Raw genomic sequence first — 106443 nt, forward strand, 5'->3', positions numbered from 1 at the left:
GCAGGGTTACCTTAAGACTTGAGTTTCTCACAGATCCCCAAATGTGATTTTAGATGTTATACGTAGCCTATAATACACAGGCTGTTACACAGATGGAGAAGGAAGTAAACTACTAGCAAACAGATTAGAGCATCCACTCACAGGAAACTGATTAAACAAAACAACCCTACGAAGCAAACTAGCTATATTTTAAAACAAAAAAAAAAAAAAAAAAAAAAAAAAGAGGCTTGTTTCTACTGCAAATTTAAACAATGAGTCTCTTTCAAAGTGACAGCCACAGGTCAGTGGACAAAGCCAGTTTTGGCTCCTCTTCATCTGAAAAGAAACCCACATCACTCCTGCTCTCAGAAAAAAGCTGAGATACCACAGTCACAAAGTAGAAGAATGATCAGTTCAATGAACAAGTTCCTACTACTCCATAAATGCCTACCATCCCTATCCTTTAGGCTTACTGTTTATGGCTTTGTTTACTTATTAAGCCTGTAAGGAACAAGGGAGACACATTCATTATGTGCTTTCTGGCACTACTGGGAACATACGGAGTTCAAGTTAAGACCTAGCATCTTATTTGTAGGCATACTGAAGGCCTACAGTCAGCTCAGGCACAGAACTGGAAAAGGAATTTTTGGGAAGAAGTGTAGAAGTAGATTCCAGGCAGCCAGGGCCAGGGCAGACAAAGCTGCCAGAACTAGAGCCACAAGCAGCCCCAGGGAGAGTTTGGAGAGGCTGGTGTGATGTTTATTGCTCAGAGAGCAGAGGTGGGTGGTGTGATGTGGGACAGGAACTGCATTCTGCAGGGCTGTGACTTTAGTGGTAGTATCTACAGATGTTTGCAGACTCACTGTCTCCATCTTTATCAGGGTGCCAGAGGGAGCAGATTGCAGTCCCCTTATCTGTTTTACAAGGAACCACCTTTCCCTTACAGACCCAGTAGGTCACACAGCACATGATGCTGCTTACTTCTCCTCTTTTATAAAACACTGACTCTGCTTGCATCCACACAAACGAGCATAGCTGTCTACCCAGGGACAAGCAGAGGAAAAAAGTCATAGCAACAGGAGATGGGGACAGGATCCAACGGCTTTCCAGTGAGAGTTACATGTTGGCATCAGGTCCTGTGACCTACCAATCTCCATTTGCTTAGTGGCACTTTCCTCCCTGTCTCCTGACAAGGACCAGAAATTGTTTTTTCTTGAGCATGAATAGCAAATATAGCTTTAACAGTCAAATACAGGAAGAAAATCCAACCAGCTGACATACTGCGGGCTCTCGGTGCCTTACAATGCATAGGTTCAAATAAAGTAGAGCTTGTATGAAAACCTTGAAGTAGAAATGGAGAGGAATCCAAGCACATCTTAAATCCCAGTGCTGAAGCTTCAGCTTCAATCACCACAGTGTGACTGACATCAGTCTTTTTTGTGGACTGCAACCTGACACAATCACACAACAGCAAGGGGACATGTAGGCATACAAGCAGATGAACGAGCAGACTGCCAGAAGGATGTTGTGAAACAGGTAACAGCTACATCGCCCAATGCATTAACCTACTAAATATTGGTCAGTGAAAGCCTCCAGGCTCTACAGCCATGGAATAACATGACTGAAAAACAAAAATGGCCCACTATTGCTAACCACAAACTAGACAGTTTAATTACTGGAAACAGCATGGCTGGTCCAGTATTTACCCAGGAAAACCTCTGGGATTAGGGAGCTGCAGATATACAAACCAGCTACCTTACAGCTGGCTCAGTATGCCTGCATCCAGTGGTAACAGCCCAGTTAATGCTGTTAAATCTGTTGGAAGGAGATTCAGAGCAAAGCAACCAGCTTAAAGAATTTAAGAAGTATTCTTTAAGTTACTTCCCTACCACTGTTGGTGCCCTAAGTTGTCTGTGTATTTTTTTGTCATGCTCTCAAACTAGAGATAGACAGCAGCAACATTTGATTCTGGCCAAATAAAGCTTACAGCTGGCCACATTTGAAGCCTACAAATTTTGTTTTACTTGTCTGGTTTTTCCTTTGAATTTCAACAAGACAAAAATACAACTAATTTATTTTCTAAAAATGCTGTAAGGACTGAAATGTATTGTAACAACACTTGCATTTCTTTCCAGAGTAGCTGCATTTTTGGTACAGGCAAACATGCTTTTATGAGTTAGATTTCAGTTGGTTTTGGCCAGTGTTTCATAAAATGTATGTTTGCACACTTATTATCTCCATATACAGCATTTACTCTAACAAACCAAACTCTGTCGTCACTAGTGGAGGCTCAGTAAAACCAGATGAAGAAACAGACAGAGTTTTTTCTTACTTCAAATGAAAATCCAGACCTCATCTTAGGGTCAAGGTCAAAAGGAAGAGCTAGGTGTAAATGCAGAAAGAGCCAGACGGCTTTTAATTATACAGTAGCTGTTACGAGACATTTAGTACTTTAGAAAGGTTTATCCACCTGTTCCAATTTACCCCAAGTGCTCACAATCCATGATGAATGCCAAAGCCAAAAAAAACCCCACTGCCATATGGAAGCCTAGTTCCATGTCATACATCTATTGTACATACCAGCCATAAAAATATTAATTTTCTGTCCACCCAAGAAAACTTTGTAACCATTACTATTATTCTTATTGGAAAAAAAAAGTAACGTGTAACTGTGCCAGCAGGCGAGACAGGTTATGACAAAGCATACATAGAAAGCAACAAATCATAAAAATACCAGCAGCCTTTAAAGACCACATATCCACTATAGTGTTGCACAGAATGACAAAGACATTCTTGCTGCTGAAAGCTTGAGCTTTTCAAAAGCACCATTTATTCTAACTTGTGGATGTTGAACTAAAGTTCTCCCATTCCCGAAGTGTTATTTTTCACTTCTGCAAGGCTTGCAGTAAGAGCTCTAAAGAACTTGATACTAAAATCAATGACATCTGCAAGACACACAAACTTTAAGAGGATTTTAGTAAATGTGAAGTCTAAAATAGTGCAGAGAACTCTATGTTATATCATCACTGCACCAAGGAAACACAACAGAAGTTTCCAAACTGCTTCAAAGTTGCCACAGCTTACTAGCCAGCCTTACAAAGGCAGACAATATTCTCAACTTGTCTTGAGGAAAGCTTAGTTTATCTATCTTTATATGAAGGAGAAAATTACAATGATGTAAAAACAAAACAAATGCAACAGGTATCACTACTGATCAAGTTAGTACCCTCAGACTTGTGCCTGGATAGACTTGATCTTACAAATCAAGCTGGCAGACCAAAAGAGACATCTACTACATAAATACAGTAACCCTTGTATGATGGCAGCCTTTCTCTGTCTGCTTCAGGGGTGGCCCCAGTCTTTCAGTTCTGTAAGCCATTTGATAAAATCTCCTTGTGGCAGAGCTCTAAGATGTAAATAGCTGAAAAGACAGGTAGCTCTGTGCTCATGCAGGCAGGTACAGCAGCTACTTTGTACTCCTCAGTGTCTCTCTCCCTCATCCAGTGTGGGACAAGGCTCAGATGGAGGCTGGCAATACAAACTTCAGTGGCTTGTGCTGGCTCCTTCCTCTCACAGCCACTACTCCAACTTCTCACAACCCTAATGCCATTAGGAACATGGTGTGGAACAATCCCAGCCAGAGAGATGTGCTTGAGCTCCTCCACAGATGCATCTTGGCCACATCTGCAGCATAATCATATGGACCTTCACCACACACTGAAATTTTGGCAGTATTGTACTTAATGGCCAAATTCTCATTGATAAAAGCAGAGCCAGACTACCACATATAATACTTTTTCTTGGTCAGAACACCTCCTCCTCCTCCTGAGGCTTGTAAGAGCCATAAATAAGGTTAAAGCAATATAGTACTCAGAGGTTTTAATAGAAGGCCTCCTCTGTTAAAAAATCACCAAAAATAGTTGCTTAAGATGGGTTATACTGAATCATAAATGAGAGAAGGCCACTGAGGACTTTTTAAAAAAACATCACTACTTTTATGGGTTGTCAATGTTTTCTTATTAGTCAGTAAATGCATTTGATATAGGTGAGTTTTTCCAAAGTAAGCATGATGGGAGGGCTAGTTTGATATTCAAAGCGATTTAAAAATAAGTCACCTCAAGTTTTTCCCTTTAAGACATTTAGAAAATATGTCATTAATTTGTTGCACCCAATTTATAGGTATGTACTGGATGGTAATTAGTGCAGAAATTCAACCAGTTTTCCTATCTTTCTCTTCAACTCAACAAATTACAGTTTTCAAAACCTGTCTCTGACAGTGACAATCATTTTAGTATTTGCCTAATTTCCACAGAGCAGAAGTATACCTCAAGCAAAAGATACATTACAAACATACACATGCAGAATAGTCACAGCTAGCATGTACTATCATCACTATACAGTCATACAATATTCTCCTGCAGAATTAGTAAAAAAAAAAAGTGTTTGAATATAAATCATACTACTGGCTTCAGGTATTGGACATAATTTAAGTTTTCAAGGCACTTTCCATAATAACATTTATTTTAAAACTGTTTCTGACTTTGCCAAACTATCTGCTTGTTCCAAAATTTTACGTGCTGTCTGTCTGCCCTGAAACTGGGGTTTTGTTTTGTTTTTATTTTTTCTTTTGTTTGTTTGTTTTTAATTTCAATCCTCCTCCAAGAAGGAGACCACAGAACACTTCGTTTGCCAAAATGGCATTCTGGCAGCCTTTTCTCCAACTTGAGCACCCTGCACTTTGGAGTGAAAATTAAAAATTTAATGAGAGATTGTGAGGGGAGAAGAAAAGAACACCAGGAAGCCTAAGCTACAAGCCTTAGAGAGGAACATAAAAATAACAACGAGGGCTCCCCATATTTAATAGAAGCTTTATGATTTCAGAGGCTAAAAACTTCAACATCTCTCTTCACTGAGCATATTCTCTTCCCTCATGACTCCCAACAATTATATGTGCATGTAATGTTCTTCAGAAAAGAAATGATCATGCTTTCTGCAAGCCCAGGCCTACAGGCAAACCCAGGGTTTACCAACAAACACTTCCATAGCAAATGCAATCACAGGCTGGGGTGGACGGCAGAAGGAGGAGTCTCTCATAAGTGCTGCAATGCCAGACAGATCTCCAAGCCAAACACAGAGGAGAGGATAAAAACTTAACCAGGACACTCCTACAACTCCTTACCTCACCCATCATAAAAGGTCCAAATGAAAAGGATCCCACTGTCAAAACCAGCCTTCACTACTTGACCCCAAATTCATAACAAGATTAGAACTTCCTCTTCTATTATGTGAGGCAGGAGTCCCATAGGAAATAAATGTTGTAGTATGTGATCTTGTTAGCAAAGGTCAAATCACACCTGCAACTATGATGCCATGTTGCACCTGAGTGGCTGTTTGTGCCGCAGGTAGTTCTGTGTCTAATTTCTGAATGAACGCAATCCTGTAAAAACAATACTGTTATCAAAAGAGAGACAAACAATTTTTTAAAAGTACAGTTGCTCTCAGTAGTCCTACACTCATATATAACAATAATGAATCCCAAATCCCTTAACCATATGGAATGTCAAACAGTGTTCAAAGAAAGCCGAAAGGAGAACAGTTCAACTATTACTCTTTAGTAACTTCTGCATGAGGCTACTAATTTGTTGGAATAGTATCTAAGTTGTCTAATTATTGGCAGAATTTAGCTAATTCAAGCACATAATTTTGATAACCTTATGTGCATCTATAAAAGGATCTATCACACAACCAAAACAGCAATGTAGTTGCACAATTGATCATTAAGCCTAGAGTTTGAATGTGAGTAGTTCTAGTATAATCAGTATGAGTATTTATAAAGCCAAATGTGTACCTGTACTTTGGCAAGACCGGTAAGACATGAAGGGTTAATGTAATACGTACGCAAATATATTACTGTCCATCCACATTTCATGACAAGAGCTTTTGAAAGGCTTGGGTTTGCAAGATGACCTGCTAATCTGTAGAAAACCCAGCAAATTAAAAAATAAGACCACTTAGTATAAGTTTTGGTTAATACTGCACATACAAGATTGGACCAAAACAAAAAAAGCAAATAATCATGCAGCAAGTATTTACCAGTATAGATTTTATTTATTTTCAAAATAATGGGGTTTGTTTAGTTTTAAAATACTTCAGTAATTACCTAAAACAAATATACATTTTATTAGAACTTCTGGTAAGTGCCGATCTTGAGTTCTGAAAATGCGTGACAGAATACAAGAAAATATAAAATTGGGTTAGCAAAATACAATAATGGAGCTTTACAAGAGGGACATACATTCTATATTCGACCTAAGTCTATCAGGTAAACATGGTGTAACAGCTTTTCACTTAGAACACATGCCTATAAACTTAATCTGCAACCTGAATCCCAGGAAAAATTAACTTCTGATCAACTCAAGGTTAGCAGGTAAAAAAAAAAAAAAAAAATTCCATCTCAAGACGTGTTTCCTCACTGAACATATATTCCTTTTTTCCATAAGGTATTCATCTTAAATTTTAATAGATCACTATATATGATAAAACTGAAATAAAGCATTCTCTTAATATTCATGATTCAACTAAGTTTGTAGCCATAACATAAGTTATTTTATAGGTGAACAGTTAAGTGTTTCATAAAAAAAATATTTATTTATTGCATCTAGTGAAAAAACTTTGATGGTTCTTAAAAAAAAAAAAAGACTTGCTGTTGGCTAATTGCCAAACAATCCCTTCCCTGTGGCTTGCTTTTTCAAGAATTATAAAGAAACTCTGGAGTTCGTTGTGATCTGGACAGCCAAAGATCATTAATCTGTATGGGAGCAGGATACACAGTACTTGATTAAACCCACAAACTTCCCAAATTAGCTATAAGGATAAAAAAATGTGGTTTGTTATTGTGTCCATTTCCAAAGGACAGCTCACAAGCTTTCCTCCTCACGTAAAAACTGGAACACAGCTGAGAAGTCTTTCATGGCATAGCCTTTGGCACACATCATCCTGTAGATCTGATGTGCCTGGGAGCCCAAAGGAACTGGTGTCTTCGTGCTGGTGGCAGAAATCTGGGCCAAGCCAAGATCCTGTGGCGGGGCAAGAAGAGGGCAGAGAGGAAGAATGGAAAAAAAAGAAAAAGAGAAAAAGTCAGGGGAGAAACAACAAGGACATAAAGAGCCATGTACATATTATAGGTTATTTGGCTTCCACTGTAACAAGAACTCTACTGTCAGCAAGTACAATATTCCAGCTTTAAAATTTCAGACCTGGAAGAAGAAGGTTTTTTGTAATTTTTATTTTTTTAAACAGTAATTCAGTGTTATTCAACAGAAAAACCTCAAACTTTGCCAGGCAGGAACCACTTTAAGAACAGGAGGAATTTTAAGATTCTAGATCACTATGTAACCTGGTAGCAAGACTCAAGACTATTTTTCCCCATAGAGTATGTCATCTCTAGTATGAAAATCTCCCTGGCTATCCACTGAAGCATTTCACACAGATTCTACGAGTGTATTTTAGTTCTTCTGTGAAGAATTCTTTATTACTATAAACAGGTTAAAAATCAGGCAGAAGAAATTTCAAGAACAAGAAAATGGAAGCCACTTAGCAAACATATTTACTATGATGTAAACTATGATGTTAATAGCAAAATGAGAGTCATAGGCCACTTAGTGAATATAACTGGTTTGCTGCCTAATTGGAAGGATGTATTAGAGAATTGCTTAGGGGGCTGTCCGTGCTACAACTTCTTGACTTTTTCTTTAATGACTTTCTTTAATAGAGGCATATAGAGAATAATTCCACTGTGTTTTTAAACACTGTATTTGGTCAACAAAACAGGGGGGGGAGAAATCAAAGAGGACTAATTTGAAGTGTGTCCTCCTTGGTCAACTACAGTTATAATCTGAAATAAATAGGACAGAACCCAAAGGTGAGTGTCAGGTACTACGACTAACCATAGCTGGCCAGAAATAGTCAGCTGTCAGCTAGGCTGGAGGATGTCTTGAACTCTAAGCTGAATCAGACATGAAACAACCCAAAGAAGGAAGCACTAAGTAAGGGTCTGGATATATATAAAAAGATCTCTTGATTAAGTAGGAAAGTAATGCCTGTACTGAATGTTGCATTTAAGGTCTTGCTAATGAAATCAATTGTTGGGGTCCATATTTCAAGAAAGTTGCAAAAGTACCTCTCAAGTGTTACCAGGAAATGCCTAGATTTTTCTGCCCATTCAGAACTATGGTGGTTAATAGAATCTGATGTGTGGTTGATTTTTTCGTGTTTTTCAGTGGTTTGGGTTGGAAGGGACCTTAAAGATCATCTAAATCCAAGCCCTCAACCATGGGAAGGGACATCTTCCACTTGACCAGGCTGCTGCAAGCTCCATCCATCCAGGCCATGAACTCTTCCAGGGATAGGGCATCTACAACTTCTCTGGGCAACCTGTGCCAGTGCCTCACCACCCACACAGTAAAGAATTTCTTCCCAACATTTAGTCTAAATCTACCCTTGTTCAGTTTGAAGTTATTAGCCCATATCCTGTCACTACATCTCCAGAAGTCCCACTCCAGGTCACTTGTAGGCTTCCTGTAAGTCTTGGAAGGTGCTATAATGTCTTCTCAGAGCCTTCTCTTCTCCAGGATGAACAACCCCAACTCTCCCAACCTGTCTTCATAAGAGAGATGACTCAGCCCTCTGACAATGTTCACCCCTCACTCCAGCAGGTCCATGACCTTCTTATGTTGGGAGCCCCAGAGCAGGAAACAGCACTCCATGTGGGGTCTGACAAGAGCAGAGGAGAGGGGGAGAATCACCGTCCTCGACCTGATAGTCACAGTACTTTTGATGCATCCCAGGATGTGACTGGACTTCTGGGCTACAACCATACATTGCCAGGTCACACTGAGCTTCTGGTCCACCCACACTCCCAAGTCTCTCTCCCCAGGGCTACTCTAAATCTGTTTTTTGCCCAGCCTGTATTTGTGCTTGGGATTGTTCCAACCCAAGTGCAGCACCTTGCACTTGGCTTGTTGAAATTCATGAGGTTTGCAAGAGCCCACCTCTCAGACCTGTCTTTCAAATCCTAATCCAGCCTTCTCCAAATCCTAAGCAATCAAGTCCTAACCCTATATAAGGTCCTGTACCTATAGAAGCTTTTCTTGTCCTTGAAGTATCTGGTCAGGTTTAATTTTATCAGGGCTTTAGCTTTCCTAACCTGATTCCTGGCTGCCTGGAAAATTTGTCTGTACTTCTCCCAGCCTACCTGTCCTTGCTTCCAACCTCTGAAGGCTTCCTTTTTGTGATTGAATTTGTTCAGGAACTCCTTGTTCATCAGCACAGGCCTCCTGATGGTCTTGCCTGACTTCCTCCTTGTTGGGATGCATTGCTCCTGAGCTTGGAGAAGATCCTTAAATATTAACCTGCTCTCTTGTGCCCCTCTTTCCTCCAGGGCCTTATCATGGTGCTGTACCAAGCAGATTCTTGCAGAGGCCAAAGGTGGCTCCCTGAAGTCCAGACTAGTGAGCCAGCTGTGCACCCTCCTTGCTGCCCTAAGGACCTGAAACTACACCACTTCATGGTCACTGAAGCCCAGCCTGCTCTTGAGATTCACGTTCTCCACCAGCCCCTTCTTGCTGATGTGAACAAGGTACAACATAACAACCTCTCCTTGTTGGCTCCTCTGTCTTTGGAGAAAGAGGTTCTTACCAACATATTCCAAGACCTTCCTAGATTGCTTTTCCCTGCTGTGCTGCCCCTCCAGCAGTTATCAGTGTGGTTCAAGTCCTCCATGAAGACAAAGGCTTGTCGATGTGAGATGGAGCCTTTTTGTCTATCTTTGTTCCATCTGCTCAGTCGCCAGGTCAGACAGGCTGCAGAAGGTCCCCACTATAATGTTGCCTGCCCCTACTCTCCCTTTAATCCTGACTCATAAGCTCTCAGTCAGCTCCTCCTCCATCCCCAGGCAAAGCTCCATGCACTGCAGCTGGTCACTGACATACAGCCTGAATCTTTACACTCCAACACCCCAGTCAGAGGGGTCATTCCACTATGTCTCTGTGATGCAGTAAGGTCACAGCCCTACAAGGCATGCATCTACACACAGCATTTGCATAGGGTCATTTAAACTGGGCCTTGATGAAGCCAACTTACTGTCTGGAATAGCTGTAATTCCTTTGTGCTGCTCTTCAGGTGCTCTCCTGCTGGACCTGCAATCCATCTCCAGGCTCTGGACAGCTGTTGCTGTCACTGGCATCAAACTGGAAGGAGTGGGACAAATGCAGGCTCTCCCTCCCCCAGTAACTTTAGCTTAAAGCCTTCTTAACCACAGCTCTGCAAGCATGTAAGCGAAGACGCTCTTCCTCTACTCTGACAGGTGGTCCCTATCATTGATACAGAGGAACTGAAAGACTGTAGTACTGCTGAGAGCACCTTTGACTTCTCAGGGATGACTTACAAGACAGGTCTTTACTTTCTGTGTGTCTGGATTTGAATTAGCACAAGGAAATTCAAGATCTTACTCTACTCTCTAAATGTCACTTCGATCTGTAAATCGGCTCTATAAAGGTCATTCTGATACAAATCAGAATTATAGTTACTTTCCCTATTACCCTCGAATGACTTCAAGCTCCAGGAAAATGGGAAAAACACACATATCAGATGTCACGGGATCCAAAATAGTTTTCATCTGCATCAGGGAAGATCATTTCTTCTCTGTTGAAAAACTGATGAGCTGACAAATCTAGGAACACTTACTTTAACCTGCATACATTAAGATACTTCATGACATATATAAACCCTCTTTGTGAAATCTGTACCCATAATATAATTTTATTCAAGATAGCTTAACTCATGGAATGGAGTATTAGAATGGCAAAAATCATCTAACTCCAAACTAGTGAAAGTACTTGGCACTGGTGACTGTGATCTGTTTCTCTCTGAAGGAACATGAACAGAAACAATCCCTGAAAATTTTGAAAGGACTGCTAGCACAAACACAATTTTATAAATGTCCTGGTTTTGGCAAGGGACAGGGTTAATTTTTTGCAGTAGCTGTGAGGGGGTAGAGCCTTGCATCATGTCAAAACCCTAGTGTTATTTGGTACCACCCTACCTCGTTGCTGGGGTGGGCAAAGGAATACTCTCTCTGGCTTCCTTTCTGGATGCTCCTTTCTGGTTGTAGAAAAGTGTGGTGGGTGGGTCTGTCCACAATTGTTTTTCATTGTCCTGGGCTTGGTGAGCATTTTGCATTTAAGTAGTCCTCTCTTTTGTTACTAGTATTGTTACTGTTAGTGTTTGTGTTCTTATGGCTGCTTCCCAAAAACTGTTCTTAACCCATGATCTCTCCCTCTTGTCTCTCTGACTGGAGGGAAAGGGGAGCAGCTCACAGAGGTTTTTCTGTGATAGTACTAAATTGAGGAATAGCATTCCTAAACCAAGGCAATAAAGTAGTTCTGTTCACTTCAATAACAAAGGTCTTGCACCAAGATGGTTGAAACATTCAATAACATTTCAATAGTCAAATGGACAAGGACTCCTGACTGAAGAGCAGGAAGGTTGTTTTGCTTTTTAAAAACTCCATTCTAAAAATTAGAGCTTTGAAGAAAAAAAAAAAAAAAAAAAAAAAAAAAACCAAAGAAAAATTAAGTAAAGCTTATCTTTAGCTTCAGCTTGTAAAGTATTTTGCACCTTTTCACTTAAGGTTGGAGATTCCTCATGTGAAATAGTACAAAACAACTCTGAAAGAAATTTCCCTTTGCTGACTTATTTGGGAAAATAAAAAGGAGAGCATAGTTTAAGGCTTATCTCATACTTTTTGGAACTGACAACATCTTCCAGATGTCTCAGTGCATTGAATATTCTAACACTTTTCCTCAGCTTAGAATAGAGAAACAGATTCTCCTTCACAATTTGCATCCACTTTGGAATTACCTGGTTCCTTACATTTATTTTGCAGTTGACATAAATGAAACTGCCATTTGGAATAAAGCTCAAAAGCTGTCTTGACATGACTCAAGAGGAGTATGGTATAAATCTAGCTCTTCTAAGGATCCAAAGTTGACATTTAATTAGCGACTGTGCTGTCAATGAAAGATGGAACTTCTGGCCTGCCAATACCTTGGACACAAACATGCCATGATAAACTAAACTAGATTTTTAAAAATGCAAAATCTTTAGAGCAGGTTTCACATTAAGTTGACTAAATTGTATGTTTCAGTATCAAATTTCAAGACCAAAAAGCTTCTCAGAAGTGTCTGGCAGACTTTTCTGACCCAAACACTTAAAATAAGGATCCTCTGGCTTAGTTTGAGAGATTTTTCTTAAAAATACTTTTTAAAGTATTTTCAAGAAAGCCTTTGACTACTTCCATCATCTCTGATACATGAGCAGGAACTTGATGTTTAGTAACTGTGTTTACTGACTGTTACTGAGGCATTCCTAGATATCTTCACTGCAGAGTATTTTCTCATCAACCTTGAGGTTTTATGTACCTCTTTCTCCTTTGAATACATTCTTTTTTATCTCTTAAGTGACAAAATCGTGCTCTGTACTTCCCTTAAAAAAAGTCCCCATCTCAAACAATTCACAAACTGCAGAGTATGTCACACATCAGGATGGAATGTGTATTAGCAAAAGTCTTTCCATAAACTAAAAAGCAGTGTCTTAGAAGTGGTTACCACTGCACCAAAAAATAGCCTGAACTTGGTCAGCTGTCTTGGCGATTTATTCAAGAAATTTTCCATCTATATAGAATAACAGAGCATAGTTCAAGAGGCATGAGAGGAATTTAACGTCTTCCTTCTTACTGAGGTCTCTAGCCTAAAGAAGACAGTCTTCAGGACTGTCAGGAGAGGCAAGTCAGAAGAGGTGAACAGCAATTACAAATCTCTCTGAGGAACTTTTCTCTTGGTTATCACTGATGCTTTATAGCCAAAAACTGGCAGTTTCAACAGGCACATATCAGGCTTCTATTCCTTCAATTAAAGAAAGATCTCTCAGGGCATCTTCCAGGGGAGATGAAGGTCCCTCTTAAAAGTAGACCAAAGGGAAAAAACCAACCCTTTAGAAAGAAAAGGGAGGGAAGAAAATGTACACCCCTATCGCATTTATACTATGAGGCTATTCTGGACAGGACTGAGAGCTTTCAATCCTGAGAATAGAGACTGCAGTGTGAAACACAGCACAACAGGCAGAACAGATTCTGAAAACAACATACAACACGGCAACAAGCTTTGAGGCCAAGATCAGGCTGCTAATCTCTAATTGCCTGGCAAACTCCAAGCAATAACCTAATGCGTTTTATAAATCTGTAATTTAAACAACACTCTATTGTCCCTGATGTTTGATGACATGAACACAGTGTAAAACCAACCACTTTTCAATATTTTAACACATTCCCCAAAGAAATTATAGTTCCTGGTCATTGGTCCATAAACATGAAATATACGGGGTTGAGAGTCATGCAGCATTAGGAAAGTTTTTTGGTGCTACCATGTGCAAAACACCCTGGACCCACTCTGGAGAGAAGTTGGCTAATTTCATTGAGTGTGCAAATGCACCAATTGTCCTACATCAATTGTGAAATGACATGAACAGTATCAATAAGCAGGTAGTATACACAGGAGCTTCAGCACTTTGGAGATTTGCACAGTAATATCTGAGTTTGTTCACTAGCTTTAAGAGTGCTGTTTTAGTTTTAAGTGCTACATTTCCACTTGCATGGAAGAGCTGAAAATGGACAGAATGCCTAACCAGTTGGGAGCACTCAATAAACAGGCATGCATAAAATCTATCCTGTATGAACTCAAATGCCTCCCTCAGGACAGCATCTCCATGAAACAAGATATTCAGTGTGAAATTATTTCCTACACTTAGATGAGATATCTCTTCCAGAACAGATTTTATAGTTTACCTTAGGCAATCATTGTGCTTAGTGCAGAAGTAGCTCAAGAGTCAGAGTTCTATATCTCCTTCCTCCAACTGTGTGTCCTAACAGTGGGATGCAGAGCTCTGACCTCCTTGCCTACTTTCCTTTGGCCTCTAAAAGCTTTGCTTTCCTGACCACAGAGTGACTCAGGACAGTGCTTTTCCTGGAAAAGTCAAGAGCATGGCAGTAAATGCACTCTCCAGGGATGGGATAACAGTAGGTTTTCAGCTTCCTACTGCTGAGAAGGACCTAAACCCCAGATCTCTCACTTTGTGGATAAGCAACTTAGATTACTAGGTAATTACTCATGAGAAGCCCTTCTTCTGTCACCAGCTAAGAAAATTCAGGAGAGATCACAGAATGGTGCAGAAACCTGCAGAAGATCAGCCTGTGGTGGTGTGGGTTGCTTTCTGCCTCCCAGATGGCCTTAGGCAGAAGGGCAAGCACACAAGCAATTGGCTTAGCAAGGAAGGGCTTACCAGAGAGCATGTGCAGTAGCACAGTGAAAGGTATCTGGAAGAGAGTGAGCCCAAAATCTGACATGCTTATGCCACCATCAGCACCTAATTAAGTCACTTGGATTTCTCTGAATTGTCTCTTGAACTTAGGCTCCTAAATTCTAGAGCAGTCACGCAAGAGGCAACTGAATGGCTTGCTGAATGCTCGCTATACCCACAAGTCAACTGGGACTCATTTATTAAGGCGGAACCCAAAAAGATCATTCATATAACCTCACTGGGTGTCTCAGCAGTAATAGCGACTAGAAAAAAGCTGGAGACTAAGGAAAAGCCCTCTAAACAACTCATTAATTCAGAGATACAGGAAGAGCTCATTTTCCCTCTATTCATGCCTATATATTATCCTGTAATCACAAATTTTCACTGAGAAGACCATTTGCTTGAATCAAAGAGAGAAGCAACTGCACATCCTTGACATGCAAGCGTTACGTACCTTAGCCATGAGTGTTGTTCCAAAGCCACCTTGGTAATTGTTAGCTGAGGGTACTCCTTCCATCACTCCGGGAACAGGGTTGTATGTATCGCTTGACCAACAGCGACCTGAGCTCATATTTAGGATCTTGGCCAGCAGCTTTGGGTCAAGGCCTAATCTGTCAAAGGTCAAAGAAGAGAAGTGTTAATGTCAAAATGCACAAGACATGGGTGACTTGTTTTATATCTTAGGACCCTACCATCATTCCTCTCCCTTTATTATAAGTCATGAAAAATGACAGAGTATTGATATTGGGGGCAGGGATCCTGTATCTTAAATTAAAGAGCATCAATCCACCATTTAAGCAGCAGGTTTTCAAGGCTTTTTTCCTTTTGCACTAAGCAAATCTTCTTCACCAAGCAATTTTGAAAGTGCAAGCAAATTAAAGGTCCTCTGAGAATAATACTTACCTGCATTTCAATTACTTAAAAGCATTCTCTGTTCTACCACCTACTAGGTCACATACTTGTTCTTCATATCAAAATATTCTCTGAACAAAGCAAAAAATTCACAAGCAAGTGTGGCAACATGAAAATTGTTATGCAATCCATTTATCTGTGAATGTTAGTGCATTTCTGAAGTAAACTAGATAACACAATTGATTCTGCTCTAATAACGTGAATTAAAATGCTGCATAAAAATGAATAAAAATGCTTTTTTGTCTCAAAAAACACATTACTGTCGTATACATCTGTGCATTCTTGTCTTTGCTGTTATTAAATCTTCATTATATGCTCCTGCTTATGAGGCAAGTCTGCATTTCACTGTGACATATGTTATCTATTCCCAAACATATATTATAGTTCTGGGTCAGCTGCTGATAAGGTTACTGATCCCGATAAAACAAAGCTTGTCCAAGTAGAAACGTCATTTGTTCTACCATGGAGATGATGGCATAAACTGCTGCTCAGTGCAGACCCTGAAATTTCTTCAATATTATAAGAAATTAACCCTCTTATGAATTCACATTTATGCTGATATAAGTTGCAAGTGTAATTTTACATCAATTGCATTAATACCAAGGATAAGCAGCAGCAGTTTATCTAGCACTGCACAAATGTTCAGCTACACACAAGACAAAACAGAAAGCAAGGGAACTATCTCCAGTAACAATTCAAGACAAGAAAAGGACATTTGAAAAGGGATATATCAGGGACATATTTATTTAAATAGATTTCAATGTTTTTTATATTAGTTCTTATATCACAGATTTTTGCAGATCCCCATAGCCTAACAGTGCTTCCAGGCAGTGTAGCACTCAAGGTTTTAATTTGTAGATGAGAAAAGCTCATTACCAATGGAACAGTTGCTAAAATGCATGTCTATCTATTCCAGTAGGCATTCTGGATTTGAAAACCTATGTTTAAGACAGTTGGCTACAGCATGGCTCTGACTCCTATAGTGGCACTGTGGCCTGCAGGTCTGTCTTCCTAACGCAAAGCAAGATAATTTTCTGTATTTCAGCTTTTTAGCAGTACTGCTGTGCACTCTTATTTACTACTAAATAATGCAGCAGCCCCTGGAATTCAATGGAAAGTCTCCGCTGGCCTAAATGGGATCAAGCTTTATGTTCCTCCCCATTTTTTTCCAACCCGCTGATTCAATTGAACGTTTATAATGATCATTTATTTAAAAATATAAACTGCATTTTCCAGCTTTAGTATGTTTTTGCAGTATTTGAATTGTATTTTTATTGTGCATAGTGCATCAAAGTCCTCACCATGAAAGTCTTCATCAAGAGCCACTCTGAATAATGGCTTTAATTGTAGTGACCAAAAAATGCTCTACACTGGGAGCATTCAAAGCCTGAGCTTTCAAATACACAGAGGTTGCTTTTTATCCCCCAAAGAAATCTCTTGACTTGACTGTTTCCTTATCATTGTTACATCCAGATCAGTATTTTTACCAGTGTAGTGCCTGCTTGTGACATATCCAGCTGCATGGAGAGACCTGCAATTACAGCTGTGAGTATACTGCAAGACAGAGGGCTTATTATTTCAAAACACATATAATCCTCTCAAAGAATGCTCCTTTTACAGTGTTCCAACTACCTCTCTGTGAAAGTATACTTTAAAAAATATGCATGTATTATATAGATCTGTAAAATACCGTCCTGCACTAGATCTGACATATTTTTGCTCCTGAAAAAGGAAAGGGAGGATAGTGTCAGTTTGTATCCCTGCTTCTTCAAAATTCATTGCTCTTGAACACCATGCGGCTTCTCTTCAGGAGACCTGAACCTATTTTTTTTTTCTCTCCTTTGCAGCAAGTGTATCATTAATAAGAGCAAGTTAGAAGTGCTTTGCATTTCATCTTTCTGAAGATTCATCCACTGGTGCATATATAACTGACAGTTAAAATTAGACATATATTAAAATCAGTTACTGAAGAAGTCCTCTGTCTTCCACTGTGCCCAAAGCTTGTAATGGTCTGAAACCAGCCAGAATATACAGTAATTGTCATTCAGCAAGAGTCTATCCTAGAAAGTCATGCTTCAGTGGAGAAGACTGAGTTTCCATTTGAAATCAACAAATTAATCCAAGACAGGTATCTGAAAGGGCAAGTTTAATAGGAAGCAGCTACTGGGCTCTCAACCATGATAAAATGTTATTGCTGTTTCCCTGTAAATTGGCTGGGAACATACGATACTCTCTGCATAAGAGCTCCATTGCTGCTCAGGAGATATACTGCTCAAGCTATCAAAATGATGACAGTCTGCCAGTCCCCATAACAACTTGCCATTGGACGTGGCAAGAGCTTGTGCATGTGCGTGTGAATTTACAATTACCAAAATGTTCTTCTCCCTTATAAGCAGAAAAGAAGCCCATGTATTAACTGTAGTTATAATAGAACAAAAACAATTGCTCCCTCAAATCAATACTTCTTCAATAACATTCTTAATGAAGTGAACAGCATAAACTAAGCAATAGATGCACATACTAAAAAAACAAAAACAAAATGTTGAAATAGGATGCCTTCATGCCACTGCTCAAAATTCAAGTTCTGCTGAGTACTAATAAAGCCTCAGCCTGATTTTTTACACACTCCTTCAAAAGCTCAGTCTGAAACACATACAGAAATTGAAATAGTGTCACACAACAAAGATACATCCTGGTCTCATTTTAAGTTGTAACAACTGAAGCAGCTGAGTTTGCCATCTCAAGGTGCTTTGCGTAAACACTGTATAAAGGTGCAAATATTCAAGCAGAAACTTACAACCCTTCTACCACAGTTAAAAATTACTTTGCACTGGTGTTTTAAACAAGGAAAGTGCTATCCAGTGTCATTACTAACCTTCATGAGACTTAACTATACCAAAGACAGCAGAACCACACCTTAGAGTTCTTCCTCAAGGTACTCTTTCTAAATTTTGCAGTGAGGATGTGTCCAGGACTAATTATTTCTCAGCCTGTTGCACATGCTCCTCTCTACTCTGTCAACTCTCATTTCTGCTCGTGTCTCTACGTCCATAGCTCAGGGGTGATCACAGAAACCAGATCTAGAGACTTGAGACTACATTTAAACTCAGCATGAGAAGAAAATGTTCTTTTACTGTCTTTTCACTTTGTTTACCTAAAAAACCAAGTGGGCACAAAAATCCATAGAGTGAAATTGCTTAGGAAGGAGCTGTATTTGCAGCTTTTATTATAAATTGGGACGGCACTGCAGTCCCTCCTCATAGAGATGATTTTCTCTGCTATTGGAAGTACAAATTGATTTTGCAGCAAAGTTATTGCCATAGAGCCCCTACTGCTCTCTTATATCCCAACTACATTAAGCAACCTTGTCCTGTCTTATGTCACCACATAAGCCCTTGCTCGGGTCTTTGCAGGCGGTTTCTGATGGGGCCGCAAACTGTCTGTCAGGCAGCAACTTCCATCTGACCTAAACACAAACCAGGTATCAGCAGTATTTCATCTCTGAGCTTTATTTTGCTAGTATTAGAAATTGTTTCACTGGAGCTCAGGGCTCAGTGGAACAGTCACTGGCACTGAGATGATCAGCAAAATGAAAAAGAAAAGTATTTTCTGGCGGTGGACAGTATCACTTCATGTTTGTACTTATCTGTGCAGTTTACATGTACTCTGTGTGTCAGTTTGACACAGTAAGTCAGTACTTTGCAATATGCACGCTACTCATAAAGCTGTACAGCAAAACGTGCTCAGTGTTTTTCTTCTGACAAGCTGCACTAACATGCTAGAAAGAAAAGAAAATATAAATGACAATGTGAATTAATGTCTGCCACACCTTTTAACTTTCACTAGTAACATTCACAAATTATCAGGAAAGTAATGGAAAAACTGAACATAACAAGCATTTCATTGGTCAGAATTAAGGATGAGAATATTTTAGAGAAGTATTTGTGCAATTTAATCCAAATAACTTCCAGTGGAAATAGTCATCTTCATTAGTAAATGAAGATTATGTTTGAGTAAAGCAAATGAACTACAAATGCAAAATTGCATAGCAATGTGGCCTACTTTTCTGGGAGTTTACTGTGGAATTTTTGTTCATTAATGTCAGTTTTCTTTCCTCCTCATCAAATTCTATTTGCTACTTATGTTGAAGTTTGGAAAAATTTCATAATTTCAAATATAAAATGAGTAAAACAATAATCTAAAAATCTGAAATTAGCAAAACAGTCACTCTGCCTCAGAAAATGAAAACTTAGACTGCATGGTATATGAAAACATTAAAGAAGTGGCTTATTCATAGAATTAATACCACATTGTTTTGAAGACTTAAGTTTGGCATATGTATTGGTTTATGAAAGGTGTTGCAACATGATTTTGTAGCTACATTTAGTTCAGACAGTGGTACTTTGAATAATTACTTCTTCAAAGTGCCTAGTTCTCAATTTAAATGTGTAGCAGATATACACACTGAGTGACATAAAGACATTTTATATTATACCTGAAAGGTAAGAACACATCTAAGTTCCATAATTCCTGTCCTAAATTTTTAGATTTGCAGTATCCTTTACCACCTTTATTAAGTCAAAGTCAGACTTTTTTCACCACATAAGCATCAATCTAATAAATCAAGTTCAGTTTCCTACTCTCTTCAGAGCAGGCAGCCACACTTAACCTTTGAGCTTTAAACTAGAAAAAAAATCCTGAATTTATTAATACAGCAAAACTTCTAATAATGAGAATGACAACTGTAAACTTCTAACTTAGAAATTTTCACACTCCAAGTGGAAAGCTCTTATTCTAGTTATAAGCAGAAGTCATCTTCTCAAGATTTAAATCACACTAAATTAAAATCAATGCAAGGATTCTAAATTACTTCATAAGGCTTCAAGTAACCACCTCTGTCTTAAACTTCATGCAGTTTTTGACTAAATGAGATTCTGCTCTTTCTATACTGTGGTTTAAAATCAGCACATTTCTTCTACGGTAAAAATAGTCCCTTCTTGATAACCTTAATTGTAGGGTTGGGAGGCTTATATATTGTTACTTTCACACTCGTTTTTTGCTCAGAAATGCTGAATATGGATTCTAAACACCTTCAAGCTACAGTGACTGCAGACATGACTTTGCTCTTCACAGGGCTTACATGCCCAGAATACCCCTCTTCCAAACCTCTTGATTTTATTTAAGTCATTTCTACAAATGTAGATAAAACAATAACAAAAAAAATTAGTTGCATATGCTTTATTAATGAATCATTACTTAAAGCAGAACCCAATGCAAGCTTTCTAGATAACACTGGATTACAGAAGTTGTAAAGAATGCTACTGGTTTTATTATGGCCTGATGCAGACATGCTTCAGTATATTACAGACTCTCAATTTTAAAATGTAAATGGTACAGGATATTGATAAACCAATTAGCACTGATGCAAAGCAAATTCCTCTTTTATCTCAATTACAACATGACAACTTAATAGGTCAAGACAGTCTAACATCTGAGACAAGGGCAATTCAATAAAACAACTGCATCTTGATATGGTAATTAAGAGGAAATGTGAATCCATTACATTGTATTGCGTATGTGCGCATATGTAGGTGTTCTTTTTATTTATTTAAGCATTTGATGCCCTCTTGCTGTTTTTACAGCGTATCAAATCCACATGAAAACAGTTGAGACCAGCTGATGAGTACCTAGAGTATCTGTAGTTTTAGCAGACAAATTTTAAGGATGCAACTGTGCAGATAAATAATTCATGAAAAGCCCCTAAAAGACACACAATTGCAAGATAATCTCTTCAAACATGGGACTTCTCTGTCTATAAATTTGCAAATTATTTTGATCTGGAATTTATTAAAAGTACGAATACCTTCATATTGAACTGGTACCTGCATGCACTCTATTGGAAAATAAAACAAAATGACAAAGACAACAGCAAAATAAATACACCACAATTGGAAAATAAAAGTAATTTTGCTCAAATATGATGTCACTTAAAAGTTATATGTACAATATTCTAGAAAAGCAATGTAGTCTCAGCATCAGCAAGAGTGTAGTGGAGCACACTGCAGCTTTTTGACAAACTAGGTGTTTTGGCAATTAGGACAAAGTGCTCTCATAAAGTCAAAGAAAGGTAGATGTTCTGTTTTATGCTTTCATCTTAACTTGATATACACAGTGTAGTAGAAGTTTCATTTTACAATATATCTTGGAACAATTTAAGAAATAAACAAAGCCAATGAGAGCCATATGGGAGTATAATATTCTGAATAAACTGTACATTAGCTTAGAATACAAACAAAAACTTACCTCTACATTAGCTCTGGATGTTTATAATGAAAGACAAACATTACTGTACGCTGCACTACTGCAGAACAAATAAACTCTTAACTTCAGATGTAGAATGTAACAAACTATGCAGCCAATACAAGACAATATTCTCATGCTGAAAACGAATTTTAGTTTATTTATTATTTAACTTTACTTAAATAATCCCTTTAGCCTGTTCATGGCTTTGTAAGACAACTTCTGGCAAGAAGTTTACCTATTTCTTTTAATCATCGTCTCAGCAAAAGTCCACCACAATACAGAAAAACTGTAAACATGGAAAAAATGTTTTTGGGGTGTTCAATCCACCACAAAAATCAAACCAACCTGATTCCAAGATTCATAGCCTCAGCAGTTCCAATCATACTGATGGCCAAGAGCATGTTGTTGCAGATCTTTGCAGCCTGAAAACATGTGAAACCATCAATTAGTTTATGCATTTTTGTAGAACTAACATGCAGGAATCAACCAGGCCCAGGAAAATACTATCAAGTATGTTCTGGCAGCTTTCTTCTAGAGTAAACACAGATCTGTGATAGCACAAAGTTAATGAAAGTTGCTCTATGGCTCCTTCACAGATTAAAAAATAACGTTTTTTTCTTAGTACTGCTCAGTTAGTATACATGCCATGTAGGGGCTCTTTGTCCTTCAGAACATCCAGTAAATCTAAATTTAGATGAAACAAAATTAAAATGTTTCTCCCCTTAGAAGTATAATCTCAACAAGCTGGTGTGGGGAAATACCAGTCAGATTTTGGTGCTAAGTTGCACAACACACTGTACAAAAGTGCCATGACTTTATTTACAAATACAAGGTTAGAGACAAGCAAACAAGTATGGAGATATATTATCATGCATTTAGTTCTAGAGTAAAAGAATAGGCGTCAATAAATAAAAAGCCAGAAAAAGGAAAGACTGAGATAGCTATTAACCCTTCTGAAAGCATTACCTGTCCGGTTCCAACCTCTCCACAGTAAACCACATTAGAACCCATACATGTCAGCAACTCTTTGGCAGCATTAAATTCTTGTTCCACTCCACCAACCATGAAAGTAAGGTTTCCAGCTCGAGCAGCTCCAACACCTGAATCAAGATAACACCGGATTTAACAACACTATTAAAAAGCCTCAAAAAGTTAGGCAGTTTATCTTGCCAGTAAGGGTCTGATGATGCAAGATTAATACTTCATTTACAATGAACCTCTCAAATTCTATGTAAAAGTAACCCTACACTCCCAGTACTCAAAGGATCAGCAATCTAAATTCTCAAATATCTGATAGAGATAAAACCACCTTATCTTCCAGGCACACAGCAGAAAAGTCATACGGCTGGCATGAAACTGGAAGTCACTTTTTATAGTTTATACAAAGAAACAATCAACTTTTCCTGCAACTTTGCACTCCAAAAAATTCACTGTATCTGAATTACTAAATAAAATTCCTGTTTCGTCAAACTACTCTTCACATACAACCATTAACAAACAACTGCTCAAAGATAACTCTGTTTTTGTCATCCTTTCCAAACCTAGGCAAATTCTTATCAATGTTTCCTGATTTTCACATGACTAGATAGCTAAAAGACACAGGCATATAAACCCAAGTCTTCTGAATTTCTGCAGTTTACAATGTTCTTAATCTGAAGTAAAATTCTCCTTATTCTGAGAAACTTTAAGTTGGTTTCCCACACATAAATTTAATGCATATACAGTGATGCAATTACTATGTAAAGACAATGTAAAAATTATTCATACACATACATAAACACACTATCCCAGTTTTATTTCTGTAGTCTGTCCTCTCTTTAGCACAGTTCAGTAAACACACACCATAGTTCTTTGAATATACAGTTCCTAAGCAGAACACTGGCAATTTTTTCACATGATATTTATTACCTCCACTGCATGAAATATTCTATTCCTTAAAAGAAGCCTAATTCTATGAATTCTATTAATTACTCTTACATACCTAGCTTCCTCATCCTAGTATTTCACAGGTATAACTGCTAGGAAAATTCATCCTAAACTGATGAACAAATCAGCTTCCTCACTCCTAATTTTCACTCTGGCACAAAGCATAGCCACAATATATTTTCTGTGCTATGCATCAAACATTGGCTGGTTAGGGTGTACAGCTGCAGATAACAACTGACTTTCAAATTAAACATGCTCAATTAGGTGCAGTGATCCGAAGTGCTGTACCACAGCTAAGCAAGTGGTCAGTTTTGGACTTTGCTTACAACATCAAGGACAGTTACACTGCAGCTTTTCACACTGAAAAATTTGTTAAATTTTTTTTTTTGCTTTTCAATAAAAATTTCAATTGATGCTCTCCCTGTGTGCAACTGCTCTGTGTGGCTATGTCCACAAATGCCCCTTTTCCCATCCTGCCTTTCAACATGTATCATCTTTTTAAGTCACTGAAGAATTTCAGACAAATTTGACAGATCAAAGTCTCAAAAAGAGTAAATACCTACCAGTTATGCAAAATCAGTCAACAGTAAGGACCTGCTCAGCCTGCATTAGAACCCAGAATCACAGGATTTCTGGGGTTGGAAGTGACCTCTCAAGATCTTTCAATCCCCCTGCTCAAGGAGGGCCAGCTGAAGCATGTTGGCCAGCACTGTGTCCAGTCAGCTTTGAGTATCTCCAAGGATGGAGACCCCACAGCCACTCTAGGCAACTTCTTCCACTGTTTGCATAGCCTCACAGTTTTCTTGTGCTCCAGATGGAATTTTGTGAGTGATTTGTGCCTCCTGTGCTGTCACTGGGCACTGCTAAGAAAGAAGAGTGTAGCTCCCTTACTTAATTCTCTCCAATCAGGTCTTTATACCCATTGATAATGTGCCTGCACCTTCCCTTCATGCTAAACAGTCTAAGCTCTCTCAGTATCTCCTCATATGATAGATGATGCTCCAGACCCTTTGGCATCTCTATGGTCCTTAGTAAGACTCACTCCAGTAAATCTGTGTCTTTTTTGTGCTGTCAAGTCCAGAATTGGAGCATCCAGAAGAACTCAGACCCATAGCTCTAATAAAATAATTGGTCTGTACACAGAACACTGTTGAGGTAGTGAAGTATATACTGTGGTGAAGATCTTCCTGCCCAGGTTGAGAGACACCCGATTTTCAGCCAATCCTTGATCTCAGTTCAGACCTCCTCTCCAGGCAACTCACAGGAACTGGGCTAAGAGCAAAGCCTAAACTAGCTAGCACAAACAGGTCATTGTTGTCTTTTTGGCTACCAGCTCACTATGTACATGACCGCAAAGATTGCTACATTAATAAACACAATGATTTCCATTCCATTCCTCTAGCTATTTTTATTCAAACCACATAATGGCCTTTACCACTAATCCTGTGATCTGACCTGCAGCAAATTAAGTAGACAATTTAAGTCAAAGCTTACAAACAAAATCCAGTACTATCCATCATAGGTCAATAGCCTTGTATCTAGATTACAGACTGCTAAATAGCTTCAGAGATTCATTTATTAGAGCAAAATTAATGCTGACAATAGTTTTCAGCTGGTTAATCTTCTGACAGCTGCACTCTCTCACTTGTTCAAACACATCTCAAGAAGCAAAAATAAATTAGTTAAGTAGAAAAAAAGAGAGCAATTTGTTGAATAATGCAGAAGGCTTGGAAAATTCTTGTTTTAAAAACAAAAACCTATTTACTTCATGGTAGATTTTATCATCTAGAGTCCTTGCCAACTATCTGCTATTTTATCAGAATCAAACGAGCAACGCAGCAGATTTTTAAGACTGGCAATTTAAAAAAATTGGCATGGAGTCTAGGAGTACAAGAACTGTAACTTCAGCTAAAAATAGAAATTTAAAAAAATCATTATACAAGAATGCACAGCCTTCTTTCACAATCACAGCTTCCATACCAACAACACAAGCCAGTTAAATGTTATCAGGTTTTAACACTAAAGAGAGCAATGGAGATGCAGAGCAGCTAATGCAATTTAAATATGCTAACTATTATTTTTCATATTTTGTTTTTTTTAAAAGAAGTCTTACCACCTAAGATGTTTTATGTACCGCTGCTGTGGTAGCAGTTTAAAAGCAGTTTAAACTGTGAAAGCAGTTTAAAATCTATCTGTTCTTTCTAAAATACAAGAAGTCTCTTCCATCCCTGGGGTATAGTTTTCAGAGAAACTGTGTCTATGATTAGCATGTGTTAAGATTTCCTCCTCTGCTGCAAAGCGAGACTGCTGCAGCCCATGGCTGCAGTCTTGGCTTCTCTAGGATGATAACCCACACCTATGTGCAGAATCCTGCAAGGTCATCAAACCAGCAGATCCTACAGAGCAGATCAGCTCCAAGTCTGTTGGTCACAACAGCACCAGAGTTTGTCTCAGAGGTATAAACTGACAGGACCAGGATTGCAGAAGAATATGAGATCTAGCTAGCTGAGGGGATATGCAAGAAAATAACTGGAAAAAAATATGGTGAGAAGTTACAGAGTAGCACTACAGTATGGAATATCCACTTGGAGACGGGTTTCTCACTTTCCGCACTAGCAGGTTTTGGATGAAGACCTGCAAAACTAAGTTTTTTTATCAGAAGAGGTACATTAAGAACTGCACTTCAAAGCATGCTGTAACATCTGGCTGTGCTACTTGTGGGACAAGTCCAATCCAGGTGCTTCTCATTCCATTGCTGATGGATTGCTCAGTGAAGCTGATACAGAGCAGTTCTTAATTTCAACACTTTAGACAAAAATAGGAATGGAGCCTTAGGAGCCTTCACATGACAACAGCAACTGGCTGCAGCTACCATGGAACAGCCTGAAGACAACCTCAAGTTTTAGCATCCAGGTCAAGCAGACTCATTTGACAGACACACTGTCCTTCCATACTCACTTACTTTCCTGTGCTTATTTAAACAGTATTTCATGTTGCTGCAAAAAGTTTTGACACTTGCCACCGATATTTCCAGTTCCAAAAAAAGTCCAGAAAGGTCTTAGATCTACAGCTACAGCTATACTGTTTAGTTTCTATCAGTTTGCTAATTATTAAAAACACAATTTGCTAGAAAAGAGATGTTGATGTAAAGGTGTTATATGAAAGTATCTGCGTTTGGTTTCAGCTTTATTACATTTCTGTAAGAATAGAGGGCAGATAAGTTAGGAAAAAGTGATATTGTAAGGCTATGCATTACAGCGTCATCACAGTGGCAATGCTGAAAACAGCAACGCTGCTGGAAAGACAAGCATATTCCTGTGCCAACATATTTATACCACTGTTGCACTGCACCTGCAGATAAAAAAATTCATTGCTGACCAAGTTGAGACCAAAATTATAGAAACTGAGCTGTTTCAGAATCTCCAAACGACAAGTAGGAGATAAAGGCCGGAATATCAAGAAGCTTCAGCAAAAATTAATCCATGCTGTTATTTTTCCACTTAACATTTAGTTGTAATTTTAACAACTAATTTTGTGATCTAAACTAGATTTAAAAACAAACCCCACAAAAAACCAAAAAACAAGAAGAACATTACTAGAGTTTTAATCCTCTATCTTGTTTTACGATGTTGCACCTTCAAGCACAGGAGTTGAGGCTTTGCCTGTTCCACTTTGAAAAGTGCAAGTGAACACTAGTCTTTTATTCCGATTTTTTTTCTTAAATGCAGTTTAAGCAACTGTAGCTGCCTCAAACAAGCAGGCTCTTGTCATGTTTGCTCTCCTTCTGATAGGCTGAACTTGAGAGGCTATATCTGTGTGCCTTGTGTGAATGTGGATTTTTAAGGACTAAGCAGATTTTTTTAAGTACCTGCCAGCTCACACCAAATATTTTGTCTTTGCAACTCACAAAAAGTAACCAAGATACACAAGGAAAGATTAACTGAAAAGGGTACTATTGTTTTGCTACATATATAAATCTAAAACCAATTAAAAGGCATGTACAGGCAAAATCTGCTATAAATCCCTACTGGAAATAAAAGAATACTTAAAAGCACACTATAAATTTAAAATAATCACGAAGAGACTAGTTGTTTTGTAAAATAGAAATAGGGTATCTATTTTTCCTACTTGCTTCTTAGACAATGTCTGCCATCATCAATCTATTTCCAGGAAACAAGTAAATGGAACAGACTCAGGAAAAAAACCCACAGCACACCACCACTCCAAGGGCTTGTGTTTCCCCCTATTATAAAAATCAGCATCAAAGCTAGACCTATGAAGCTATTCTGCTGCCGTATAACTAAAACACAGTAAATCACTGAATTTGCTCAAAAGAACTTAAATGTTTTAACCAGTCTGCCATCAGCAGAGATAAAGAAGAGGGCCGATGGGACCGGGCTGCAATGTGAGCCATCTTTAAAATGCAATTGTTCTAATCATTTTCTACAGATGCAGCCTCACAAGGGGCTGCTGTCACAGGGACCATTTACGACTTGTTATGGTGTCTCTATTGTTTACCAGCGACATTCGCTAAAAAGGCGACAGCTGGGACAGAAAGCTGCTCCTCAACGAACAATATAATCCCGTGAAAGTAATCAACAAATTTAAGGGTGTTAATTAACTTTACACTTTATCATGTTCAATTAGTTGTCCTTTCTCGAAAAGATTGCCGTGCACAATCGGTTTAGAGCGTGCCATGTTTGATTTGTAAGTGATCACTGTTTCTGTTTCGAAGTCCATGTCAGATGTTCTCTTGGGTTTTGGTGACACAGATGAATGGCTCTGCACATGTTAGGGGGTGATCTGGTTTAACACAAACCAGCATAACATAACCCCTTGTTAACGTATTGCTGGCCTTTCCAAGCAGGCACAGAAACGCCCGTGCCCGCGGATGCGCACAAACCTGCACAAAACCCCTGCGGTAGCGCGACAGTCAACGAGTCCAAGTTTCGTTTTTGCTGAAACGCAAAGACACAAATAAATGGGCAATTTTTCATCATTATATCTCAAAGCAAGGCTTGTCTTTTAGGGGCACGCTTGGGATCATTTCTTCCCAGCAAGATCTCTAGTTCTGCCGCATTATGCACTAATGCACAAGTGCCTCAGTACCTTTTTTCATAAAGCACGCTGCCTTTTCTAATGGCAGCTGAGCAAACGCTGGGTAGATGCACTAAGTTCTTCTGTATATCAAATTCTATGGTTTGTACTGCATTTATAATGCCAGGCGGTCTAGCAGAAAGTTGAATTAATCTATTATTAAAATTTGCCATTTTCCCTTTAAGGTACCATTCCTACTTGCTAATGGGACAAGGCAAAGCTCATGATGAAGTGACAACATACTTGGAAGTGCCCCTTAATGAAAGTCATTGCTGCTTCTCCCTTCTGACAAATAGAGCTTTGCATCATTGTACCTCATAAGCTAGTGATTTTTGAGCAAAAATGGAAATGGAGGTTCAGGTCAGTGATTTCAAGATTTATACAACAAGCACTCAAATATTAATCCAGACAAAAGCATGCTTAAGGAAGTAGAAACATCTTTTTTATGGCACAATCGAATTATACAATTTGTGAGATTATGGCTGTACAGAGAAAAAAAATCTAGTGGATTTTTATTCTGCAGCAACAGGCAAATTAAATACACACGATAATCACCATTTAAGCAGTTACATTGTATATAAAAACAAAACTGCAAAAAACCCACCCACAAAACAAAATAAAAATGCAAAGAAAGCCCAGTGGAAAAGTTGTTAACTCTGAAAGCTAATAATGGACTAGGTTAAATATTTAAGAGGAAATTATAGACTATATCAGAAATAGCTGAAACCACAAAGCAAAGCAGTATAAAACATTAGTTTTCTGCTAGGAAGAAGATCTGCAGGGAAAAGGGAAGCGGTCGATAGATCCTTAAATTGGACGCAATAGCTGTTCTTCTATCCCAAGTTGGCAGCTGCTACATTTGCAGACCTAGTTCATTATTTACCCATAATGACCATCAAGCTCCAGTCAAAGTCAGATCACAACAACTGTCAGCAGCTCTTTTAATTAGCCTTGTTTGAATTCAGATAAATATCACAACGACCCAGCTTCTGCTGAAAAAGCAACAAGAAGATTGCAAGGAATGAGCTGCCCAAGTCCAGAGAACCAAAGTTGTTTGTTTTTTTTTTTTTTTTGAATTAAGGAAGGGATGGTGATGTGCATGCTATTATTTTTCCCTCACATGGTATTCATATTACTACTTACAATTCCTGTTTATAAGCAAATTTGTGCATCTCAAATGTCAACTCGAAACACTATACCGCAATCTAAAAGGTAAACTCGAAGAGATGGTTTACAGGTATTAATTAAATTTCCAGCCTCTGTGAAATCATATGTTTTGAAAAACTGGATCAGAATTAAGGAATGCACATATTAACAGGATTATCCTCTCTCCTAATTTATCTCCTTCTGTTTGTTTATCCTCAGGGAACATAATCTTCTGTTGCACCAAGCCACTCTCATTCTCCCTGTGTCAGCAGCAGAATAATAATTCCCTCCTCCTCCTCCTCCACCCCCTCTCCACAAGCACTGGCAAGAATGAAGACGAGTGGATCAGACTGTGCGCATCAGCATTAATGCTCCATGCAGCTATTTTCCTAGCAGTAGTAGACACTGAAAGAAAGATGCAAGAGAGGTGTGCAATATGCTACCTGTTCTGGGCAGCCCAGCATGAGAGGGTGTAATTAAACAGATTTTGCCTCCCAGAATTATATGAAGGTAGAAGATGCAGGCAGAGACTGTTCTAAGAGTCTTTAGCATTTCACCAGCTGTCACAGTTGGATCCCAATTTTGCTAGGTGATGTCCAAAGACAAAGCCAGTTCCAAACTTTCCAGTCCCACATGCCAATCTGAGAAGTGCTGCTGTATATGCAATGATCCTTGGAGGCCTCAAGGAAAACATACTTAGGGATTTACATGAATCATAAGGATACATGCATATAAACAATAGGTACATACATCTGTTACAGTAGAAGAGGATATCCCTTTTGGGAACAGAAAAAATTATGTAAACATAATCAGAAGTGGAAGGTAGAAGGTAGTGGAGGAGGAAGAATAAACGACTGATTAAACAAAAGAGGCAAAATGGTCATGAGAAGCTTTATGTTTTCAAAAGAAGGCCTGAGTAGATTTGTATAGGGATTTGTACTTGAACTTGGCCATGGAGGGTGGAATAAAGATATTCAATTTGATTTAGATGTATTACAGGATGATGCCAAAACACAGAAAAGAATATGCCCCCTCAATAAATCATGCAAAAACTGACTAGAAGCTGTTGTTGAGGCAGTTTAATACGAGGAGGATGCACGAGGAAAATTTTATGAGAGGGTATTAAGTAGCAACTGATGCCTCCAAGGGATCAGCCAAAGAAAGTAAGTTGCAAAAGGCAAATGCACACATAAGATACTTCAACTTTTTCAACAGAAATACAAACTGAAAGGCCTGATGAAATTGTTTTGTCTGTAGCATTTTTTTTTAAGCACTACATTTAGGTTTAGTCATTTTAATGCCAAAGAGAAATATCAAAGCACCTGAGAAGTTAGCAAGTAAAAAGGTTAACAGCAGTGCAGTAAGAAAGGAAATACAGTATGACTGATTAACTTATTTGCTTATTTTTAATATGCACAATATTGTATTAAAAAACAGCAGTTCATGACTCTCATCTTTCCCAATCTCCACCTTTGATCTGTATTCCACCACAAAATCACAGACAACAGAAATACCCTTTTGGTGCTGCTGGAGTACCAAATTTAGCTACTCCTTGACAAATCCCTAGTATTTAGATATATGGTCTAAATCTCATTGCCAGACCTATACAGAAATTAAGAAAACTTAATAAAAACAGCTGCATGTACCTACAGTTGTGGACAGCAAAACTATATGCAAAGAGCTCAGCATAGTTCAAAACAAGTACTTAATTTTTTTATCTGAACATTAGCAAGAAGGCTGGGCAGCCAGTGATGAATAGAAGCAATATATTCCACATATACAAGACCCCAGAATTTCAAAGCAGATTTCAGGCAGTCCAAATGTAAAGCACAGGACACTGAGCTGTCTGATCAACTGTTGCTGGGTTCTGAGCAAGCACAGCATCAAATACATGTGAAATACTGGATACAAAAGAAAGAAAGAAAATAGTCCTTCTTCAAAGAAAAAAAAATCTTGCCCAGCACTACCACTTGAAATTCTGGTCTTTTAGAAGTCCAAAAATTAAATATGAACATGCATGCAATTCCTCCACTATGTGGGCCACTGTTAACCCTCCTCACAACTAAGATTCAGTAGACACAATTCTCGTCTTGGTTGATGAGGCTTCAAGTCCTCAGTACTTTAGAAATCAAACTTTATCCCAGTCACATAGTGCAAAATCAAGAATAATTTTTGTCTGGTGTTAGAAAGAGGGAAGAGTTGCATTTCCAATATCATCATAATCTCACTTTCTTGAAAAGCTTCTACTCCATGCAGAAGATCAGCAACCAGAAAATAGACTGTTGTGTGACTATAGAAGAAAAAAATCAAAGGGATAGACATTTATGATGTTCTCTTTGAAAAAGAAAAGGCAAAATCCCAGAAAAGCTATTCTTATAGTTACTTGTTCTAACTCAAGTTCACAGACAATACCAAAATGAACATCAAGTTTCCAGGAGCTTAATGTTTGTGTGGAATGACCAAAAGCCACAAATAGATCTAACAATCCACCTTGTGATCACAGCTTCTCATCTCATCCATATTGACTGAACAACATACATGCGAATGCATGACCAATAAAACCAGATGTGTGGCCAGTCTTGCTGAGCTCTTTAAATCACAAGAAGCAGTTAGCTATAAGCCACCACTTTTGCAGATTTTGGACTTGAATGTCTCTGGAAATGAGACAAATGGACTTGAATGTCTCTGCACATTCTACCTTAACTCCACAGCAAAATGTGTCTATGTTTACACAGTGCTGTGGAATAGATACATAAAAGCTGAAGAAATCCCTTCATTGTAACAGCAGAACAAGAACCTTCAAGAAAAAATAAACCAGGGATGTTTGATATTATTGTTTACCTGTTCCTCCAGTATTAGTACAACCCTAAAAAGTATCAATCCCCTTTTACAAAAAGAGAATACTTGAAATATTTTAGTACTTTATGGTTTTATTATATTATCTTCCTATAGGCCCCTAAACCAAACAAAACATGGCATGTTTTTTTCCTCAATAATGAAGGCATTAAGCACACCACTAAAAGAGAAAAATACAGTCACACTGAAATATGCATTTAAACTGCATTACTCAACAGGTTTGAGTCCAAGTGTTCATACTAAAAGATCTGCTTCTTAAAAAGCCAGCTGCAGAAGCAAGTAAATTTTTATTGATGCATTCATTAATTCCTTCCTGTCATATGAGAAAATAAAGACAATAAAACACAGAAAAATGAAACAAAAAGTATTTAAATGGGGTGCATAAACATAGCATATATGTTCCTAAGCATTTCTGGTTTATCTTGAGCTGAAGATGCAGCAATGCCACATGACAATCAATACCTAATATTTAATAGCAGGAATCTAGCAAATTTTAAAATAAAATAGAAATGTATAGCCAGAAAGAGGTGTCAGACAGGTAATTTTAAAATAAATCAGTCTCCAGTATTTTCTCCTGGAGAGCTGCTAAGCTCAAAGTTTTACTTTTACCTGTTTGGGGTACAGTCTATGAGAGGACAACTGACAGAGGTTTACCAAATGAAATTGGAAAGAAATGCATAAATAATAGGAGCGAAGATTGCATTGAACATTTTTGAATGGACTTGTGAACTCTGTCCCTTCAAGTGACACCGGTGGTATGAATTTTAAGAATTTTTCTGTCAATCTGAACCATCATCAAGATTGCATTGCTTCAGATACATCTATGTGTTCTTTAAGCACTTTGGCATTGAATCTTGCCTCTGGATACAGTCAACAGCCCAGAGAGTCTTATCTTTCAGCTTCTCCTTTAAAATACATGCTTATTTTAAAGCATGCCTAACTATATTACCTACAAAGTAACAAACTCTCTGCTGCCTCATTTCAACATAGCCAAAGTAAATTAATTCTCAAAGCTTTAAGGCACAGAAAGGCAAAGCACTACAGTAATGCAAGATTAAGACAACTGCTACAAAACCAGCCTAAACTGGAAAGATTCCATTTAACGAACCCCTTTGTTTCAAGGCCTTTTCCAGGTTCTATTTCCTCTTCAGGGATCCTCTACACATAATTCTATTATTACCTCTCTTCAAAACAGACAGTATATCTCTTTCAGAGAACTAGATTCAGCATTGCCCTCCAGCCTAAAATGCAATGTACTTTTCAGTGTTCTCAAATGTATTTGATGCCACTTATATAATGAGTTCAAACCCTTGCAATTTAACTAAAAGTCATATTCTTTTATGTATGAACTAATTCTAAGCTTAATATGGAAATATTTTTAAGAAGAGATACTGTTTTTATTATTACTTTTATTGTTTCAGGATGAGCCATTACGCAATCATATGGTTTAAATTTACAAATGTTTACATGCTCCAAATACTGTACTTTCACAAAACAAAACACATTTTCATATTTAACTGTACTGAGTGACAACTTTAGGAGACCTGCTATAATATCTGTGTATCTCTTTTTTCTGTACTACCTCTAAGTATTCCAGTGCTGCAACTTAGGCAATTTTGCACAAAACCAATTCAACCTTTTTTATGTAAAGGTACTGAAAGTCAGTACTTCGCCTGGCCTTCCATTTAAAAAACAAGAAAAGAGAAAGACTGCATTTTGCCAACGAACAGAATCAAGAGGGTAACAAAGTTAATTATTTCTCATAATCAGTAATTATGATTAGATAAGAGACTCTTCGGTAATGAACTGCTCTAATGATGGAGGACCTCCATCCTAAGAAATATAATAGTACATTAACATAACTGTGTATGCAAAGTACATAGAACCGCTGCCACAGTTAACTTGTCATTGAATGATTAAATAGGAATTCATAATTAGAAAAATCCACAGTGTAATTTATTGGCCTTCTCGACAGTTATGGTTCATTAGAAGTTGATTACCAAATAGTGACCTCTAGCGGCCTACAGCTTTTTCATGTTATCCTGGTTCTCTCAGCAGTTTTAGCAGCTACTTAACCTTAAAAAAAAAAAAAAAGAAAAGGCAGTTTGAGAAATTTAAAATGTTTCCCTTCAAGATACCTTTTTTTAAACTTCCCTTAAAATATATAGCATGCTAATTTCTTCACAAAATGGTTTCCCACTCTGTAACCATTTATATAACTGTATGAAGAAGTACATCTATATGAAAACCCCACAACTTCCCAGTTTTAAAGTTATTACTGAAGTTAACACGATTCTCATGGTAATTAATATTTATATACTGAGTAAACATAGTGTCTTTTACTAAAAATACATCATATATTAAAACAAAACACTTTTCTAGTGTCAATTATGATGAGAAGCTCATACTTCAAGCCAGCCTGGGTATGTGAAGTGCCTCTAAGCATTGCCTTTGAACAACAGTCAGTTTTGCACTAAAACAAATTACACGGGCTCAGCTAGAGGAGGCAGGGGACAGGGAGAGAGAAAACTGCAGTCCTCTGCTCCAGGTACGAGAAAAAAAACCCCAACATTTCTTATTATTTGTGGGACACATGTCTTGCAGTACTGTTTACTCAAATTTAATTTAAGAAAAACGCAACTTAAAAGTAAGTAAGATTTGCATTTACCTGCAAAATCTTTTAAGCATTAGGGTGGAATCCTCATTCAACTTAGTTAATCCACTGTTAGGCTATTTAAACAGTGGTCTATTTTAAAATTTTCCGTTATGATAGAAACTTTTTCTTGAACTAGGACAGCATCTAATTTTTTTTTAGTATGAATGTTTCTAACAGGAACTAGCACATCTGAAACTAATATAGAAGCCCCTGAAACACAGGATTAAATAAAAATTCACACTCAATGAGTACAAGCAATTTTAATTTCCATTGTTTTCATTTTCCATCTTGCTTTTTTCCAAATACTAACACTGTAGAAATGATGCACATGGTTGGTTTTTTTTTCCACTTTCGTCTAACACAGAAATGGCTAAAAAAAATATCCCCCTGTTTTGGACAGAAGCTAGAAAATAAACGGCATAGTCCTGTTTCATGCATAAACAGATTTTTCAGAGAAAATTATTCCAGTCTCCCAAATGGGGAGATGTCCATCATCCTTGTATGCTGGAAACAGCTTTAACAATTGCTATAAACAGAGAAATGGATAGCTACAGGACAGAGATCTCCACCCTGACTGCCCTGTGTGTGTGTGTGTGTGCAGATGTGTGCAGGCACACACACAGGACTCTGTTTGTGGCGATGATTTAATATAGTGACTGGATAATGAGCTGTGCTCCCTGCAGCAAGTGAATCACCATTTAATGCTATTATCAACAGTTCATGACCCACCGGCATGAAATGTCAACCTGATTAATCTGAACACTACTGACCTCAGAGAGGAAAAGCTCCCTTATTGTCAGAATTTAATATATAATAAAACCATACACAGAATATAAATACCTTATCAAGCAAGGCCATTAACAGCAAATCTACTTTATTTTGCTCTACTGTTTCTTTTAAACTTGCTTGGGCATACATTAAAAAGAAAAAAAGAGGAAAGAAATACTTTTGCCTAGTCAAGCAGGAAGCAATCCATTAGGACTTATTATTTTGATATACAGCAAAACATTTCAAAATGGCTGTCCAAATACAAACCCCATGTTGATACCAGTAAGAAAAAAAATTAACATATGCTATTGTAGGACTTGCTACTGTCAATTCATATCAGGAAATAATCAGAAATTGTTCTTGCTTTTCTAAGGTCACTGAGGCAATAAAAATACTGCTTTGTAAATAGGAAACAGCTTGAATGAGTGAAGCTGCATAGGTCACAGAAGAAAGCTACCTTAGCTTTGTAAAATGAATACACTTCAAGAAGATTAGAAACTTGTGCCAGTTACATTCATAAATATAAGGGCATCCCTCCCATTTTTTTACATCTATAGCAAAGATTATTTTCTTTTGTAATTCAGTACCATGATAGAGCCCTACTCAACAAAATTTTAATTATTTTTTTCTGTTCTCTTTGGAGAATAAAACACGAAAACAAGAAAAAAGACATGTTTTATCAGTCACAATGAGGTTAGTACAATCTTGCTATATATTCTCCATATGTCTTTTAAATTTAACTTGGCTAGGAGCCTTATTAAAAGATGCAAAAGTTTTCAGACAGCTTTTCAGGATTCTCTACATAATGGTATATAAATAACCCAGACTGAAGCTGGGAGGACTACATGGCATTTATCTGTCAAGTTATATTAACTGACACAAGCACAGTAACTACTAAGATTTATTGTTAAAACATAGTACAGTTACTTTTAAAATGAAACTCACAATGGCTTCACCCCTCATTTTTTATTGTTGTCACCTGGTACTGAAAGGGCTAAGGGATTTTCAGGACAAGAGACTGGAAGAAAACTGAGTAAAATCCCCAAAACCGCCCACATATGAATGGAATGACCGTGGGTGGGACAAGAATGAACACTCCAAGTATTGACTTATAACCACTAGCAGCCAAGGGAAGAGAAACATGTCAAACGGACTTGACTAAAACTTGGACAAAGCCCTGATGTCTGAATTTCCAGTTGAGAGCTCTGCTGGAAATGAATAAAGGAAGGAATAAAGGAATTACGGACACTAAGGCAGGAAAGGAATTCATGCTGCCAGCACAAACACATGTTTAAGCTTTGCTTTTCCATTCAGAAACCAAACAGCTCTTGTGTGCCAGTTGACTAGTAAGTGTTGGCCTGTTTTGCAAAGGCTGTCCTGTGTAGCTGGAAATACTGCTGGCCTACAGTGTGTATGAAGGGGTAACATCTGACAGCCTTTAAAACCTCCTCTGCACCCCTCCTCCAAAGGAGGCAAAGAGGCATTTGCCACACAGTAGCACAGCCACAGTGCTCACTCTTAGGAACTCCAGACACAGTAATAAGAAGAGTTAACACAAAGGGGGCTGTATTTAGACCTCCATCAAGCACAAACTGTAAACCTGTCTGCTAGGACGTCAAAAATATTTTCTGCTACCTGCAACTAATGCAACCTTCACAATCATGGTGCTCTCTTAGTCCACTGCAGATTAGCTCCCCTAGGAGTCTTGGAGCTAGATTTCATCTTCTGCTCTCACAAAGCCCTGCAGCCCTCTCCTGCTACACATGATTCCTCACTGTACACTCATTCTATGAGCCCTGTTAGAGACTCTGTTTGCCATACACATTTTTGTTCTGTTTGAACAAACTCCATTTCATCCCATTTACCTTCTGCAGAAGAAGAGGAACAAGGGACTGGGAACTTCTTTTTAAACAGCTCCTTGACAGAACCTCCAGAACCTCCGCAGTCCCTTCAGACTAAGGTAACAACCCTCCACAGTCCTGACTTTGCTAAGTAGGTGCTACAAGTCACATCAAGTTGCAGGTTCTGCATCGAACCAGGTATCAAATACACGACCCATATTAAATAACAGTTTACCCAGAATTCTCATGTTGAATAAATAGATTGCCAAACCATCTCACAAATATTTTGAAGGTGGTGGTGGCTTCCTGTAACAGTGGCAATATAGAGTTCACTGATAAACTTGGAGAAAAAAGGGGCCTGCCACTTTTGCCCCTAAAGGCAACTAGATGACAAACACACACAACTTTCCAAACTGTGTAGTTCACTCCACTCTATGTACCTGCTATGCTAGTTTGGCTTCCACTCTTCCTCACCGAAAGGAGCATCTAAGAGAACAAAACAACCAAAATAAGACAGAAAGCTTTCACTTGCAATTCAACCACTGTAAATAAACTCAGTAAAATTGCAGATATCAACTCTAGAGCGAAGGTCCATGCAGTAATCAAGGAAAGATATAACTAGGGTTTGCAGGGTGGAGAGAAAAGGATGAAGGACAGAAACTGCATTCTGTCTGGGAATATGGTTGAAAGGAAGAACCAAAAATGAAGTAGAGAAGCAACATCATTCATACAACAGAAGGACAGAAGCAGCCATTCTTAAGGGCAAACAATTTTCGCATCTTGAATCACATCGATTTCATATTTTCAAGATTTTTTATTTAGAAAAATCCGATTGCATTAGAAATGCACTGAGGCATATGCACTGAAGAGATGCAGTTAATACTGAAGAAAGAAGACAAAGAATAGTCCAAACTCTCCCATTTTCAAGTATTCTCTAGAATGTTTTGGCATGCATATAATTGGTTCAATAGATTCAGAGTGGTTTTTCCTCCTCACTCACAAAAAAATAATGAGGAAGCAAGAACATGGAATAAAAAAGTAATTTGGCTTGCTTTCTACTGGGTTTATAGCTATCTATAAAATGCCCAAGATCATTCTGAAATGTTAGCAAAAGATAAAACAGTGGCTAGAATAAATTTTAAAAGTATGCTTTAAAAGCTCTTAAATTAAAGGAAAAAAATAAATGTACCTTCACAGGGAGATAACATTACAGTTTCAAATAAACTTTTTAAGTACACAGAAATGCAGATGAAGAAAGATGAGCACTTCCTTGACACAAACACACAAAACAAGGTTTTTAGGAGGTTATTCTGCAATCTTTCTTGCGCTAGCTCTGGTCTTAAAATAGGTAATTAGGAAGTATTCTTTTATGTGTTCCCAAATGTAACTCAGGCAGCAATCTGGGCTTTTATTCATAAAGAATGATAGGAAAACTGGGAAAGATAAATGAACTAAAGCACTTTCTTTCAGAATACAGATTTAATTCTAATGAACACTCTCCAACACCAAAGTTCTCCTATTTTTTGTATTTTTGCCTCTTCTCTTAGATTAGGGAGGATCATGTATCCAAAGTATGTCTCTGGCTCCTTCTGAGTCCATTATTCCTTAACACACTATAGCTCTGGGAGGACTTTAGTAAGGAAAATAGAGAAAAACAATCAGGTCAGTACTTGGTATAAACTTCTTTAGCTACATATTCAGAGTATCAGCAGGAAGTCAGTCTATGCTTTCTGTACTGGGAAACCTCAAAAAAGCAGCTTTGATGACAACAGTATCTCCCTTTTCCTGGTGAGCAGGGAAGGAAGAGAGAAGATAGTTGTTTATTTAACTCTATGTAATTTCAGATAAATAACTGCTCCAAATTAGAATTTAATATTCAGAATTACACAAGGAATTAAACTTCTGAACCAGCTACAGAACAACTGGCATAAAAGTAAAGCCTCCACACCAGAAATTACTAAAATTGGCACAGACTACACAACAATAGTAATCAGATCTGCTAAACACAGCCTAACATTACGCTCTTATCAGGGAAGGTAATCATACCTCCTACAACATCTGAAATACCAGCTCCTTAATCACTTTTGGCTAAACATATAAGGTGAACTTTGGCATTGCAACAATTCATTTTGCTATATGTAGAGTACAGTTCTTCAGACTACATTTCTTGTCTCTGTGTAGTACCTACATATGTGTATCTAGTACAACTGCTTGCTTTCTTTGTGTAAAATACACACACACAAAAAAAAAGTAAGGAAAGGAAGGGGATCAGAATCATCTACAGAAACCAAAAATATGGAATTTATTCTTAAAAAGGCTGTTTTCCATTTTCCAAGGGTTAGCTAGTAAAACAATCATGTAAGCATCTCCAAAGGTTGCCAAATCTCTTCTTGAGGTAGCTGTTCAGTGTTTTGATTAGAGATTTGCACTATTGTGTCAGGAGAGAATGGTCTATTAATTGTATTTCTCAGTAATGTTATTATCTTTAAATTAATGAAAAAAACCTCATTAAATCACAAGCTGATGTCCTAAAAAGGACATTTCTGATATCAGATAGAAGTGCATTCAAAAGGTTTCTGTTTATTTATATTATGGACTTAGAGGGATTATATGCACATCAGAATTCAAGTACAATACCCAAAAACAATACATGTAACAAAAACTCAGGGTGGCAAGAGAAGACAGTTTTGTTGAGTATGTTCTCTACATGACTTTTTTTTTTTTTTTTCATCTGATGGACACAAACCAATGATTTTCTCATTCATCACGGCTGTTTGAAGAGAAATGCTTTGAGGTTCCCATTCTACAAGCCAAATCTTGTGAGGTTTATGTTGCAGCATCACAAGACTCAACAAAATTTATAACCTGTTATTTCAGCCTTCTTTGATGAACAGATATAAAAATTAATTAAAAGATTTAATGGCAGTATTCCACTTCTTTCAAAGTAGAACTTTCTATAAAATACTTACTGCATGCTAAGCATTTCTTACGGTCAACAAGAGAAAACACAAGTAAAAATGTCTAAAGCCTATAAAACAATCAAAGTGATCTTTAACAATTTCTCTTACTAATTTTCCATTCATACAGAGTTCTTTTCAACAAAGAACCATTTCTGGACAGAGTCCGAGGTGGTATCAAAATGCTCTTGATTAAAAAAATTAAACGTACTTGTCCCTCCAAAATGTCAAGCTTTTGCTCTTATTTTAACAGTCTCACCTACCTCTCCTTGAGACAAAAAGAAACTTATGCATCCTGTAGCAGAACAAGATGGATGAAATGAATATATTACAATAGGACATTATACAGTTGATTCCAGACAGTGCCATAGGGACACCAGCCTGTTAAAACCAGGGTGCAGTAGTTCAGGGTGGGAATACGAGTCTCTTCACAGAGAAATGGGTCCATCATTAAACAGTGCGCTACGGTAGACTCACCGACTGGATGAATGGGATGCCTCGTGAGGCCATTTCACACTGCACTCACCAGCAGTCCTCTGTGCACAAGGAAGTCCCCTCTGATACCAAGTGATCTGAAGTGAGTTGGGTACAACAACCCTCTTCATCAAAAGAAGACTGCAGCCTGACTAAAACTAGGGTGAAGAAGTCCAGGTGGAAAATCCCAGCTCCCTCCCAGAGACACGAACCATTAAATTGGATGAGTCTTCCAGGGGCAGGAGAACCTTCAAATTATGAAGTGAGTAGGTAAGAGACTGCAGCCAGGTTGCCATGACCTCAGAGTGGTAAAGGCACCCAAGCTTTCAGAAGTCAAAAGTAAGAACTGGATAAAGGTTGTTGTAAGTGACAGGACTAATAGAGGGAGTAAGACAGAAATCTGGTAGCAGAATTTAAACTGAATGAGAACAGATTTATATTGGATATTAGGAAGATACCCTTTACTGTGAGCGTGGTGAGGCACTGGCACAGCTTACCCTGGAAAGGTGCTCCCTTTTCAGGGTAAAAGACCGGACTCCCCACGCCTGGAAATGTTTAAGGCCAGGTTGGATAGGCCTTGAGCAACCTTGTCTAGTGAAAGGTGTCCCTGCTCGTGCCAGGCGATTGGAACTAGGTGATCTTTAAGGAAGCTTCCAGCCTGAACCATTCTCTAGTTCTGTGATTATTCTGTAATTGACTGGTTGGGTTTACAAATGCTGAATGCAACTTGCCAGGAAGAAAGAAGGAAAGCACAGTTAGAAAGATGGGTCTAACATTCAGCTTTGACATTGAATGTTCTAGAAAAAATGTAAAAGTTAGGGCTACTGAGTTGCAAGTGGACTAGTTAGAACTAGATGATCTTTAAGACCCTTTCAGTTTAAACCATTCCATGATTCTATGATTCTGTGACTGGACAGAAGTCTATGGATGACCAACCATATGAACAATCCAGAAACTGACACTTGAAGAACAGTACTAAACATGTCTCTCCTCCAGCCTTCCCAAAATTAATAGACTTGGTGACACAATATGATCCATAAGATCCCTTAGAAATCAGCATGACTAAGGGCACCATGTCCAATAAAAAACCTACTTTCAGTTCCTTCAGTTTGGTGGGGTTCTGCATACATAAAAAAAAAGGAGTGTTCAAATCAGTAGCCTGCATGTTAGACAGCAGGCACCTATTTGTTTAGTCACCTTGTAAACAGGGCAAAGTAACATCACAGAGGACAGAAACAGTAAGTGCAAGAGAATATGTAACTCCCATTAGTGGTTTTTTTTTACTGTCTTGGGAGTGGAACAACCTGATTTCTAAACTCCTGGTGAACAGGAACTTTCCCAAGTTTGCAAGGGCATACAGAGTTTAAATCCAACATGCTTAGTGTCTAGGGCTCAGGGATTACTAATGCAGCAACAGATCCAATTTTTTGCATCACTTCTTGCAGACTGACAAAGGACAAGAATTCTAGCATTACGAATATTCACACAGAATATTTATGCACACTAAGAATTAAAACAGTTGTTGCCTCCATTGTTTCTAATGCCCTCCTTCATGGTGTATTTCCATAAACTGCTGTTTAACTGAACTACTAAATCTAGAATACAGTAATATCAGTATCCTTGGAAGGGACACACTAACAAAAGCTTTAGTATTTTCTCATGTGAAAGTAATAAAGCCCATAAAATGTATTTCTGTTACTGACTGGGCATGCTTGGTTAGATGCAGAAATATTGGTATTGAAACTAAACATGTAGAAACTAACACCAATAGATTTCCAAACAAAATGCTGGAGAACAGGTTAGTCCTGTCCTTGTTAAAGGATGGAAAAAGCTTTCAGAAGGTTCACTCTCGGCAGTAAAGCAGCAGCTATTTAAGAGAAGCAGGTTTCTGAAGCATCTTAACAACTCTCACTGGTGACTTGTTACATCTTACCACTGGTCCCTGCAGGTCCTGTACCCTGACAGGCAGAATGAAAAGATTCTCTAACGGGGCCACTGCCTGTCAGAAGCCACCAGCTGGCCTGCCAGGGCTTTGCAATTGCAGAGGCCAGCTGACAGTCTGGGTGTTGCTGACCATGCTGAGAAACGTGCCACCCAGCTGCTGTGTGGTCACGTCCATCTGGAGATCTCCAGCCAGACAAATCTCTGGGCCTGTCAGATCTCTTCAGCAAGCCTTGTTATGCAAATTCAATTACTCAAGTGTGCCCTATTACTGCTGGCTAACTGCTCCTAGAACCAATCTCACACTGACAGTCAGCTCACATTTCTACCCACCAAAAGTACCTCATTTATTCTTGCTCAACTATTCCCTTGTATCATTAAGGCAGAACAGACAGAGTCCATAGTACTGTAACCTCTCTGCAGTGGGTTACTATTCCTTGCAAAGAGCTTAGAGAGAAATTAATTTAAAAACATACAGCATCTAATCAAACATGAGTTAAAGCCACACTACCTACACAATTTACCACTAGAAATGGGAATTATAAAATTTTGATAGAATGCTAGATCATCTAACTAGTATTTTAAAATGCAAAAATATAAACACAACACAGAATATTCAAGAAAGCAGTGAATTGGATTTGAGGTATTTGTTTTAACACAGGGGTACAGGTAACGAAAAGCAAGATTTCTCATTTTAACTAGCATGCTGGTGTTTAGATTTGTTCAAATAGCAATAACTGCCTGCTGTAGCAATAACTACCTGCTTCTCTCACATATTAATTTACTGAAATTAATTTAGATGTAATTCTGAGCTATTGGCAGTTTCCCCTGATGCAGAGATATGAAAGATTTTAATTAGAGAAGTCCTCATATAAGCACAAAAATGTAAACTAGGAATGTTTGGTGAAGATTTTAGGAACTAAGACGTAAGTATCATATTGTTGATTTGTTCAGCATATAAATCAACCATTCTGCTAAAAATATCATAGTGAAATTGCATGCCTTCATTCTGAAAAGTTATTTGAAAGCTGACATAAGAAACATTAGCAGATAAAACAGTTAGCTAGAACAAATGGGTGTAAGTCTCTGTATCTAGTATTTAAGACAATATATTTTTATTTCTCAAACTGAAATATTTTTAGTGAAGAATACTAGAGAGGCTTTCTAAACCAATGAATGCAACTATAGTGAGTACAAAGCTACAGCACAGTCCCTCAGCTAGATCAGTATTCAGTGTGTTTTAGAACTAGTTCAGGTCCTAGGCCAATTGAAAACGAATCAAGTCACATCTTACTAAGTAATTTCTCTTTCCCCTCATAGGAATGAAGTTGCCTTTCTCAGTGTCGCTTCATCTTTTCAGCCTCTTTCAACAGTGAGTTTTGGTAAAGAGAGGAGTGGGGAGCATTAACTTCAAAAACTTATCATTTACCCTAAAAGGTTTTCTCTTCCAAAATGACTGCTAAACAAATTTATAAAATATCAGTGTTGGAAGGTTGTGGGGAAAAGTACTAAGATGCAGTAAGACAATGACTTGATCAATGCCCAGGAATTTAAGCTTTTGTGAAGGAAGGTGTGAGTCAAACTTTGGGACAGAGTGGAAAAATGGCACAGCACATCGTGCTGGCAGAACACTTGGCACGAGTGAGAGAGATGGGAAGAGATATATTTGAGAGAGAGGCATTGTTTTCTTAAATTCTGGAAGAGGAGGAGAGACGCTGCAGACTGAGATCAGAAACCAGGAAAAGGATTCCAGGAACACATTTACAGCAGACTGCAAGGAATGAAGACTTAGGCGATAGAAAATAGCAGACAGGTAAAGATCACGAGATGCCAAAGAGAAATTGTAATACGCAATTTGCCAAAGCCTGAGATAACTGGGTCATGGACCATGATCATGCCAATACTATGGGAAGATTCTCCAACAAATCTAAGTGAAACATCTGTAGTATTTAGAACAGACCTAATTTCTTAGAAAAGGAGAACAAAAGTCAAATATGATAGTAGGACTGGAGTGTGAAAGGGAAAATTACTAGTGATGGGGAAGGACACGGTTGACTAAACTGTACAACAGCAAAACTTGTAAGACTGTAAATTGGTGGGAGGGAGATGGAAAGATGTTTATGTAAATCAGAGCATGTGATAAAGAAAATAAGCTACATATAAGTACATTAGAAAATGGATACTGAAATTCATAACAAAAATCTTCAAACAGGAAAAAGTAATTTTGAAACAGTCTTATATTTATTTTCCAATTTTTATAAAGGTACACAAATCCAATTAAGCAAGGTAACTTGAGCAAAAACTTAAAAGCCTTACTGAAGATCTTAACAAATGGTGAATAACCTCCAAAAAGTCAGCAAAATAATCATTCCAACAAAGAACTTTTTGTTGTTGTTGAGTTGGGCAGGGTAGATAGGAAAATGAGCAAAAGAAAACTACATTGGAAATGCACACTATTGGTACATCTGGTTTTCATTTAGAAGCATGGCTTTTGAAGGAGCTTTAAGAGTCTCACTCATAATGAAGCCAGAGATATTCCTGTGAAAATCAACTGAGGATGTGTATGGAACTCCCCAATCTCTCCTTCCTAAGTAGTACTTTCTAAAAAATAAAGTATAAAAAAGTATTTTCTAAAAAATGGAAAGCTTAGGGAGGTCTTGAGAGAATACCAAATCTCAAATGAGTTTCATTCTACTTTCTATCTACAAAAAACATAGTATCGCTATTCAAGGCTAAATTAGCAGTCCTGGAAAGTTCTGTTTCCTTGAAGCAATCCTGAGGTACGCTTTCCAAACGAAATAATATGGACAGTTTTGATGACATCACCCTTAAACTATTGGTATCTGACAAAACACAGCGGGTTTGCTACAAACTGTCTCAAACAATAATGCAATTGCTGTTATCAGACTCAACCACAGCAGATCCAGTCTACTCTCCTTTATCTATGTGACTTTAACATTTATTTATTTATTACAAACCAAGAAACAACTATATAAATGGAATTAAAGAAGCAATACTGTCCCAAGTTCCATTGACAAAAAAGACATGAACAGATAATCCAAAGACAGGTATTTCCATAAAATGGAGACTATCTGTTGTCAGCTAACTCAGTCACTTGAGATATACTTTCAAGATGACAGGATTTCACCACTTGGTATTATCCAGTACTGATCCATCCTAACCACAACAATCAGTAATTTCACTTTCTTGTATTGCTTAGCTGCACAATGGCTAACCAAGCTCCTAATAGCTCTCCTTCTTGCTAAGAAAAAAGAATGTAGTTACTTCCCACCAAGAAGACTAATACAAGTAGACACTGGAGAAATAGTTCCTTTAGTTGATTCTTTTATCCAAATAGCTTGATCCCTTCCAGAAGTAAGAGGAGGTGCACTGCATAGGCATTTCTACATCAAGCTATAAAAGCATGGTGGTTTCCTTTCAAAAACGCCAAAGAAATTGGAAAGTCTGCTCATGCAATTCTCACAGAAAGTTTTATTCCTGTGTAATTCAGGATTCTGCACTGATGTTTTGTATCACCTCTGAAGATGACATGGTTCTCATTAAAACTGATTGACCAACATAGTCTCACCTATACATATGCTCAAAAGTTCCAGAGTTAAGAGGAGTCACGCAGTTCTCTTTTTCAACCTGAAATGCTGAAATACTGCATGAGAATAACATGAAAATTATTTATTCTTAACCTCTGTCATTTCCTAGGTGCCTGATGCAGTGAAGTATGAAAATGCTCCTACATTTTTATTTAATTGTGTCTAATGAAGTTGTGGGTGCTCTTGGTACATGTATATACTGACTTAATTCTTTAATTTAATCCTAAAAAGCTTTTCAGTTAAATGATAAATCAGGGAATTTATTTAACAGATCAATACTCCACTACATTAGGAAAAAACTGGGTGTTAGTTTTTAGCTTGTTGCCTTAGAATTTGGTTGAATGTCCCTTTACTATCATGTCCCTTTACCTGAGAAAAGCCAAACATGATGCCAGTGTATTTTCCACTACTACCCACGTTCACAGATTAATTTTAAAAATGAAACTCTTATTATTTTCATCCTTTTACTATTTTTAAAATTCCATTTCAACAGTCTGAATGTCTCCCCATTTTAGCTGCCTCCTTGTGAAAGCAGTAAAACCAGAATACATTAACCATAAAGCTGTGTGCCAAATCACTTACTTCTATACTGTATTTACAATTTAGTATTATTTTTTCAGACCTGCTTCTCATAAAGTTTTGCATTTATTTATTTGGTAAGCTGATCCATATTAAACAGAAGCTTTCACTAATTAACATAAAAGGATATAACAGAGAGTGGGTGGAAAAAAAAGGAAATGTCAGTGCATTCAGTGAAATCAAAATCAAGCAGCAATAAGAAATTAAGCAAGTGTTTTTTCCTTAGTGTCACTTTATATTTATCAACATTGAATTGTATTTGACTCCATGTTGCTTAATCACGCATCTTGATCTGTTGACTTACAATTACATTGAATGTACTTTTGCCATCATGTCCCCAAAAAAGCCAATGTATTATCGTATTTTCTACTCTTAAGTGACCAAAATAATTATTGAGAACCAGTAAAACCTTCTTTTTTTTTGTCCCAGAGTTCCCAATGTGGAGATGAAATTGTTGGGGTGGGAAGGAGCTCTTACCACCCATTACATTTCTAGACTGATACAGGAGATAGTAAAAGGTGCAGAACAGAAAGGAAGAATAGGATAGCTGTAGTTTTCCTATTCTGAAAGCAGAAGCAGAGATCTCAGAGAGATTAAGAGAAGTAAATCACCCATCAGATCAGAAATGGTTCACTTAGGGCCACTGACACTGATTAAAGGGCATTTTAAAGGGCTAAAAAGAGCAACCTTTCTGTCTAGCGAAGTTGCCAGAAAACATTTGGTCCTCCTCTTTTTGTAATAATTCATTCATCAGATCAGTTACTGATACAAGCCAGGGTTTTTCTGGGCTCACTGGAACACAGTTAAGAGAGAAGAGACCCTTTGCACTGAAGCTGGCTTCTGCATCGTGTTGAGATGCTTTTAAACATCAGCAGTTTGGTATCTGCTGTACCCCTCCCACATTCCCAGCAACCACTGTAATTCTTCTCAGAGCCTGTTCTTATAAACGAATTAAGAGTAGACCAAATCTATACACAAATAAAAAGAGCAGAGAACAAACGGGCCCAGAAGAAGAGCATATACGTGTAGACCTGACAGCAATTCCTTCAGTATTTAATTCGGTGCAAAAATGTAGCTTATCTGCTTTTATAAAATTGTATCCATTTCTATCAAAACACAACCAAAGCAAGAAGATAAGAAAGAAGGAACATGCACTTTCCTTGCCTCATTATGAGCAGAGTGCTGAATGTTTTCTGCGAAAAACATTTATTTATGTATGTGAGATAAATAATGGAGACTGTAAGGTCATTCTTCAGCAACTTTCTAGTTCTCTGAAAACTGAAGTGGTCAAGTCAGAAATATAATCAAGGCAGAAACAGAAGGATGTCTGTGACAAGTGTTCACCTTGTAAAGACACTATGACAAGCAATTTACTCCAAAACAGATGGGAGCCGTTATTTCCATATAGCGAGCTTCCATCCAAGTCACACTAAAATCTGCAAATATAGTTAATCTACTAGACTTTATCACATGTGATCCAAGCAAAAGAATAAATAATAATCAGTTCCCAACATTTCACAGAATTCACCAAAAGACAAACTGCAGACTTTGTAAAGTAAAAAAATAATTGCAGACATAGGCAAGGATATGGCCTAATAGAGATACCTGTAAAATGGTGGTAATGGACAAGAATTACTTGGACAGTGCAATTAAGGAAACAAAACCAAATTTTACAATGGTTCTCTCCAAAAGACAGACAAATCTCTAATACGAAAAAGAATCGAACGTTGCTCCATCCTTTATCATTAGGTGGTAAGATTTTTTTTTCCACATTTTTCTCCAAAGAATTTGATATTCACATTTATCTTTCATTTCACCAACTTAAAAAGACTAGAGTGTAAAATAAGATTTACCACAGTTGTGTTTCTGCAAATTTTCTGTGGATACATATTTTATTACAGTAATGAATACATAATAAAAATGCATCTTTACTGATGCAGATCTGCCTGGTAAAATTCTGTACTTGACTTATATTTGTGCCAAACTTTGATTTGTACAAATTTGACACAGCAATAATGCCCTATTACCTCTGCATTATTACCTTGTAAAAGGATGTCTATGCAAGAAACATAGAAGTACACATATTTCTCATTACTTTCGGCTCTGCCCTTTGATTTTACACTTAAATATTATCAAGACTGGGTAATAAAAACTTCACAATCATACTGAATTATTTTCCAGTTTTTAACCTCATGCCAGTGTCACTAGATTTCTGCTGTGAGCACATCTAAAACACAATTTGTACTTCATGTCAGACAAACAAGTCAACTACAAAAAAAATTAACTCACGAACTCTAACTGTACAACCAGAGCAACATAAAGTTCCTGTTCCTTTTTGCAGCTATCTCATTTGTTTATGTAATACAACATACTCTGACGTGCAACTTCAGACACAACTGAAAATACAATTAACCAAAACCACATTTAGTTTTCTTATGATAATCATCTTGAGAAAACTATTATTCTGATCAAGACAAAAGCACAGATATACACGCACATGGAAGCATTATTGGGAGCCACAAGTATGATTACTCCCTTCATGAAATATTACAAATCATAAGTCACCTAGTTGTGAGACTGATGACAATTATAAACACACCTTTTCAATTTCAATCATATTCTCTGGAACAAAAAATCCTGCAAACATAGTCCCCGAGGTTTCATATTAAAAAAATGTTTATGCTAACTAAATCTAAGAAATTTGGATTTAGCATTTATTTTTGTTTGAGCAAAAACTATGAGTCACACTTTGCTCTACAGGTTTGCTTTGGCCAAGCAAGCTGTTATCTGAGATCTGTATTTCAGCCATTTAAATAGGAAGATATAGGCGAAGTCGCTATCAGTACACTTCTTACTCTCTCAGTCCTGACAATCCTATCTTCTTTATGGCAAAGGAAACTTAGTTTTTTCACTGAACCCAGCATCTGCTAATGACTTCTGATGAACTTTTATGAGTCACAAAGCTGATGAGTTAGGAGACAAACATGGGGAAAAAAATCTGCCATCTGAGGAATAAAAGATGACGGTAAACGAGAGAGATGGATGGAAGCAAACTTGCAAATAGGAGACTGAGCAGAGGAAAATGCAGTTACATGAGACCCAGAAGACCTAAGTCACAAACAGGAGATCCAGGGAGACCAAGGAGACAGATTTATACAACAGGAAGTGTTCCTTGCATGAGAAAACCGTTTCTCTTGAAACACTTCACTTGAAGAAGGTAAGATGATCCCACTTGGCCACCTGGTCAAAGCAAGGAAGAGTGGCCCAACAGAAGACTATCATCAAAGAGGTCAAGAGACATGTACAATTAAACCATCGAAGTTATAGCAATACCACAGATAAGCTAACATAGAAGGGAAAAAATAAAAAGGATGGTGGAATGGTGGATCAGGGAATTTAGTCTTATGGAATGAGAGACAGGAACATTTTAGTAATAATTTTCAGGCATTCTAGATAAAGAATGCCTTCTTCTGGCCCCTTGAGTGGCTTCTTTTCAATTTGCTTTGCCACACGTTACAAGCAGTTTTTTCCTTCCTAGCTCCTTCCACTTCACTAGTGAGGTACAACCTGCTGCACCAGCTTCCAAGCAAAAGGAAAATAACTACAGCAGGCTTCACAGCAAGAAACACAGTATTGAATTTCTTGCTGCCTAATGCACTCCCCACTCACAACATTCTGCTGAACACACAATGGATCATAGATTTGGGACCATACCACCACTCAATGAACCATGTACCATGCTCCTGCAAGTCTCCCCAAGCTGCTACTGCAACCCATCATAATGCTGATCTGATATGGCCCCTTTTACTAGAGCAGCCCTTTTGTCCTATCGTTCTGTCATCTTGTTTATCTTGATCAAACCTCTGCTCTAGCTGTATTAGCTGAGGGATCTATTCAGAGTAACAGCTGCTCTGGCCAGTCTCATAAAGCTGCATTGAATACCTAGCAACTGCAGCAAGTACAAGAGGACAGTAATCATTAGAATAAACACTCTCCAGCACTCCTAGCAAAGACAGAGCAGGAATTGGAAATGAACATTTTATTAATTATGCATTTCCCTTCATTCGTGAGAGCAACCTTCTAAATCTGCTTCACACAGAATCCATGACTCTTATCTTTAAAGACTGAAAGTTGACTGTGCTGCGCTTGGTGATGAGCTCGAGTGTTTCCAGAAACATCTCCCCAGCCACCAGAGAACTTTGGTAAAGTCACCTTAGCTCTTACAATTATATTGGATGAGATATGTAAAGCAGGGTACTTAAGCTTTAGGTGTTCTGGAAATACTGCTGAACCTCAGGTGCTGGAGGCTATGTCAGATGGAATGAAGTGAAATATTCCTTAAGATTCATCACCCTGGTGAGTAACAACACTTACCCAAGCAGTACTTCTCCAGCAACATTTTCAAACCCTTAAAGCAAAGTTTTTCTTACTGTCAACTCCAACAGTAATCTCCGTATCTATGCATAGCACTTTTATTAACCTGAAGAGGCATAGAGATTCCTTCCTGCAGATTTGCTGGGGAGATTATTTCCCAAGAGAACAAACTGTATTAATGTCATCAAACCAGATGGACATCAATTCTTTTCATCACTAGGTATGAAAAACCATCTCTATTATCTGTACTTTAGCTTTGGAGTTGGAGAAGACTGATGAGTTTAATCCTTACCTCCTGAAACTCTCAGGCATTTTTAGCGAAGAATGCAGCACGAATAATTTAAATGAGATATTAAATATCATTCTTTAAAACTCTCATTTGAACAATATTTATGGTCTGTAGGAAAGCCAATGAAATAGCACAGGCTGAAACATCAGAAATATGCAAAGGAAAGCTCGGAACCACATTTTCTTTATATTTTTTCTTGACAATCACTCACCTTTCTTAAAGTTAAAAGGACGTAAACCAGAACCAGTGCTCAAATCAAACACAGCTGACTGAAAACAAATGCCATTAGCAGCAGGTATTTATCTGGAGAACTTGCACTCCATGGCAGGAGTGCCAAGGAGGAGACAAGAAAAGGACACTGTTAGAGCTACCATATCCTTCCAAATCTCTGCACATAGAACATATATACCCAGTGTGTGAGAAGTCTGCCAGTTTGCTCAGTTTTGGACACACTGCAGTAACACACTGCAAACAAAAATCATGCCAGAATTCCCATGACAGAGCACAGGTCATGGCAAAGAAGGTCCATGAGAACCAAAGAAAAAAACAATCCCCATCACACAGCACCATGCAGAAACTCCAATCAACACCCAAATGCACTTCAAAATTATGTAGTAGTGTAAGACACTGTGAGCAAACATGTCCATTCTTCTCCCAGTAGTACCCCACTACATTACCTATGGTACCCCCTCTTTACCTATGGTGATTTCATCAGCTTTACAATTTTTTCTTGAGGATATTCCTAGTTGAGGATTTAACTGTCCAAGAGCCATTTTCTTCCACTGATACAGCCTCTAAAAAATATCATCTACCATTGAACAAAAGTAGATATATGTATGCAAATTACTGAAACTGTATGGCAGTTACTGGATTTCAATCTGAAAAGAAAGTTCATTTCATTTCTGAAAAGAAAATTAAAGAAAATAATAGGAAGCCACCCAACAACAAATGCATCCCAAGCCACAATAAACTGTGTGGTTTTCCTCACATACAAATAAAAATAATCCCTTATAAACTAAGTAAGGTTCAAATAAAGATATTTATTGTACTTGCTGTTTGCTTTAAAGGCAAAGCAGAAACAGCTCAGTTACATATAGAGGAGTTGTATAAATAAATTTACAATTTAGGCCTAAGGATTTACAGCTCTTATACCTCATGTATTGCTCATAGTCAGAAAAAGGTTTGACTATCTGACCTGTAGCAAAATACATTGGCAGTGACTGGAATGATAACACATCCACGTGTGCTGCAGTGCTCCTGCTATGCGCTTTTCAAAACAGGTTCTTAAAATCATCTTGCTCTAGTTCAGTCAGAAATTACCAGAAACTAATTTCTGAGACCCTGGTAGAAGTGCTAACACAGTGTTTTTCTAAAATAGTATGTTTATCCAACTTTTATTGATTAATCATGTGCCAGTTCATGAAAAAAAGTTATTTCTTTGTTCACCCATTCTTAGAATACCTTAAGGTCAAATGCTCAATATCAATAACTTACTTGCACTTCAGCAGACCTCCAGGCCAATTATTTAATTTTATCTGCCCACTTAGTAGCTTCTAACACTGAAAAGCACCTTCAACAGAAGTTATTTTGCATTTCCACATGATATTGGCAGGATGTCAAGCACACATGCTTTAGAAATCATTTATAATGAAAAGCACTGCAGAATAACACAATTTGATGTAATTATACACTTGCTGCCAGAGACAAAACCCAAAAATGCAGCAAACTAAATTTCTAGAGAGAGATAACAGAGCATATTTCTTAATATCTTCATGTTAAGAGGGTTACTGAAATATCCCTCAACATATGTAAAAATGTGGTCACAGTGCCATAAATTCAGAATGTGGGAAGTGTTGGTACTAATTACTAGTATGGAACCTTGACATTAGACATTGCAAAAGCTGAGCATCAACTAGACTAGCTCTTTGACAGCAAAGAGATAATTACTAGGCTTCCACTACTAAGGAATTCCCAGGACTTATTAATGCTAGCACACAAAAAAAAACTGATCAAAGAAGATTAGAAGCTTTTTTCCTTGTGATAAAATGACCCATCTCTAAGAAAAAGATTATACACGGTCAGACCATGAAAGACCCACGTAAAAAATGCTTTGTCATGGGTTTGCTATAGATGTTCTGATCATATCATCGTTTTCCACTTTCAGAGAAAGGTGAGGAGGTGACTGACTAAATATGTCAACAGTTCACTGTATGCTGCCAGAGTTAGAAAAATAATTATATTGCCTATTTACTTTTCTCTGGCTTTTGCACTATTCAGCCGAAAAGACAAACCACTGTATTTGTGACTGAATCCATGCAGTGAAAAGCAGATGATCAAAGAAATTACAGGATCAGGTATCAACTTGTCCAAATTCTGGATCCCAAACAAAACTTGACATGGAAAGCATATTTTCAAAACTACTTAGAAAATGAGAATCTTAGGTCTAGCTACATATATCTTTGGATCACTGGCATTGGATCACTTAAAAATGTTCCATTTTTTAAGACTAACTCTGAGACTCTCTGAATGGTTATGTTTAAAATTCCAACCGTATGTCTGGAGTACAGTGTTTATGAAACAAGACACAGAATTTTTGTATCTGTCACACCTCAAAAATATCAGGACTGAATAAAAAAGTGTATCTACAGAGTTTTGATTCTTCTATTCCCTAGAATTCTGAAATATAACTGTGGCATCTGTATCCGACCTCTGCATGCTGGCTACAAAACCTCTTTGCTGGGAACAGCTTGTCACTGAAGCTGGTTAACTAGACTAGGGTGGTGAAATCTCCATTCTTGAAGATTTTCAAGACTTGGCATAAGAAAACCACAACCTACAACATCCAGTCTTGGCATCATCCTTTCTTCAAGGGGGAGGCTGGACTAGAGGACCACCAGACATCCCTATAAATGAGGGATTCTCAGAAAAGGGACAGTATGCTGGTATATCCTTCCCAATGAGTGATGGAAACATGCCCCTTAAACAGACTGGATTTCAGAGCAGCCCTGGCATGCAAGAAGCAGTCTGGGATATGCTAATGAAAAGTGCTTTCTAGATTCTCCAGTTTTGCGCAATGTTTTTTCAGGCTGTTTGTGCCCATGGCTAAGCCCTGAGGTGATCATATTCTTATCCAACAGGTCTGTAGTTTTCCTATTAGCCAAAGCAAGTTTAACATTAACAAAGCTATTCCTTGATGGTATAATATACTCATTCAGAAAAAACTCCTCCCAGAAAAAGAAGACGCAAAAACTTCCCATTCTTCATTTGGTCAGAGACATGAACCCTTGGCACTTGAAGTTCATCAGCAGAGAGCTCTCCAAGCCAGCATCAATATGAATAGCACTTCCTCTTTCCCCTGTGATTGCCTTCCTGGTTCCAGTTAGTAACCCTGGATCATCTTACCTACACTTCAGGATTTGAGGTTTTTTTTGGCAGTCCACAGTCCAGCAGTGTCACACTCTTCCCCCAGTATTCATCACAGTATTTTCTACTTAGATATTTTTCAGAGCACATCTCTTTAGAAGAGCTGCATGCTTCAGAGACTACAGGAAGAAAACCATGGGATGCAAAGCAGCATCTTCAGCACACTGTTCTCACTTCTAGAAAAAATTTCCCCCCTAAAACTTGGGTACTGCTTTCTCCTCAAGAAATTTCATGAGGAAGTTTTAGGCTAAGCTAAGCTTTCTAGGACAGTCCTAATTTTCCTTCTTTTATGACTTCGTACCTTCAGAGAATGTTCTTCCTCCAGAACAATCTCCAACACCTTATTTCCTATTCAGTGTTACCTGGAAGCACGTATCTTCCCATCCTCATTTTATTTTCACCACACACATTCATGGCCCCAGACATTCAAATTTGGCTGTTAGAAGAAAACCACACTGTTCAGTAGCTCAATGTCATTCAGTATTTACAGCTCTATCCAGGGTGTGGATGGGAAGAAACTAGAAGATAGCAACTGAGAGAAAGTACTGGTTACCCCTACTCTTTGGTACTCCTGTAGATTACTCTATTGGTCTTCAAAGGATACAGGTTGTTTTCATAATACAGCACACATGTATGTCGCTCAAAAGAAAAATAAAGTTAATGGACAAACATAGACATATTCTACAGTGAGGTGAGACAGCCTAGAAAAACATAAGGAAGACTGTTAAGTATTAAATAATAAAATCTAATTCTGCAGTGGTGTGATTTCATCTAATGTGTGAGATGCAAATGCTGACTAATTTTTCTTCAAGACCATCAAAATAACAAGTTTTCTACAGCCTAGCAATACAGATAAAAATCTTCTATTAAGCTAAAAAGAAATGACTTTTTATATAAAATGTTATAAAACCTGACACTACTAAAGAACATTAAATGTTTATACTATATTTAAATCACAATCACCCTCATTCAACATACTTTGTGGAACTGACGAAGAATGCCATTTTTGCAAAAAAGTGGTGACGAATATTTTTTCCACCATCCTATCTTACTAATCTGAGTTTCCTATAATACTACACATAATAAATATAACAGAAGCATTATTAAAATATAAATAATTTCAAAGTTGTCTCAGTCTTTTGAAACCTTGTAGTGCTTCAACATTTAACCATTAAATGATTTCACACAAATACAAAATTTGAGATCACAAAGTTGTTACCGACCAACTGAAAATCTATTCATTTTCCTTTCTATAAAATTTTTATAATAGCAACAAAAATTATTTCACTACAGAATCATTAATGCAATAGAAATAATTCAGCAGGAATGTAAGGTGTATGCTACTACAATTATTGCCATTTTATGGCTTCAATACATATTTGTGTTGAAGGCTGAATGCAGTAAACACATGAGAGAATATCTTATTACCCAATAACACACACAGTCAGCTACCTCATTGGCATTATAAAATGGTTATTTTAGGTTCTTGTTGTTGTAAGGAAATTTTACACATTTTGTTGTTCATTTTATTGGGCCATTTCTGACATGTAAGGTAGGGCACTGTAAGATAAGGGAAAAGAACACAGATATAAATGTGCACACACACACTATTTAGCATGTCCTATCTACTAGTCCCTGGAAAGTATATAGTCCATAGGTGAGAACTTTAAACAGTTTATGTACACTATTACTCGCTTTAAACACTATTTCTGAAGTCATTAAAAAAGTCGAAGTAGGAAGAAGTAATTATGTATTTAAAATTTCAAGACTGAGTGTTTTCAGCTTTCTGGCCATCACCTTATTTAACAAGTGTTTTATTTTTTAGAAAACAAACAAAAGAATACCCAAAGCATTTTTATAAGCCACATTGCTCACAAACCAGCAGAGAACAGAAATGCATGCTCTTCCAGGATGTCTACTATTCCTCCATTAGACAAAATCCCTCACCTGTTGCTCTAACTAGTTGTGGTTTTTTCATTTTTTTTAGTAGTGTAATAATCTGAAACAGACAACAAAATACACACATAAAAGATCTTGTCTGACACCTTCCCTTTTTTCCTTCTTGTCCAATGAAGTGGGCCACAAGAAGACCATGAAAGAACCAGGATTTTATATTCCCATTGCTCTTGAATACTCCAATAGCAGTGTTTCCCTCACTGTTCAACACTGCAACCACTTGTTTCACAAACAGTTCAGCCTACACCCCACTTCCCCACAGAGGAGCTTTTCTTATGAGTTACTTGGCATCCAGGTAGGGAGAAGTTCTGCAATCTTGTCACACTTCATCTGGTCAGGCACAGCCCTGAGCAAAGGTACAGGTATAACAACAGGACAAAGACTCCTGAAATGAGTAACAGGAGTGACCTCTGAGAAGTTCCTACACTTCCTGAAGACACTGCTCTTACCTGTTCTCAGTTCTACTTCGTATACCTTGTAATCTCCTTCTTTAATTTATGCCCAAGTTTTGAAATGGTAATTCTCTAATCCTAGAAAATGCTAAATATAGCGGTCCAAGGCACGTACTTTAAAGCTTGAGGATGTTTTCTAAAGCAGCGGCTTAAATTTCTTCCTCTGTATTTACTTCAAAGCAGGTATGAGCTGGAGTGTGAAGCTTCATGTGTTGAACATTAGTGTGGTATCTTTATTTTGCCACTAACTAGAGGGGATATTTTTGCTAGTTTGTTTTCTGATTTTTTTTTTAATTAAATGAAATTGGATTTTGTTTTTATTTTAGTAGCACAACTAATACATCTGCTACAAATCTGAGACTTTTTTGGAACACACAGACATTTTTCCTCCTTATGAAAAGGTCTTTCTATACCTTTTGAAATTTCATGTAGGGTTAAAACAAAATATTACTAGGAACACAAGCACATCATTTCTGCACACATAGATGTATCTTTAAAAACCCAAAATTTTGACAATAAAGCAACCAAACATTTTTCAAATTTTCTAAAGACCATGTGGTACATATTTAAGCAGTTCAATTTTTACTGACTAAAGGTAAAGCTGTTCACAAACAGAAGGGTGAAATAACTAGAAGTGTCTATGTAGGAAGTAACTCTTATAAAGTTTAAAGCAGTAAGAACACAAATACTATAAAATCTGGACACTCCAAAATGACGTAAGCTGTAACTGATTATAGTAATTTAACACTCCCATTATATACTTGTATTGAATTTGCTACTTTGAAAAATAAGTTTCTCAAACTGTTTTAAAGACAGGAAAAGCAATACACAACATTGCCATGGTTTTGACACACTAGGTATACACATACATGCAGTATTCAAGTCAAATGAAAAGTCTAAGGGAACTTCTGTTTTCTGAAGTCATTAAAAGATATTTTATCACTTTGTTCTTATCCTATCTTCCCCTATTCTCCAATTTTTATCTAGCTACCTCAAACGATGCATCGGATCTTAAATATATACTAATTATTCTACATGTTTTTTCCTTTGTCCAGACATTCCTGTTTTTCATTTCTGTGCTGTGAATCCTATAGCAGCTCTCAGCAGAAGTGGTGTCACACTGAACTGAACCATAGACAGGGAATCCAAGCTCTACTATGGTGAAACAGGTCTAAAAGCAAACTGCTTCAACTTACAGAGATTCTTTCTTCAGCAACCATTATTTTTAATGAGGCCAGTTTACTTCAGGAATCTTGGCAAAAACCAGTCATTTACTCTAGTCCTAGAGCAATGACTGAGAACTGGGCAAATTCAAAGATTACATGCGATGTAAAATCTGCATGTGCATATCATTACACAAATACCCATGACGTGCTGGGAAAGGGGCCTGTCAAGCTATAGCGTTTGTTAATGAAAGTAACAGTTTTATTCCAAACCAGTCTATTGTATCAGATTTGATAGAACAAGTGTTAACTAAACATCATGCTTAAAAGCTTTGATGAGAAAATCTAACACGTTAAACTAAGAAACAGTTCAAGGACAGCAGGAGGCAATTCCAGAACACAGGCACAATCTATAAAGGCAAACTACCACAGCTTTTTGATGTTAAGTAAGTAGCAAGATCAGTATACAACAAAGCTTAGAGGCAGACTGTTGTATCAAGTTTAAAAGTTTAATATCCAGGGTCAAAAGCCTCAATTACCAATTCTACTACATTTCTTAGTGAAGAACTCAGAGTTAAAGTATGATTTACTGAAAGTATTACCTAAATTACCACATGGGGTTTTGCATGTTTCCTTAGTATCTGAATTTTTAGTATCACAGTTATGCTGTGTCTCAGATACTCAGACTACAGCAAAACATGTATGTTCGGATTTCAACGAGGTGGGAGGTCAGAAACACTTACTTTGAAAAAACATACATTCCTTAAAATGGGTTATGCCCATTTAATGGCCTAAGAAAAAGGGCACCATCCCAAGAGGAGTGGCACTTAGTCAAACTGTGGATAAATTACTGCATTAGCACTTTACATTTATATCTCTCAGGAGAAAGCATGAAAGTACATATTCAAAAAGTACAAAACTGGGGGGAAAAATCCCCCTTAATCAAACTAGAGATTTATTAAGGTTTTGACAATGTTGTTGTATTAAATTTGTGAAATAGCCTACATGATACATGTTAATAGCTATTTAATAAGTTATTTAATTGGTGAAATATAACTTTCAAGTTATTTATCATGGTTATGTGCTTTTTTTGGTCCATTTATAAGAGAATGGAGCACACAAGTAAATGAGTAATTTAGAATTGATAATGGGAAATGGAGTAAGGCTATCTTTTTAAGGCAAAAGAGAAAAAAAAACACCCCAACTTCATAACTGTACTTTTTCATCTCTACCTAGAATACAACAAGATACATTTGCACTGGATATAGAAAACCACAAGGATTATTCTATGTGTTCTTCTATGTCTGTCCACTGCACAGCTTTTCAGAAATTATTGTGACCTTCACTGTGGATGAGTTTAAGGTAATTCATTAAATAGGAACATAAATCTATTGCTATCACGTTACCAAGCAAAAAATGTTTTGCTGATACCCTGACATGACATCTTTAACACTTTCACCGTTGCAAAAAATTTTCTAGAATTAAATCAATCTGGCTTTTAGAAATATTAAACATCATTATAAGATATTATAAATTAAGCCCTAATAGTTATCGCATATTAATGGAGTGAAGGGAGGAAATGCCTTCCATACAAATATTAATAAATGATAAATTGCCAATTTTGAGCAGGCTGGGCTGCAATGCCACCTGGTGGCTCAGAAAAAATAACAGGATGCAGTTTGAACAGTGCTTAACAGCTTGGAAAATACACAATATTCTATAAAAATGCCAAACATGGCAGCAATGTTTAAGTCAATAATTTGCATTTCTTAGCTAACAAGTCTTTTTTTCATTCTGTTGCTTCCAGTGCACAGTATTTTAAGTTTTAAAGTTGGCACGTTGAGATCCGACTTCAACTGAAATTTTACAATTGATTTCAGTTGTGAGTTGAACTTGCTGATGAGTATATTATACCGTAAAAGGTTGTACACATACACACAGGGTCTAATTCACACAATAAATACCTAAAGTTGAATTTTTCCCTACTTGGGGAAAAATCAAATACAGCACAAGACTAAAAGAAGGGTTACTGAAATGCTTTGTAAAATTACACTGTATAATTAATTCCATAGTAAGAACGTTTTTATGGTGTGTGTTGGTGACCTTTTATTACCATCAAGTTCACAATGCTGGTGGGCTGCCTTTTAATCCCTCCGCAGACAAAGGCCCTAAATAAACACAGATCCCTTCCTGGGAAAAAGTCCTCTCTGGTTAAATGGTAAGGAAATGAGTAAATCATTAGTAATCTTTAAAGCCAAAGCTATAAACTCAAGTTACCTTAAGTTAAAATGAAAGTGTCCTGCAAGAGTTTCAAAGTTCTGTCACAGATAGAAATCTCCAGCTCTTGACTCCAGACTAGGCGCCAGCTGATAAACAAACAATTTAAGTCAAGAGCTGGAGAATTCCCAGCTTTTTCATTTAATGGCTTTGGCCAAGAGTATTTATTGCCTCCAGTTTTATTCTCACTTAGCTCTAAGAGGAAATTTAAACTCATCATTATCTTAAAGCCCCATATGGGCCACAGTCAGCTCACCTGATACAGCTCCTTTTACTCTGCCTAAGTTCTACTCCCCACTAGAAGTGATGTAATAGTGTAAACTAATTAAATGTAGTTTTAGGCTGACTTTTTAATAGGCTAAATAAATTTTGTTCAATATGGTTTATATTCCCACTTGGGGCAGTAACGATTCCAAAAAGTTTAACTTTACAGTTTCCAGTCTAAACTACTAGTAGTTTACTCCATAAAGGACAATTGAAACAAACAAACAAACAGTCCTCAGAACAAGGGCAGCCAGCTGTTAAAAGCAACTGCATAGAAAATTCTTTGCTATAAATCGATCCACTGGCACCAGAACCTACACAGAATTGTGAAAAAGCAGACTGTGTGACAGTTCCAATATTTCAAACAAAACATTTCAGGAATGCAAGGACATATGCATAATTAGAATTTGATGTTTAGTACTTGTTCTGGTTTTGGGATGAAAATAAACAAAGCTATGGAGCTGGAAATGAAATATTAACCAAGCATCCGTGGATAAGTCAAGATGTTGAATGTGGTGAGCAAGTCCAGCATGGAAATATTTCATTCTGTCTCAACAGGTACCATCATCCTGTGCCTCAGATGCCAGCTTCCTTGTTCTTTTCTAAACATGTATACTAGGAGGTTAGACTACTTTAATACATATTCTAATGCTTATTTCACCTCAGAGATTTTTAAATCCAACATGATTAAGATTTAGCAGTTTCCACCTTGTGCCAGGCAACTCCTTCTAATAAAGCATATTTGTCCTGTATATTAGAAACTTTTATCTTAAATAAATTCCACATATGTCAGAGATGAAGAGAACTGTGCTTAGCAAGAAGTCTGACTACATTCCTAAAGAGTTAATAGAACTCAAACTTGAAACCAGGATGTTGTATTGCCCTCCCACCCGGCCCCCTCCCCACAAAATACTTTCCTAACCTGACTTGGCTGAAAAAGCCAATTAATTGTTCCAGGGTCTGCCAAGACTTCTTATTTCTCTAAAAATGTGGATAGTGTTTTAGACAGCTGGCTATTCCAAACCCAGGTAACACCCCTAAATGTGGAAAGAATGAGGGAACACGAAATATGATTAGTATTTTAAATGGATTTCTAATGAAACAGACAAAGATATCTTAAACCTACTGTATTTCCAGCATATATTATTTAAAAAGAGGAACACCATGTCTTAGATGTCTCTGCTAATGCACTGAGTATATGGAAGCAGATTAGTGCAAAGTCTGTTAAAACATGTGGAACTAGTTCTGTCTTTGTTAGGAACTGATAGTACAGACACTGTGATGTCATGCAAGACACACACATCAAGCAGCCACCAAGTGACAGACAAGGACCCTTCTGAGCCTAAGCTATTACAATCCCTATAGAAATTAGTAATTTTAGTTCAAGTTAAGGTCATGGCAAAGCAGAGAAAACAAAACTTTCTGACAAACCTTATGCCAAGTACTGGGCTTAGTATTAAATTAAAAACTATAATTAGATCTTGGGAGAAATTTCAGAAGTTTTCACAAATATATGAAAATTACAACACAAAAAAGAAAACCAAAATCTGTTTTTTTAGGAAGCATGTTTACTACTTTCTGGCCCTTTTTTCATTTATCTACTTTTGTCTGTTTTTTAAGGGAAAGAAAAATGTGAAAGCCCACGTGCAACACCACAAATAGGGCCTTAATGGCTGAACTGTGACTTTTACAGCTTATTTTTTCCCCTTCCAAAGTTTAATTTCCATGCAGTTTACTTAAATCCATAAAACCTATGGAGGCCTATCATCACTGTGAGTACATGTTCATCGTGACAATTAAATTTCTTGACTTCCCTAAGAAATATCTGACTGGGGAGGCAACGTAATGATGGTCTGCACAAATTAGCTCCAGATTTCTAAGGTATTAAGTGGTATTGCCCTCCAAAACCACATCAGCTTCGGAAGTTCAGATCCAATTGAAGCAAGAGACAGAGGTGACCAAGTGCAGCTAGTCACCTTCTTAGTAAAAGCTGTCAGTACAGGGGCATATTCCAGTAGCTCTTGATAAAGTTGCAAAGTTTCAGTGGTTTCAATAACTTACACCAGCATTAGGAACAGTTAAAACTCTCTGCTAAAGCCTTGCATCAATTAAAAAAACACTCCTTTGAAACTGCAATCCATACCATGTATTTACAGAAAAGTACCTTTCAGATAATAAACCTTCTCCGATTCTCCTTTCCCACCAAAATACTGTATATTTTGTCATTGGAAATCCAAAGCAACACCTTGAATTTAGAAAATGCATCTTATTTCATCACCAGTGTGGATGCTGATAAATAATAAAGTAATAGAGATTTAAGAATGCTCACTCCCAGCTGCGGCCTCATGAGAAACAGCAATATTCCTACTAGAGCAATTAAGGGAGAAGAAAAATGGACATTACTTCCGCTTCAATTAGAAGGTTAGGAAGTGAGGGACACAATTTAAAGTGAGTCAGCCATTGCTGTGCTGAAGATAGAGAAATAGAGCAGTTATGAAATGTAATGACTTGCAAAGCCTAAATACTTAGTTCTGTTTCAAGGTCATGTTTGCAGACGTGCTTTGAAAATAACCATAAAATATTTTAACTCAATACGATCCCATTTCCAAGACAGGAATATAAGTTATTGTACTAAGTTATATTTCAACAGGGTTTAAATAATGTATCAACAACGTTAGCCGCTGGAAATAGTAAATAATAAAACCTTGAACTTAGGTGACACCAAACAAAAAAATTCTGTATGTTTAGCTGGGGATGAAGGATATTGTCACATAAATGAAATAATTAGTTTATAGGTGTATGAAAAGTTCAGTCAAGTCAAGCTCAGGAGGTCAGCTCTACACAGTGCTTTGCAACCTTAGAGTTTGAAAGACAACAGCTCAGTAGTGTAAGACAGAGAGATTACAACACAGACACTTAACAGACACCAAGGACACACCTTTTCAACTTGTACCAAGTTCCCATTCAATTGGACAGATGTCTAAGTGTTATGTGCTGAATTGGAGCTTTATAGATGTGTTCTATTAAGGTATTTAGAATTCTTTTCTTTGTCTTAACTGCATATAGCTTATAGTTCTTGATCCTTAGCAATAAATGTTACTGAAATATGTTCTGATAGTGATCAACTAATCACGTCTTGTAACATTTGCTGTTTACTTAAGCTTCTGTTTCCAGGTTCCAAAGCTGAAAATAGCAGGTTATAATAGATACTAAACTTTTAGTCTTCAGTGCTTTTAAATGCTAATACCAACAAACTAAAAATAGACCAATAAAATTTAAAATGAGTTGTCCCTAAAACATTTTAAATTTGGAATGTCTAACCTATGAATTTATTAACCTCTGGAATTAGACAGAGGAAAGCAAGATGGAGAAGATTTTCAAATACTTCAATGGGATCTAATGTTCTAGGGTGTAAAAAGCTGTTTGTATCTGCTGCCATAATTAATTATATTCATGCTTCCCTTTTACCTTTTGCTAATAAAACCAAAGACAAAATATAACAAAGCATTCTTATTTCTTGTCTGTCCAATCAGTAACATGTGTGAATTACCTGAAATAAAAAGATCCCAAAAGGATAAGTACACAAAAAGCTGCCAAACCACATGTTCTCCCCCTACTTTGTTTTCCATTGACTAGCTTTTTCTTGTAATTCAATAGCAAAGGAAAAAACTAACAAACACTATTGTACTTTACTGCTTCTTGTGTAATGTGGTGAAAGAACTGACTCAGAAACTTGTTTTCTATTTTCAGCTGTATTATTTGGTCTAATAAAAGTTTCTACCTCTCTGTACAGCATTTTCCTTCTTTGTACTCTTAAGTCACCATGCAAAAGAACAGTGGTACTTCATTACTATGATTAGTACTGAAAGATTATAGATACCTATTAGTCGTGTGGCAAGAATTTAATTAGCATAATAATAGCGTACTACGGCAAGAATTTCTGACTAAAAAAGTGTTGAAATCCTCTGTGGTTCAGTGTTCAGGAGCAAGGGAAATGGCAACTCACATGACTTTTAGACTCCGAGAATTACTGCTCCCAAGTAGTAATTTACACAGATCCCACAAGAAATGGCAGAGCCATAGGAAATGCCACTCTTAACCACATAGGGTTACATTTGACTGACAACTGCACTCAGTCCGTCTTTTTCCAATTAAGCTCCATCTGCTTCCTTCAGTTGGACTGGTTGGCCTAAGGCCTCTCAACAGGACACCCATTGTATGCTACTTCACCCTCTTCCCCAAAAAAGCTTTCTCTGCCAGAAGCCTGGAGATGCTTCCTCAAAGCATGTCATTGGGCAGGGGCAGGCAAGATGAGTGGGTGAATGAGTGGGAGTGGATGCACTGCATGTGAGCATTGGCAAAAACCTGAAAAAGCACAGGCTTAGTAATTCCAACACATCCAAGGAAGGCTTAAGTCTCTACAAAATAAAATAAAAAGCACCATTTTTCTTTCATTATATAGTCTGACCAAAAAGCTTCTGAAACCGAAATTAAAGAGTGTGTTCCCTTCCACTCCCCAACATACACACTCTAAAATAAATAATGGCCAAACTGATTTAAATGAAATTCTGTAGAAGAATTTGTGCTTGGATGAAAATGGCACATTCGAGCCTGAAGCAAAAGTAAAACCGCCAAGTTATAAACCTCTCAAAGGAAGGTTTATAATGGAAATGCCAACAGACCCTTAACTATAGTAGAGCTGTTAGGTGCCAACATATAAATAATTCTAGTTTTTGCGGTCACTTACGATAAATTAGATACAGTGCAAGTAGAAACAGTAGGGTTCTGATTCAGTAAACAGTAACAGCCAAGAGTGCATGTTTGGATTTTTAGACAAGTATAGCACAGATTTGATGCTGGCTCTCAAATGGAGTCTATAAGAACATTTGGACTTTTTAAGTAGTAAGCAAGCCATATTCTGAATTCTTGAGGGCTTGTAAAATAAAAACCTCCTTAACAAGCTTTGCTGCCTACTGTTTCAATCTCCTAAGATTCCTTTACCCCAGTAACCAAAAAAAAAAAAAAGCTCCATTCAAGATTGGTGTAATTGTCTACTAAAGAAAACAACCTATTAAGTGCACATAGTCACATTTCATGTAAAGAATTGCTAAGCATATTAATACAGGGGGGAAAAAAGTACCAGTGACCAAACAGTAACAGAATATTCACCTTCTTCTTTAATAGGATGTGCCAGTTGTTGCACTACTAATAGAAATGTTTTTCTATAGTCCAGCTTGTTCTGGAACTGGAATGATGCATTTAGGAGATCAAGTATGTTCATTTTGATCCTGGGAGGAATTTATTGCATGGTTTCACAGCAGTTAAGTCCCATGCCTTAACACGATTTGTTGAGGCAGCGAGGGATGCTATCAGGGCTCTCTGCAGGAACTTCCATCTTGGATAGGGTGGGAGCCCTCCAAGGCAGCCAAGATTCAGGCTGAGACTGTTAAGAGGATGCTCTATCTCAGGAAACTCTCCTGCTTTGCCAAATTCACATCAGTTTCTCATTTAGTGCTTCCGCTACAAAACCCTACCGCTGCCCCAGCCCTAACCAATCAGCCCTAACTCCCCACTAATATAAATCCTAAGATGAGTATCTGCAGAAAGAGGAAAGTTAGATACACTCCTAGTTAACTATATAGGGCTCTACCACAACGTTTCACATGATGATAACCTACTGAAAATTCCTTTCTCCAGCTGTACTTCAGCTTTTAAAAGAGGAAGGAAATCGCTGTTCTTCCTGCACATGTGACATAAAACGCCTTATTCAAGACAAAAAGCATCTAGCTGCTACCAAATACTGCTTTCAGACTACTAGCAATTGTAGCAATCCTGGAAGTAGTTGAATCAGAAAAACGCTGGACCTCAGAAATCAACCAAGCTGGAACAGCTACCCATGTATAGTCATATGTCTCTCAGAGTACCTCCATGTCAGTTTCATAGCAAAATCTACAATTTTAAGCAAACCTAAGAAATCTAACACAAATGAAACACAAACAGTATGCTCCTCAGCCAAAGCTAAAAGTCAACATGACTTTCCCTGTACTCCCTGTGGCAAACACACTAAGAGCCACAAGCCACACATTCCCACCATACATTCTCAGAAGGCAATGGAAACACGGACTGAAAACAAAATGACAGCCAAAATGCGTATTTCTGACTGCATATGGTTAAACAATATGGTTACTGAGTAACTAGCATCTTACACAGTTTGCAGCAACTCATTAATAAAGCAAATGGATAAAAATTACATGCCAGATTAGTATTCCTGTCAACTTGCTAAACTTCACACTAAAAAAAACCCTAACCCCATTAGTTTACCAGCACACAAACAGCATTCTGGGATACTATCAAATCATTATGTGGATTTAAAATATCTAAAGAATTTAATAAAGTGTTCTACAGTGTTTCACACTGTTGACCCCATTTTACCACAAATAAGTTAACATTCTTCCACAACACAGTAAGCAAAACACAACTTCTTACACAACCAGGAATAGAAACTACGGTATGGCATCAGGGTAACATTTCCATGCATTACTCTGTTCCCATCAATCCATCTCTTAATTTTTTTCTTACAGATACAGGTTAAATCTTTCCTAAGGTTTAGGAAATTGCACACAATGTGCCCCAGCAAAACTAAGGAATTAAAATAAGAACCAAATTTTAAGGGCTAAAATTATAGGTCAAATACAGTGCAGTAAATAATTTTTCTTTCCCACTTCAGGTCCTATGTTGTGCTTGGCATGAAGAGAACCGTAGTTAAAACTGTAGTTAAAAACTGTTTCTTCAGCTCTGGAACTGCAAGACTCTCCTGTGTCCTCTGCCTTTCAGTAGACTGAAGCAGTGAGCCAACAGGACTAAATACTGTTGGACAAACTGAAAAGTGAACATTTGAATAGCTTGTATACTGACAGCTGGGTTCTAAAAGCTTATTAATGGTATGAGGCAATGGTATGAGGCAATACTCTTTCTCTTACTATTTTATTTCATGATACAAACCATGTTTTTTAAACATGTTTCTGGGTCTTTTTTAAATGTGGTCAAAGGAAGAAGAATTAGGCAATCTTGGTATTTCTGCGTGCTCCCTGTGGATTAATCAGGAATTGTTCTGCTAAGGACAAAAGCTCAAGCTACTGAATTGTCTTACAATGGGCAGTACTATACTAAACACTGCAAATATGGAATAATTTTCAGGTATTTGTTTGAAGTGCAGAGGGACTACTTCTGCTAGAACATTCTCTCTCCCCCTTTTCATTTGCACAATCTAAGTTGTTTTCCAAAACACAAAAATGTCCTCCTCTACAAGACAACATTCTGCAATGATCCAGTGACTTAGAATGGTTTAAGATCATAGGATAATATTGTCATAAATAAACCCAATACTTGGCCAACTCATCACTTAGACTTCAAATATGAAACACAAGGAACCCAGAATACTAGCATCACCAGATGGGGGTCATAGAAGATCAGTTTTCATTCCTACTCATCCTGGATTCAGCTATTTAGGGGATCAACAAGCGATTTACTTTCAAAGGCCTGCGCTACAAGACATTGTTAGCTGTCCCTGCCTGCAAAATTTACTCCATGTGGGTTTTTTTCTTTTCTTTTTTGCTCCTTTAGTTCAAGTGTTTAAAGGGCTTCAAAGGAGTGTTCTTCAACACAGAGCAGTTTGCACAAATGTGTCCTGAGATTTAACATGTGTCCTAAGGCTCAGACATTTAGGATGTTAATGTTTCTTTCCACATATCTAGTGTAAGATTTGCAGATCTCCCTTGACGAATAAGAGACAAAATAAAACATGTAATTCTGTGTCAGGCCATGTTTTCAGCGGCCCAGTCCATTTAAATAAGTGTTGTTATTTAATCCTAGCTGGCAAAGAAGTATCATACAGCCATTTGCTCATTCACCCCTTCCCCAGTGGGATGAAGAGGAGAAACAAAAAAAGGTAAAATCCATGCATTGACATAAGAACAGTTTAGTAACTGAAATAAAATACAATAATTATAACAACAATATAAATAACAATAATAATATTAAACAATATTAATAAAATGGTGATGAAACGGAAGGCAACAAAAAGCAAAATAAAACCCAAGAATGACAAGTGATGGACAATACAGTTGCTCCACTGACTAGTGTCCAGCCCATTCCTGAGCAGCAATCAGCCCCTCCCTGGCAATTCCCCCAGTTTTTATCTTGAGCGTGACATTCTATGCAATGGAATATAACCCTTTGGCCAGTTCAGGTCAGCTGTCCTGGCAATGCTCCTTCCTGGCTTGTTGTGCACCTCCTTATTGACAGAGCATGGGAAACTGAAAGTCCTTGACTTGAAGTAAGCTACTTAGAACGACTAAACATCAATGTGTTATCAACTTCATTCTCATTCTAAAGCAAAAAAAGACAAAAAAACCCAAAAAAAACCAAAAAACCAAAACCCCCCCCCAAAAAAAACCAAAACAACAACAACAACAACAACAAAAAAACCAAACCAACCCTGCACTGTACCAGCTACTAGGAACAAAATTAACTCTATCCCAGCTGAAACAACTTAGTCAGGCTTCTCTGGACTCCTTTTTTTTTTCTCCAAAAAACAAGAATTCCACACACAGAGTGAAAAAATCTGTTTAAGGCAACACTGAATTACAAGTACAACTGCTTTTTATTAATATTCAGAGAAAACTGCATTTTCTCCAGTGGCACCTCCAAGGCTCACAGCTGTCCCCATGCTGATGGCCACTGCACAGGCACAGGGCAGTGTCTACTCTGTGTGGTGCCTTCCAGTTTGGACTTGCCGCTCTGGTGTGCCTGGTGCTGGGCTCACTACTGACATCTGCACCATCCACATTTGGCATAGTGCAGAATTAGGACCCATATGGAGTCAGGGGATTGTTAAGGTCTGGTGCTTATCATCCCCACTGTCCCAAAAGCACAGGAATCATGCTAGGTTTTTCTGACTACATGAAAAATACACACTTTGAACAAAGCACTCCATTGAAAGAACAAGAGAGAAAAAGAAGCCCATGAGTGTTTAAAACCAAAACAAACTTTGTAGAAAGCTTCAAAGTCATCAATTCATTCCAGAAACATTCCCAAACACCACCTGCAACCCCTTAACTTTAAACATTCTCCAGGAGAAGAAATCAAAAATTAAAAAATTAAATTAACTTTTATTCCTTAGGACTTATGACAGGCTGGCATTTATAGATCTCTCTTACTCTGGCTATCTCAGAACATTTGACAGGAAGAGGGAGATACTAGCATTACAGTAACCACAAACAAACAGAGCAGTTATTAGGAATGTGGTAACAGCTTACATGCAGCCGTGAATATTAGAACCACTTTTACTGAGAGAAGGAATGTTGGCTCTACCTCTGCAGTTATTCCTTATTCTTTTTCAGAGAGTGCCACAGGGATTTCTAACTTCCATCTGGACAGTTTTCCTTTAACTGTTTTTGAACACCATGTGTGAGAACACAACAGGATTGTAGACATTGGAGATGGAAAAGACCGATTAGATCATGTAGCCATCCTCCTGCCAGTCATAGATTTTTCCCTGCAGAATAGTTCCTAGCACTTTGCCCAGTACAGTTTAAAGCATGTTGAGATATTTGGCTTCAACCATCTCCTTTGGAAATTATTCCACAGTGCATGAAGAATATCATTTGGACATTTTTCCTGGTAGACACGGCACGCATTTTTCTTTCCTTAATGATTTCCAGCCTATTATTCCTGGTTATATCCCATAGAGCCAGCCTGAATAACTCATCTTTACACCTTCGAATAAATGGAGACAGATATGTTTCTCTGCACATTGGTCACTATTTGGCCAGACTACACACAATTTTATTGCCAAAATATACAATGTGCTTTAACAAAATAATTTATTCCACCCTTTTAGTCATTGTAGGTTAGTTGTCTCCATCCCAGCGAACATTTTTTGATGCTACTCCCAATAAATCTGTTTATTCCTCCTTACCCTCTGCTACCTTTTATTTTATTTTATACAGAATGCAAAAGGCATAATAGACTTACAGAAGAAACATTGCCTTGCAAAGTCAGCACATAAGTAAATATACTACCTAACTCTTCTGAAACAGCAGCTGCTTGCCAACATAGTGATATTTGCACAGGGTTTATACTTCCTCTGCTCCCTGTATCAAAATACACATTTTACCAATGTGTAATATTTTCAAGATCTTCAGTTCTTTCTTCTCTTCAACAAAAGAGATCTATTAAACCAGCTTTATTTTTACAAACAAGTGTCATATAATTTAAACCATAAGTTATTAGAAATCAAACTTTTTAAGCATCTCAGATTTCAAAATACTTCATCCTCATTTCAGCTTCCTTAAATCAGTTCAGCCAATACTCTTCTGCTTCCCGTGGAAAAGGCACAGCACTAAGTGCCTTCAATGTTCAAGTAAGAGAAGCACATAATTTACTTCTCTTATTTTAGGAAGGTGTCCTTTCTAAGAAATAGAAAAAAAAAAAGGCTGGTATCCTGAAATATATTGGTCTTCAAAATAAACAAAACAAAACAAAACAAAACAAAATAAAATAAAATATCTCCAGAGTGTTTCAGAGTGTTTCTAGTATTTTTTTCCTCTGCTCCATACTAAGCAGAGATCTGGCCATGCAGGGAGTAAGTCTGCAATGCACCCCTCAAGGACTCACATCATTATACTTTTCGTTACCAGTGACCTGAAGTCTTAACTTGTCAGTGTTACTACTACTGTTTCCATCACCTAATGATTACCTGAACTTTATGGAAGCAATACTACAAGATGAAACAGTTTGAAATGACAGCTGGCATAGAAACTACAACCTCTTCTAGCCACCTCCAACGCACAGTTTCTAAAAAGAAAATCTTTTCTTCTACTCTTTTATTACTATTTCAGCATCACTACAGTTCTCAATATGACAGCTGTTACTAACAATCAGCAGTGGGACTTTTTAACTGACTACTCTTTTGTCTAAAGAATACAGTGAGGAGGAAGATCTAAAGTTTCATTACCAGATCTTAAAGAACCAGTCTTACAAAAGAGTTAATTTTTTTTCATACCTCCAAAACCAGAAAAACAAATCAAGTTGTCACATCTTTTGTGAAGTTCCAGTAGAATGCAGTGCAATGTATTTTGAGCAGATACAGAGCTGATATAATTTTAATAGTCAGTGGAAGGCAAAAAAAGTTGAAAAGGTTGTATCTGAACACTAATGATGCTTACAATATAGAATTACATTAGAATTAAAAAAAAAGCCAATGTACTTTAGGAAGTTATTACCTTGTATACTGAGTTAAAGAGAGAAAACTCTTACAGCAGTGTCAGTGAAGCCTCTAGTGAAGCTAGCTCTGGATTACGAGGTGAGATTTTGTATCATACATCTACTGAAGCCAGTAGGAGGACAAATTTGACACAATTCTTGAAGGCTAAATTTAGATCCTGTACTTAGCCAGTAGTATCTTGTGTCAACAGAAGTCAGTTTTAAATATGCTTCAGTGATAATGTGTGCTTTAAAACACTTTCATACATACAAAGATGAAGAAGCCAATCTTTGTAAAGAGATTTTTTCCCATCTAGATTTAAAAACCCCCAAAAATTTAAGTAAATGTGGATTTTGAAGATGTTTCCCCATTTGTCTCATGCTCACAAAGAGGTCACAAACCAGGGCAGCACTAGGAACCATGACACAACTTTCTCATGTGGACCTGCAAGAGATCCTAATCCCAGTCTAAAGCGATTGCTATCTCTAGACAGCATTAGCAGCATAATCTGCATGCAACTATGGGGATGAGAAGTATTTTCTGAAGTCACTTAATGCAAATTAATACTATAGTGACTTGGTTCATCAACTTCTACTTAATGGGTCTTGACTGTAAGCTGCAAGTAAATGCTGTAGGCCAATCATATGAAGAAGACAGCACTACTAAGCTGGCATGCAGGCCCATCTGAAAAAGATCAAGAGAAAGAATCTTTTGAGGGCAAGGCTGCAAAGAAGCCACTAAAATCTGGCCCTAATGCTATGCCCAAAGACTCATTTGCAATGTCAGGACAGGATTAAAATCATCACTCTCTCTCCCTAGGGTTTACAGACCAAGCAATTTTCAAACTATTATTCAGTTTGTGAATTTGTTCACAGAGCAGATGAATATTAACATCAGGCAACACCCAAATACCTAAATACACAAGTGGAGTTGTCTGCCAGTAACAGCTAGTAAACAGACAGCTCTAAAGAGCACAGTTCAGGCATGCTGCTTTCTCTTCCTCCTCCCTATGTCCCACAAACGCTCTCCTTGAAACTCCTGCCAACTCTATTGCATCGCACAGCAACAGCACAGTGCCTGCCAATTTCTAGAGAGCCAAGCATACTTCTCTGTTTAGTGTTTTGTCTGAAGGCCAACAATGCAGTCAGGATATATAAAAATACCCCAAAGACTTGACGTGTTAGGTACTGAAAGATGGAAATAACAAAGCATAATATTAAAGGTTTTTTTCCAAGAGACAACTTCTCCACATTTCTAGCAAGTGCCCACTTTAAACATGATTTGTACAGAGCACTCCTTGGGCTTCACGAATATATTAAGGACTAGAAAGTTAAGTCTATTCTTTTCCCCTTATTCAGGATATCCCTCAATCCGTAACTGACTCTAGTCACCGTGTTATTTGTATTCAGATAAACCACTAATACCAAAAAGCCATCTGTATTCATTCATATCATCTATTTGTTATCATAGTAACTCTGTCTTTGTCTTACCATTTTCTCAAGGAACAAAACTCCCTAAACAGCTAAAGTTCTTTTAGAATCAAACTTTTCTTCTTTGTAGTTATAGTCAGGCTTATACCAAAAACTTACAGGTAAAAAATAAATTACAGACATTTCTAAAAAAGTAAGTAATTCCCTCAGGAAAATAATGTATTTTGCAGAAAGGGATTGAAGAAAACAACATAGAAGTAGGTCAGAATTGCCCAAGTGATAAGCAGAAAGCCATGCTGTGTTTATAAAAAGGATCAGAGAGATACACAATCTGCCCACAATACAATTTTTCTGTGGTTTTTCTTCCCAGACTGATTAGCTATCTAGCTTTATAAAATAGAACTTAATTTTTGGCTGGGAAGCAAGAATCTTGTCTTCTCCCTTATATTCTTCAATATCACCTATCTGGATCTGCCTGCTTTCTGTTCACAATAGAATTTGGATGAAAATTTGGGCTTCTAGCATGTAGCCAAATCCTGCCTTAGTTCACAGTTGAAAATTAAAAAGACTCTTAGTTTAGTTAGTTAAAAAGGTTGTTTTGCTCATCACTGACACTCATGAGGAAAATAAAGAATTCTCAAAATGCCAGTTACATTAATTTTTAGACTGGATTGTAAAAACCTCAAGATTTTCCCACATAAAATGAGGTTTCCTCACCTAATTCTAGATGTTTTGGAGAAGAGCTCAACAATAGAAGCTATCAGTATTGGTTTTGTTTTCAAAACATTAATTTTATGTTTCTGCTCTCCCTTGTCCAAAAAATGAGAAGTCTTCCCTGCTCTATATTATTTCTTACAAGAGACTAAATACTCAGAGATCAATAGTCAGCAACTTTTAAGAACAATTATCACCCACATTCTTCAACTGTTATAAAACCAGACAAATCTTTGTTTTCTTCTGATAAGGAAATTTTACATTCCTCACTTCATTATCTCCTTTTTAATTGATGAAAAAGCAACAGAACTTCTTAATGACAACCTGTTTTTTCCCTAACAGGAAGAAACAGATGGTGGCTAATGGAATGTGAATAACTGCATAAAAATGCAACTTTATGAAAGAAGTTAAATTAAAAGTACCACTGTACTATATCCCAAGAAAGCTGTTTCTCCAAGTGTAACACAAAAGTATACTCCTAAACCCTAAAAATACGCCTGTAAAACCATCCATATCTGTAACACAATTCAACAACAACAAAAAACCAGAATACGGTACATATAGCAAAGAAAAGCAACTTAGAGCAATAAAGGTACAAATTGATGACTGAAACTGCAAAAAAAGAGACAGTATGAGCTAAACTGGTAATGAAGACTTACCTCCAGAAACTGGGGCATCCATGAAAACTGCTCCCATGTTTTCAGCAGCTTTGGCTAATTCTTTTGAAACTGCTGGATCTATAGTGCTGGAATCTATTAGCAATGAGCCTTTCTTCACTTTCCTAAAATAAAGATTTATTATTACTATTATTATCATTATTATTTTCAAAAGGTATTCGCAACTATTACCATGGCACTGGCTTCCATTCAGCATGACAAATGTGCAGACATTTTTCTTGTACACTAGTAAACATGAAGTTTTGAAACTTATTGAGCAAGATCTGCTCAGGATTTATATTGCTGAGTATGTATACTGCAGTTTTGAACCACTCAAAGCCCAACAACAGAGGAACACAAAAAAGGATGTTCTTCTTAAACACCCTTAAAAAAATTTCAGAAAAAGGTTGTACTAGGAAAATCTTCCATTACACAATATGACCAGTATATAATATACAGATCGCCTAAGATACATTCTAAGCAACTGTTGATACAGCCTAAAATTTAATATATAAGAATAAAAGTTTTTTTTATATATAAGTAAGTTTTTTTAAGTTCTTATCAGAATGGTCTGATTGCATTCTTTGAATCATTCTACAATTTGTTCTACATAAACACCACAACTAAATCCACAAAAGCCCACTGAAGATTTGAAGTGAAGCATGGAAAAAAATGTTTTCCCACTGATAGCCAGTATATTTCGGCAGATTGGTATTTCAAACTGTAGATCCCAGAAAGCAGTATATCTGATTAAAAGACACGAGAAAATTTTTGAAATTTAAAAAATTTGAACTTTTTTATTGCTCTCCACAACAAAAAAGTTGATTTTTATCCCTCTTTCCATTGAAGTGCATCATGATTTCAAGTCCACCCGACCAGCAATCACCACAAAATCAAACAGCAGAATTTTTCAGTAATAATAAAGTGCCCCATTTAAAACTATTCATGACAGATAAAGAGGTCCACTGCACCTTGCACACTGTTGGCAGTACAGTGCATTTCACTTCATTGAATTACCCAGATTGCTGGAAATAGTCTCTCAATGTATACATACATTGTGACCCTACTGGAACTCCAGACTCAAACAGTACCACATACACAAAACTCATCCCTCATGCTGCTGCAGTTAGTTTGAACACATGCAAACAAAAACCAGCAGCAGATAAAGTACTACATCATCTACCCTTATGTTCAGAAGAAGGCACAGCGGCACAAGCTCCTTGGTACCACAGGGGGATGACCAACTCAACCTTTAAACGCTTCACATTATTAATGTTTTCTTCCGTAAAGCTTTAATCACTTCAGAAAATTACAAAAATCAAATCAGTCAGCAAGGACCAGGTGACTCAGAGCCACAATTATTCACTACTGTCAAATGACACTTTCTTCTCTTAATACAGAGGCTGCAAAAACTGCAGCAGCATAGGACTGCTTTCCACATCCTCTGTTCCCTGCTGGATTTTCCACATCTATGTACTCAAGAGACTAACTGGCTGTACGGTATCAGTAAGTACTGCCAATCGTTCTTCAAACCGCTGCCATCATGGGTACAGTTCTCCCACAGCTGTTCCCTGAGCTTTGTGGGGCTGATCCAATTACCCATCTTCCCTGATGGGTCTAAGCTATAGATACTTAGACCTGCTCAGTCATACTTTATGAGGAGTTAAACTACAGACAGTAAGGGAAAGAAGCACCTATTATTCCAATACAGCAAGAACAGAAATCCCTCTCTTCTACTTCCACTTTCTTATCACTGCATCTTAATATTGTACAATTGATACCAAAAAAGGCATCATCGTTTTTTGATAATCTACTGTACTTTTGTCTTCCGTATGGTTCTTCCTTTAGTTTATTAATCTGGACAGCTCTACGAGCCTACATGATCCTCAGAGGTATCCAGTAGCCTTAGTCAGCCTGCCAGGAACAGTGTACATGTAGCCAGAACAGACTTTTAGATTATATTTATTTTTTGATTTGGCAAGTTCAAAAACTCTGAGCAATAGAATTCTGCAGATTTAAGGCTCAGTGGAAATCCCTCCACAAAAGTTAAAAAACACTGTTTCACATTAAGCAAAATCTTTAGGTATTTTTTTGTGTAATAAACAGATAATATGACTAGAAATCAAGAAAGTCTTGTCATCTATTCTATGTTAATACACTTTAACAGCTTAAGACAGAAAGGTGCATTTTCAGAACATTTCATTTACAGGATTTCAAGTTAAAGAAAATAGTATTTGAGCAAATAATTGTTGCCAGCTAATATTCTAGTTGTACTTGAGTGTAGTTGTACATTATGGCAAAAGAACCATGCAACTGAAAAGGCAAGTAAGAGTTAAGTTACCTGAAATGCACAAGAATTACTATTCTACCAGAAATAAAATTAAGACTTTAGCCAAAAGCCATTCAAAAGCAAGCACTATATGAGAGAACTCATATAATTAGAAATATCAATAGCGACAGAACAGAGATCATTGAATTAAGTGCCCTGAAGGTACAGGAAGAGTTATAACAACAGCAATCATCAGACAAACCTTGAGTACAAGTGGAAATTCTCCAAACTACAAAAAAGCCTTACTTTAGAATTCCATTTCCTCCTGTGTAAACTTCTTGTGCATGGGGACTAGAAGGCAGCATGGTAATAATTCTGTCTGCTTTTTCTGCTACATCTGCTGGGGATTCTGTTACCTTTTAAAGAAAAAAAAAAACAAAAAAACAAAACCAAACAATATAAGCTTACACACTTCCTGAAAAGGAGATGTTAGACATGTTTGATAAGTTTGGTTTTAGTATTCACTGGTCACAACTAAGCTAGGTAAAAAATTAAAACAGAAGAAAAACTGCTCTCCTAATGAAAATACTGGTTATTTGGATCCAGTGACAGAAAAAATAAAAATGAAAAGGACCTCCTTTCATGGAAGTTCCCTCACAATATCTGCCAAAGGGAATATGCTTTCAACCCATCAACCCACTAATGAATCTTCAATTCACTACAAACCCTGCACCTATACAAAATATTGCTCTACAATGTTCCTAAGGAGGGACAACATAAAAGGATCACAAAAATCTCACTTCTTTCCTTGTCTTATATGAGACATTGAAAGAGATAAGGACTGAGGAAAAAAGAAAAAAATTACTTGATGCACCTCTGAGCCTCACCTTAAAAGAAATTCGATAAACCAACTGATGTTTCTCACAGTATCACAATTGGCATTTTTAAAATGGAAAATAATCAGCTCAAGCATCCTTCACAAAACAGATCTGTATAATTTTCAAAATATATTATTAGGTATTAGGTGTTAAATAACCATACCTACCTTGAAAGGTATATTACCTTTCTGAAGTCACTTTCAGAGGCAGGCAGTATAATACTTATGATAAATACACAAAAAATGAAATATTGACAGCTAAGTTTGGAGATTCACTTGGAAGGCATTTACCACTATGCTTTCTGTCCAGTACTGGTCTAAATTAATTAATTTCTTTAAAATTGCATTTTTAACACATTCATAGCCCACGTAAAATTGCAACAAACATCCATCTTATTTTTTTATCTTTAGCCCACAAGGATTAAATGTAATTTCAGTTATTTATAACAAATGCTGAATCACACCTTGAAGGACCTCTGGGATACAGCATAAGAAACTACTTGATTTTTATTTGACTACTGAATAAAAGAAGGGAAGACTGTCCATAGTTACTGAACAAGGCTCTTGGGGAAAAATAACACAAAAAACTGCCATAGATGGGACTGAGAAACATGCAAATTTTCTTTTGAAAAAATAAGTTAATACCACAAAAAACACCTGGCATACCACACAATAACAGAAAGAAACATGCTCTAATCTAAAGAACAAAGGTTAGCAGGAGTAAGTGAGGCAATTATAAGCAGCAAACCTGATTAGTTGATTTTATGACTTATCTCCCTGGAAATGAGAGAGCCTATCTCTTTAAAAAAGAAGTACAAAACCTTTGTCTTTAGTTCTGAGTATCTCTGGTTTGGTGCAGTTTCCATGTATATTATTAGAGGTTGAGAGAGGAAGTGTGAAATTTGAACCTGAATCCACATACATCTTCTTATTTGAAACTATGATCTCCAGTATTCCTACAGGTTTGTAGGGTATCAGCTGAAGACTCGGTGGTCCACTTGCATTTTTCAGCCAGAAGTTGAAAAACATATTGTACTGAGCACACTACTGAAATAGTATATCAGTCTCAAATTTCTATTTAGCTACATAGACAGAAGATAGCTATCAGCTGAGTTTTGATTACAGTTTTAAACAATTCTTAAGCAACATAGGTAGAAAGAAGTCATAGTTCAGTAGTCATCTAAATAGAAATTCATTGATTCCATCCACGTCTTTCAAAATACTAAGATGCCTTTTACAAAAAAAATAGAGATTAAAAATGTACACAGACTGGGACAGTACTTCTACAACCATACAAAACCTTCTGCTACCTTGAAGTAAGTAACAAAACAAAGTGGGAATTAAATGTGAGAATAGACACTCTTGGCCTTTTGGTACTGTTAACAAACATGAAGAATATTGCCTGAAAAAAAATCTACCTACTCAGTTCAATAAGCAGCATATAAAACCTTTATTTTATTTGGGACTTTCTGCCTCAGAAACAAAGCTGAATGATTTGAAAGCTATTGTAAAATACTAAGCATTTGAAATCTTTAAAAATATGTGCATAACTTTAGAAAACAGACCAAATACTAGCTGTTGATTACCAACATAGACCATATTAGCTTAGAGTAGCAGCCCACCATACTTGTTTAGTTCTGATATTTGTTTAGTTCAAGCATACTTTTGCAGTATGCAGCTGGATAGGAGAGACTTTTCTGCATACTGCTGGTTGCTGGTATTGCCCTTCAATACATGCATCTGCTTGTATTCATTCCAAACTGCTTCCCTATTTTTACTTATATTTATAGTAAGTCAATTAATTATTGCTTGCCTGAAATGCCTTTCTTACTGTACACTAAAGAAAGCTCTATTTTTATGATGCTGTATGCATCAGGTGACTCCAGTAACATTCTCAATGTTCTAAATATGAGAGAGGATTTAGATCCAAAGACCTGGGAACTGAAGCATGACACATGGTTACTCCACTGTGTGAGCCTTCCAACTTTCTCCAAGTTTCACCCCAAGTGGTTCCATATGCTCATGCCCAGCCAGTCTTCCTCTGACTGCTCAGCATTAGCAGGTGGGTGGCCGCTTTCTGACATGTATCACGTCCCAGTTGTTTACCTCAGTGGCTAAAGAAAGTGGAGTTGCAGATTGTGCACATTTATGGTCAAACATCCTCCATCTGCCATATGCCTTGGTAGCAGCAATGGCCTTAAACAATGGACATTTGACTAAGTTTACTGTCTCTTGGGGTCATTTCACCCCTGTTACACTCCTGATGGTTTTACCCTTACAGCCAGACCAAAGAGAAAGCAGCCCTCAGAGCCCAATGCTCCCTCTACAGCAGTTTCTACAAGGCCCCATGGACCCACAAGTTTTCAATCCCTGAAAAAAGTGTTGGAGTAGGATTTACACCTATAGATCAAGAAGAGGAAGTTATGTTCACATATTTTCTTTAAGTGTGTTTTATTTGTATTTAAGCCTACTCATGTATTCTCTCTTAGTGATTTATGATCTTAAAACATACTTTGGATTTTATTTTTAAAGGCATTACGGTTCACTTTTATTATCACGTTAAGTCTTGCAGTGAATGCCAAGGATTCTATTACAAAGGCAAAAAGCTATCAACATGGGCAGCTACAAAAAAAGAGATCCCACTGTAGAACACAAAATAAAAATACAACCAATAGTTCAATACAGTCTCTTCCATTTTCCTGGTCTTACTCAAGAAAGATCTGGTTCATGCCTGAGGGTCTTGGCTGCTTTAACGAAATAGCAACAGTAGCTAGAAAAAGAGGTGAAAAGCTTACTTTCCCACTTAAGGCCAAGATTCTGTAATTATTCAAGGGGAGCTGCAATTAATTACTAACAGGTGTGTGGTATCATTTTATCTCTTAGGAATCTTGATGTTACCTCATTATTTGAAACAGATGCAATTAGCTTTAACAGTTTAGACTTTCAATGCACACAGTTCCTCTATCTAGATCTACCTACAATTTCCTTGCCACTACTGGAAAATTCCCTTCTAGCCTCTGCGTTGTTACATGAGAGGTTTATTTTTGCACTGCACTCCTTCTTTCTTTGTTTTAAGCATATTCATCTGCCCACAACTGTCTAAACTGTGACAGCTTTGAAGCCTGTCAAAACCATTCAAATGTGTTACAGACACATAGAAATGACACAACCACCTGAGAGAATGGGGTTCTGAGAGTATTAACAGATTAGGAAAAGCAATAGGACTGGCTGGAACAGGGCCAAGATTTTGCAGGGTATATTGCAGGAAGGTAAAGCTCCCTAATGTAATCAATTTCCTTCCTTCCTTTTTCCTTTTCATTCCTTCCTCTTCTCTCACCATATCCTTCCTCACCTTCAAGAGAGTAAGCACTTAAATAATTAGATTTTTTTCCCCTGCCCCTGAGGACTACACCTTGAAGCAGCAGGAAAGCTCATATGTCCCTATAACCCTTATAGCTATGCCAGCAGGAATTTTTAACTAGGGTCATTTAACCTGAAAAGGTCAAAGTAGGAAGCAGATGAAAAGCAGCCCACTGGCCATCTAGACCTGGGGGAGAAGGAAGCAGGGGAAAGCAGGAGGTGAAAGAATAAGCCATCAACCTACTCTCATAAAAAGTGGGCGGGGGGGGAAGACAACTAGAGAAGTCTGACAAGGTAGCAATTCTGGCTAACAACAGGAAAATCACTTGGGATAGAATCATAACTTTGCTCTAACTGAAACCTCACAGATTCAGATTTTATTTGCTGTGCTGTTTCAGTTCTGATTGTGATCTTAACCAAGAAAAAAACCCAGATGATTTAGTTGCATTGCATGTAGGAGCCATTCAACACACACAGTTATTGCTGGAATAAAGAAAGTTTATTACTATACCTGAGCACCCAAGTCTTGAAATTCTTTGCAAGCTTCTGGGAAGACATCATACACAACAATTGGATATCCATGTTTTACCAGGTTTTTTGCCATTGGATTTCCCATGTTACCCAGCCCAACGAATCCAACTGGGGTTTTGGAAGCCATAGTCCTAGAACACACTGATTTCAAAACAATAAAGATCAATATATTTGTATTTTAGACTAACAAATCACAATGACATAATAAAAACTACCATAAAATCTGTTTTCAATTTAAAAGCTTTATGTTTAAAAACAGTGCAAATGTGAATCCTATTTTACATAATTTAAACCTTAAATTATAGTGTACATTGGGCCACAAACACCATCCCACAATGATTTTTCTACATATCAAAGAAAATTTTTGTAATTAGGAAAATGTGCGCATTTCAAAAATATACAGTACTTATAACTAAGATCCAAGAAGAGCTCAAATGTAGACTTAAAATATGCAGGATTGTCTGTGTTGTATTATGTGTCTAAATTCTAAACTGGACATGCAAAGTCCAATTTTATATATATTTTACAGATTCTTCATTTGTAACTTTGCTTGCAGCCATGGGATATAGCATGTGTTCTCTAGAAACAGGCAGAGGCTGCCACTTTAATTCATGCAGCCCCTCACAGATTCTTCTGATCCTACAATCAGATACAAGCCACTAACCTAAAGATGAAAGTCTCCATAGTAAATCATGGCAAATCCTTTAAGCCATGCAACCACAGTTTAAATACAGAAAACTAGAACAAAATACAGTATAAAAAAAATTAGAAATTCTATGCAGGAATAACCTCTGTATTCTATTTATCATCTTACCAAGACAGAACTATAAAGCCTAACCTACTACCTCTGGAAAACACTACAGTTTCAGTCAGTTACCTTCTTCCAGTAGCTAGTGAGCATCAAATTCTGGACAGAAGTAGCATTGTAGGCATTCATCTACTGCAATCACTATCTCATCACTCTAAACATTCCTAATCCAAAGGCAGCACAATTTGACAGTGACTAGATTTCTCTGCCAATTACATAAAATACTTTCTCCTTTATGGCAAAGGAAAAAGTTATGCAGAATAAACACTAAAGTATGCATCAACTAAGCAGACAGAAACAAGGCTAACTAACTACAGAAATACTGTAGCTCTAAAGTGCACACACAGAAAATGTGCCTAAGCTGGATCGAGACTCTAAGAGGTCTCAATGCTTAGCAGAGAATCCTCTCTAGGCCAATAACACTTGATTAATCATTTTAAAGTCTTTCTGACTTTAAGCTCCTTCTTAGCCAGCAATGGTCATGCTCTTTCATCTGCAGCACTGTTTTGGAAGTGCCACATTCAATAAATCAGGTTTGTTGAGAGAACTTTGGTCTGAGACAGTTTCCACAGATGCCTGCAGCAATTACATAGCTAGAGAAGTAGCAGAATTTAAAATAAATGTGCACTGGGAAAATGCTTAGTGAAAACTGAGATAAGTCAGGAAAAGAGCCCATTGCTTTTTTAAGAAGTGCTACATGTCAAAACCAGGGAACAAATGAACAAAGAGCCTAAACCAGCATCATCAGCCATAACAATCATCTTGGAGTCTTCTTCTCACTGTTTCTATGAGTCAGTCTTCCCCAGTCTCTCACTTCCACTAACCTAAAATTGCTCCTTTAGTTAGCCCAAAGCTTCCTACTTTCCTGAGGAGCTTCAAGCCCTGGTTTTGAGCATCTTTCTTTCTCTAGGCCTTAATACCAGTAGATCTTATTTACCTTGACTTCAGTAAAGCTTTCAGAACAGCCTTCTCTCATATCCCAGTAGCCAAATGAGGAAAATATGGACGGGACTGGAGCGCAAAACTGCCTGAAGGAAGAAATACTGTCTGGAGTGCTGCACTCAAATAACAGTGTTCAGTAGTTCAAAGACTAGCAATAGTCTAGTTACACATGATGCTCCTCATGGGTCAATACTGAAGCTGTTTAGAAGTTTCATCAATGACTGATGATTAAATATAAGCACCCTCAGCAACATCGTGTGTGACACCAAACTCGAGGAAATGTCTGAAAAATGGCAGGGCAAGGCTACCATTCTCCAGAAAGACTGGAGAAATAGGCCTCAAGCAGTTCAATAAAGACAAATATGTCTTGCACTTGGGGCAGGGGATATCATTGCAGGCTGCTGACTGCCTGGACAGCTGGCAGCTCTGCAGAACCTGTGGATTCCCATCAACTGGAAGTTGAGCATGAGTCACTAGTGCATCTTTGCAGCAAAAGGTTAATGGCATTCTGCACTGCATGATCAAGAGCATACCCAGGAGAAACAAGTCATTCTTCTATACAGCAAGTACACAAGAGATGTGATCAAACTGCAGACAGCCCAGCAAACATCAAGTAATATGACCAAGGAGCAGGAGAAGATTGCCTGTGAGCAGAGGCTAAGATAACTAACTGCCTTTGCTGAGCTTGGGACAAGCAAAGGCTGTGGTCTTCTACTACCTATGGAGTAGGTATGGGAGGAAAAGAAGAGTTACAGAGCAAATGAAGCTAACTCTTCGTTTGGACATGGGGCAATGGCCAAAAGCTGCAGGAAGGAAAGTTTTGGCTGGAAATAAGAAAAGCATCCTTGATCTGGAAAAAAAGTTCTGCACTGTAACAGGCAATGCAGAAAAGTTGTGGAACCTCCATCCTTCTAGCAATCTTAGAACACCATGAGCAACCTAAGCTAGGTTTAAAGATTTAAGGCTTTGGGAAGCCTTGCTTCCAAACCTTGGTTTCCTTTGTTTCTATGAATTCCAAGTAACCTGGTCAAAAAAATAATTCTGACTACCATATCTAGCTCATTCTTGTAGAGTCCTCACTTTTTATCCCAATTTCCTCACACAATCTCACAGACATCTAACTATCATCTCAAACTGAACATCTTCAGAAAACTTTCTTGATACTTTTTTCTGCTATCAGTGCTGACACCAGCAGTGATGCCTGCCCCTCACAACACCCTAAAAGACTCATCCATTATCTGCTTAAATCTCACTGATTCATCCATCACATCTGAGATCTCAGCTGCTTCAGAACCTGGTCATCCACCTCAACAGACATAAATTTGCCTTGATCTTCATGTTAAGAATCGAGAAGGACATTTTGCCCATGCTACTTTCACTCCTTCTCCGTAACCTGCCTGCTTTTTGCCTCTACGATGCTGTATAAGACTGCTTTGCTTTGATGACTTTTCATGACTGTCATCACATCTTGATATTAAGGCTTCAGCTGGTAATTAAACTGCAGTGACATGCCTATTGTCAACATTCACTTCTATTGTGCCTCTAAGGCAGCTCTCCACAAGGTAAACATCCATTAAATGAACACATTCTTCTACTGTAAGGCCTCCCTTAAAACTTGACATTTTGCAGTATCCCCAGAAAGGTGTGGTAAAAGTTAGGCTGTGATAGAAGACAACTTGCTGACCGGTACTAAGTTTTGTGTCATTGTATTCTATTACTTCTCCTTTTGTCTCTGTTGATTTTTTTGTCTCAGTTCACAAATCAATGACCACTTTGAGTTATGTGATAAAACGTACTCAAATCCATGGGAATTGGGACCTGTTACAGAAGTACTCCAATTCCTGAGTCAGTTTCTGACTTTATTTTGGTTTAACTTTTCACAGCCCTGGGTTATATAAGACACTCCAAAATTAAATAATTTGATTAACAGTTTTGAAAAATCTTCAGATCTCCAGGTACTCAAACACTGGAAAACTGGTTTAGAGGACTGATTAAATTAGTTTCCAGATCTATTAGATATGATTTCAATTAAATTTGAACCAACTACATTTAGATGTATGGCACATTTTTAACGACTACTTAAGACAGTGGGGATTTGCCAAAAAGAGGATGTTTTAAAGGACAAGAACTTTCATGTTTTCCCATTAGATGAACCTCCACAGGTGATTTCACAGGATGTGATGTCTAGCTTGCATATGTTGGCACTTTTTAGCAGCTGATATGTAGCACAAACTCAGTTTTGAAATAATGGTGTAATTCAAACAGCTGATGACTGATATTCTGCAAACCCACATCACACAGAATAACTAATCCCATCAATTGCACAAGCATTTGCTGAAACTGTCGCTGTGGTATTGAACCCATTTTACTTCAACCATAAAATCCACAGTAACCTGCTGCAATCACATGGCTGGAAAAATGCCCAGTCCATACTCAACTTCTGAGAGGGCATCACATCAGAAGTAGGAGCAACAGAATTTGCTTTTAAAATAATCACTGATACCATGTGTAACCAATTCTCCTTCCTGGGAACAGAACCAGCAATACAAATTAATCTGTAAATCAAGCTAATTGTGAGCAAAACCAGCTACAGTTATACTGACTCCAAAGAAATTGGGCTTTTTCCAGAACATTCTTCATTATTCTCTTCAGGGAATATATTCCTGAGAACATATGAGGAGAACCAATTACGACACTCACCAAATTTGGGGCTTATGGTCAATAGAGATAAAATATAGACTTTTTTGCTTTGAAAAGTCAGCCTAGAGTAGAAAAACTTTACCTAATCTGCAATTCCACAAGAAAGAACTTTACCTTAAAAACAATTTAACCAAAAAAATCAGCAAGAGTTTATGAATCTCTTGAATGCCTCTTTTTGAACAAAATGAAACTGTTAGAAGAGTAACTTCAGAGATGCAGATTGCAATCCTGTCTTTAGAATACCTGGCCTGTCAATGACCTAAATCTTCTGTTTTCAAGCTTTATATAAAGATACTGAAAGTAGTTTTCTTTTTTAACCTGAAAGATGACATGTTTAGATCATGTTGGATATTTACATTTCATTTTACACTATCTCCCAACAGTTTCAAGAACAAATTCCAGCTCCAGTGCTGCCCTGATTTCACTGCAAATACTTGACTGCACAAACACTATAATATGCAGAACTGAGGACATCTCTTTGTATTCAAACAAAAAGGGACTAATAGCTGGGTAGAACCACAGACAGCAGACCTGGAAAAAATCCAATGTGCTTGTACCCTGAGTCTAACTGGCCAAGAATAGGACTGAGAAACAAGTAACTCCCAAAATATAAATTCAACTATATTACTTAATTTTTTACTTTATAAAATTTATTTTGAACCATATTCACCAAATGGCACAAGGGTAAGAGTCCACACAGTCCCGTCCCATAAGAGCTTCCTATTCAGATCAGCTGCAGTTCATATTAATATTCTTGACCTCTCTGGATCAGTGAAACTTCACCTCTTTTCCAATACGTGAGATTTAACAGGATCATGGGAAGATGCCCACAGTAAGTTCAGCTACTGAAGTTGCTAGTTTTACTTGGGGCTTTATGAGAAAATACACATGAAGTCACTTGACAAGGAGTAGGAAACATGATGACAATTCAATATAAGCCACTAAATGAAAGATTTTCCCACTGATTTAGCATCTGAAGGTCTGGTACAAGCACAACAGAAGATATAATCTGTTTTCTCCTTCCTACTTTGAAAGAAAGGAACAGAGTGAGCTTCTGTGTTTTGTGCAGACTTCTCTACGTAATTTATAAAACCTCCACTGAAATTAGATCCTGGGAGGGAACTAGATGAAGAAATACAGAAGTTAGAGAGGCCAGCTGTACATGGGTAGAATTCTCCTAGAAGTTTGGCCAACGGAATTTAAATTGCCCCAGGGTCACTGATTGTCAAAGGTTATGCAATGATTTGGAGAAGTGCACTCTGCCAAAATAATAATTTAAGGAGATTACAATACTCTAAATTTGGCCAGCTTTACATTGAAAACATCCCACTTGCTTTTTCTTGCCTCTGTAAAGGTCTGCTGGTCAAAACTAGGGATGGTCTCTTGTAACGCTCAGAGTCTTCTTATACATAATTTTTCTTATCTGTACCTATACCTCATTAAATGTTTGCTAATACATTACAAACAAAACCATATAGTAAGTACTTTTCATCTAAAAAGAATATCAAGTGTACACATGATGTCTTAATTAAGCAATGTGCTGGACTTTTGAGCAAGTCTTCTGTCATAATCCTTGCTTAGTTAATCAATGCTTCTCTGCACCAGAGCATAGAGTCATTCAAGAGTTCAAAGAGAGCTCCTGCATCAGCAAAAGTAGTGTTTAACCAGCAAAAGTACTATTTAATTATTAATTGCACAGATTCCCTCCACTCCAACAAAACTACTTGTAAGGACATTTTTGTTCTCTAACACGGTACTGTCTTTCTTGATGAACAGCTCCCTCAGCTGATGAATCTTCATTTACCAGAAAAATCTTCTTTGCTAAGCCACCATAACTCATTAACCCCCTCTTCATCCCCTCAGCAGTCCCTAGGAGGGATTTCTCCATATCCATCAAAAAAATATTTTTAAGTAAGGTCATATAAACTCTCTCCATGAAGGACCTTTGTCAGTGCCTGTCAGCTGCAGAACACAAGACTACATAGTCTGTGTTCAACTGGCTATTACACAAACATACACATCCAAGATGCACCTTCAAAATCTGCCCTCAGCTCTTTATTTTCCTCCTAGACAATTTAACAATCTCTAGTATAAACATACAGAAAAACCAAACCATCATGGTCTGCACCAGCTGCAAAGAGCAACTGCCCAAGTAACCAAGGAGCATTCAATAAAGGAAGGAAGACAGCCTGCTTGCCAACCAAGCTGTAGTGTTGGACAGCTCTCAAGATCTGGCAGAATTCCTTCCCTAGGATGGCATTTCACTCAGGACAGATGATGTAATCACTACTCAAAACTCAACTGTCAGGCTAATCAAGACTAAAGAAAAGAATGGCAAACTTAGCAAATGCATTAGAGATGGGGAAGCTGCGACATATAACCAAGCAATAGAGCTTAGCAGCTAAGAAGGCTTAATGCTTAGACCTTCATCCCATGAACGTTTCTCAGAGTCAAGAGTACTTTCAGCACAGTCACTACTGACTAAGTCACAGCTTAAATGCTGTGGGTGAAATTCTGTTCTATGGAAGTTTCTTGAGAGAGCCACAATTTCTCCTTCGACTTAGTTACAGTTTCTTGCCCAACTCTTCAGGCAAAGACAACCTGTATTTTTCAACTTTAAGGGCCAGTGTTAGGTTGCTTTTCACACCTATGCTCACTACCAAGAAACAAGATCTCCACCATCTGCCCCATTAAACATGATCATTTGGAAACTGACCATGATAGTGGATTTCAAGGCTCTTACAGAAATACCTGGCAGTTATCATGCACGGAAAGTTCAACAATCCTTGAAAGCTATTGCTTTCAACTGCGGTATCACAAAAGGTACTAAACACAAACAGGTCCTCTGTATTTAACTTTACTAGCAGGACACCAACATGCCTGCTGCACCCGAGCTATTACTTATCACAACATCAGAACCAAAACTACAAAAAAAAATGCACTAGTGAAAAAGAGGTAGCGGAGCAAACAGAGCCCTGAAAGATAACGTCAAAATTGTCAAATGTTTTTCATTCATTAGTTTAAGTGAGGTTTAAAGGGGAGTTACAAAGTTCTTAAAGTTACCCACTTAAAAGTAATTTTAGTAATTCCTGAAGCACTTCATTAAGTGTCAAGATTTTAGAACCAGGCACCATTTAAAAGAATCTATTTCTTCCACTTTGCTAGTTAAAAGCCTTCACCTACGTGTCGGGAGCCTAACCACAGAGTGACATACACGACCAACATATGGCAATCAAAATGACACTGAAAAAACTACTAAAAAAGACTACTAAAAGTTTATTTTTAATAATTTACTTCAGCAATTAAATTACTTAGGAACAGCTGTGATTTTTTCCTGTGATTTTCAGGACTCTGGAAAGGGAAAATGTCTAGGTCCAGTTCTACAAATACATTCTTCCTTTGCTTGAACCAACAAGACATCATCGGCAGTGCTTGCTCCTTCTACTGCCCATGAACCAACCACAGGTGAGCACCAGTGCCTGCAGGAGGAAGTGCCGCTGGATAAGCCTTCAGTTAAAAGAAAATAATAGGATGCAATGACCGAGAGGGCTGCTCAGCCCAAACCTAGGTAACAGGTACCGCAGACATGTCACTGCTGCCACAGGAAGCACTTGTGGGCTCTGATGATGTCCAGGCACGCTATTTTAAGCAAATCAGTGAAAACATTTATTAAGCCAAGAAGCTCCGGTGGAGCCCTGAACAAGGCGGCAGCGGTAGCGCACCGTGCCAGCCGTGACCGCCCGGGGGGTCCGTCACCGGGAATGCCGCACGGGGAGGCGGCTCCGGAGCTGCACAGGGCTCGGCGGGCCCGCGGCCGCCAAGGGCAGCGCGGCAGCTGCGCGCCCCGGGAGAGGCCCGGCCTTTCCCCGCCCGGCCGGGCGAGCGGGGCCACTGCAGCCGAGGGAAGGGGCAGGTCCTTACCCATCACCCGCCGGTGCCAGCGCCACCAGCCCGCAGGTCCCCGGCGCACCACCGCTGCGGCCATGCTGCGCCCCCGTGCCGAGTGACCTCCGGCCCGCCGCCGCCCGCCGCCACCGCCCGCGCGCCGCGAGCGGCAGCTGCCGCAGCCAACCACGGACGGCGCTCGGCGGGGCTCAGCCAATGGGAGTGCGCAGCGTCCTCCCTGCGGGCGGCCGGCCCCGCCCACCGGCCCGTGACGGATGGGCCCGGAGCGCGGGGCGGGGCGGGGGCCGGGCCGGCTCTGGAGCACCTCATTGGGGCGGTGGGACATTGAATCCCGCTGCCCGCGGCTCCCGGGAAGGCGGTTCTTTCCAGCTCTGCTTGCCTCTGCCTGCCCGCTGCCGCTTCCTGATTTGCTGCCGGCAGGGGAGGCTTGGCTGAAGCGGGGGAGGAACGGAGCGCCGGCGTTTTGGCGGAGACCGCTTGTGTTGCGAGACGGTGCCCTCAGGGCGAGGGCAAAAGCAGTCTTGCGCTGTTTTGTCAAGTCAGGTGGCGGGTAAGAGTTGGCACTTATTGAGGGCTGGAATTAGATGATCTTCAAGGTTCCTCTCCGCGCCAAGCCATTCTGTGATTCTGTGACTGGCTTCGTCGTTGTGTGGGCTTTACCCCGGCCGGGCGCCAAGCCGCTCCAGCACTGCCCCTCCTCAGCTCCACACTGGGGACAAAATACAACGAGAGGCTCGTGGGTCGAGATAAGGAGGAGGAGAGAGCACTCACCACTTACTGTCTTGGGCAAAGCAGGCTCAGCTTAGGGGAATTGATTTAATTTGTTACCAATGACATTAAGGTAGGATAATTAAAAATAAAAACTAAATCTTAAAACACTTCGTCCCCACCCCTTCCTTCCTCCCGGGCTCAACTTCACTCCCGATTTTTCTTACTCTTCCTACCTCAGAGACACAGTAGTTTGGGGAACGGAGTCTGCCATCAGTTCATCACACGTTGTCTCTGCCGCTTCTGCCTCCTCTGGGCGAGAACTCCTCACACTCTTCCCAGCGCGGGGTTCCTCCCACGGGAGACATTCCTCCCTGGTCCTCTCCAGTATGAGTCCTCCTTCCCCTGGGCTGCAAATCTTCACAAACTGCTCCAGTGTGGGATCCCATGCATGGGCTGGTGCAGTCCCTCGGGAGCAGACTGTTCCAGCATGGGACCCCTGTGGGGTCACAGATCCTGCCAGCAAACCCGCTCCAGCACAGGCTTCCCATGGGGTCGCAGACTCCTTTGGGCACATCCACCTGCTCCAGTGTGGGGTCCTGCATGAGCTGCTGGTGGATCTCTGCTCCACTGTGAACCTCCATGGGCTGCTGGGGGGCAGTTTGTCCCACTGGGGTCACCATGGGCTGCAGAGGCGTCTAGTCACAGAAGCCAGCCCTGTAGCACCCATCCACTGCCAAAATTTTGCCACGCAAACCTAACAGAATCGTGCCCAGAGTGCACTTCCGAAATGCCTAACACAGGATTTATCAACAGCAATAAAATTTGCAAGAGACCAGCCAGTCGCCATCTGGAGACCCCACTGGTAATCCTGGGAGAGCTTCAGGCAGGTGTATGAGGAAGCACATCACACTCTGATGGAGGGCAGGCTGGTGGCAGAGAGTGCTGCCTTGTCAGAGCAGAGCCTCAGCTCCAGTCCTGCAACTGCCACGCTCATCTCTTTGGAACAAATTAATTAATTTCTTTTCCTGATAGCAAAACTTGCCTTACTTTGTTGTGCCAGGATGTTGGGTACTCCCTCAGTCATTAGATTTTCTCTTGTTAGGTCAGAGCTTTTTTTGTAGCTGCTGTGTAGTATCATTTACAGACTTAGGGGAGTGTAGTCATGAGGCACAGATACCAGGTCTCACCACAAGTCTTCATTCAATTATATGTTATCATAGAAAGAATTGGCTAAGTATGTATGAGCTTGGCTCTCTCATCAGTACCATAATACATATTTTATACTTACCTGTATAAAGCAATACAGTTAAATATAGTTAAATCAACCTAGCTCAACTTAAAGGAATTTTCTGTGCAGTGAAGGCAGCTGTGGTCATATTGCACATGGCTTCACTGTGACATGTGACATGTGAGAGTGCCACCACTCAGTAGGCTGATCTCATACCTTCACTCAGTTGCTTCTTTCTCTCATTGCCTCTCAGCTGAGCATTGAGACAGAATATGACATGAGAAAAAAAAATCTCTGTAATTAAAGCAATGGAAAGAGACACAAACAGAGAAACTCTTCCACTTGCTAACACTTTGCAAAATATTGGAAGCTTCATAGATTCAAATATAGCAATATTTTTGTAAGCTCACTCATCTCTTGCTGGGCCAATTGAAAACTGCCAAGTGAATAAAGCTACTGAGCTATGTTTACCCTTATCCTCAGCAGGGAAAAGGTTGACTATCATCTTGTACTTGATTTTGGTTCTGAGACAAGAACATGTGTGACTCTTCATTGAGCAGCTATAACTGGCAGAAATTTGTACTGACCAAATAAGGTCTTTGGAAGTGATTGAAACCCGGTTTTTACATGCAATTACACTACTTAGAAAACATGGGGGGTTTTTTGCATTCCAGCCTGCTTCTTCACCACCTTACATTTTTAGAGTCATTGACCCATTACCAATTTGGTCTAGACTCCTATTAAATCTGAACTGAGTGAGAAAAGTGATTTCATTTTCTTTTTTTTTTTTTTTTGGGGGGGGGAGGGGGCGAGGGGGCAGTGGGAGGAGGAGCTAAATGTACAGGAATGTGTGAAGAGTCTAATGCTGTATTCATTATGGTACTTGAATTCCGATTGTAACTCATTACAAGATGCAGCTTTACCTCTATAGTTGTATCTTTCTCTATACCCTTCTCATGTCTAAGGTGGTTTTGTTTGTGTAGGTATAAATAATGCATTCTTTGTTTAAAAGGTATACAAGGAGAATAAATTTAGTACCAACATAATAAAAATACACTATAATTACTCTCTAAAAGAAGTATGAAAAAGTGGAAAGATGATAGTCCTATTCATAAAAATGTAGTAGACTTAGCCTTATATTACTTTGCCAACACACTTGTGTATAAAGGCTTGTTACAGACACAACTACTATCATTCTATGGCTTTTACATTGCTTTTGTACAGAATTTACTTTTTCCAACAGATAAAATACCTTGAGGTTAGATTAATTGGAATCTCTGCTTACATTATGAACACTGAGAAAAGAACTGATAGTAGTAGTTTAGTACCACAAAGGTAGCCAGTATGAGTAGAAATAATTTGCAGGACTACCATACTGCAGATCATTTGCAGAAGGGAGAAAATGACATAAATAGAGGTTTTGTGTTTTTTATTTTCTCAAAAATGCCTTCTAGAAATGTTTGAACTTTTAGTAGGCATATAGTACACTTAGTTCCTTCTGTTAAAAGTAACTTTGCCTTTGTAGAAGTTTACCTCACTAAGTCTTGCTAGTTAATTTTGGTTTGTGTGTTTATTTCTTTGCCTATCTAATTACATTTTTCCTCCATTTTTCCTCCATAAAATGAAGGGGAAAAAAACTTTGTTAACTTAAAAACAAAATAGGTTTAAGTAAATGGCCATGAAAGCTTTCACTTACATTGAAACCCAGGACATAACTGTTGGTTATTTTTCAAACAAAACAGCATGGTCTCCTTATTCACACCTAGTAGTGGGTTTCATAAAGATTTATATGTGATGACTTCTGAAATTAACTAGTTAGAATGCAAATAAACTGTTATTTGTATAGCTTTGTTTACAAGTCGTTATTTTTTCCTTGTGTTAAGAATAGACATATATATCTCATTTGAGTGCATACAACCTCTGCTTTTTAAAATAAAATGTTTTCAAGTAATGTGAGTCCACTATAAAATTGTCTATAAAAATAAATTAACTGGATATTTTTATCTTTAACTGACAGAAAAGCTTTCCAGAAATCAATGATTACACTGCAAACATGCCACAAAGGTGAACTCTTAAGTGTGCCTTTGCCAGTGGTACAAAGATTGCCAATGCTTAATTGGCTTTGAAATTTTGTTTCATCAATGCTGTATTGTATCTTAGAAGCAGTAATGCCATGACTGAGGCATGAAATGGGATCTCAAAATATCATACTGATTATGGTTAGAGCTTTTTCTGAAGGAAGACTTTCTAGCCTACTTGTTGCTCTAGCACAAGATAGAGTTTGGTTTATACAACACATAAAAAAGAACAGGATAAAAACTGTATATGACAAAGACAAATAGTAAATATGTAACTAGTATTTGTCTATTTTCATTGGCAGATCTTACAGTGCTTTACAAAAACAGTATAGACAATATTTCAAGAACTGATATTTTAGCTGCCAAACCCTTGTAAGTCATTGTTGCTACTCAAACCTAGGTATACCTGGAGATCTTCTTAAGCAATCCAGTCAGTTCAGGCTTTTGACAGCTTCCTATACAGGACCTGTGAAACGAAGAGGATTCAAAAAACCTCACTATTTACCCCCATCCTTGCATTACAGTTTATGGCCCTCTCAGGCATGCAGATAGAAGTGTTGTTAACCTACAGCCATGTGTTTTGCTGTCTGTTCGACAAATATTTGTAGTGGCACACTCAGTCCTCACTCTGGATAGACTGAATGGGCCAGGTTTAAATCAGCTCCCAAACTACTGGGTGTTGGCAATGTAAAACCACATTATTATTCATCGGAACACAAATGAAGTTTCTGGTTTCAGACCATAAAAAAATTATGTATATTTACTTATACAGCACCCAAATAATGCTTAGTGACATAGTAAATAGCGGTCTTTCTGTTTAAGTGACTGAGATTCATTTTCTTAACTTAAGAAGTATGTGTATACCTTAAGTGTACTACATGATTTGTAGTATTGGTATTTGGATATTAAAACATGAGAACTTGTCAGAGCATTTGTAATTCAGAAAGCGGCTGATATTCTACATTCTATTATTCTATTCTATTCTATTCTATAAATAGGTAGGTTGTTTTCTAAGTATTGGTACATGGTGCCCACTAAGTTACTGGACAAGTAAAGAAATGTAATCAAACAAAAAAAGGAAAAAAGTGTAAAGAAGGCTATTCCTTTCCTTCTTAGTGTTGAAAATATGGCCATCTTATTTTTAAGGTCTCAATATAAAAGGACAAAACAAAGAATTTTAAAAAAACCCACAACCCTAAGAACACAGAATATTTATAGTATTTTTGTCAGTTTTAATTTTCTTACATTTAAGGTTTTTTCCCCCCTTAATTCTAAGGTATAATAATAAGGAACATCTGAAAGCCAAGGGAAATATATATACGCTGTGCCAAAACATGGTAAGTGTGTCTAGATCCACTTCAGAGCCTGCCTCTGACTTTATCTCCATTGGCATGAAATAATTACATTTGCTCAAAGGGTTGGGTTTTTTGTTTGTTGGTTTGGTTTTGTTTTGGGGTGGGGTTTTGGGGGGGTTTGGCTGGATTTTTTTCTTGTTTTCCATTATTTTTGGGAGATATCCTTTTCATATTTGATAGTCTGGGATGAAAACTAAATTTCCACTGAATTTAGCAAGAATTACAAGCATAAGATGCTTGTAAAATGGGACCTTCATTGCAGAGTATTATTTATATTCAGTGTTAACACTACTTAGTGTAGCCAAAAGAAATTATAATGGATGCAACAGTACATTTGAAACTTGAATCAAAAATAATTAGTACCCAAACCTACTGTTCCATTCCTCCTTCTAACCTTTCATCTTGTATTTGCTGCATTTATTTGTCTGCATCAGAGAGCTGTCATATATTTGAAAACGCAATCAAAGCACAATGTAGCTGCTCAAGAAGGCCTGAGCTGCAAATAGTTGGAGCTGGGAAAGCATTCCAGAGAAATATCCCAAAGCATTTCCTCTCTGACTGGTCATTTCTGGAGACAGACTACTAGGCTAGAGGGTACAACATAATATAACTATGGGTACAACATAATATAACATTCTTCACTTTATAAATCTTTGAGTTGGGATTCTCAGGGCAGCATTCATTCCTTAGCTGTGCACGTTTTGTTAGATAATGCATTGGAATGCATAAGCAGCAATTCCAGTGGCTATTTCTGCCTACAGAAAAAAAAGCTCCTGTGCAACTGGACATGCTTTATTTCTTGCTGATTCATATGATATATATCCTGCAGTAGTATGCATTTTAGTAATCAACCTTGAGCTAAGTATGTACAAAGTTTGGAATATTGCATATATCTAAGGGGACACAACTTCCAGGCTTCTGTGGGAATGCAGTGCCCTGGGAGAACATAGAAACTTTGTTTTGGTGTGAAGATGTAGTGTCAGTTTTGTCAGAAGAATTTCTACTGTAGTTTAGAAAGCAGTTGGATCTCACTGGGACATGAGGTGAATGTTAGAATGGGCAGGCTACCACAGGGTAGCAATGCATACTTATTTGTACTAAGGATACCAAGGTCAGTTAAACACAAGAGGTTTTGTCCTCTTTTTGGCTCTGATAGATCCGATTAGGATGTTTAGGCTAGACTGTGCTGACTGAGTTTCCTGGAGAGCTGGCTGAAAAGATTCAAGTACCTATTTCCTAGAAGAATTCAATTGTCCTGTTCAAATTCCCACACGAGGAGGTAATAGAGATACTTTATCCAGCTGAATTTCATGGAACATAGTGTGGATTTTCCAAAGTCACAGAAAAGATTTCACTCAAAGAACTGGCCTTCTTAAGCATTTTGCTTAATGGAATATGTTGCAGTTCTGGTAGTGAGCAACTTCAACCGCTACTGTCTTTTACAAATAAGTAGGATGTTTTATGTGGGTGACTGCATACATGTACCATGAATAGACACAAGAAACTGACTGAAGAACTGGAGAACAGTCACAAAAAATTTAAAGTGGAAATTACCAACAGAGCAACCCATAGGAATTGTGGGTTAATTTCATTTTTGTGTTTTAACTAAAAGATATATTTAGCATTTCTAATGGATTTAGAATCTGGCAATGTTTATTAAATACCTTCTTTTACAAGCTTCTTTCGCATGACAGAAATGCAAAGAGGATGATGACTTTGGTTCAGATTTAGATAGGCAGATTCTCTAAAAGCAGCTGAAGAAGGAAACGAAATCCAAAAGAAGTATTGCTATATATGAGAAATGTTTGGTATCAGTCATGGTGGTTTCATTTTTACTTCTACCTGCAATGCACTACATACAGAACATACTGATTTGTGTAGGAATTGCACAAAACAGTCACTCAATGTCCTTCTGCCAGTTACTGGGTACTGATGTAGGAAAAGTAAGTGAACATAGGGAAAGGTAACGTGGAAAAGCTACATCGTACGTTGATCTCAAACTTTAGGAATCTGAGTAACGATTAGGTAATTGTTTCCCAGGAAAAGATGCATGCATATGAAACACAGAAAAAATAGGGTTTTTTCTAACCAACATAGGTGTATCAGGCTAAAAGCATCAATCTGACATTAGTCTGATAAAATCCTGAGCTAACCTTCTTATTCATATAGAAAGAGGAAACCTGGCACTAACTCAGTTCCTGGATTTCCCTACACCAAAGTGTAAACCACACTGCTTGAGAAAGATTGTCTTTATATGGCATGCTCCTGAGCAAAGTCTTCACCCAGTGGGAGGTAATCCTGCTCCTATCACTACTCTTAAGAGTTTGTTCCTGATTTTAAAGAAAGCAACGTAAGGTCCCTGAAGGAGCAAGGTTGCATGCCTTACCACTGGCTTGCTAGAAGAAATAGTAACCAGGATCATAACCAACTGCAGATCAAGAGAGCAATAAATTAACTTTTGATAAAGTGATGCTGTTACTAAAGTAATATAAATCAACAAAAAAGAACCGACTTATTTTCTATACTTCAGCCCTACTGAAATTGTAAAATTAATTCACGCTATGTAAAATGTAAGAGTTTTAAATACAAATTGCACCTTTGTTTTAAGTCTAGCACTGTAATTTCACCACAGACAATGCATACGTATGGAACAGTTTGTTTATTATTAATTTTGGTTTAAATTTCTGTTCTATATTAACGCATTTCCCTATGAATTTTAAAAAGAATGTGCCCATTGTTGTCTTAAGAGCTACCAGCACTTACAAGAAATGAATTTACTCTGGACACCTTGATTATAACTAAAGATAATTGAAATGCAAATTTGTTCTGTTGTGCCTGCCATTTGATATGTCATAAATTCTAGGAAAAGATGCACAAGAAAAAACATCATGACATGCTTCCAAAATCCAGAGTTGTTGATATAGGAAACTCAGTTTTCTAAGTCAGATTTTCTCATTATTATAATTTCTGTAAAATTGACATAGCGTGCCTACTCATGTATACAAACCAATGCTTTGATTTATAAATAAGATGGAATAAAATATATTTTCCATTACTGATTTGTTTGAAAAAAAGGTACTTTTTGAATGGTTTAATGGTTTTTTTTTTTCCCCTAGTAACACATTAACTTCGCTAAACACAAAATCAAACTTTGGTTTGTTACTATTAAAAATGAAAATAAATGTGCCATTATCACTAGACTAATATAATCCTATTATCATCTTATTAGATAAACAGTGACAACGTTGTGTTTCTAATAGCCTCTAGAGATACAATAAATCTAGAAGGGGAATGTCAGCTTGGTCCAAGACAGATTAAATGTAGAGAACTGGAGTATAGTTCCCAGTAAACAAACACTTTGAGGTCAGGAGGTCATACTTGCTCAGCTGTTCTTCATAAGCCCTATTGGAAATAACTTTCATACCATCACTGAATATATTCCATGCTACCTAATAATACTGAAGGCCAAGTACAGTTGTGATATAAATGATTTCTAACTGAAATATTTAGTGCAAAAGGATCAAAAAGAAATATGTAAATGGAAAATCAGGGTGATGCTAGACATGCAATGGGTGCAATTCGTAAGACTTTTTGCTCTTTTGTGGGAGAAAATCCATCCCACTTGAAGGCTTGTGCAATTTCCCACTGACAAATGAGTTGATTTGGCCCCAGCAGACCTGTGATTAATGTAACAAAAACTAAGAATAACTGTATTTTGATTTAGAAAACAACTAGGAAGAATATTCAATGAATTCTCCCTTGGCAGTTGACTAATTGCAGCAGAATGGAGAACACAAGTCAACAAAGGTCTGGGAAGGAGAGAGAGAACTACAGAATGAATTTGCTTTTGGCATCTCTTCTATCAGGCAGAAAAATGCCTGGATTCCGGATATGCTAAAATAAAGATAGCAAATGTGTGGATTATGATGGGTGAAGGTCTCAAATCTGGTAAGATAACTTAGTGTTTTTCAGACTCATACATCTGTCACCCAATTTTATGGAAAAGCTGGACTACTTACAAGCTGTAAAAGTAACAAATACTGTTGACAAGTTCAGTCAGGTCTCAGTGGTAGCATCTAAGCAGGCAGTTTCATAAAGTCTTAAAAATTCTCCTTCAGCACAGACGCAGTATATTCAAAATATGTAAATATGCAGACCAAATGCTGCCCACTGATACATCCTAGCAAAGATAATGGAAATAAACACTGTAAAAACAGATTTTTACCATGGTGTTTGTGTACAAAACACTTACTACAGGCCAAACAGATCTTTTGCCATGTCGCGAACTAAAGCCATATGTCATGGCTGTAACCTTACTGTGGTTTCAAAAGACTTGTTACCCATATTAATAATGTAAATTTTATTTTGATTGAAAGCTTCCAGTTCCAAAGTACAACAACATGCAACCACACTTTGGAAAACAAAGTATGCTAACTTGGCTACAATATAATGTAAATATATATATTAACAAAAGGGAGAGCCATTTAATAAATGTTTCTTTTTGTAGAGAGTTCTAGAAATGTAAGCTCTAGAGTATTCTGCCTTTTAAAAATATTCCCTATACAAGGAAATAAATTCGTGAAATAAGAAAAGGTATGAAAGTTGTGTGATTAGAATATATTTGCATTTCTGAATAGTGCTGATCAAATAACACCAGAAAGGTGGCGTTACTTTCTGTATGTAAATCTGCATAGCAAATCCAACATATTCTTCTCTGTACATTAATAGACACAATAACATAATAAATCATTGGGGGGTGAATTAAAGACAAATTTTCATTTTAGCACTGTGTTTCCAAGTAATTGATTTGTATGTAATGTATGTACCAATATGGTCATATTTTTTCCATTGAATTTAAGAACTCATAATGTAAGAGTTTCAGACCTTGAAAGTTCTGAAAGGAGAAGTTGAGACTCCAGATATGTTGACCAAGAAGTTTTCTGTACATAAAGCTACACAAGAGCTTTAGACCCATCTCCAAGCTGGAAGGGGCTGTGGGGAAAGCAGCCTGAGTTGATCTCTGTGTCGAGACCCAGGCCAGGCACAGCCTCTCACAAGTGCACTGCATGACCCAACAGATCATTTCCTTGGTGCCAAGTCAAGGCTGAGAAAGAATTTCTGCATCACTCAGGTAGTACCAGTCTCGGACTCGGCAGGGAACTGTGAAGCTGCACCAAACCCCCCAGTTTGAGCACAGCTGATCAGGGAGCCAAGGAGCAAGACAAACCAGTATAATGGTGGAGACACAAGTGCCTGAGCCAGGCTAGAGGAGCTTGAGGCAGCATTAGTATGAGGACACAGACATCTTCAGATCCTTTCAGAAAAACATATACCATAATGAGAAAATAGGAAAGCTGCCAAGCTCCATGCAGACAGAGTATACAGACACTTCTGTGCTTTGTCAGGGGTGGCAGCCAGTGCTGGAGGGGGACCCAAAAGGGGATACAAGAAGAATGCTGTAGGCTGCTGTGGAAAGTGCCTTTCTACTTTCAGTCCCTCAGGGTTAAGTGCTGTGCTCTGAGGTACAAGAACTTTTAAATCTCATTGCTTGTTTGTTTCCTGCCACATGCAGTTTTCCTGCCTCTGAAAACAAAATGTTGGTCATTTGGGAGCTTCCTATTACTTTCAGATAGAAAAGATAAAAGGCTGAGAGAAACAGTAAAGCTACTAAAGCATACCAAACAAAGGTATTTACCTGTTCTATATCTGCTAAGATTTCAGTGACACCTACTCAGTGGTCATTTACATGCTGTTCTGTGTGTGTCAGTAAGAGGTATGCTGGAGGGGAAAAACCCCCTTGCAAACATCATAAATAAGAAATGAAACACTCCCCCAGACCTGGGTCTCCAGTGCACATATATTAATTACACACCAGAGGGTAAAGCCTCAGTATGTGCAAGCATTTAATTCATTATTTGCATTTATTAAAAACATTCCTTTTCACTTTAACAATACAGTAAGCCAACAGTGAAGTAACAGCAATTCAAATGCAGTCATTTACAGACGTGCGGTTTCTTGTGCCCATTGTGCAGTGCAGTGCTGCCAAGTCTCACACCTTAGAAGTAAGCTCCTGCTCTCTCCTCTGTCACACACATACATGCACACACATACAAAATTTACATGTCTGCTCTCACCTATACTCTTTTGGGAAAACCCACAAATTTCATCAATCTCACTCTACAGATTTAAAAATCCTGGCAGCTTTTGAATAGCTTTTCTTCATCAGCTGCAATTAAGTGTTGGAAAAGAAATCCAAAATACACAGAGAGAAACTTTCTCCTTAATAGGAAATGTTAGCAATAGTATGGGATTTCTAATATGTTCCAAAGTTTTGCCACACCATCTTACTGGAAGGCTAAGACTGCGTGCCCTGTGATTAGGTTCCCTTAAATGCCGAGCAATTCAATGTTGTCAGCCATAACATAAAACATTATTTATAACTATTTAACTGTTTTAAGAGTATAGTTAATAGCTTTCTGTAACATGATCTTAAAGAAGTTGATAAAGTGTGCTTTACAACATGACCAGAAAGAGCTTCCGATTAGTGACATCTATATATATATTCTACATCTCACATGGCCCATACTTTTAAAACTTGGAAGTGTTGAAATAGGAGTCAAACCAAAATGAAATCAAATCATTAGAACTGAAGCATTTCCTTACCACATTTCATCAATATCATCATGTCATGCCAATAGGTTGAATATCCACATTAAGTACCTGACTGTGGTAATAAAACCTAGAAATATATAATTTTTCTGTCACTCACACAAAGCAAAGATGGGCCTCAGAGGGGAGGAATTCAGGGATGGTTCAAAAACTCATCATGAGTTTGATGATGATTTAGACCACAGCAATACAGAAAGTAAACAAGTGAAAGAAAAAAATGTTTAAGCTCTGGATCTGAATAAAAGTTGACATATATGCAAGGTTAAACAGATGGGACAGGGATCGTTTTTAATTTCAAGGCTCTAAATTACTGAAGGAGTTCACAGGTTGAAGAGGATAGTGTAGTTATAAAAATAATGTTTTGCAAACACCCAAGACTCTGTTCCCTGAGAGTCAGTAATTGCTCCCCATTTCCTTTGGCAGTTCTGGTTAACTGCATGTTTTTATTCTCCGTTATTACAGTTTTTACTCCTTATTTATATCATGCCTGAGGAGGGACTAGTCTCATCCTGGCAAGGTCTCAGTATAATTACAAAGCAGGGAAATTTTTGCATCCCAAACTAAATTTCAAATTTCTTTGGAATCTTGTTATGTTCAAATCCAGTTACTGAATTCACACACACTTTTTACTTTATTTAGTATTTCTATCGCAACCACAACTCCCAATTTGCCATTGTATATTTGTCCTCATATTTATGCACTTCAGAAATAAAGACCCTTAAAAAAGGGTTCTCCCAGCTTATAATTTCAAAGTTGATAGCCTGGTGAAATGTATATGACATATATTCCCAGGAGATTGTGCATATAGACACAAAAAGAGAGAGAACAGGGATTTTTTTCAGCCTGTGGAAGAAAAGGAAGAAAGGGCCTATTGCTATCTACAACCAGCTAAAGCAGAAGGTGTAGAAAAGATGGAACAGAATTCTCTTCAGAGGTGTACAGTGAAAGGAGGAGGCAAGAAACAAAACTGCAACATGGGAAATTCCAATTTGATAGAAAGAAACTTTTTTATAATGAGTGATTTCAATCACTGAAAGAGGTTCTTTAGGTGACAGCGGAATGTCTCCATCTCTGGAGACATTTGGAATGTGACTGAGCGAGGCTCTGAGCAATGTGCTCCTTCGAGCTGCTCTGGACATCCCTTCCAACAAACATGGTTTTGATTATATTCATATATATATATATATATATATATGTACGTACATATATACTTATATATAATGTATAATTAAAAAGATACTTGACATTCATAGTTTCTTTTGCTTTTAAATATGCACAAATACTGGCTAAACATTGATACTACGTGTTTAAATTACACTGTGGTACACATAACAATTGTATTTTACCATTTGTGGTAAAATATTGGCTTGAACAAAACTAGTTTCCTATTACTGAAATCAGTGGAGTTGGAAAGCTGAAAATTAAATGAGAAGGAGATGGGATTACTGTCACCATACCTGTAAAAAGCTTTTCTGATTGAATTAGTATATTAGTGTTAAGAGAATGTCACAAGAGTAAGGTTTTGTTAGAAATGCTGATGTCAAGGTGCTTTTTTTTGTTTGTTTTAAATATTATGCAGAGAATGTAAGCAAGGAGAGAAAAATAGTGTTGGTGGGGGGTTTTTTTGTTTTGTTAGGGGTTTTTTGTTTAGTTGGTTTTTGGCTTGTTTTTGTTTGGGGTTATGGGGTTTATTTTTCTGCTCAAGAGCAAGTTTCCTAAAAGATTTATATCATAGGGATGAATTTCAGGAAATAGTATCTGTCTAGCAAATTCAGACTTATCAGGGCACTCAACCCTTAATTCTCAGCCAAGTGCAAGTATCACCAGTTCCAGTCACATTTTTCTTGATTCAGATCTTCGTACAAGGATATTTATTGTTGATTCTGGGATCACTGTGCACCACTTGTCCATTTTGGTCAAGTACTTCATTTCTTGATGGGGCAATAACAAAATAAGAAAAGGCTCTGCAGCATCTTTCTGTAAAATATTTATAAATTCTAGAGGGATAGGACTGGCATCTAAACCTAGCATACAAAAGCACACATGAGAACACATTAAACCACATGTTTATTTTAGTCAGAAATACTTTGGTATTATATATGTATTATAACCAAAATTATGGGGTTAAGATAGCAAGTTTAAAAGTTTAAAAATACATTTTCCTGAAAATTATGGACATAAGTACAAAAAATACGAGATTATTCTGTTTTGTCATAACAGTTACACTGTTCATGCCAGCATATGTAGTTTTTTTACCTCTTCCATATGCATTAAGCAATATGAATACTGAATTATGAGTAAACCATAACTACCTTTATTGACTGAATGAACATTTATTAAGTGAACATGGAAATATCCCAAGTTTCTCAAAAAACTCTGAACTGGGGAGAAGTATTTTTTTAAAAATTAGGAAACAGAGGTGAGTTGTTTGTTTGTTTTTCCAGGCATTTACCTGTAAAAATTTTGTTAGCTGCAAAATAAAATCTTTATTTCGAATTCCCCATCATATTTCCATAAACCTGCATTATAATGGCATTAAATGAAAGCAAAACTACTTAGTCTCACCAAGATTGATATTCCCCAGCTGGTGACTAAACCCCGCGTTCTTCCTAAGTTCCAGCCCACGTGAGAACAGTGTCTTGTGACTCTTAGACAGCCCTTTATCACATCACAGAGAACAGAGAGCAGCAAGGACAAGAAATGGAGGACTGAGATAAGAAGAAATAGCTTTTCCTACCTCATTACAGATATTTACTGTTGAACAAGATACTGGTTTCTTTTTCCACTATAAAAGCCCATCTGGTCTTACAGGAGAGATTGCTCTACATTGCACTTCTTTTGTCTTCTAAAATGATCAGTTAGTACTATGAAGAGAATTTATTGCTTTCCAGGAAAACACAGAATGTATGGATGACATAAGAGATTATTCATTGTGGCTACAAGTCAAAGGATAATTTAGTAATCTGTGACTCACCTTAAGGCATAAGACTGTTTTCAGAAACGAAAAGGGCAAGTACAATGAATAACCATAATGACTTAGACAGTTTCTAGGCTCCAGCTTAGTTTCAGTTCTGGTAGGACTGACCATGAAAAAAACAGGCGAACTTGTCAGAAACCTAACTTAGTAATTCTAATGATTAATCATATTAGTTATAATGACACTATGTCTCTTCTAACCCATTTGTTTAAAATAACATGAAAACACATAAGAAATGGTAGCAGCAAAGAATTTACGATGAGGTTAAAGACAGTTTGTAGTGGCAACCAACACTGGGTGCACTGGGACAAAT

General features: G+C 37.7%; 1 protein-coding gene across 2 annotated transcripts; it reads right to left on the reverse strand.

Annotated features, from left to right (window-relative positions):
* Positions 1-6065: 6065 nt before the first annotated feature.
* HIBADH (3-hydroxyisobutyrate dehydrogenase) lies at positions 6066-91232 on the reverse strand. 2 transcript variants are annotated; one of them, XM_066319266.1, is made up of 8 exons: positions 91128-91232; positions 82737-82897; positions 78295-78404; positions 75723-75844; positions 22573-22706; positions 21952-22028; positions 14846-15002; positions 6066-7055 (listed from the first exon to the last, which is right to left on the reverse strand). In XM_066319266.1, the coding sequence occupies exons 1-8, from the start codon at positions 91189-91191 to the stop codon at positions 6897-6899; spliced, it is 984 nt and encodes a 327-aa protein (XP_066175363.1). In that variant the 5' UTR covers positions 91192-91232; the 3' UTR covers positions 6066-6896. The 2 variants fall into 2 exon arrangements, with proteins under 2 accessions (XP_066175363.1, XP_066175371.1); XM_066319274.1 differs by lacking the exon at positions 91128-91232 and adding an exon at positions 84502-84518.
* Positions 91233-106443: the final 15211 nt, after the last annotated feature.

This window comes from Sylvia atricapilla, chromosome 1 (genome assembly GCF_009819655.1).
Source record: "Sylvia atricapilla isolate bSylAtr1 chromosome 1, bSylAtr1.pri, whole genome shotgun sequence".
In the NCBI taxonomy this organism is placed as follows: Eukaryota; Metazoa; Chordata; class Aves; order Passeriformes; family Sylviidae; genus Sylvia; species Sylvia atricapilla.

Coding starts and splice junctions, on each gene's coding strand:
- HIBADH (XM_066319266.1), bottom strand. CDS start 91,191: ATGGCCGCAGCGGTGGTGCGCCGGGGACCTGCGGGCTGGTGGCGCTGG. Junction 82,898..91,127: donor CTGGCACCGGCGGGTGATGG/GTAAGGACCTGC, acceptor TTTTGAAATCAG/TGTGTTCTAGGACTATGGCT. Junction 22,029..22,572: donor GAGAGGTTGGAACCGGACAG/GTAATGCTTTCA, acceptor ACATGTTTTCAG/GCTGCAAAGATCTGCAACAA.